This window comes from Sus scrofa, chromosome 18 (genome assembly GCF_000003025.6).
Source record: "Sus scrofa isolate TJ Tabasco breed Duroc chromosome 18, Sscrofa11.1, whole genome shotgun sequence".
In the NCBI taxonomy this organism is placed as follows: Eukaryota; Metazoa; Chordata; class Mammalia; order Artiodactyla; family Suidae; genus Sus; species Sus scrofa.
In genome coordinates, this window is record NC_010460.4 from 13,667,088 (window position 1) to 13,785,133 (window position 118,046).

General features: G+C 39.9%; 1 protein-coding gene across 4 annotated transcripts; it reads right to left on the reverse strand.

The window, feature by feature from the left end:
• NUP205 (nucleoporin 205) lies at positions 7,214-110,686 on the reverse strand. Of its 4 annotated transcripts, none has more exons than XM_021079230.1 (43): positions 110,417-110,686; positions 103,160-103,302; positions 101,325-101,496; positions 99,146-99,290; positions 98,323-98,482; positions 97,672-97,900; positions 94,378-94,542; positions 89,064-89,239; positions 84,019-84,135; positions 83,700-83,837; positions 80,315-80,465; positions 78,803-79,008; positions 74,422-74,604; positions 71,895-71,945; positions 71,213-71,422; positions 68,433-68,532; positions 67,888-68,025; positions 66,560-66,749; positions 65,439-65,559; positions 63,430-63,511; positions 63,008-63,172; positions 62,550-62,674; positions 61,303-61,417; positions 58,222-58,371; positions 57,026-57,097; positions 56,385-56,542; positions 55,783-55,863; positions 54,828-55,019; positions 53,480-53,747; positions 53,285-53,383; positions 38,447-38,595; positions 37,359-37,550; positions 36,349-36,470; positions 34,251-34,389; positions 31,844-31,970; positions 26,146-26,222; positions 22,797-22,925; positions 22,461-22,587; positions 12,651-12,817; positions 9,574-9,697; positions 9,000-9,128; positions 8,097-8,170; positions 7,214-7,560 (listed from the first exon to the last, which is right to left on the reverse strand). In XM_021079230.1, the coding sequence occupies exons 1-43, from the start codon at positions 110,442-110,444 to the stop codon at positions 7,408-7,410; spliced, it is 6,039 nt and encodes a 2,012-aa protein (XP_020934889.1). In that variant the 5' UTR covers positions 110,445-110,686; the 3' UTR covers positions 7,214-7,407. The 4 variants fall into 4 exon arrangements, 3 of the variants coding, with proteins under 3 accessions (XP_020934889.1, XP_020934887.1, XP_020934888.1); XM_021079228.1 differs by lacking the exon at positions 110,417-110,686 and adding an exon at positions 102,773-102,807 and having other exon boundaries at positions 7,226-7,560; positions 103,160-103,297; XR_002340483.1 differs by lacking the exons at positions 7,214-7,560; positions 8,097-8,170; positions 9,000-9,128; positions 22,461-22,587 and having other exon boundaries at positions 110,417-110,654.

A 118,046-nucleotide genomic window follows, 5' to 3' on the forward strand; every position in this document is an offset into this window, starting at 1 on the left:
TCTCTTTGAACTAAAGTGACTGCCAAGGAGGAGATGCCTGTGCCTGGCGGTAACACACTCTGTTTTCCAACATGTCCATGTTAAAACTTGAGTCAGTCAAATCTTCAACAGGGCTTCTCAGACTTAATGTGCATTCAGATTACCTGGGATCTTCTTTAACTGCAGATTCTAATGCAGCATATTAGAGCTGGGTATTTCTACTAAACTCCAAGGGATACTCTACTAGTGGTCTGTAAATCAGGCTTTGAGTTACAGACACCAGACACTAAGCTACATGAGGGTGAGGACTCCACTTATTCGGTTCACAACTCTAGTCTTAGTGCCCAGAAAATGAACACAGTATTTATTGAAATTCCTTGTATAAAATCTTATCTCCTTACAGACAAAGCCTGGCTTTTCTCCTAAGGCCTTTTCAAAGGCTCTCTTTCTCTCTCTCTCCACACCCCCAAATAACCACAAGCATGAAAAAGAAAGGCAGGACTCTCGCTCCTTTCAGAATATTACTTAAATGTTCTCATAGTAAAACACAACAAAACAAAACAACAACCCTCATTTAAAATTCATGTCTTTGCTCTACCCCTTCACAAGGCCTTACCCTATTGACTTCCTAGGCAGCCCCCTCATTCATTAAAGGTTTGGCATCTAACAGCCTTCCTTTCCTCCCCAAGCCATCATATTCATGGGTAACTTCAAAGGCCACGAACACCTGCATTTTCAAAGAATCCTTACCTCCAGTGACTTTAATCCTCACACCACTTCAGCGATCCACCATCCTGTTCATAACTCACACTTTGTCATCTCCTGAACCTGCTCCACCGGGGAAGTATTATTCTCCAAAATCCTACCTTCTATCCTGTCAACTCTTTGACCTCAGCCAGATGTCCTGTCTCTCAGCTGTTCCGATATTTTCACAAGCTATGAGTTTCCTCCTGGTTTCACCCTTTTCTCTGGTCTAAACCTCCAAGAGATCAAAACTTTAATCAAAGACCATTAGACTAGGAATTCCCTTGTGGTTCAGACGGTTAAGGATCCAGCATTGACATTGCAGCAGTTTGGTTGCTGCTATAGCACAGGTTCAATCTCTGGGCCAGGGAACTTCTGGCCACAGGTGCAATAACAACAACAATGAATGAATAGGTATAGGCAAAGTGCAAAAGATTCTAGAGCAGTGAAAATACTCTGTATGATGTCACAATGATGGATACATGTCATTATACATTTGTCCAAATCCATAGAATGTACAACACCAAGAGTGAACCCTAAGATAAAAACCATGGGCGTTCCCGTCCTGGCTCAGTGGAACGAAACTATTATCCATGAGGATGTGCGTTCGATCCCTGGCCTTGCTCAATGTGTTAAGGATCTGGTGTTGCTATGAGCTGTGGTGTAGGTTGTAGACACGGCTCAGATCCCATGTTTCTGTGGCTATGGTGTAGGCCAGAGGCTACAGCTCTGATGTGACCCCTAGCTTGGAACTTCCACGTGTCGCAGGTACAGCCCTAAAAAGGCAAAAAAAAAAAAAAAAAAAAAAAGATAAAAGCCATGGATTTTAGGTGATTATGATGTGTCAGTGTAGGATCATCCCTGGTAAAAATGTAACATTCTGGTGAGTGATGTGGATAACGGTGGAAGCTATGCATGAGTAGGGGTAGGGAGTATATGGGAAATCTCTGTGTCTTAAATTTTGTTGTAAAACAAAAATTTTTCAAAAAAATGATGGTGTAGACAAGCAGGAACTCTCACCCTATGAGTAGGAGAAAACTGGGCAACCGCTAAGAAAAATATTACAATGTCTGGTGAAATTGAAGTTCTTAATCTCCAACTCAGGATTTCCTCTTCTAGTTGCATAATTCAGAGCAGCCTTCTTATTTCCATGATGACCATTACTGCAGCACCGTTTGTTGAAAGAGGTTTTTGTTTGTTTGTTTTTTGGCTCTTTTTGGCTGCACTTGCAGCATGTGGAAGTTTCCAGGCCAGGGACTAAACACAAGCCACAGCAGTGAAAAGGTCAAATCCGTAGCCCCAAGGCCACCAGGGAATTCTGCAGCAATGTTTGTAATAGCAAGATATTGGGAATTTAAATGTCTACCTGTTAGGAAGATGTGGTATATATACACAATGGAATATTACTCAGCCATCAAAAAGAATGACATAATGCCATATGCAGCAACATGGATGGAACTAGAGAATCTCATACGGAGTGAAATGAGCCAGAAAGACAAAGACAAATACCATATGATATCACTTATAACTGGAATCTAATATCCAGCACAAATGAGCATCTCCACAGAAAAGAAAATCACGGACTTGGAAAATAGACTTGTGGCTGCCTGATGGGAGAGGAAGGGAGTGGGAGGGATCAGGAGCTTGGGCTTATCAGACACAACTTAGAATAGATGTACAAGGAGATCTTGCTGAGTAGCATTGAGAACTATGTCTAGATACTCATATTGCAACAGAACAAAGGTTGGGGGAGAAAATGTATACATGTAAGGATAACTTGATCCCCTTGCTGTACAGTGGGAAAATAAAATAAAATAAAAAAATAAGTAAATGTCTACCTGTCCACCAATAGCAGAATGAATAAATAAGGGTATTTGTAAAATGCAATACCAAAATTCAATACATATAATAAATGAGCATGAGGGATTATCAAAAACACATTAAAAAAACAACCTGCAAATTGCTTCAAAATATGATGAAACTCATATAAAAATGAACAACCTGTAAAACAATACTTTGAAATGCCAATGATACACGTATGTCGTGGAAATGGAAACACAAACGGGAAGAACAGCAATGAGTTCCTGATGATGTTTATCTCTGGAAGGGAGGGAGGGGAACTGGGCCAGAGAATTCACAGGGGGTTCAACTATCTCTATGATTTTGTTTATCTGTTTGGGGGGAGGGGGGTTGGCCGTGCTCACGGTGTTTGGTAGTTCCTGGTCCAAGGTTCAAACTAGAACCACAGCAATGACAACACCAGATCCTCAGCCACTAGGGCAGCAGGGAATTCCTACCATTTTTTTTCTTTTTTGGCCGCCCCTTGGTATATGGAGTTCCTGAGCCAGATCTGTCTGAGCTGAGTTGCAGCTGCGGCAATGCCAGGATTTTAACACATTGTGCCAGGCCAGGGATCAAACCTGGGTCTCAGCACTGTAGAGATGCCACCCACCCTATTGCACCACGGCAGGAGCTCCTTTGTCATTTTTTAAAAATTGGCTCAATGTTAATGAGACTAACCAGTGTCCATGAGGGTGCCCATTTGATCCCTGTCCTGACTCAGTGGGTTAAGGATCCAGCGTTACTGTAAGCTGTGGTGTAGGTCACAGACAAGCCTTGGATCCCGCATAGCTGTGGCTGAGGCATAAGCTGGCAGCTGCAGCTCCAGTTTGACCCCTGGCCTGGGAACTTCCATATGCCATGGGTGCAGACCTAAAAAGATGAAAAAAAAATTGATATATAGCAATATTTCCTTAGTTTCAGGTGTACAGCACAGGGATTCTGTATTTTTGTAGATTACATTCCATTATAGGTTATTACAAGATAATGGGTATAATCTGTGCTACACAGTTTATCTTTATTGCTTATCTATTTTATGTACAGTAGTTTGTATCTGTTAATCTCATGCTCCTAATTTGTCCCTCCTTCTCCCTCTCCTTTGGTAACCACAAGTTTTTTTTTTATCCATGAGTCTGTTTTTGGCTTTTTAGGGCCACACCCACAGCCTATGGAAATTCCCAAGCTAGGGGTCGAATTGGAGCTGTAGCCACAGTCTACGCCACAGCAATGCCAGATCCCAGCCACGTCTGCAACCTACACCACAGCTCATGGCAACGCTGGATCCTTAACCCATTGTGTGAGGCCAGGGATCAAACCTGAGTCCTCATGGATGCTAGTCAGATTTGTTTCTGTTGAGCTACGAGAGGAACTCCTGTTTGTTTTGCATATACATTCATTTGTATTATTTTTTATATCCCACAAATAAATGATATCATATAATATTCGTCGTTCACTGCCTGACATTTAACCAAGCATAATATTCTTTAGCTACATCCATGTTGCTGCAAGTGGTAGTATTTTTTTTTTTTTTTTTGTCTTTTTCTCCTTTGTAGGGCTGCACCCACGGCATATGGAGGTTCCCAGACTAGAGGTCTAATCGGAGCTGCTATCCGCCTACGCCACAGCCACACCACCAGATCTGAGCCATATCTGCGACCTACACCACAGCTCATGGCAATGCCAGATCCTTATCCCGCTGAGCAAGGCCAGGGATTGAAGCCACAACCTCATGTTCCTAGTCGGATTCGTTTCTGCTGTGTCACGATGGGAACTCCCAAGTGGCCGTATTTCATCCACTGTATATATGTATATACCATGTCTTCTTAATCCAGTCATCTGTTGATGGGCACTGGGCTTACTTCCATGTCTTGGCTATTGTAAATGGTGCTGCTATGAACCCCTGCGGTACATAAATATTTTTTTGAATTAGTGTTTTCATTTTTTATGGCTGTATTTCAGGAGTGGAACTGCTGGATTATATTGTATTTCTTTATTATTATTATTTTGTCTTTTTAAGGCTGCACCTGTGGCAATGTGTAGGTTCCCAGGTCGAATCAGAGCTGGAGGCCTATGCCAGAGCCACAGCAACGCCAGATCTGAGCCACGTCTGTGACCTACACCACAGCTCACAATGCCGGATCCTTAGAGATAACTAAATAACAAAAGATATAACTAAACATAATGTGTGGTTTTTGATTAAATCTTGGGTTTAAAAAAGTTCTAAAAGTACATTTTGGGAGCAACTGAGAAGATCTGAATATGGACTAAGTAATAGAAACTACAGTCAAATGTCGTAGGATTGTGCTTAAGAAGGAAATATTACTCTTACCTGCTGAAATACCTAGTGATAAAGCATCATGATGTCTACAACCTACTTTTTTTTTTTTTTTTTTGTCTTTTCTAGGACTGCACCCGTGGCATATGGAGGTTCCCAGGGTCTAATTGGAGCTGTAGCCACCGGCCTAGGCCACAGCCACAGCAATGTGGGATCTGAGCCCTGTTTGGAATCTACACCACAGCTCACGGCAACACCAGATCCTTAACCCACTGAGCAAGGCCAGGGACCGAACCCGAAGCCTCATGGTTCCTAGTCAGATTCATTAATCACTGAGCCACGACGGGAACTCATCTACAACCTACTTTCAAATAGTTAAGGAAGCAAACCAGTGTATATACATATAAGAGATAAAGCAAATGTACTAAATGTTAACAACTGGGGAAACTAGGTGGAAGGTGTATGGGCTCACTTGTACTTTCACTCTCATGAAGTTCACAATTTGTCAAAATAAGTTGGGAAACTTACCTTAGACAAAGCATAAAAAAATACTTAGAAAAGACTAGATTGTGTACGAACAGCTTCTTTCCATAAATAGTTCAAATCAAGTTTGGATACATATATTTTATTGTTATTTATTTTTAGGGCCACAGGTGTGGCATATGGAGGTTCCCAGGCAAGGAGTCAAATCAGAGCTACAGCTGCTGGCCTACATCACAGCCACAGCCACGCCAGATCCAAGCCACATCTCTGAGCTACACTGCAATTTGGGGCAACCCTAAATCCTTAACCCACTGAGCAGGGCCAGGGATCGGACACCTACATTTAAACATCACTAATTTATCAACCCTGAAACACTAATAACTAGGAAGAAGGTACTCACCTCTTTTTGATGTTCTAACCCATCAAACTGATTAACTCAGTACGAAACAACACATTAAGATCCTATATTTGTTTAATGTTATTGAGGAATAGGTGAACCTACTCTTTACATGCTAAAACTTATTTCAGCAACACTGCTGAGTCAGGCTGCGTGTCCCCAGCCTCTGGCTTTCATATTTATTACACAAACAGCATTCCTGGTCAGCCTTTGAAGTAGCGTAGGTGCAGCTGCAGCCGCAGTCCTTCCTGCTTCTCCCTCCATACACTTCACCATTGCCCCAACTCCTGAGCCACAGTCTGCTGGAATTTTGGAAGAAATGGTGGGAAAACAAAATAATAAAGCTTGGTGAATCCAAAATCTTAGCTGATTCCAAATTAATATCTCTGTTTTGTGGAAGGCTTCACACTTCAGAAATTTATAAAATGCTTCGATTCTGTGCCCCAGGCTCTTTTTTGATTATTTCCGTGTTCATGCTTGTATTCCAGATGATAAAGTTTACCATCTGCCTGACCAGTGGAGCAACAGTCAATTTTTTTTTTTTTTTTTTTTGCTCTTTAGGGCCAAATCCATGGCATACGGAAATACCCAGTCTAGGGGTCAAATTGGGAGCTGCAGCTGCCGGCCTATACCACAGCTCACAGCAATGCCAGATCGCCAACCCAGTGAGCGAGGCCAGGGATCGAACCCTCATTCTCATGGATACTAGTCAGATTTGTTTCCACTGCGCCACAATGGGAACTACTCGACAGTCAGTATTAATACATCTTGGACCAGTTATTTATTCATTCATGTCCCTGTAAGAATGCTATTTCATTAACAGGATGCTTTCCAGCTAAAGACTGGTATTTATAAATGGTACACAGTAGATTAATTTTAAAATATAACAACAACAAAGCCTTTTTAAATGCATTAAAAAAAAAAAAGGAGGGAGTTCTGTTGTGGCTCAGCAGGTTACAAACCTGACTGGTATCCATGAAGACGCTTGTTTGATCCCCAGCCTCGCTCAGTGGGTTAAAGATCCATCATTGCCGTGAGCTGGGGTGTAGGTTGTAGACTCAGCTTGGACGCTGCATTGCTGTTGGCTATGGCTGGCAGGTGAAGCTCTGATTCAAACCCTAGCCTGGGAGTTCCCGTCGTGGCGCAGTGGTTAACGAATCCGACTAGGAACCATGAGGTTGCGGGTTCGGTCCCTGCCCTTGCTCAGTGGGTTAACGATCCGGCGTTGCCGTGAGCTGTGGTGTAGGTTGCAGATGCGGCTCGGATCCTGCGTTGCTGTTTTGGCATTGGCCGGTGGCTACAGCTCAGATCAGACCCCTAGCCTGGGAACCTCCATATGCCGCGGGAGCGGCCCAAGAAATAGCAACAACAACAACAACAAAAAGACAAAAGACAAAAAAACAAACAAAAAAAAAACAAACCCTAGCCTGGGTACTTCCATATGCCACAGGTGCAGCCCTAAAAAAAAGGAAATTTTATTATAAGAAGACCCCATGTTTGTTTTTTTAAAAAGTATTTATTTTTTTTACTAGTGAGGATGGAACCAGGCAAAGAAATTTACAGAAAAGAAGTCCATATATAAAGAAAGAAATAGCAAAATATCTTTTGGTCATAATTTAGAAAGAAATTATAAAAAGGAGACAGTCTTCCCCAATTCATCTCTTCCTGAGAAGAGTAAAAGCACGGGTGCTCAGTTCCGTGATATCCTCAGTAGGCCTCGGACACGTCTGACAAGAGCTTGTATGAAACTGTAGCGGGATCGAACTTTTGAATACAATCCTTCAATGTCCAGAAGTTTCTTCTGCAGTGATTCTCCAAAAGCATTGATGGTGTCAGCCTGAAGCTAGAGGTAACACAGGTGACATTTCATTAGTCTCAAATATTTTATTTTCTATCTCTCGATTTAAAATACCTTTCAATTTTTGTAATGTTTCTTTCTGATGTGCCAAATTAACTCAACAGTCACATTTTCCACTCTAGAATTTACTGGTATGATACTAATGTTTCTTGTATACATGGGTAAAATTTAAAATTTGCTATAAACAGCAATAACTGTTAATATATAGTTTTCAGATCATAATGGTATCAGTTACCGAACTGTTACTATGTTCCAGGCACTACCCTAGGAGTCTCACACATGAAGCCTCATATAATTCTGACAAAAATGCTTTGAGGTTGAATTCCCATTCCCATTTCTTAGCTGAAGAAATGGAGGCTCATAAGCTAAGTGAGTTGTTCTGAGTCCCAGAGCTATTGAGCATCTGTGCCAGAATTCAAATCAGGTCTTTGCATGCAAGCTTGAAAACTATAATCTTACTAAGATAGCAACCTTTCCCTTTTTACTTAAAAAAAAAAAAAAAAATTTGACTAGAACCTTACCTGGTCTAAATCATGTTGGCTCACTATAGTCAGCCCACTTCTAAAATCCAGATTGCTTTCTGAAGTGAAGGAATCTAGAGATAAAAGACACGGTCAAACCGTCAAACCAGCTTTGCAAGCATGTGTCTACTTCCAAAGAATCTGATGCCAATGAAATGCAGTTCCATGAAAAGTACGGGTCAAAGCTGAGAATTCTATTCCAGGGTTCAGGAAATGGAAGCCTCTAGGAAGCACATCCCGGCTCTAGGCCAGGGTGCTCAAGCTTTCCTTCTGTTACTTGCCGTCTAAGGGATCCAATACATGGTCATCAGTCACAGGACAGTCTAGCCACAAGAATCGTGGCCTAGGCAGACCTATTTCCACTCCTCTAGAAAATTATTTGGGACCAGAGAACTCTGGACCTGGGCCAGCCATTAACTACAAGAAGAAGAGGGGCAGCTCTAAGATGCTCTGAGTTGCATGCAATTTCCCTGGACAGAAGGCAAAATACAAAGCACAGCTGTGCCTGGTAACTAAGCAGCTCTCCATTACCTCACCCACTCTCAGAAACCCAGAAAGTAAAAAGCAGATTAAAATGCAGTCTTTCAAGGTGCTAAAATCAACAGGCATTTATGGTTCACTAACTTTCACAGCAAGTTTTTTTTTTTTTTGTCTTTTTAGGTCCTCACCCGTGGCAAATGGAGATTCCCAGGCTGGGGGTCTAATCGGAGCTGTAGCTGCCAGCCTACACCACAGCCATAGCAACACCAGATTTGAGCCAGGTCTGCGACCTGCACTATAGCTCACGGCTACGCCAGATTCTTAACCCACTGAGTGAGGCCAGGGATCGAACCTGCAACCTCATGGTTCCTAGTCGGATTCGTTTTTGCTGCACCACAATGAGAACTCCAAGAAAAAGCTTACCTTGCAGTCTTCTGCTTTTAAATAAGGTCCTGGAGGCAAACAAGGACTCTTGAGAATCCGTGGGTGTGCAGTGTAACAAGTAGTACTCCAGATGGCGCCAGAGAATGAACAGGCAGGTTTCTATGATAACTACAGGGAGCTCAGATTAAAGGAAAACAATCTCATCACAGGATTTTACAAACCAGTCTCTGAGCAGGAGTTAAAAGAGAGACTCAGGGATGTACCCACAGCCTCAGTCTAACAGGCAGGGCGTTAAGTCTCTCCAGAGAGCAGCAAGAAGTGCTGATGCAGGATGTGGGAACCGTGGGGCATCACGCCGGCATGGCCTTAGGTGTCCTTGTCTCCTGTCCAGACAGAAAGTGTCTTTATGTACTATGAGGATTGCTAGTTACTCTAAAAGGTAGGAGAAAATGTTCAATTTAGAAATATATCGGGCATTTACTACAAAAATAAATTAACAGTAATTATGATTCTTCAGTACTCAAATAATGTGAGAATAAGTAAAGAGTTCCTACATTTGAAGATTCTTTTAAAGGCCACCCTGCAAGCCCCACTATGATTCCACTAAGGATACAGGAACAAAGGGAGAGCAGTTTAGCCCTATTGTTGATCAGCTTCACCAAACGCCTTCTTGCTAAAACATATTTCTGGGCAGTGGAGATTTTATCAACACCAGCAGGCATCACAGACTGGCACAACTAGGAAAAACAAAGAAACACAGTATTAAGACTGAAATATACTGTAGGACTTCCCACTGTGGCATAGTGGGTTAAGGATCCAGTGTTGCCACAGCTGTGGTGTAGGTTGCAGCTGTGACTTGGATTCAGTCCCTGGCCCAGAAACTCACATATGCTGAGGGTGCACCCCCCCCCGCAAAGAATAACATATATAAACTGAAGAAAAACTTAATGAATATCTACTATAAATGGTCACTTATAAGTACTGTGAAAAATATTCAAATAAATTTAAACATCCTTGTAGAAAAAGTTTATTATTGAGTTAGGAAGCTAGTAATTAAAGAAAGAAAAAAAACCAAGAGCCTGTGATACATATAAACAATAGAATATTATGCAGCCATAAAAAAGAACAAAATAATGCCATCTGCACCAACTTGGACAGAACTAGAGATTTTATACTTAGTGAAGCAAGTCAGAAAGGGAATGACAAATACCATATGATATTACCTATTTGTAGAATCTAATATATGGCACAAATGAACCTAGTTACAGAAAAGAAACAAACTCATGGACATGGAAAACGGACTCGTGATTGCCAAGCAGGAAGGGGAGGGAGTGGGACGGACTGGGAGTTTGGTGTTAGTAGATGCAAACTACTGCATTTGGCGTGGATATGCAATGAGGTCCTGCTGTACAGCACAGGGAACTACATCACTTGTGATAGAACAGGATGGAGGATAATGTGAGAAAAAGAATGTATATATATATATATGTATATACGTATGACCAGGTCACTTTGCTGTACATCAGAAATTGACAGAATACTGTAAATCAACTATAATAAAAAAATTTAAAAAAACAAGAGCCAAAGAAGCAGCTGAATTCACAAGTGAATATTCATCTGCTGCTTTTTAAAAAGGCCAATCCCTGAAACAGACATTTTCAATCTGCTGATAGGCCAACCAATTCTGGATTTCCTGTCAAAACAAAAAAGAACAGTGAGATTTTCAAGCAGTAAGTGTCACAATGCCGTGGAGAATTTCCGTAACAGCTGTCAGGTATCTTCTGAAGAAAATGTTAATTAGACTTTTAGAGTCTGATGAACACATGATCATCAACCAGGACCTCCCCTAATCACTTCTCCATCTGGCATACTTGCAAGCATTCCGGGTTTGGCAGAAGGCCTACTGCCACGGGGCTGGTGGAGTACCATGTGCTTTACTGTGATGCTGGTGCCTCTTGCGGGTACTACCATCACCCACGCTGCACGTGAAGAGCAAGGACTGCTGGGTATAAACCACACAATTTCAGGGATTACCTGAACCCAGTCAATAATGCCTACCTCAATTTGCTAGCTGTGTGGCTTTGGATAAATTATGCAATCTTTCAGTGCCTCAGTCTCTTCATCTGAGAAATGGGAGAAACAACAGGAATCTGCCCCATGTATTCGGGTAGGACATGTAGCTTAGAGCTTGGCACATCATAAACTCTTGAACTATGTCTAGATACTCATGTCACAACAGAAGAAAGGGTGGGGGAAAAAACTATAACGGCAATGTATACATCTAAGGATAACCTGACCCCCTTGCTGTACAGTGGGAAAAGAAAAAAAAAAAAAGAAAAAAAAATAAACTCTTAATACATGTTCCTTATAATTATCAGAATTATAATTCAGAATTATAAATCAGAATTATAATTCAGTGGGTTAAGGATCTGGCTTTGTCACTGCTATGGTGAGGGTTTAATCTCTGGCCTAGGAGCTTCTGCATACGGTGGGCATAGCCAAAAAAAAAAAAAAAAAAATTAGAAGAATGGTAAGAAGAAGTAGGCTCTGACTACTCTCTATTTTTTTCTTTCTATTCTGGCCACGCCCATGGCACACGGAAGTTCCTGGGCTAAGGAGTGAATCTGAGCTGCAGCTGCGACCTACGCTACAGGTATGGCAGCCCTAGATCCTTAAATCACTGCACCACAGTGGGAACGCCCTTGTTTTTCTTTTCTTTTTTTCTTTTTTTTTTTGCTCCGACTACTCTTTTTATTTGTCTTTTTTTGTAGGGCCTCAGCCGAGGCATAAGGAAGTGCTCAGGCTAGGAATCAGAGCTGCAGCTGCCAGCCAATATCACAGCCATAGCAATGCAGGATCCGAGCCGCATGTGCGACCTACACCACAGCTCATGGCAATGCCAGGCCCTTAACTCAAAGAGTGGGGCCAGGGATTGAACCCGAATCCTCATGGATACTAGTCAGGTTCATTACTGCTGAGCCACAGTGGGAACTCCTGGCTTTGTCTACTCTTAAGAGTGATATGGTGTTTTTCAGAAAACCTGGTGTGAACTGGGAATGACAAAATGGCTCAACATCGAGGCGGCCACACAGGACGCCACAAAGCGGCAGAACTGGCCAAGGGATGCCTGATAGTTCAGCTGTGCCAAGTGGAAAAGAAGGCAGGCTGCTTAAGGGGCACGCCCAGTAACTCAGCATCTTTAGTTAAAAGTGCCAGGGAATGATGCTGGCTCATTAAGAGAAGGCAGTCACGTCTGATATACATCATCCCAATTGTCTGAAAAATTCACTTAACAGATACTATAGAAGTTGAAGGAACAGAGACATCTCACCTAAGGAATCACTTCTAACTGAAAAAGCATTTGCAACAGAAACCCAAGTGTATCAGCATAGATTCTTAGAGTATAAACTACCCAAGTCTTTATTCAAAGGCCAGCTAACTTTCTACTGAATGGCAGGTGGTTTTCTCCAACAAATGCAACTTCATTGTCACTCAGCCAAGAGTTTCTAAGTGTATGAGGTGTGGTGCTCAGGTCAGGGACTCTTCTTCCAGCTGTGGAGGAGTTGCTATAATTCCTTTTGTCTCACTGCACGCATCATCTTTCCTTACGAGTCTGACATCAGACCCTGGTCCTTATTAGTAAAAGCAATGGCTTCTCAAAGTCGCCACAGCTCATCATAAAATTCCTACCTCTTTTATCTCATCTGGGGGAAGTTGCTCCACATTCTGCAGCTTGTTGACACTCCGTCGATGACTGTCATAGTAGCTGAAGAAATCATTAGCACTCTGTTTCAGCAGGTAGACAATAATGCCCAAACCAGGCAGCCGCCAGTATGGAACCACTGGAGCTTGGGTGTCTAAAAGAGTTGATAAAAAACAATGTTCTACTTACAACCATTTGATATGAATTTCAAATGACTGCTTTTTAAAAAAGGAAAGCTCAGGAATTTAAGGGTATGTTAACAATTATTAAAACCAATCCAAGACTATTTTAAATACCACTGACAGTTCAAAGGAGTGGTTAGGAGCTACTATAAGGAGGTAGGTACATGAGGCTGGAGACTTGAGAGAATAAGCAACTCTGGCTGATGGACGCTGAGAGAGCTTACCCTTTTTCTGGTGAAGAGTTCTTCAAGAACTCTACGGACCTTATAAACCTTTCCACCCATTTCTTCACCACCCTCCACCCTGTGCATACAAATTCAGTTTATAGCTTCCTGACCCCAAGTGAATAACTCCTGCTTCACTCTACGGTTCTAGTTATTTGGATTCATTTCCAGTCTGCATCTTTCTGCATGCAGAGTTCCCAACTCAAAGTTATTCTTCCAAAGACACAGGGAGAACCATAACAAATATTCAAAAAATACAATTAAATTTAAAGTTTAATAAGTCTTTTATCACAATAACTCCATTTGGATAGCAAAACAAAACAACCTGCCTTTTACCTGACGACTCTCTGATGAAGGTGTAAAGGATCAATGTGATGTTGGCAGAGCTGTTTGCAGAGGGAAAAAAGACTACGGAGCAATCAATAACGTTACTATTCTAGACATGGTTTGTGTGGCGCACATACAGCAATTTCCACTTGTGACTGAGGGATTTCTTGAGAAATGCCTTAGTAATTTCAAGTTCTGTTTGGAGATGGCCTTTGTTAAAGGCCCCAACTGCCATGAATTCTGAAGGCAAGATCTGCACTTGCTTCCTCTACCACCATCTCCCTCAATTTTGCTCCAAAGTCACATCAAAAAGAGAGAAGAGTCTCTTGTCAGTGGATTTTGCCACAAAAAAAAAAAAAAAAAAAAAAAATCCTAGAAGTACCAGTTTGCCAGGTTTCCTTTACCAGTCTCTGATGACGATGTGACAGTCTTTATGATACAGGTCATTACAGAGATCCTCCTCCTAGTGAAATTAGGTACCCTGGACCACAGACCTCCACCTGGCAGGAAGCGATCCTCAAACACAATGTTTTACTGCTGAGAATACCCTGAAGCACTTCAGGAGTTGTTACACTAACTTGCTCAAGGCTAGAAAATATTAGAGCTTTCAGAGGCACCAGACTTAGACATCAAATGAGGATGGCTGATGAAATATTTAACTATAGAAAGAGATTCTGCAGAAAAGACCACGAGGCTGAGGAAGGAGAAGAGCTACAGGAAAGGGTCCATTGACCACAAGTATAAGAAATATACAAAAGGTAACAACAACAACAAGAGCAACAATAAAAGTAACAGTAGCTACCACTGATGTAGTGCTAAGTGGCAGGAACTGTTCTAAAGCACCTTAAATATATTAGCATATTTAATCCTTACAATAATTCACAGAGGAGAGCTTGTTATTACTTCTACTTTATAGACAAGGAAATTGAGGCACAAAGAGATAAGTCATTTTTAAGCCACTATAGAAGTGGGACTAAAATTGGGATAGTTCATCATCGGTCTGTATTTTTCACCAGTAGATTAAACTGCCCCTCTCTAACTAAGTACTCTAGAACTTCCAAATACCCACACACTCATATGTCTAGAACTGACAGAGAAGAAATGCTCTTTAAAAAGTCTAAGGAAAAAATTAAGTCCAAACTCATAAAGTTCATCTTTAGGTATTAAAGATCAAAGATCATTGAGTTCCCACTGTGGCACAGGAGGTTAAGAACCCAACTGCAGAAGCATGAGTCACTGCAGAGGTACGGTTTCGATCCCATCCCTGGCCTTGCCCAGTGGGTTAAGGATCCAGTGTTGCCAAGCTGTGGCACAGGTCACATCTGCAGCTCAGATTCAATCCCTGGCCCAGGAACTTCCATATGCCATGGGTGTGGCCATTAAAAAAAAAAAAAATTGATGTAGTATGCAAAAGATTGGCTCAAAATGAGAAGAAACTAATGAAATTTTAATAAGTATTAGTAACATCAGTATATGATTAATATTTTTAAGAATAAGTGGCCAAATTATAATTTTGTTTGAAAATTTTTTTTTTTTTTTAGGAACTCCCTTGAAGTTTTTGCTTTATTTTTTTTATTTTTATTTTTTTGGTCTTTTTGCCATTTCTTGGGCCGCTCCCACGGCATATGGGAGGTTCCCAGGCTAGGGGTCGAATCGGAGCTGTAGCCGCCACCTATGCCAGAGCCACAGCAACGCAGGACCCAAGCCATGTCTGCGACCTACACCACAGCTCACGGCAACGCCGGATCGTTAACCCACTGAGCAAGGGCAGGGATCGAACCCGCAACCTCATGGTTCTAGTCGGATTCATTAACCACTGCGCCACGACGGGAACTCCCCTGTTTGAAAATCTTATGTTCAGGTTAAATTTTTTTTAAAAGTTGATTGAGGAGTTCCCATCATGGCTCAGTAGAAATGAATCTGACTATCCATGAGGATGTATCCGTGAGGATGCAGGTTCAATCCCTGGCCTTGCTCAGTGGGTTAAGGATCCAGCGTCACCGTGAGCTGTGGTGTAGGTCATAGATGCAGCTTGGATCCCATGTTGCTGTGGCTGTGGTGTAGGCCAGCGGCTACAGCTCCGATTCAACCCCTAGCCTGGGAACCTCTATATGCTGCAGGAGCGGCCCTAGAAAAGGCAAAAAGACCAAAAAAAAAAAAAAAAAAAAAAAAGCTAGAGGATTTCCTGTTGTGGCTCAGCAGTTAACAAATCTGACTGGCATCCATGAGGACCTGTGTTGCTGTGGCTGTGGTGTAGGCCAGTGGCTACAACTCCGATTGGACCCCTAGCCTGGGAACCTCCATATGCCATGGGTGCAGCCCTAAAAAGACAAAAAGACAAATAAATAAATAAAAAGCTAGACTTTTGTAGAGCTAATTTGCTTAATAAGTCAAAGAAATTATTTTATATATCCAGTCTGAATGATTTAAGCATTTTACCCCATAAAATGTTGTTATAGATCATTTTACCTACTTCCTCAATTTAAGACATACTCTCAAGACTATTCCAAATGAATCACACTGAATGAAAAGTATTTTTTAAGTAAAGGTATCTCATTAGGCACTGAGGACTTCTGCTTGCAATATGACAAACTAAGACCATATGGATAACAGCCCACTCACTGTTCCTTGCCCACAGCAAAACAACCAGAAAAACCTAGACATTAATACAAAAAACAACCATTTAAAGCCACCAGAGTAAACAGAGGCAGACAAAGCATAGCACGGAATGCAGGCTCACTGAGAGGAAGAGGGCAGTTCAAACTTGTAAAACTCTAAGTTCCCAACTCAAGGCCTTCAGTCTGGGACTAATAAGTACAGTTGACAAGAGCACAAGCACAGAATGCAGAGGCAGGAGTGCTGATGGAAAAAGCATAGACATCTGCACCCAAGTAAGCAAAAAAAGAAGCTGAGAAGCTAGAAAACCATGACCAATGAAGAAAGCTTTAGGGGAATCCCAGAAGAGATAGAGAGGAGATCCCTAGAGCTACCCACATCGCTAACTGACCCCAGAACCACGCACAGAACACATTAAAAACAACTCAGCTACTCCTGCTGTGGCATAGTGGGTTAATGATCTCACTTGGCTCTGTGGCAGCGAAAGTTTCACCCCTGGCCTGGTGCAGTGTGTTAAGGATCTGGCATTGCCACAGCTGCAGCTTGGATCCGATCCCTGGCCCAGGAACACCCCTATGCTGCAAGTGCAGTCAAAGGCAAAAAACAAAAAACAAAAAAGAAAACACAACTTGGTTAAAGGCAAAATACCTAAAGTGATGAAGTGCCTGCCACTCAAGAATCAGTGTTCACAATTCAAATAACCAAGGAAATCACCAGCCAAACAAAGAAAAACACCATATGAGGAAAAAATAATCCAAAACCTTTACAACTCTGTAATGTCCAATATACAATTTAAAATATTCAACACATAAACAACTAAGTGAATGGAACACATTCTCAAGAGGTAAGAAAGCCAATCAAATCTAACCCCAGATAAACCAGATGTTGGTAACTTTAAATGAGTTTTAAAGTACCTATTATAACTACGCTAATTGAGAGAAAACAAAATATGGTCACAAATAATAAATGGAAACATAGAAAATCTCAACAGAGAAAACAGAAATGATATAAAATAACCAGATGAAAATTCTAAAACTGAAAAATACAATTTCTGAAATTAAAAAATTTAGGAGTTCCCTGGTGGCTTAGCAATAAGGACCTGGCATTGTCACTGCTGTAGAGTTCAATCCCTGGCCTGGGAAATTCTGCATGTCCCAAAAGAAAAAAAAAAAAAAAAAAAAAAAAAAAAAAATCCCTGGATATACTTTACCAAATAGAGCTAAATGAGGAAAGAATAAGTAAACCTGAAGACCAAACAAATGAAGGTTGTCAAATGTACAAACTTGCAGTTAGAAGAAGAGTAAGTACTAGGGATATAATGTATAACATGAGAAATATAATTAACACTGTTGTACATTACTTATGAAAGTTATTAGGAGAGTCAGAGTTCCCATCGCGGCTCAGTGGTTAACGAATCTGACTAGCATCCATGAGGATACAGGTACGATCCCTGGCCTTGCTCAGTGGGTTGAGGATAGGGCGTTGCCATGAGCTGTGGTACAGGTTGCAGATGTGGCTCAGGTCCTATGTTGCTGTGGTTGTGAGATAGGCCAGCAGCTACAGCTCTGATTGGACCCCTAGCCTGGGAACCTACATATGCTGCCAGTGCAGCCCTAAAAAGTAAAAAAAAAAAAAAAAAAAGGTTATTTGGAGAATAAATCCTAAGAGTACTCATCACAAAGGAAAACAGATTTTCCTTTTGTTTTGTATCCATATGAGATGATGGATGTTTGCTAAACTTACTGTGGTAGTCCTTTCATAATGTATGTAAGTCAAATCATTATGCTCTACACTTTAAACTTACATAGCACTATATGTTAATTATATCTCAATAGAACTGGTAGGAAAATATCCAGGTTTCAACTGTCTGTAAATATAGTGCTAGCAACATTTATATATTCATATATTACCACGATATAAACAAAAAAATTAGAAGGAGGAATGGTGGGAACAAGATAAACATTCTTATTTTAATTCTTATACATGAAGAGCATTAAAAAAAAAACAGACAAGAGTTTCTGTGTGGGGCACTGTCACTGCAGCGGTTTGAGTTGCTGCTGTGGCATGTGTTCAATCCCTGGCCCAGGAATTTCCACATGCTGTGTGTGTGGCCAAAAAACCAAAAACAAAAACACCCAAACAGATATAGTATAAAATCATCTAATGTAAGTATGGAGAGAATGAGAAAATTTAAATAAAAAATGGTCAAAATCCCTCCCAAACTGGTAAAATACTGAGATGTATAGCTACAAGATGCTAAGCGACACTAAAAAGAATAAAAAGAAGCCCAAACAATGGCACGTAACAGTCAAACTATTGAAAGATGAAGAGCACATCTTAAGAGCAGCAAGAGGAAAACACCACCTAACAGAACAACAACAGTCCCATCAATAACTGACTTGTCATCAGAAATCGCAGAGGACAAAAGAAAGTAAAATCACATCATTAAAGTACAGAAATCACAAAACTACCAACTCAATATTCTATGCTCAGCAAAATTATCCCACAAGAATGAAGGCAAAAAAAGGACATTTTAAAGAAAAAAAAATGCATGAGAATTCATAGCTAGCAGACCTGTACTTAAAAGAAATGTTTTAGCCTGAAGGGGAATGACACCAGATGGAAACACCGATCATCAGGAAAGAATGAAAAGCATCAAATGGGCTTTGGGTAAAAACAAAAGATTACTTTTTTTTCCTTTTTACCCCTTTTTCTTAATTTCTTTATAAAGTATTAAAATGTTTGAAGTAAAAATTACAGGAGTTCCCATTGTGGCTCAGTGGAAATCAATCTGACTGGCATCCATGAGGACGCAGGTTTGATCCCTGGCCTTGCTCGGTGGACTAAGGATCTGGCGTTGCTGTGAGCTGTGGTGTAGGTCGCAGATGTGGCTCGGATCCCCAGTTGCTATGGCTGTGGCATAGGCCGGCAGCTACAGTTCTGATTCGACCCCTAGCCTGGGAACCTCCATGTGCCATGGGTGCAGCCCTAAAAAGACCAAAAAACCCCCCAAAATTATAGTACTGTCTAATGCACAATACTATAACTGCCCACCAGAGGGACAAGATCCAGCTCCACCTCCAAGTGGGCAGGGACTGACCCTTCCTGCTGGCCTCGCCCACAAGGGGAGAGGTCCAAATCAATAAAATTGGAAATGAAAAAGGAGGAGTTGCAGCCAACACCATAGAAATACAAAGGATCTTAAGAGCCTATTACAAGAAATTATATGCCAATAAAATGGACAACCTAGAAAAAAAAGACAGGAAGTTCCCTGGTGGTCTAGTGGTTAGAATTTGGTGTTTTTACCCCTACAGTCTGGGTTCAATCCCTGGTCTAGGAACTGAAACCTCCAGCATTCTCATTTCCACAATGAGATGATGTGGGTTGTAGCCAAAAAAAAAAAAGGAAGAAAGGAAAAATCGACAAATTCTAAGAAAGGTACAATCTCTCAAGATGGGACCAAGAAGAAACAAACCAATGAACCATACTGAAATGAATCAGTAATTTAAAAACACCCGGAGTTCCTGTTGTGGCACATTGGAAACGAATTCGACTAGGAACCATGAAGGTGTGGATTTGATCCCCAGCCTCGCTCAGTGGATTAAGGATCCAGCATTGTCATGAGCTACGGTGTAGGTCACAGACACACCTTGGATCCCGTGTTGCTGTGCCTGTGGCTTAGGCTGGCAGCTGTAGCTCTGATTGAACCCCTAGCCTGGGAACCTCCATGTGCCATAGGTGTGGCCCTACAAAGCAAAAAAAAAAAATTTTTTTTAATTAAAAAAATAAAATAAAAACTCCCCTGGAGTTCCCATTGTGGCTCAGTGGTTAACGAATCCGACTAGGAACCATGAGGTTGCAGGTTCAGTCCCTGGCCTTGCTTAGTGGGTTAAGTAAGGATCCGGCGTTGCTGTGAGCTGTGGTGTAGGTCGCAGATGCGGCTCGGATCCCGCGGTGCTGTAGCCCTGAAGTAGGCCGGTGGCTACAGCTCCGATTCGACCCCTAGCCTGGGAACCTCCATATGCTGCAGGAGCGGCCCTCAAAAGGCAAAAAGACAAAAAACAAACAAACAAACAAACAAAACAAAAAAAACTCCCAACAAAAGTCCAGGACCAGATGGCTTCACAGGCAAATTCTATCAGACATTTAGTGAAGTTAGCACTTATCATTCTGAAGCTGTTCCAAAAAATTGCAAAGGAAGGAATACTTCCAAACTCATTCTATGAGGTCACCATAACCCTGATACCGAAATGAGACAAAGATACCACAAAAAAAGAAAATTACAAGCCAATATCACAGATGAACATAGATGCTAAAATCCTCAACAAAATATTAGCAAACTGACACCAACAACTTATTAAAAGATCACACACCATGATCAAATGGGATTTATCCCAGGGATGCGATGATTTTTTAATATTCTTAAATCGATCCATGTGATACACCACATTAATAAATTAAATTATAAAAACCAAATGACTATCTCAATAAAAGCAGAAAAAGCTTCTGATAAAAGTCAACATTCATTTAAGAGAAAAATTCTTCAGAAAGTGGGCATAGAGAGAACATAACCTCAACATAATAAAGGCTATATATGACAACACCACAGCTAACATCACACTCAATGGTGAAAGCTGAAAGCATTTCCTCTAAGATCAGGAACATGACAAAGATGTCCTCTCTTACCACTTTTATTCAACAGGTTTGGAAGTCCTAGCCATAGCAATCAGAGAAAAAAAGAACAGAAATCTAAATTGGAAAAGAAGTAAAACTGTTGTTTGCAGATGACATGATAACACATACAGAAAATCTTAGAGTTCCCATTGTAGCTCAGTGGGTTAAGAACCTGACACAGTGTCTGCCAGGATGTGGGTTCGATCCCTGGCCTTGCTTAGTGGGTTAAGGATCCAGCGTTGCCACAAGCTGTGGCGTAGGTCACAGACACAGCTCGAATCTGGCATTGCTGTGGCTGTGGTGCAGGTGGGTAGCTGCAACTCCAATTCAATCCCTAGCTACAGGTGCAGCCATAAAAGAGAAAAAAAAAGGAAAGAAAAGAAAATCTTAAAGACGCTACCAGAAAACAAATAGAGCTCATCAATGAATTCATTAAAGTTGCTGGATACAAAATCAATATACAGAAATCTGTTGAATTTCTATACACTAACAATGAAATACCAGAAAGAGAAACTGTGTTATATTTTTAATATGGAATACCAGCCAGAAATAAAAATGGACAAAATAGTAATACACACATGGATACATTTCAAAATCACTAAGCTAAATGAAAGAAGTCAAAATACAAAAAAGATTATATATTTTATGATTCTATTTATATGAAATTCTGGAAAAGGCAGAACTACTGAAACAAAGCAGAACAATAGATGGCCTCTGACAATGGATCAAAGGAAACGATCAAATGCAAAGGAGCAAGAAGAAACTTTTAGGGAGAAGGGAATTATTCTACATTTTTGTTGTGGATATGGTTGTACACTGCATGTAATTACCAAAATTACTCAAACAGTATATCTAAGATGAGTCAATTTCGTTGTATGTAAATAAAATCTCAATAAAAAAAAATTTCTGGAGGTCTCTTGTGGCTCAGCAGGTTAAGGATCCAGTTCCGTCACCACAGTGGCTTGGGTCTAATACAGTTAGACAAACAAGTGTTTTTAGCATAACTTATATAAGTTAGAGATTATATGTAATAAAACTAATAGAATTTTCATATTATTTGGCTAAATACATATTTTATGTGATTAAGTAACTTTCAGAGAAAGTAAGTTCTTGAAGAGGATGAAAATGTTACAAAATGATTCTCAGAAATTGCAAACTAAAGTTTCTTGAAATCACCACCAGTCCACCACAATATAACCACCAAAATCCAAATGGGATTTGGCTTTTAAGCGTCCCATGAGCAAACAGTTTTAACCAACCCATCGTCCTATGTCATATTCCAAATCTTCTCTGCTGGGGCATTAGGAAACAATAGGCTACATCAGCTTACTAAGTATCTATATTTTACTTTGCTATGATACAGAAATTCGGAGCTGTAATACGAAACACAACTGAGACACTAAACGCAGCTTAACATGACTTAACATACAAACCTTAGGATATTTTCATACTTTTCAGTCTGCTAGATTACTTTCCAATCCTAGATCCTTTCTTTGGGGTCTCAGGTACTATATAAAATTATCTCCCCACATGGCTCTTCCAGATTCATCCTCAGAAAATCATGGACTTCTCTCTATTCCCATAAGCTCACCAGCTATACACACAGGTCTGACAATAGTATACAGACCTCATCACTCCTTATTAAAGAAGTCATTTTAAAATCTTCCCATTAATTATTGGTAAAGAAAAAATTGCATCTTGCTGGAGCCAACTAGAGCTTGTCATAATCCCAGCATCTTAGTTCTTCAAATACAGAAAGAAAGAACTAGCTCACCTTGCCGAGGCCCATCTCTATTACTGGTTTCGGACAGGCTAGGGGTAAAGAGACACACACCATGCTGAAAGGTAGGGGAACTCTGTAACATGAGTGACTGGCAATATTCCATGACATTGGCACAAATCTACAAAAGAACAGCAGTAACAAAAATATTAGCTCCCCAAGAGCCCTACTATCATGGAAATCCAGGTTTGCAGGAGAACAAAGTTACAGATGAATTTCTAAAATTACAACAAACTTATAAATCAGTTAAAATTACATCATTACTGTCCTCAAATGTTTACAAAAACATGAAAATGTTAAAACATATTATACAACTCCCACTCTTCTTACCTGTTGCATAGCCAGTTCGACCTCATCTTTCTTGCTCACTCTATCTCCCTCCACATTATCATCTTGAAATTTAAACTGACGCAGTCTGTCTGAACCTCCAAAGCGACTCAGCAGTCCTAAGCACTGGCGCTAAAGAGGAAAAAGATACTTCGTTCATTTCTTTTTTTGACGGAGCCTGCAGCACATGGAAGTTCCTGGGTGAGGGATCAAACTTGCACCATGGCAGTGACCTAAGCCACAGCAGTGACCCGAGCCAAAGAAGCAACAGTGCCAAATCCTTAACCCACCAGGCCACCAGGCAACTCCTGAGATCACTCTTTAATGCATCTGGTTTCTTACTTCCCACTGAATCAACCACTATTAAAATTCATCTTTTTGCAAATGTATTTGCTTGTCAGTTAACTCATTAAAAGAATATCATTTTTTTAAACAGTTAATCCCCCCTATAATCTAAGTGCTTGCCAAAGATCCTCCATATCACATCAAAATATTCCTTGGTAGGTAACCATTAAATAAATACAAATTGATAAATAATGAGAAGCAAAATGATGGCAAATAGAAGACAGGTTTTAACAAGCACATCCATGATAATTTTGCCTACTAAGGCTCAAATTTAAAGGCTATTACTCCTGGAAGTCCCAAAATGGCTCAGTGGCAATGAACCCAACTAGTATCCATGAGGACGTGGGATGGATCCCTCGCCTTGCTCAGTGGCTTACGGATCCAGTGTTGCTGGGAGGAGCGGTGTAGTTTGCAGATGTGGCTCACATGCTGTGTTGCTGTGGCTATGGTGCAGGTTGGCAGCTGCAGCTCTGATTCGACCTGGAGCCTGGGAACCTCCGTATGCCATGGGTGCAGCCCTAGGAAGACAAATCAATAAATAAAGGCTGTTACTCATGTGGCTGCTTTTGGCAACTTCATAAAGGAGCTGGAAACACAAAGGTAACCTTGGTATATAAAATGCAAAGGTTATTTGTTTGAAATGTTGGTAGTTTTTACCTGAGAACATAACTGTTCCTAAGGTTCTCAAAGGAAAAGGACAAGCTTCACAAAACTAGCATTATATCCAGTGGACAGCACGTGGATTGGGAATCAGATATGGATTCCAATTATAGATACATGTTTTTTTTTTTTTGTTATGTGTTCTGGTATGAGTTACTTCACCTCCTCTAGCCTCTATATTCGTATTTGTAACAGTATCAATTCCTTCCTCATAAGATTATTGTTAGGAGTACGTGAGACACTGAATTGTAGCTGAAGTGCACAGTATAGTGTTTTGCACATAATAAGAGCATAACAAAAACACATACTTTAAAAACTGGTATTACATGAGTTCCCACAGGGATTAACAAATCCGACTAGGAACCATGAGGTTATGGGTTCGATCCCTGGCCTTGCTCAGTGGGTTAAGGATCTGGTGTTGCCGTGAGCTGTGGTGTAGGTCGAAGACGAGGCTCAGACCCAGCATTGCTGTGGCTGTGGCATAGGCTGGTGACTTACAGCTCCAATTAGACCCTTAGCCTGGGAACCTCCATAGGCCTCGGGTGCGGCCCTAGAAAAGATGAAAAAAAAAAAAGTAAATAAATAAAAATAAAAAAAATTGGTACTACACACACCTACATATACATATATCTACATACAGCTACATGTACATATACATCTTATGTAATATCTAATTTAAGTTAGTTTAAATAAGTTCGGATAACATAAAATATATTAAGGAGACTATAATATAAATTCATTTAGCCAAAATAGCTGTATGTGTCTTTTTTTTTTTTTTTTTTTTTGCTTTTTGCCTTTTCTAGGGCCGCTCCTGCGGCATATGGAGGCTCCCAGGCTAGGAGTCGAATCAGAGCTGTAGCCGCTGGCCTACACCAGAGCCACAGCAACTTGGGATCAGAATCGCGTCTGCAACCTACACCACAGGCCACGGCAATGCCAGATCCTTAACCCATGGAGCAAGGCCAGGGATCGAACCCACAACCTCATGGTTTCTAGTCGAATTCGTTAACCACTGAGCCACGACAGGAACTCCTAGCTGTATGTATTTTTAAAACTTATAACTGGCTGTTTGCTACTCTTACAGATACAACAGAGGTACTAACACATTTTGAGAGGCCACCTTAATAAAGACCCACCAGAACTATTTTTTTCTCTCCAATTAATGAAAAAAGTTAGAATACTGAAAAACAACAACAACAAACACAACAACAAACCCAGTATTGTGGCTTGGCTGGAGAGAGTGTAAGTCTTTCTGGAGTGTTATTTGACAATAATTCACAATGTAACACTTATATACCCTTGCTTCCAATGATAACAGTTATGTAATGTATGCTTAAAAATTTGTACACAAAAATGCTGATGGCAGCATTTTTCTTTTGGAAACCTGAAAAATGGCTCATGAAAAGAAGACTGGCTAAGAAAGTCACTATATCAAAAACAATGGAGTTCCCATTGTGGCTCAGCAGATTAAGAATCCGACTAGTATCCATGAGGACTTGGGTTTGATCCCTGGTCTCGTTCAGTGGGTTAAAGATCCAGCACTGTGGTGAGCTGTGGTATAGGTGGCAGATGTGGCTCAGATCCCATGTTGCCGTGGCTGTGGCTGTGGTGTAGGCCGGCAGCTACAGCTCCAATTGGACCCCTAGTCTGGGAATTTCCACATGTTGCAGGTGCAACTATAAAAAGAAAAAAAAATGGAATATAAATTTTACTATATAAATATAATTCCTCTGCAGCCAAAAAACGTGAAGATATTCAGATCAAAGCAGGCCAGGAGGCTACCAGAAAGATAGTGATGAAAGATATAATTGATAAGCTATCTAATGTATTTGAATATATGGAAAGGAGATTACACAACTGGAGGAAAGTCTGAGAATTAGAAATAGGTAGATAGAATCAAGCAAATAAAAAAAGAAACAATTACTGACTAGGGAAAACATAATGCTGCATAGAAAAGAAAACGGTCCATAGCTTATTCACAAATGACATTTACATAGTAATGATAATGTAACACTAACTATTAATCCAATCAAAATTATGATATGATTATGTTGAGTTGGGAGGGACATGTTATGAGAGATGTAGTATTATATGGTGGAAGAACAAGAGCAAAGGGATCTAAATTTTCATCCTCCTTGATGGAAGATGGATGGAAGGTCCATAGATTCCTAAAATTAGAAAATCAAGTTAGTAGCAATATCAGCATATTGGTTAGAGATAGGAAGGAATCAGCTGAAACAGCTGAAAGAGTTTATCCAGGGAGCAGAATGGGCAGCATGGGTGAGAGGACTATTGCATTTTGTTACACGTCTTATAGCTGCTCTTTAAAGAGGTAAGAATCAGTTACCTGGAATCTGCCGATATGTCCCTGTAGCTCCATTAGAGATCCTTCATTTACATCAACATCGAGTTCACTTAATATACCTATAAAATGTGGAATGCTTTTAAACGTAGTTTTAAAATTGACAAAATAAAAACATTAAAAAAACTAGGAAGAGTAGTTTTAATATTTTATATTCCTTAATGCATGAACAGACAGAGACTCTGCAATGAAGGAGTTTTGAGAAATATGACTTTACAAAGATTTTAAGTGTACCTACCACCACAGGTTCATTCATGTGCAGATTGAATTAGTGATTTTAAAAGGCACTTTTTGGAGTTCCTGTCGTGGCTCAGGGGGAAGGAACCTGACTAGTACCCATGAGGATGCCGACGTGGCTCTGGCTTGGATCCCACGTTGCTGTGGCTGTGGTGTAGGCCACCAGCTATCGCTCGGATTCAACCCCGAGCCTGGGAACTTCCATATGCAGCAGATGAGGCCCTAAAAAGACAAAAAATGAAAATAAAAATAAAATAAAAGACACTTTTTAAAGTTTTTGAAAAAAATCTTTTTATTTATAACCATAAAGTTAAAATTTTCTAAACTCAGCAATGAATTACTTTCTCAAGAAACAGTTCAGAATATAAAACACTAAGAAAAGCATTTTTTCTTTTAACTCTTCTAGGTACTGTATCATTTGATTTTTTTCCTTTTCCCTCAGGCAATGTATAGTATGCACATACACAAAAAAGTTTCCATTCAACTTCTCAGTTTGGACCGATTATAAAATTCATAAATCAAGCTGATCAACATTTTATAGTGCCATTAACTCCATTTATTCCTACTGAGCCCTCTAAGCAAACCCACAGGTCATTCTTCTCACTGGTTTATTTCTTTGTCCCGTGACTCTGGCCATCATGAAGAGACTCCACCTGATCCTGTCCTAATCACCCTAAAATTCCAAGAGATTTCACAATCCCTTTAAGCTATTTCACTTCCAAGTATTAACTCCATAGCACATAACCCAGAACTTAACCCTTTGCTCTTTATAATGACAAGCCCTCCTCTTTCTAAATTTCTCAGCCCATCACCTCAACACAAACCTAGAAAAATACTCGCATTATCTGGCACTTGCTGGCTTGTTAGACCTCACTGCACCACTAGCTCGTGCCCCTTCCACCTCCACCTCCTCTGGGAGTCTGCACCCAGAATCACTTTAATTACTTCCTGAAATTTGCCCTGCCACAGAGGATTTTTCCTATCTGACAATGTGCTCAGGTCTCCTTAAAACAAAACAAAAACAAGCAAAAATGTGGTTAATATCAAATTCTTGAAATATTTTTCTACATCTGCTGTTTGTAATTCTTATGCCTTCCTTTTCCATCTTAACCCCTTGAAAGCTGGAGTCTGCAGTTAACACCTTCCTTGAATTTTGGCCTTTTCCTGTTTATCCTTAAACTTTCTGATTTCTGCAACCTGTGTTGCTATTCCCCAGTTTTTCCGCTCCTCCTGACAATCAACTGCTGCCTCTATTTAAAAAGACTACTAGCAGTTCTCCTGTGGACCAGGGTCCTAAGGATCCAGCATTGTCACTGCAGTGGCTCAGGTCACTGCTGCAGTGTGGGTTCAACCCCTGGCCTGGGAACTTCCACACGATGTGGTTGTGGCAAAAAAAAGACAAGACAAGACTATTAATTCTCAGATTCTTTAAGACCTTTCTTCGAAATGCCACCTGAGTGCTGTGTACCATATATACCACCCTCAATTCCAAAATACTTTACAGAATATCTGTGGGTCATAGACAAAAAATTAACCTGCTGTTAAGTATCTGTGAAGGTACAATATATCCTGTCCTGGGCTACCATTTAAGACAAAGATATATAGTGAAATTATAGGATAATACAAAATCATATGTAATCAAGGGCTAAACTGAGCAGAATACGACTGATAACTGTATATTTTTTTAAAAAACTGCTTTTAGGAGTTTTTATCATGGCTCAGCGGTAACGAGCCCAACTAGTATCCGTGAAGATACAGGTATGATCCCTGGCCTCATTCAGTGGGTTAAGGATCTGGTATTGCCATGAGCTGTGGTGTAGGTAGGCAGCTACAGCTCCAATTCGACCCTTAGCCTGGGAACTTCTATATGCCACAGGTGTGACCTTAAAACAAACAAACAACAAACAAAAACCCCTGCTTTTAAAAAAATTAGGAGGTTAGTTGGCATTATCTTTCATAAATATTTCTAAGTATATATGCCTCTGACAAAGCACTGACGAGAATTCACCAAACCCACCAGCTCAAATATACAAAAAAGTGCATGTGCATGAGCACGCACGCGTGCATACACAGTTATTATATGTCACACAATTTGAAATTTTTAAAACGATTGTGAATAGTCAATATGTCATAGGTTCTGGGTCCAACTGGAAACTATTCAACAAATTAGATAGTTTTTAACTGGAAAACTATTCAACCAATTAAAAAGAGTGAGGTAGGAGCTATAAATGCTGATGAGAAAAGAACTCTGATATAATACAATGAGGGAAAAATTACAGAGCTGTATTATGATTTCATTTACATAGGGAGGAAAAAATTTTACATACACATGCAGAGATATTGTTATAAAAACAAAGCATAAATTAGTAACTTAAAGGGAGCAGGAATTGCTGTCAGGATGCTTTTACTATATTGTTTATTTTGTTTAAATGTATCACGTATCATTTTGTTTATTATGTTAAAATAAACTGTCCTTTTCTGAATATAACTTTAATACAGTGACAAGGTCACATGCTTCTATTAGAAAAGTGGTTGAATGGAGGAGTTCCCATTGTGGCTCAATGGTTAATGAACCTGACCAGTAACCATGGAGTTGAGAGTTCGATCTCTGGCCTTGCTCAGTGGGTTAAGGATCTGGCATTGCCTTGAGCTGTGGTGTAGGTCAAAGACATGGCATGTATCTGGGGTTGCTGTGGCTGTGGTGTAGGCCCGCGGCTACAGTTCCATTTAGATCCCTAGCTTGGGAACCTTCCATATGCCTTGGGTGTGGCCCTAAAAAAAGACAATAACAAAAAGAAATTAATGAATGGAGAATTCATCAATAAAAAATCACTTTGCCAGAGGATTTGAGAAAAGGTAAATTCTCGTGACACCTAACTCAGGGCTTTGGGTTGAGATGGCAGAGTGAAGCAGAATTATAGTATGTCCCTCCAGTCATCAACCTACAAATAAATAAAACTCACCAAAAAAGTAAAAGGACCGGAGTTCCCGTCGTGGTGCAGTGGTTAACGAATCCGACTAGGAACCATGAGGTTGCGGGTTCGGTCCCTGCCCTTGCTCAGTGGGTTAACGATCCGGCGTTGCCGTGAGCTGTGGTGTAGGTCGCAGACGCGGCTCGGATCATGCGTTGTTGTGCCTCTGGCGTAGGCCGGTGGCTACAGCTCCGATTCAACCCCTAGCCTGGGAACCTCCATATGCCGCGGGAGCGGCCCAAGAAATAGCAACAACAACAACAACAACAACAACAAAAAGACAAAAGACAAAAAAAAAAAAAAAAAAAAAAAGTAAAAGGACCAATTTATGCCATAAATACTGAAGAATGGTGGTGTTTAAGGGGAAAAAAAAGAGAGAGAAAATTGTAGAGGAGTAAGCAGCATGATTCAACTCAACTCATGACCCTTGTTCTACCCCTAAGAGGCAGTATGGAGGAAAGAAGATACGTCAACAAACGCGTCCTAATTCTCATGGAGACCTTGCAGTTTGCGAAGAAGCATCTTAGGGTGATTAAGCAAAGACCACATCATTCCCATTTTTATGTCAATAGAAGAAACCAAGGTAAAAACCACCAGGAGGAGAACCACTACACAGCACCGTGGGACCTCAGCAGAGGCAAGAAGGGTGGCCTGCCTTGGGATCATCTACGATCACTGGAATGCTGGACAGTGATGTGGCAAGCACCAGGACTAAGACACTCCAAGGCTGAGTGGCGGTGACCCTGGGAGGTCCTCGGAATGAGCACAGGCCAAGTGCCTTAATATACACCGCACTCTGTCGTGCCAGACTCTCTTCTCCTAACACAAAGGGCTCAGGCACAGAGGCTGCCCAGAGAGGAAGTACTGAAGATGCTGGGGCAGAATCACGGATTGGCCTCAGGCTTCCTCGCAACAACATAAAAATGGAAATGATGTGGTCTAACAGTTAAATGCACAGGCTCGGAAGCCACACTGCCTGGGAAACTCTGCAGTATTATCTGTGTGACTTTGAGCATCATCTGTGAAATGTGGGTAATAATTGTTCTGCCTCTTATAAGACTGTTGTGAGGATTAAATCAGTTAACATGAAAAGTGTTTAAGACAATACCTGGCACACAAGAGCTTCATAAACTCTATGAGCTGTTATCTTTAACGTTACCAGTTCTGAGGGAAAGAAAATCAGAGCTGGTCATGCTGCTATCAAGGAAGAAAGGCAACCTTAAGATGTTTGTAAACACGAGAGAATTCAGGGAGTATTATATACCTTTTCTTGGGAGAGGGGACCTGAATACGAATTAAAAATACCAAGAAATAAATCAAAAGAAAGAACTTAGGAGTGGAGAAGCTATTGGAGGAAAAAAGAGAAAGGGTGCTGTTCTGGAATCTAAGCAAATATACAAGTAAAAATTGGTGCTGTTCTGGAATCTAAGCAAATATACAAGTAAAAATTTTTTTTTTTTTTTTTTTTTGGTGTCAGGGTCACACCCACTGCATATGGAAGTTCTCAGTCTAGGGGTCGAATGCCTACACCACAGCCACAGACAATGCAGGATCTGGGCTGAGTCGTGACCACACCACAGCTCACGGCAATGCCAGATCCTTAACCCACTGAGCAAGGCCAGGGATCAAACCTTCATTCTCATGGATACTAGTCAGATTTGTTTCCACTGAGCCACAAAGGGAACCCCAAATAAATTTTTTAAATAACCAACATATCTTAATTTTTTATAATATTTTTTTCTTCTAAATCATAGTGATCTTTTAAGAACCAGTATTTCTTATACTCCTGTATAAAGAAATGTCTGTCTGGAATTCATTGATGTCTTCAGTTTCACTTCAATTAGTTTTTTATCTATTAAGTTCATGTAAAATTAAATAGTTGTTTTCTAAAACTTTATGTAAAAGATATTCCATTCTCGTAAATTACCTTTGTATGTCTGTTTCTCTCTACCACACGCCCCTCTCCAAAATGTACATATACACAGAACAATGTTTAAAAGCTATTTACCAAATGTTAACATTTGGTAATTTCTAGATAGTGGGATTCTAAGTGTTAATTTTTTTTTTTTTTTTTTTTTTTTTTTTGCTGCCCTGCAGCCTATGGAGTTCTTAGACCAGGGATCAGATCCAAGCCACAACTGCAACCTATACAGCAGCTGTGGCAACACTGGATCCTGAACCCACTGTCCCAGGCCCAGGATTGAACCTGTGTCCCAGCACTCCTGAGATGCCCCAAATCCCTTTGTGCCACAGCAGGAATGCCAAGCATTAATCTGTTTTCTGAACTTTTTGAATTTTTTTACACCGACCACATATCATTTTTATAAACGCATTACTCCAAAAAAGGGAATTAACTGTTAGATCCAATTTCAAATAAGTCATAAGTAGCTGCAAAGTAATAATAACCTCATTCTATTAAGTGTATGTCAGTCTGTAAAGCATTGTTAAAAATCCATCCAACGTAACCAACTCACCAGGAAGTGCTGCTTTACTTATAATTCCTGTCAGCAGAGCCAATTCCTGCAAAGACCCAGCACTAACATCCTGACAGCGCAGGATTGCCTGTATGGTATCAGAATGCGAAATGAGAAACTGCAACACCTAAGCCAAGAAAAGGAGGAGAAATGGAAAAAACAGAGGTGGAAGAGTAAACAATTACATTATAAATTTATATCCATCTATTTATTTATTTACTTATTTATTTATCTATTTATCTTTTTGTTTTTTTCCAGGGCCGCTCCCATGGCATGTGGAGGTTCCCAGGCTAGGGGTCTAATCGGAGCTGTAGCCGCCAGCCTACACCACAGCCACAGCAACGTGGGATCCAAGCCGCGTCTGCAACCTACTATCCATCTATTTAATACACTGAAGCAAGTAATTTAATGTAATGAATATTAGATAAGCTGTTACCTTTTGCATTTACATAGTTCATTTCTTCAAGAAGCAAACATTTATTTAAGAAAGCTAAAAATATGGATTATTTCAAAGTTTAGAAATTAATATACTTGGAAGTTACTGTAGAAGAATATAAAGTTTAGAAATTAATATACTTGGAAGTTACTGTAGAAGAATATAACTTGTAAATACTGTATGAAAACTATTATTTGACCCCCATTTTATTTATTTTTATCCAAATGGAACTAGAACATGAATTCAAAATGTGTATAAAAATGACTTAACTGGGAACTCCCGAAGTGGCTCAGTAGAAAAGAAACTGACTAGTATCCATAAGGACACAGGTTTGAACCCTGGCCTTGTACAGTGGGTTAAGGATGTGATGTTGTAGTGAGCTGTGGTGTAGATCGAAGACGCAGCTCAGATCTGGTGTTGCTGTGGCCCATAGCTTGAGAACCTCCATATGCCACAGGTATGGCCCTAAAAAGGATTAAAAAAATATATAAAACTTAACTGAACTCAGGTTGGCTCTCTGGAAGTATAACTAGTGTGAAAATGGGGATAATCACAAAAGGCTTTTGTCTAATTCTCCTTTTGATATTATGAAAATAAAGGAGATATACATCTTGATCTCCAGAGTTCCCACTATGGCTCAGCGGGTTAAGAACATGACTAGTATCCATGAGGATGTGGATTCAATCCCTGGCCTTGCTCAGTAGGTTAAAGGATCTGGCATTGCTTGAGATGCAGATGTGGCTTGGAACTGGCGTTGCTGTGGCTGTGGTGTAGGCTGGCAGCTATAGCTCCGATTCAACCCCTACCCTGGGAACTTCCATATGCCACAGGTGTAGCCATAAAACATTAAAAAAAAAAACAACAACAAAAAAACAACTCGACCTCCAAACTCTGCCCTTCCAGCTTACCTTTTTTATAATGTACCATCATAGAGGACTCACTCATTTTCATATCCAAACATCTTCTCAACTACATTATAAATATCTTTGAAGGCAGGGAATATGCCACAACAGGCTAAACATTTGAATCACTCAGGAACTGTGCCCCTTTTTATTTGTGAATATAGACTCCTAGCCTCAGCCCATCATTGCTGGACTCAGTAATTTATATTTTTTAGAAGCTACCCAGGTGATTCCACTATGCTCCATACAAGACTGGTCCTATATCACAATGTCCCATTTCTACTAAAAAATCTTAATCTCAACGAAGTAGAAAAAAAGCCTTTGAGTGTTAAAGAACTGACTCAGAGGACTAGATTAATGCAGTGTAACGTCTGGTGCCACACCAGAAACAGCAGCATTCTATCCTGGTGAGGTAGCCTGAAGACTGATGGCAGGGAAAGCAGATAAAATTACCATAAATTATTAGGACACAGTTCCTGAGGGTATCACAATAACAGAGCAATACAATAAAAAAATGCAGATTCATAATGATAAGCCTAATTATTCAGTGAAAGGTTAAATTCTACATTGTATTATTAGTTTAAAGAAACATATTTGAAGATTTCACTGAAAAGCAATGAAAACAGAATTTCTAGTATCTGTAGGAAAATATTAGTTAGAAAATCACTTATTTAAATTATTCATTCGTTAATTACTGCAACTAAATGTGGCATTGTCATCTATCTTTTGCATTTTTTTCAAGATCTAATAAAGTGTACAGCCTTCTCTAATAAATACTCAGTTAAATTACATCTTAGAGGCCAGCTTATTTCTATCACAATAGCTGCTTCCTTTTATAGAACAACACATTTAGATCTCTTTTCCCCTCTCACTAGTCTATCAATTGGCTGTGGTGTTTCTTTCAAACAAGAGCAGGAAACAAAGGCCAATGAATTTCAGAGCGCAGTACAAGGGGCCTGTTTCCAACACCCAGCTCTGCCACAGAGTGATTAAGGCAAATTCATCTACGGCTTCGGCACCTGTAAAAGATTTTGCCTGTGATGATTTCTACACCACGGCTTCCTCTTACCTGCCCTGCTGCCTGCAAGTGCTGGGCCATACTAGACGTGAGGATGACCTGGCACAAACGGAGAGCAGGAAGGAGAATCTGGCGGTACCGGTCCACCGGAGTAGGGATGAACACTGGTGGGTCTCTCATGCCAAACATGCTTGATTCATTTCCAATGAACAAGGAGAGAGCAACGGTTCAAGAGTTAGGGTACATTCCAAGTCCCCGACCACCTCCACGCAAACAATCACAAGTGGCTGATTAAGACGTGAAGCTACTAATGAGCACTCCGCATCCCGTATGCACACTTAATGAAAACCGTTATTTGAATTTTGAAAAATATTAGTAGATATTTGCATAATTTGAAAAGACAATGCTTAAAGTTCCCCAGACATACTTATTCTACTCTAAACGTTCCCTTGGGCCATAGAGACCATGAGTAAGAAACAGACAGAAACAAAAGTTACTTACCCCAAATTTCCCTCTTCTATACCCAAAGCCAAAAATGAATCTACATTGTCCATTACATAAAATAAAACAAGATTCTAACGAGTTAATATGAAGTTGTAAAATAATTTAACCTTTAAGATTAGGTTTCAAACACTGTATTAATAAATTATTATTTACTATAAATGTTTATAGTTAAATTTTTGGGCCAAAAAAATATGGTTGCCTATTGAAGAGAAGTGAATGAAAGCAAAATGTGTAAATAAAAAGAATAAGAAGAAAAATAAAGGCTTTCCAAAGATAATACTGTATCATGAATTGAGGTTATAATTAACTCAATCCTCTTCATCTAAGGTGAAAATAACTCTCATGTCTAAAACTTTACAAAGTGATATTTTAACTATACAGCAGAAATTGACAGAACAATGTAAATCAACTATAATAAAAAATTAAAAATAAATAAAAATATATGATATTTTAAAAACATTTTTGGGGGGAGTTCCCTTGGTGGATCAGTGGACCCAACTAGGATCCATAAGGATGCAGGTTCAATCCCTGGCATTAAAGATCCAGTGTTGCTATGAGCTGTGGGGTGGGAAACAGAAGCGGCTTGGATTCCAAGTTGCTGTCACTGTGATGTAGGCCAGCAGATGTAGTGCCAATTCAACCCCTAGCCTGGGAATTTCCATATGCTGCAGGTGTGCCTCCCCCCGCCAAAAAAAAAGCAAAAAATAAAAAACACTTTTTTGAAGTAAAATAGTTCTACAGTTAAGTCTGAAAAACTCAAACATTCTATTTGATAATGGTCTTTTGAAGAAAATTACTAAAACTGACCTAAATGTTATTTAATATTAGGAGGGTATGCTATAGGCCTAACAATTAACAATGCTGGAGCCATTAGGAAAATACAGGAAAAAAAAAAAACTATATTGAAACTCAACTGAGAAATCTATTAGAAAGTTTGAAACTTAAAATAATTTCACATGACACTTTCAAATTAGCAAGCAGTTGGTAAAATGTTAAAATGACAAAAATATAAAATGCTATTCAAGGAGTTCCTATTGTGGCTCAACTAGTGTGAACCCAACTAGTATCCATGAGGATGCAGGTTCGATCTCTGGCCTTGCTCAATGGGTTAAGGATCCAGTGTTGCCATGAGCTGTGGTGTAGGTCGCAGACACAGCCTGGATCTGGCATTTCTGTATCTGTGGTGTAGGCTGGCAGCTCTGATTTGACCCCTAGCCTGGGAACTTCAATATGCTGCAGGTATGGCCCTAAAAAAAGCAAAAAACAAACAAAAAATGCTATTCAAATCATCAGAGAGACAATCCATAACAAATTATAATTTCACTACAATACTTTAAAAAGACCACTATAACTGAAAACATGTACTTCTACCGAACATAACAAAGTTGGGGAAAAAACATCTCCTAACAAAAGGCTCTCCCATTTCCCTTTGGCTCCAAAAGGTCCCTACCTACTCTTACCCTCACTAGTAACTTCCATTTATAAATAAATGGCAGGGATGTATGACCAAAGAAAATTATTAGGATGAAAGAGTACTGCTCAAATAGAATTATAAATGGTAAAATTAGGTTTGAAATTTTTTCCCCTTAATGATCCTTTACTGGAAACTTAACAAAAGCTAAAGCCACGTGATATGTACACTTACCCCTGTGGGTCCATTTCTGGGCGCATGTCATAGACTTGGCACTGTGCCAGTCTCACAATAACCCCAGACCTCAGTAGCTCTAAAGCACCCTGCTGTATCTTGGCCACTCTTGTGAGAAATGCCTAAGAAGTTATAAAATGGAAATCATCAGTACAGAGATCACACCCAAGGGTCTCATGTAAAAAATGAAACTTTCTCATAGCACATTTCTGATCTGCAATCATTGATTAAGAAAAATTCTGAGCTAGCTACAAAGGGGCACATGATACCACGTGTACCACAGGATTTTTAGGATTTGTAAATGGCAGAGTGCATCTGAAGTGCCGCATACTCCTTGCATGCATTAAGTATTCAACTAAAACATCACGGGGGCTTATGGAGGGCAGGGAAGGTTGTACGTTTTGCTCACAGCTGTATCTACTATCTAGTGCCATGCCTGGCCTTTAATAGGTATTTAATCAATAACTGTTGAATAAACGCTGAAAGGAGGGAAAAAAAGAGTTAATGAAGAATCCTTGACTTTAGAGCTTCTCTTATTGGGTCATTTGTGGCATATTTAACCAGAAGGGAACAGAGGATAAAACAGATTTGGAGGACATGAAATGATGAATTATATATACTAGATTGAAAAGAAAATCCTGTGTTTAATGTAGAACTAGTACATCTACATTTGGATTTCAATAGGCAACTAGTATAATCTGATTTTTGTTGTGAGCAGGACATGTTGGCTGACTCTTCTCAGAGAGTGCTGGGCACTGGCAATCAATCTGAGTGAGTGAGCAGCCGTCTCAGCACCCAACTAGTCCTCTCAGGATCACGTCAACCCACCTCTGGCATGCTCAGAAGATACACTTTTAGCACATTCTCAAACTGAAAACTCCTCAGAAATGACTATAGCTTGTATGACAGAAATACTCAAAATGTGGGCCATGTTAATTTCCTTTACCAGCTCTTTAGCCCCAAGAGGAAATGGCCTATTGCTGTGATGTCAAGTGAATATAAAGCCTTACCATTTTGGATTCATAAGTGTAAAGAGCTTTTAAAAGGGGAGGCTGTGGAGTGAGTAAGCTCTGCAAAGTGCGGTCATCTTCTACCAAGCTGTCCACAAGCACCTTCAAATAGCCACTGTTCGAAAGATACAAAAGCCACTGCTGCTGCTTATCTACAGAAACAATCCGATCAAGCAGAGCCAGTGCCAGCATCTGGAGGAGGAATAAACCACAGTCCAAAACGTGGAGATGGCTACTAAAATCAACAATAACGTGGAAATGTTTAAAACTTTTCTTACAAGAAGAAGGGTTACTTGCAATACGACTTTCTTATTTTGTTTTTATAGAAGTTGAAAGCTATGTACCCAGAATCTTGATTTATTAATAAAAGGGAAAAGTTATATTTCTGAAACAAAACCTACTATATTCAAATAATTGCATTAAGTGTATTTTATCAGAATCTAAACATTACTTGTTGGAGGAAAGGGATTTTTAAAAATAGCTTCCTTCCCATCCCCAAGTTGTAAAGTTTTACATGCTCATTGTAGAAAACAGAAAAGTATATAGAAAATACATTATCTGATAAACAGAGACCATTCTGATCTACCTCTTCCCAAATATTTTTTAACATAATTGAGAGCATGCTACATTATTCAAATACTACATAATTTTCCACCAGCAGGAAACTATCTTCTGGCTGTATTGTCTATCACCAGTATGACACAATATTTTAAAGTTATATAAATGCAGATACTCCTCAAAAAAGCAGAGAAAGGCATATTCAGTATAAAACTTATTTATCCAACATCCTAATATTCAAAGATCTTTATTAAGCAGCATCTTTGTTGTTTCTACCAGAATAAGGCCAACCTCGAAATTAACAAAAAGACTATTCTAAGGGTACATTATAAACTAATTAAGATTCTGAACATAATTTTAAAAACACATGAATAAACAAAATGGAAATTATAGCAAATAAGCAAATTCACTAAAATATATTACAGAAAATATTCTCAATATGTAACATATATTTGAAAAGTTGATTCAATTTATACTTTAATAAGTCAAAATATTTATCCAGTTATAATACTAAGGAGGAGTTACTGTACCCTTCCAATCTCATGACCATCACAAGCATCTCGACAGACCACTTCCATGAGGGCGGCACCATAGCTCTCAATGATGGCTATGTTTTCTCGTTGTAATTTACTAAATACATCTTCAGGGGCTGTCAGCCTTTCCCACATGGTTTTCTTGGCTAAAGGGTTACAACAGAAGACACATAAAACACCCCAGCAAAAAGCAGTTGGGTAACTGAGTAATTACACCTCATACACGACAACAAATCCTTCCGTTACATTACAGACTTACACAAACGCCCATCAACCAACCAGTCTGGGCAGGTTAACCTGAAGAACACAATGCACTGTTCTATGCAGGCACACTAACTGTTACAGTTACCACAATGGCATCAGGAAAAGGATAAACTATTCATAAAGAATCAAATGAATTATTACACAAATTCCAAGAGAACCAATTCCTGCATTTATCCTGCCAACCAACCTTGTTTTATCTTTTACTGAGATCTGTGAGAATTTGGCTACAAAGGATAGGGAACAAAGCAGACAAAGATCTGCCTCCAAAACCAGATATTTTTAATCTTTTATATTTTTAATTGAAATACTTATTAAAAGGGGTTTATCCATTATGAAGATAAATTTAATTTAATTCAAGGTACAAGGATAAAGACAGGCTCATAACATTACATAGCTTCCTGTAAACCTTTTAGAAAAGTTCCATAATTACACTACATAAAGCAGTAATCTGTACTTGAAACTAATCTTATGACTTTTTCCCAAACAGTACATGGCAAAGTTTTTAAACTGAGAAAGGATTCTCAAGACAGGATGATCAGGTCATTGCCTGGTGGCCTAGCAGTTAAGGATCTGGCTTTACACTTCTGTGGCTCATGTCACTGCTATGGTGTGGTGATCCCTAGCCTGGGAACTTCCGTGTGCCAGCCAAAAAGGAAAAGACGATCAGAATAGACAGTAAAACAAAGCAGGTTTAATCATGAAAAATAAAAGTAACCCATGCTGTGGTCTATATTCCACTATAAAGTTTGCAGCAGGCAAAACGTCAGAGTTTTAACATTATAGTTTAATATTTATATTTTTTCCTAAAATATCTTTATCCCTAGTTTGATTTTATTTTAGTCATACTTATACTTAATTTCAAAGAGTGTCAGAGGAGGGTATGCGATTATTTTCTCCATCGTGTCACATCCTCAAGTCTTCTAGTCCCATCTACCTCTCTAACCGCCTCTCCCTCCGCACTCCTCCCCCATCCCTCCCATGTCACCGTCACGCTAGCCTTCCTGTCCCTCAAATTCAGCATTTACTTCAGTCTCAGAGTCTTTATAGTAACTGTTCATGTTCCTTCCCAGATCTGAGCATGGGTGCGTCCTCTTCATCATTCGAGACTCCATCAAGTATCACTTTCTCAACTACCTCCAACATTCCCTCCTCCTCCCACAATATGTCACACTACTATTTATTTTCTCCATAGTACTTATTTATCAGATGTATTCAGATTATGGTATTTTTTGGTTTCCATGCTTGTTCTCTGTCTCCCTACATCAGATGTAAACTTAGTGAACAACGGCATTATGTCCATCTACCACTATTTCTCCAGAATTTACCACAGGGTCTAGTGCACAATAGAAGTTCAAATATTAATTATTGATTGACTGATTGGCAGCTTAAAGGGAAGTTCAGAAACTCTGCTCCAGGGATGCCACTGGATGCCTTCCGGGTGGGGTGCCATGGGGGTGGGCTTTCGGGAATCTAGCCCAGTGAGCTACGCCATCTCCTTTTGTTTGGCACGTAGGACTGCCACAAAACTGTTTGAATAAAGGCTTTGGGCAAAAGCCTAAAAGCCGTTACTTTATAGGTTTAACATTTTTTAAGCCATGGATTCCTTAGTTCAAACACTGTGGTTAAAATGACAGTAGAGAGATGCTGGAACATCACTATAGAGACTCTTCCAAAAAAGTGTGACCCGTAGGTACCCCTGCAAGAACACCTACGGTTCACAGTGAAATCTGAAAAACAATGGTTTACAGAAGACCAGTTAAGTATCAAAGAAATACTTTCCAGGAGTTCCCGTCGTGGCGCAGTGGTTAACGAATCCGACTAGGAACCATGAGGTTGCGGGTTCGGTCCCTGCCCTTGCTCGGTGGGTTAACGATCCGGCGTTGCCGTGAGCTGTGGTGTAGGTTGCAGACGCGGCTCGGATCCCGCGTTGCTGTGGCTCTGGCGTAGGCCGGTGGCTACAGCTCCGATTCAACCCCTAGCCTGGGAACCTCCATATGCCGCGGGAGCGGCCCAAGAAATAGCAACAACAACAACAAAAAAGACAAAAGACAAAAAAAAAAAAAAAAAAAAGAAAAGAAATACTTTCCAGTTTTCAGACTGTGAACAGAGGAGTTCCCATTGTGGCGCAATGGAAATGAATCCGAGTGGGAACCAGGAGGTTCGGGGTTCGATCCCTGGCCTTAATCAGTAGGTTAAGGAATAGTGTTGCTGTGAGCTGTGGTGTAGGTTGCAGATGCGGCTTGGATCCTGCATTGCTGTTGCTGTGCTCAGCAGCTGCAGCTCGGATTTGACCCCTAGCCTGGGAACCTCCATATGCCACAAGTGGGGTCCTAAAAAGTTAAAAAAAAAAAACCCAAAAAACTGTGAATAGATCTCAAAGTTCCAATATTATTTATTGATACCACTACCTAGAAATAAGAAAAATCTGTGATTTGGAATTTAATTAGATCTTTACTTAAAATCTTTTTTTTTTTTTTTTGCTTTTTTTTTTAGGGCCACACCCACAGCATATGGAAGTTCCCAGACTAGGGGTCAAACCAGAGCCGTAGCTGCTAGCCTACACCACAGCAGCAGCAACAAGGGAACTGAGCCACATCTGTGACCTACACCACAGCTCACAGCAATGCCAGATCACTGACCCACTGAGCAAGGCCAGGGATTGAACCCACATCTTCATGGATACTAGTTGGATTCATTTTGGCGGCACCACAACGGGAACTCCTAAAATCCTCATTTTTTGGTGGATAAAATAATTCATTAGAAACGACCAAATGGTTTCTTCTATTCCAATCTGTCCCTTCTTCCAACATACCATATGAATCACCGTCTCACAAACATTCCTAAACACCAACTTCTTCATATCTAAATACTTTAAATGGTTATTGCTTAATTCAACTAGCTTTAACACTGCAGTTTCATTTTCAAGGTCATTAATAATAGGGTCCTACCCTTTCAACTTGGGCTTTATTTTCCATCAACCGTCTCTCTTGCTTATGGCCAAGATATCTTCCTGATTCTTTACTCCTTCCTAGTTTGGGCCTTGCCTGAAAAGCTCTCCATTTATTCTTATCCAAATGCAACCCAATCAGAAAAGTTAAGCCAAAATCTCGATTTCCTTTCTCCTCCTAATTCTTATAAAACTTGTAATTTTACTTCAGGGTTGGCAAACTGAGGCCAGTAGGCAAAATATGATCTCCCACCTATTTTGCTTCTGTTTTTGTTTTTGTTTTTTTTTTTTCCTTTTTTAGCCGCAGCAATGCCAGATCCTTAACCCATTGTGCTGGGCTGGGGATTGAAACCTGTGTCCCAGGGATCCTGTTGTGCCACAGTGGCAAGTTCCCCACCCGTTTTTGTAAATAAAATTTTAATGCAACACAGCTTATGTCTCTGGCTGCTTTTGCATTAAAATGGCAGAGTTGAGTAGCTGCAACAGAATGCATATGGCTCATAAAGTTTACAACATTATCTGGCCCTTTATGTAAAAAGTTTGCTGGCAGAGTTCCCACCGTGGTACAGTGAAAACGAATCTGACTAGGAACCATGAGGTTGTGGGAAAGGATCTGGCATTGCCGTGAGCTGTGGTGTAGGTCGCAGATGCGGCTTGGACTTGGCATTGCTGTGGCTGTGGTGTAGGCCAGCAGCTACAGCTCTGATTGGACTCCTAGCATGGGAACCTCCACGTGCTGCGGGTGTGGCCCTAAAAAGACAAAAGACAGAAAAAAAAAAAAGTTTGCTGGCATCTGGTCTATATCACCCAATTTAAAGCTTAGTGTTTTATAAATACATATATTGCCATTTCTACTAGGATATAAGCCGTATGAAAACAAGAACACAATTAATGTAGCCTGCTTCCTGGAACAAATGAAAATGATCAATCACCAAATGATTACTGATTTTCATTGGTATTATGAAAGCTAGAAATAATCTAAATGTCCAAAAATGGGTAGGCTAAATAGATAATGGTATGTCCGTAAGTGGTAAAATCTAGGGATATTAAAAATGGTATTAGAGGCGGAGCAAGATGGTAGAGGAGTAAAAGGCTGCACTCACCTTCTCCCACAAAAACATCAAAAAAACAAATCTACATGTAAAATGACTCACACAGAACATCAACTGAATGCTGGCAGAAGAACTTAAATCTCCAAAAAGGGCAAGAAACTCTTGACATAACTGGCTAAAACAAAAGAGAAAGAGAGAGAGAAAAGGAATCAGGAGGGGACTAGCAATCCTGAGAGGGAGGCGTGAAGGAGAAAAGGCACCCACATCCTGGGAAACCACCTAACTGACCGAAAGATCAGCTGAGTCGGAGGGACCTGAAAGTCGCCGAGAAAAGCGCAGCAGCTGGACTGAGACCAGCAAAGCAGAGTGAGAGCTGCACAGATCGTCTGCACCACCGGCCCGGACACCACAGCCTGAGATGCTCCGGCGGGGGCTGGGCACGGAGACTCAGGCTCCGGAGGTCAGTCTTGGGGAGAGGCCTGGGGCTGGCTGTGTGCGGACAACCCAAGGGGCTAAGGAGCAGTGCACCACAGCAGGGGGAACCCGGGAGAAGGTCCGGACCTGCAGGAGAGGCAAGGCGCCAGTATTGGCGAGGGCGAGGAGGAGCGGCGGACGCCATAGAAAACTCCCTGCACCTGAGTGTGCGCGTGGGCACCCGCCGGCTCTGAGTGGGCAGGGCGGCTCTGGCACAGGCTGCAGGGAGCAAGAAGCCTCTCACTCCTTTAGGAGAGACTGGGCGCTTCTTGTGCAGGCTGCCGGTGGCCAGGCACCTCCTGTGGCGTCAGGGGGCTAACTGCGACGAGGTGCCTCCTGCACAATCTACAGGGGGCAGGGACAGACTGGGGCGGTTGTCTTGGAGGCCTGAAGGAAGCGTGGCTTGCCACCACTGGGGGCCTGTGAGTGGGCTCCACCTGCAACCCCAGTCACCTCAGGGGTTGGCAAAAAAGAAAAAAAGAGGGCACTGCAACCAGGTGCCATAGGCTGTTGCTCTCACTCCCCTGGGAACAAAACCGCCCTACAGCTGCCACTGCCAAATATTCGGGGTGGTGCCCAGACACTTGGTCACTGTCCCTTCCCAAGACCCTACAACTAGGAGCAACTGGTGTAGCACCTCCTGCGTGGGCTAAGTGGGACAGGGTGCTCCTAGCATGGTCTGCAGGTGGCAGGGGCACATCACTGCAGTTATCTCAGACTCCAGAGGTGGGCATGGCCCACTGCCACTGGGGATACCTGAACAAAAATCACTTGCAGCCCCACCTCAGCGGGCACCACAGAGAAGGACACTGTGACGAAACACCACCTGCTGCTCTCGCTCCCCTGGATGAACAGGGCTGCAAGTGGTGTCTGTTCACGGACCCCTGAACCTGCAACTAGAAGCAGCTTGTGCAGCACGTCCTGTGGGGGCTAAGCAGGATGAGGTGTCTACAGGTGGCAGGGGCAAACCACCACAGTTATCTCTGGCTCCAGAGGTGGGAGTGGCCCACCACCACTAGGGATCCATGAACAGACACCACTTGCAGCCCCATTCACCTCAAGGGCACCACAGAGGAGGGTGCTGTGACCAAACACCACCTATTGGTGCTCTTGCACCCTGGGAACATACCTGCCCTGCTGCTGCCACTGCCAAATGCTCCCGGCAATACCCACACACTTGACCTCTGTCACTTCCCAGGATCCTACAACTAGGAGCAGCCTGTACAGCACCTCCTATGTGGGCTAAGTGAGAAGGGTTGTTTCATGCAAGGTCTACAGGTGGCGGGGTCAAACCACCACAGTTATCACTGACTCCAGAGGCAGTCCTGGCCCACTACCACTAGGGGTCCCTGAACAGGCACCACCTGTGGTTCCCATCACCTCAGAGGAGGGCATTGCAATCAAACACTAGCTGTTGTTGCTCTCACTCCCCTGGGAACTCACGCACCCTGCTGCTGCTCCTACCAAATGTTCTGGTCACCTTATAGATCTGCCTAGAGCTCATTTACCACTTCCCAGGGCCCTGCAACTAGGAGCACACTGTGCCACCTTCCTGCAGGTCCTTGCTGCTGCTGAGAGCCCAGCATCCAGGCACTGATTGCTGGCCCTACCCATTGCCTCCTTCTCCCTGAAAACACACTGAGCATCCTGGGGATAAGAGCCTGCTCACACCAAAGAAAGAGACAGCAAATATTCAAACTCCCACACCAAAAATAAATAGTAACCCCCCCAAAAAAATACAAACGGATGCTCTTGCATAGAAGTAGCCTTACAAGACTACAGTTTGGCTTCCCCAAACTCACAGAAAAACACAATCAAGATGAAGAAGCTCCCAGAAAACATTCCCAGTTAAAGCAACTGGAGAATTCACCTAAAGGAGTCAACAATGAAACAGACCTCTGCAGTCTGACAGACACTGAGTTCAAAAGGGAGACAGTAAAAATACTGAAGGAATTAAGGCCGAATATCAAGGAATTAAGAGCAGATATGAACAGTAACGCAGACTCCTTTAGAAAGGAACGACAAAATATAAGGAGGAGCCAAGAAAAACTAGAAAATTCATCTGCAGAGATGCAAACTGAGCTAAAGGCAATAAAGAGCAGATTGAATAATGCAGAGGAACGAATTAGTGACATGAAAGATAGAATAATGGAAATCACCCAATCAGGACAGCAGACAGAAAACCAAATGAAAAAACGTGAAAGCAATATGAGACCTATAGGATAATATAAAGTGGGCCAATCTATGCATGATGAGAATTCCAGAAGGAAAATAAAAAGAAAAGGGGATTGAAAATATATTTGAAGAAATTATGTCTGAAAACTTTCCAAATCTAAATATCAAGATGCAGGAAGCACAGGGGGCCACAAAGTTAACCCAAACAGGCCCACACCAAGACATATTATAGTAAAAATGGCAAAAAGTTAAAGAGAGGATTCTAAAAGCAGCAAGAGAAAAGCAAAGTGTTAATTATAAGGGAACCTCCATATGGCTATCAGCTGATTTCTCTACAGAAACTCTACGGGCCAGAAGGGAGTGGCAAGATATGTTTAAAGTGATGAAGGGAAAAAAATCTGCAACCTAGAATACTGTATCCAGAAAGAATACCATTTAAAATAGAAGGGGAAATAAAGAATTTCTCCAACAAACAAAAGCTAAAGGAGTACAGCAATACTAAACCCATTCTAAAAGAAATACTGAAAGGGCTTCCCTAAATAAAAAAAAATAAAAATAAAAAAAAATAAGAAGAATTAAGAATTAGGATGGAGGAAACCACAATTGGAAAGCAATCACTTAAATAAGCCAGCATACAGATATAAACATAAAGATGTTAAAAAAAAAAAAAAAGACATCAAAATCATACAATGTGGGGAAGGAAAGTAAGAAAATATAGATTCTTTTTTTTATTTTAATGATGTGTTTGAGCCTATATAACTATCAGGCTAAAGCAAGCAGATATAGGAAGGGCTTAACATGATTAAAAAACAGGGCAACCACAAATCAAAACTGAACATTACATTCACAAAAACTGAAGACACAACCACTCAAAATCTATGGGATGCTGCAAAAGCAGTGCTCAGAGGGAAATTCACAGTGATCCAGGCCTTCCTCAAAAAAGAAGAAAAATTTCAAATTGACAACTTAATCCACCACCTAAATGAATTAGAAAAAGAACAACAAACAAAACCTAAAGTCAACAGAAGGAATGAAATCATAGAGATCAGAGTGAAAATCAGTAAAATAGAGATTAAAAAAACAATAGAAAAAAACAGTAAAATGAAGAGCTAGTTCTTTGAAAAGGTAAACAATATTGACAAACCTCTGCTTAGACTCACCAAGAAGAGGAGAGAAAAAACCCAAATAAACAAAATAAGAAATGAAAAAGGAGAAGTCACGACAGATACTACAGAAATACAAAAAACCATGAAAGAATACTATGAACAATTGTTTGCTAACAAATTTGACAACCTAGAAATGGACAACTTTCTAGAGATTTACAGCCTGCCAAAAGTGAATCAAGAAGAAACAGATCAACTGAATAGACCGATCGCTAGAAATGAAATTGAATATGTCATAAAAACACTCAATACAAATAAAAGTCCAGAACAGGTGAATTCTACCAAACATACAAAGAGGAACTTATACCCATCCTTCTTAAACTTTTCCAAAAGGTTGAAGAAGAAGGAAAACTCCCAAAGACATTCTATGACAGGACCATCACCCTAATTCCAAAACCAGACAAAGATACCACCAAAAAAGAAAACTATGGGCCAATATCTTTGATGAATACAGACGCAAAAATTCTCAACAAAATTTTAGCTAACTGAATCCAACAGCATATAAAAAAGATCATACACCACAACCAGGTGGGATTCAACCCAGGTTTACAAGCATGGTTCAAGATACACAAATCAATCAGCATCATACACTACATTAACAAAAGAAAAGTCAAAAACCACATGATCATCTCAATAGATGTGGAGAAACATTTGACAAAATACAACATCCATTCATGGTCAAAATTCTTACCAAAGTGGGTATAGAGGGAACATACCTTAACATAATAAAAGCCATTTATGACAAACCCATAGCAAATATAATACTCAATGCAGAAAAGCTGAAAGCCTTCCTGCTAAAATCTGAAACAAGATAAGGATGCCCACTCTTGCCACTGTTATTCAACATAGTATTGGAAGTCCTAGCCACAGCAATCAGACAAACAAAAGAAATAAAAGGAATCTAAATAGGAAGAGAAGAGGTAAAATTGTCACTGTATGCAGATGACATAATACTATATATAGAAAACCCTAAGGACTCAACCCCAAAACTACATCAACTTATCAACGAATTCAGCAAAGTAGATTAACATTCAGAAATCAGTTGTATTTCTGTATACTAACAATGAAATATTAGAAAAGGAATACAAAAATACAATACCTTTTTAAATTGCACCCCGAAAAATCAAATACCTGAGAATAAACCTGACCAAGGAGGTGAAACACTTACATGCTAAGAACTATAAAACATTAATCAAGGAAGTTAAAGAAGATGTAAAGAAATGGAAAATATTCCATGCTCCTGGGTTGGAAAAATTAATATTGTAAAAATGGCCATACTACCCAAAGCAATCTACAGAGTCAGTGCAATTCTTATCAAATTACCCATGACATTTTGCACAGAACTAAAGCAAACAATCCAAAAATTTATATGGAGCCACAAAAGAACCAGAATTGCCAAAGCAATCCTGAGGAACAAAAACCAAACAGGAGGCATAACTCTCCCAGACTTCAGGTAATATTACAGAGCCACAGTCATCAAGACAGTGTGGTACTGGTACCAAAACAGACATACAGACCAATGGGACAGAATAGAGAACCCAGAAATAAGCCCAGACACCTACGGTCAATTAATCTTTGACAAAGGAGGCAAGAACATAAAACGGGAAAAAGACAGTCTATTCAGCAAGAATTGCTGGGAAACCTGGACCGCAACATGCAAACCAATGAAACTAGAACAAACCCTCATACCATGCACAAAAATAAACTCAAAATGGCTTAAAGACTTAAATATAAGACAAGACACCATCAAATTCCTGGAAGAGAATATAGGCAAAACATTCTCTGACATCAACCTTACAAACGTTTTCTCAGGTCAGTCTCCCAAAGCAGCAGAAATAAAAGCAAAAATAAACCAATGGGACCTCATCAAACTGACAAGCTTTTGAACAGCAAAGGAAACCAAAAAGAAAACAAAAAGACAGCTTACAGAATGGGAGAAAATAGTTTCAAATGATGCAATTGACAAGGGCTTAATCTCTAAAATATACAAACAACGTCTACAACGCAACAGCAAAAAGCCAGCAACCCAATGGAAAAATGGGCAAAAGACCTGACTAGACCGTTCTTCAATGAAGATGTACAGATGGCCAACAAGCACATGAAAAAATGCTCAACATCACTGATTGTTAGAGAAATGCAAATCAAAACTATGAGATACCACCTCACACAAGTCAGAATGACAATCACTAATAAGTCCACAAATAGCAAATGCTGGAGGGGGTGTGGAAAAAAGGGAACCCTCCTGCACTGTTGATGGGAATGTAAGCTGGTACAACCACTATGGAGAACAGTATGGAGGTACCTCAGAAAACTATGCATAGAACTACCATATGCCCCAGTAATCCCACTCTTGGGCATATATCCAGACAAAACTTTCCTTGAAAAAGACGTGCACCCGTGCATTCTTTGCAGCACTATTCACAATAACCAAGACAAGGTAACAACCCAAATGTCCACTGACAGATGACTGGATTAGGAAGACGTGGTATATATACATGATGGAATACTATTCAGCCATAAAAAAGAACAAAATAATGCCATTTGCAGCAACATGAATGAAACTAGAGACTCTTACAACTGAATGAATGAAGTCAGAAAGAAAAAGAAAAATACCATATGCAATCACTTAGATCTGGAATCTAGTATACAGCACAAATGAACCTTTCCACAGAAAAGAAAATCATGGACTTGGAGAACAGACTTGTGGTTGCCAAGGGGGAGGGGGAAGAGAGTGGGAAGGATTGGGAACTTGGTGTTAAGAGATGCAGACTATTGCCTTTGGAATGGATTAGCAATGAGATTCTGCTGTGTAGCATTTGGGAACTATGTCTAGTCACTTATGATGGAACATGATAATGTGAGAAAAAAGAATGTATACATATATGTGTAACTGGGTCACCATGCTGTACAGTACAAAATTGACAGAACAGTGTAAACCAGCTATAGTGAAAAAAATTAAAAATCATTATATTAAAAAAAATAAAAATAAAAAACAGGAAAAAAATGTTATTTATGGAGTTTCCGTTGTGGCTCAGCAGTAATGAACCCAACTAGTATCCCTGAGGACCCAGGTTAGATCCCTGGCCTCACTCAGTGGGTTAAGGATCCAGTGTTGCTGTGAGCTGTGGTGCAGGCCAGCACAGCTCAGATTTCACCCCTAGCCTGGGAACTTCCATATGCCTCAGATAAGGCCCTAAAAAGACAAAAAAATTAAAATTTTATTTAATGAGGTGGAAAAAGCTAATAAAATAGAAAGTAGAAAGAAAAGGGAAGATAAAAATCAATACAAAAAGATGGTTGGCTATAACCAAAATGTCCTCATAGTTATTTTAGAAGGGTAGAATGTGTGACTTCTCTCTTCCTTTTGTTTATTAGTACGTTCTAAATTTCCTACAATCAATATTTATTTTGAAATAAAAAATAAAAGCTAAAAGATTTTTTAAATACTTGATTATTAATTTTTAGTCAGGTTCACAGGTTCTAGGACATGACTCAGGTTGTAAAAATAAATAAATAAAAGCAATAGTGAGAAATGCATATCTAAATTCACATTAAGCAAAAAGCCTGCACATACTACAGACACATATACCTGTATCTAGTGTTTTAAAATCACTTACTGGAGCTTAATTCAAAAGAACAGAGTCAATAGCATGTAAGATGCTCTATGAAATCCTTTCAGTCCCAACACTTTATAACTAAACCATAGGTGTACTTGTATTATAATTCTAGATCACACTAACGACTAGACCATAAAAATTGAAGACCTCATGACAGGATTTTCAAAAATTTAATAATGACAAGAGGTTATCTTTTCTAATCTTATTTCCTTTCAAAAAAGTGAATGGATACTATGGTTTCATAAACAAAGAACAAGAATATTCTCCATCAAGAGTTATAACAGCCCAAAAGAATCATGGGCAGAGCAAAAAAATTCCTCATTTGTACTCTAATTCTTAATTCTTACTTAGAAAAAAGAAAAACCAGTTTAAATGAAAATAGGATATATGATAAAATTGATAAGTGCTTAAAACTGCAACAATTTAAACAATTTCAAAATTAAGAATTTAAACTGGTATCTTCCATAGTGCTATATCAATCAATTATAAAGTTGAACATCCTAGAAAATGGAAAGTTAAAATGAATGTTTTAAAAACAATATAATCCATTTTACTGAAATTACAACAAAAAATTTCCAAAGGGCTAACTTCATGGAAATCTGACGAAGAAGGATGCACTGTATCCTCTACACTAAGGTGTTCACTTAACTTCATGGGTTGGCTTTATACACTTTTACTGAGATTAAAAATAAGCTGGAAAATGTGTATCTTTGTCATTACCAATCTGTTTTTAAGTATGAAATATTTTATAATTCTAGAGTTTAAAAAACAGATCAAAAAGAAATTAAGACTACGCCAGGTCCTTAACCCACTGAGCAAGGCAGGCATAAAACCTGCATCCTTACAGAGACAGTGCTGGGTCCTTAACCCGCTTAGCCACAACAGGAACTTGTAGATTTAATATTTATTTATTTATTTATTTGTCTTTTTAGGGCCACACCTGTGGCATATGGAAGTTCCCAGACTAGGGGTCGAATAGAAGCTTCAGTTGCAGGCCTAGGCCACAGCCACAGCAGCACCAGATCCAAGCGGTGTCTGCCACCTGCACCAGAGCTCATGGCAATGCTGGATCCCTGACCCACTGAGCGAGACCAGGAATCGAACCCACATCCTCATGGATACTAGTCCGGTTCGTTACAACTGAGCCACAACAGGAACTCCAAGTTTTAATATTTCTAATTTAAAACTTAAAGAAACTATTATCTAGGGAATAAAGTACTTTGTTATTTAAAACAAGTCAAAAAAAGCAGTAATTAAGAAATACTAATTAAGGGATAAAACTGCTCTAAAATATAGATCATTTGAAAATCAAAAACAAAGGAGAATTTTCTTTTATGATCACATTGCTTTTACCACATCTTGATAATGAGTTCTACACACCATGCAGAGCTCCACCTAGTGGTTAAGTGGTGTTTTTTTTTCAATTCAACTAAATACAATATTAAATTGTTTTCGTCAAGAGGAAAATAGGGGAGGTGTGTCGGCAGAAGAGAGTAGGGAGTGAAATCCCCAATACTCTCTTAAAAAAAAAAATAACAACCTCCTATTTGTTTAAAAAGTTCCTCTGAATTACTCTTTCTTTTGTGGGGGGGGGGGCCACACCCACAGCATGTGGAAGTTCCAGGGCCAGGGATTAAACCCGTGCCACAGCAGCATAGCAGCATCCTGAGCCACTGCAGTGACAATGTCAAATCCTTAACTCACTGCGCCACAAGGGAACTCTTGAAATACTTTTTTATTTTTAAGGCCCCTAAAAACATTTTTGTGCATTATTTAAGCTGGTAGGACATTTCTATAAATATATCCTTCTAAGGATTATAGTATGCAAAAATATATAGCCAGTTAAAAATAGTATGAGATAATGTGAGTCTTACACACAAAGTGGTTTTTAAGAATTTGTGTACAAAATAACAAATGCTCATAAAAGTTCTCAGAAAGAGACAAGGAGATGGTGCTTACAAGTTCTTAAATAGAAGAGTAACTCTGGCAGAGAATACTATAACTGGTCTCTTGAATAGTTAAAAACATTTTCAATATGTGGAGACAGGAGAATCCATATTATTATTCTTTTTTTTTTTTTTTTTTTTTTTGCTTTTTAAGGCTGCACCTGTGGCATATGAAGGTTCCCAGGCCAGGGGTCAAATCGGAGCCATAGCTGCTGGCCTATACCACAGCCAGCAACGCAGGATCCAAGCCACATCTGCAACCTACACCACAGCTCACGACAACACTGGATCCTTAACCCACTGAGTGTGGCCAAGGATCGAACCTGCAACCTCATGGTTCTTAGTCAGATTCTTTTCTGCTGCTCCACGATGGGAACTCTCACATTATCATTCTTAATTAAAAATGCTAACTACAGTTTAGATAGCAGATTTACAACTATTTTAAACACACAGATCTTTCAAACAAGAAATTCTATTTCTTGTAATCTATCCAAGAAAAACCTCCCATTAGTACAAAAATACATATGTACACTATTGATGAGAGTTTAAACTGGTAGAGGTCCATTTGGTAGAATCTATTAAAGCAAAAATATGCACACTCTTTCATATGGAAATGAGGTATCTTCTTTGAGAAATATACGGGCTTATAAAATACTTGATTCAGAATTTTTGTGACAGTAAAAAATTCGAAACAAATTAAGTGCTTCTGAATAAGGCAAATGATTAAATGTTACTTCCATACTATGGAATAATGAGCAATTTTAAAAGTTACAACTAGGTATGTATTATATATATTGTTCAATGGGACCACAGGTGAGAGTATTACAAAAAAATATAACCAAAAATAATATTTGAGGGTGCTTTGTTTTCACATTAGTCTTGTACGATTGTCACAATTTTAGAACTAAGAACACTTGACTTTAGAGTAAGCACCTTTTTTGGGGGGGGCGGGGGGCTGTGCCCGTAGTATGTGGAAGTTCTCAGGCCAGGGACTGAACCTGTGCTACAGCAGCAACCTGAGCCACTACAGTGACAATGCCAGATCCTTAATCTACTGTGCCAAAAGGGAACTCCTAGAGTAAGCACTTCAATGATTCCATAAACACTCATTTATTATAGCTGATGAAAAAGTGATTTTTTTAAGAAATTAAAGTAACCAATCCCTAAAACCAGAAAAGATTAGAAATCTAATTCTACCTGCTTCTAAGGTGTCTGGTTCATCTGGTCTCTGGGCAATCTGTAAGTAATACAGCAGAGAGCCATACAGGTGTGTCCTCACTCGCTGGAACCCACCACCTAAGAAAAAAGAGTAGGAGAGTAAAAACCTTTTTTCAAATTAAAGTTATAGCGAATACAGAAGTTGCAATTTATAGAAAATTTAGATGAAAAAACCTGTCTTCAAAATGAAGTCTAAGAGTTTCTTCAATATGATGTGAAGTGAAGAATCTCCAATAGAAGCAAACCCCACCACAGGGTTCTCCGCTGGCGGAGGTGAGGTGAAAGAGCTATCAAGCATAAAAGCATAATGGGCCTCTCCAGGTCCCAAGACTAACGGTTGCTTCTGTTCTGTGCGAACGGCTTGGCTTAGGTGAGCGGTCAGGGTGAACACGGCACCTGCTACCACTGGCATTAACTCCTGTGCGGCTTCATCATCGAGGATCTAAAAGCAGAAAGAGGATCTGCTTTCAGCTACAGTCATGAACATGTCTTATACATTTAGCTTTTCAACTACCATAAGAACTTAAGAATAGAATTGCATTGTTCAAAGAAAATAAAGGCTAATGCACAGGAGGAAATTTATTTTTTTTTGTCTTTTTTTTTTTTTTTTGCTATTTCTTGGGCTGCTCCCGCGGCACATGGAGGTTCCCAGGCTAGGGGTCTAATCAGAGCTGTGGCTGCTGGTCTACACCGCAGCCACAGCAATGTGGGATCCGAGCCGTGTCTGCGACCTACACCACAGCTCACAGCAACGCCGGATCCTTAACCCACTGAGCAAGGGCAGGGGTTGAACCCGCAACGTCCTGGTTCCTAGTCGGATTCGTTAACCACTGCGCCACGACAGGAACTCCCACAGAAGGAAATTTAAATTGCTGGGTAACATGTTCTTAACTAGAAGAGATTCCTATCAGAATTCCCTAGAGATTTTTAAGGAAATTAAAATAATGTCTCACCACGTCTAGGGTAGAATCTGTCATGTGTATATATATATATATATATATATATATATATATATATTTTTTTTTTTTTTTTTTTTTTTTTTTTGTCTTTTTGTCTTTTTCTAGGGCTGCTCCTGCGGCATATGGAGGTTCCCAGGCTAGGGGTCCAATCGGAGCTGTAGCCACTGGCCTACACCAGAGCCACAGCAACGAGGGATCCAAGCCGCGTCTGCAACCTACACCACAGCTCACGGCAACACCGGATCCTTAACCCACTGAGCAAGGCCAGGGATCGAACCCGCGACCTCATGGTTCCTAGTCAGATTCGTTAACCACTGAGCCACGACGGGAACTCCTGTCATGTATATTTTTAAAAAGCTCCCTAGAAAATTCTGATACACACTCTGGTTGAGAGCGATTAGTGTACAAAGTTAGGACCTTTCTCAAGGAAAGTCTTAACAGTGGTGTTGCACAACTCTATTTACTCCCAATCTAAAATGGAAAAAAAGGAGTGGCAAACTATGTTTCAATGGTATAAATATGTATTCGGCTGTATAAAACAATTTAGGAGGCATGGTTACCACCTTATCATGCACATCTTGTAAAATATCACGAATAATCAGTTGTCGATCTTCTGCCTGAATTAGGTCCTGGGGACAAGCTGTCAGTATGATCTCTACCAGCTGCCTCCATGACTCCAGCGCATGCCGTTTTGCATGAAGACACTGCAGCAATTTGTTTCTTCCTACCACGTACTGAAGAATAGTGCTGATCTCCTAAAGCCGCAGAAATTGAATTGCAAGGTTAACACAGAGGCAAATAATGTCTTTTCCTAACAGGTTCCGAATTTTAATTCTGTCAGCTAAACTGAAAATATATATAGTATACTTAGGAAACACATGCATGGCAGTCAACAAATGATTTTTCATGTTATACTGGTGGCCGGAGCATGAAAAATAATACATAAGGCTGTGTAGTGTGTGTGTGTGTGTGTGTGTGTGTGTGTGTAAGGCAGGAGACAGAAGTGATGTGGGTGGAAATGAGTTTCTTATTCTGTCTTCTTTTAACTGTTTACTTATCTTACTCTGGAGCACTAGAGTTAGTTGCCTAAAACCCAGTTTCAACGGCATGTTGATGGCTCTGCCTCTTGCTTTGGCCTAGCCAGCTGAGCTCCCATGTATGTGCTTCTTCCCACCTGACCTCTTACCCTACCTCCCCATTTGTGATGACAAATGAATCTCTCTTCCCTGACGGACAGGGAGCAAGTGAAATCCATCATACAGTATGGACAGGTTATAAATCCTCAACTAACTTAGCAGAAAAGATGCTATTTTTTCTGGTACCCAGGCATTAACTTTTAATGTCTAATTCAACTTTTAACAGTTAAAAAGTCAAAAGCGAAAGATTCTATTCAAGTTTAATTTTTTAAGTAGTTTTCTAATAATGAACTAGAAATCAATGAAATGGTTTGCCTTCTAACTGGCAATTTAGTTTAAGTAGTTAAAAAGTTAAAACTAATACATACTCAACAGGGCTTACCTCCATTAGAAGAGGTCTCTGTCCTATGGCTGCCATACCCTGAAGGGCATTTACTTCAGCAACAAGAACTCTATGAAGAAGCTATATAATTGAGAAAAGAGAGAAAAATAAGACCAGTTCTACTGGTAGAACAGTAACCTAGCAATTACTATAAACTGCCCTACGGTGAAAAGTTGCAACTATCTTTACTTACAATCTAACAATGGCACTGTCTAGTTTCTAGTCAAGAACAGTGGGCATCCCTCACCTTCCAGAGAGTGGTCCCAAAGAGCCTCTGCAGCAGGTAAATTAGGGCAAATGCACAGGATATCCTCTTCCTACTAGGGAGTTCACTGCCATTTAGGTGGTAGGGAGTTAAAGAGTTAAAACCACTCCACACTTAGAGCTGGGTGGCATGATTACTAAGAGGAAGGTGACAGGGAATCTTTTAAAGAGGTAAAGTTAGTGTGGCCTATTCGGTTTGCTTTCCTGGCTGTTTGACAAGTAAATGCCACAGTCCAATAAATCACTATCTCTATTAGGAAAAAAAAAATTATATTTTTTTCCTAAAAACTCAAAGTCTGAACCACTTGATACTGTACACGCTCTAAAGCAATGCTCACCTTGACATTGCAGACTGTCTGTCCCCGTAAATTCTTGTGTTCACAGTTAGCGATTACTTGTTCAATCTGGGCTCGATCAAAGAAATCCAACTGTAAAGGCTCAGGGATCTCCTGACTGAAGTCAATGGAGTCAAGAATACTGAGAATTTTTCGACGTACTAGAAATAATAAAAAGTAGTTCAATTCTACTTGGGACACCGAGGAGAAAAGCTAACCACTATATTCAGCTCAATCTCAAAGACAGAACCATGTTCAGAAAGGGAATCAGTGTGGAAACTGAAAACTGTTGAAATCTAAATTGGATTTTATTTTTTTATTTCACCTTTGGCTTTACTCATGGCATGCGGAATTTCCCAGGCCAGGGATCGAACCCATGCCAGAGAGTGACAATGCCAGATCCTTAACTGCTGGGCCCCCTGGGAACTCCGGATTTTATTTCTAATACATTCATTCGCAAAAATACTTTTCCCCATCCTATCTTCCTAGTTATTTTAAAAAATTCTTTTTCAATGACAATTCTTTATATAACTTTTCTACATCAATTCAGAATTTGCAGATACAGAAATGAATTACCTCTTGAAATTTTCAGCCATTTAATACATACACATGTACAAGCTTATTACAAATTCAGAAGACTTTACCTTTGGTAGCAGTGTCAAAGTGCAGGAACCCAGAGACAGACCTATTTTCATCTTCTAATCCTCCTTCCCCATCTGCTGGAGCATCAGTAAAACAGATCAGAAAAAGAACAACACACTCTGGTCCCAACAAGGAAAGTGCTCACTCTCTAAAATGGCTAGATTTAAAAATTCTAACTTCAGACTCAGCCATAAAAAAAAGAATGAAATAATGCCATTCGTAGCAACATGGATGCAACTAGAAATTACCATACTAAGTGAAGTAAATCAGAAAGAGAAAGACAAATGAATACCACGTGATATCACTTACACGTGGCATCTAAAACATGGCACAAATGAACCTATCCGCTAAACAGAAGCAGATTTACAGACATAGAGAACAGACCTGTGGTTGCCAAGCAGGAGGAGGGAGAGTGGGATGGACTGGGAGTTCAGGGTTGGTAGATGCAAACTATTACTCAGAATGGATAAACAACAAGGTCCTACTGTATAGCACAGGGAACGATATCCAATCTCCTGGGATAGATCATGGTGGAAAGTAATATTAAAAAAAAAACAATGTATATATGTATGACTAAGTCACTTTGCTGAATGGCAGAAATTGGCACAACATGGTAAACCAACTATACTTTTACTTTTAAAAAAATAAAAAAAAAACACTCTCATAAAATTTATATGGAAATAACAAACATAAAGTATTTTATTTCCATGTCTTTGTTTCTAGGTCAAAGAGCCCCTTGCAAGTGAATAGTAACTGCAAAGATGATGAGGACTTCTCAACAACATTCATCTAATTCTTCCCATCTCTATGAGATCCACTTCACAACTGTGAAGAGGATAATCAGAACTCCAAAAGAAGCAGGACCCAATCCTGCCAGTGAGATGAATAGAAAAGCTTCTGCTTAATTTGCATCTAAAGTACATAGTAGACTATCTTGGGTCATGTTGGCTCCATGTGGCCAACTCCACTGCATATCGGTATATATGAATACAGAAAAATGTGAATGCTTTAAACAATAATAAAATGGCAATTATGGGTGATTTTTAAATTTTGTGTTTTAAGGAAAAAAATCTAAAAGCAAAAAAGAACTTGTTGGTCCTACAATCACTTAACTAGGCACAAGATTCAGATTTGTGCTTGCATTCGCACACACCAGTCAGCAGCACAACAAAACAAATGCCAACGTTCACATGTTCACCTGAGTATGGTTTCACTGGCATGTCATCCAGTAAGAGGTGCAGGAGCCTCTGGGTGTGTGACCTTTGGCGATTCAGAGAAGTTACCCTTAGTTCTATTGAGGCCGTCTTCATCAGCCATGACATCTGGTTCAGCATAGAGATTTCATATTCTGGAATTTAAACATATATGTTTAGTTTCCTAGTGTAACATAAAAACAGCTATTCTCCCATGTAACACAGTCAATAACTTATGGAACTGGCACCATAATAATTTATCACTCTGGAAAATTAAAAAAGAAAGAAATAGGTGCCAAGGGAGAAAAAAATCAGCTAGAATATGTCTATGAAAGCTGAGCAAAATTAACTGAAAAACAAAAAAGAATCAAGTTTCTGTTGCCAGAATAATCTCACATAGATCTAGCAATGTCTGAGTCTGTCATATTTTGATATTAACAATTTAATACTTAAAAAGAAAACCCAAGTAATTCTCAAATACTTAACTTGTTTAAAAAACAAACTATCATAAAATCTGATTTTTATTTCAGAAAACAAATAGATTTTCAGAAACTAAAATAAATTATGATGTCTTAAGATTATCAAGGACATTTGGTCTAATATACAATTAGGGTTGGGAATCACTTATACAGTAGAAGTTTTTGAATGCAATATTATTTTAATATGCCTGGCTTTGAAGTCCTAAACTATAACAGTTTTATAAACATAAAATTCACCAAACACTGCTTTGAAGAATTTCTTTTTTCTTTTTGGCCACACCTGCAGCATAGAGAAATTCCCAGGCCAGGGACTGAGCCAGCGCCATAGCAGTGATAACGCTGTATCCTTAACCCTCTGAGCCACTGGGGAACTCCCAAACACTACTACTGCTGCTGCTGCTGCTACTATTACTACTGCTACTACTAATTACAAGCAAACTAGTACATTAGTACTACTACTAATAATAATAATTACAAGCAAACTACTATATTAGTACTAGTACTAGTACTACTACTACTACCAAGCAAACTACTACATTAGTACTACTACTACTAATTACAAGCCAACTATTACATTTAGAATGGATAAGCAATGAGGTCTTACTGTACAGCACAGGGAACTATATCCAATCTCTTGGGATAGAACATGATTGGAAATAGTATGAAAGAAGAAAAAAGAATGTGTGTGTGTATATATATATATATACACATATGTACATGTATGTATGTATGACTGGGTCACTATGCTGTACAGCAGAGAATGGAGTAACACTGTAAATCAACTACAATTTTAAAAAAGACGGAAACAAATAATTACAAGCAAAACTAGATAGATTAATTTTTAAAAAGTAGGTACCATAATAGGCAAAGTATTAACAAATTAGGTGGAAAAAAGCATTTCTCAAAAACCTTATAAACAAAATCTTAAGGCTAAAAATAAAGTACACTTATTACAAAAATGAAGGGAACACTTTTGCCAATAGATAATTCCCAACAGTCTCTTATACCATACTCTGAAAAGAAGCTGATAGTTACTACTAATGGAAATCTATTATGAAATCTGAGTCAAGAATTCCTAAAACATAAAATGATGCAAAATAAACTTTAAAAAAGTCAATAAATCAACTATAATTCATAAAATGTACAACAATTTTTTAATTAAAAGAAGTAAATAAGGGGAGTTCCCATTGTGGCTCAGTCAGCAGTAACAAACCTGACTAGCATCCATGAGAATGCGGGATTGATCCCTGGCCTTGCTCAGTGGGTTAAGGAACTGGTGTTGCTGTGGATTGTGGTGTAGGTCGAAGATGCAGCTCGGATACTGCATTGCTAGGTTTGTGGTGTAGGCCGGCCGCTGCAACTCTGATTTGACCCTGAGCCTGGGAACTTCCATATGCCGCAGGTGCAGCCCTAAAAAGCAAAATAAATAAATAAATAAGGGAGTTCCCATCGTAGCTCAGGGGAAATGAATCTGACTAGCACCCATGAGGATACAGGTTTGATCCCTGACCTCACTCAGTGGGTTAAGGATCTGGTGTTGCCATGAGCTGTGGCGTAGATTGCAGACACGGCTTGGATCTGGCATTGCTGCGGCTGTGGCGTAGGCTGGCAGCAACAGCTCTGATTCGACCCCTAGCCTGGGAACCTCTGTATGCCGCAGGTAAAGCCCTAAAATGACAAAAAATAAAATAAAGTAAGTAAAAAGCAAAAAAAAAAAACCCTAAAAACTCAATAAAACCACTATTGTCTGGATATAACATGAACTCTGAAAACTGTTAAAAATTCGTCAAAAAGAAAATTCTGTAAAATAGGATCCTATAAAATATACATTGCCTGAAATAATTCTGTTGATCATGTCAATAAACTAAAGTTATACATAGCTTCCACCATAATTAGTTGCCTATTTTTCATTTCAAGGCCTGAATTAGTTTCAATATATACAAAAGAAACAAAAGTAAAGATGCTTACTGAAACAATTTTCACTCAAAAAAATCTAAACTTTCGGAGTTCCCGTCGTGGCGCAGTGGTTAACGAATCCGACTAGGAACCATGAGGTTGCGGGTTCGATCCCTGCCCTTGCTCAGTGGGTTAATGATCCGGCGTTGCCGTGAGCTGTGGTGTAGGTTGCAGACGCGGCTCGGATCCCGCGTTGCTGTGGCTCTGGCGTAGGCCGGTGGCTACAGCTCCGATTCAACCCCTAGCCTGGGAACCTCCATATGCCGTGGGAGCGGCCCAAGAAATAGCAACAACAACAACAACAAAAGACAAAAAGACAAAAGACAAAAAAAAAAAAAAAAAAATCTAAACTTTCAAAACTTCTTATATAAATATTTGCTTATTCCTTTAACACAATTTAAACATTTTATTTGTTAGTAAAAGGATCAAATTCCATCCTTAAACAGGCCATTTAAAAATATTGCTGGCAATTAAAACATTTTCTCAAGCAAACTGTAAAAGCAACCCAAAGTAACACACAAGCAAAGTAAAAAAAATGAGAACAGAATTCCACAAATTCTAAAACTGCTACCCCTAAGTGTTAAAAAATTAAAATCAGTCAACAAAGATTTCACAAATTTGTTTCAATAATAAGAGAAAATAACATCCTACCTTTGTTAGAAAATGGTAAATGTTGCAACTGAGAAAATAAGAAATCCTGGCTGGTTCTCAAGTATCTCATAGTAGGACCAGATGTATCAGAGCATGCACATAACTGATATATCACCTAAAGAATTATAATAAAATAAGAATCTTTCGAAATCATCTTTTCGTATTACACAGTTTAAGACAAAAGGTGAACTGAAATCTACTAAATGCAAACTGAGACCCTTCAGCAACTCAAGCAAAAGAGAAAAACATACGCACATATAAAAGAGAAGTTAGAGTTACAAGCAGTTCTTGGCGCACTAACTCAAACTATATTGGAATACCCTGGAGAATGCTGATAATGACTAATCTTAAAATAACCCTAAATATATTAATATATATACATGTACTTAATTAACGAATTTTAGTATTTTAACTATTACTGGTAGCAAATTACTCTGAAGTAACTTCAAAAAACCAAGTTATATATTTATCAATTGATGAAAATGTTGGGATTAGAAGATCTCTTGCAGGAATCTAACCCTATGTATTCGCAAAGAGCAATGGTTCACCTATCTAGTATTCACTGTGACTTTTTTCTTGGCCACGCTCACAGCATGTGGATATTCCCTGGCCAGGGACTGAACCGTACCACAGTAGCAACCCAAGCCACAACACTGACTACACCAGATCCCCAGCCTACTGAGTCATCAAGGAATTCTCTGCTGTGGCTTTATAAAACTAGTAACAATGACTGGTTCTAAATTAAATCTGTGTCTAGAAACATAATCTTAGGAAAAAACACAAAACGGAGTTCCAGTTGTGGCTCAGTGGTAACAAACCTGACGAGTACCCATGAGGTTGCAGGTTGGATCCCTGGCCCTTTCATGGCATGCCCAAGGTAATTTAGCTAGTTAAGGGGCAGACATAGGAAGCAGAGGTCTTCTGACCCAAATCTACAATTCTCTGCACCAAAAAGAAATAACTTGAAACACAGCATCCTTGGAAAGTTTCTACATTACGTCGTTGAAATGCATCCAATTTCTCTTATTTTTAAGTGATCAACATAGATCCAACATACAAGATCTTGGGATTGTCCTTTCTGGATTTTATCCAAGAATGAAGATTGGTCAAACTACAAAATGAACTCATTTCAACTCGGTCCTGAGTGTGAAAGTATTTCAACTGTTATACTTCCATATTTGTGATGGATTCAAGCACTGACTTAAGCTGCTTCTCTTAAGGGCTACCAAGAGCAGCCTTCCATCTACCTGGTAACAGAGCTCGGCGAGTTGAGGCGATTCTCTCACCGCCACCGGGCCTGTCCTCCCTTCGGTTCCTTTCTCCAAGATGTTCAGGATGGCATGAAGGCATGTCCGAGGGCAACCTAACACTCCTGCATGAAACCAAAAGGAAACACAGCTTCTCTTTTAAAATTTCGGCATTAAAAGCCTTAAAGTACCTTTATAAAAGTTAAGTTCTGTCCAAATATACTCTACTGTAAACATCCTTTCAAACATTGAAAAAAAAAAAAATTGATACAGAAAACTTGTTGCATACTAATTTTCTAAGGCTTAGTTTGCCCAGACCTGATCTAAGTCCTTGAGATTGACCCATCACACTACCTTTCCCGTAATATTTCTTTCTTTCACCGAACAAGTCCATGAGCCCAGAATTCAGTTACATAAATATGAAAGGAAACAAATGCCTACGTGTCTTATGCCTGTACCTGGGTCTTGCAGGTTTGTGGTACTGACAGGTTTCTTTAATTCAAAGCCCAATAGGTAGAGAGCAAGATTGGGTGGATTGCGTTCCAAAGAGGTGATGAGAAGATTCAAGATGTGGATTCTTGTTTCGTGACGGATTCCAGCTAATTTCTTTTCCAGTTCTGATCCTTAATGTGGAAATCAAAAAACAATATTACAAAACAAACCAAAAAAAAGTTAACATAAGTTAGAAACTAAAGAACATGCTTTCTTTAGTTTCAGTTTACTTGCTTAGTACATTATATTAAGTTCAGATTTAAAAGGTTTCCCAAAAGCCTTATATACATTTATGCTAGCAAATTCTCTAATTTCTCTTACATGGCCACTAGACATGCAACAGTTTTCACAAAGTAAAAATATAGGTCAAGGTCAACCTAAGACATACCTTCTTCTAGACGTACAAATTCTTCCATATCTTCACTATCCAAACACTCTACAAATCCAGCCATCAGCCTCTGACTTATACTCTGAAGTTCAAATAAAGATTTTAAAATGACAAATTATAAAAAGGTTCTAAATATTAGAGAAACTAGGATAATATGATATATATTTATAAACATTTGATTATAAAGAAAAAAAGCAAATGTGTTCCATGGAAAATATTTAAGTTTTAGTTACATTTTTAGTTAATAAACAACTCAGTTTCTTAAACTGCCATTTAGCTCGCTATAGTAATAAACAAAAACTTTTAAAGTTTATTGGTTTCAAACTTACTTCACTAGTTTTCTTTCCAAATAAACTAGTTTTTTGTTTGTTTTTTTGTTCTTAAATAACATTAAGGAGTTCCCATCATGGCTCAGAGGAAACCAATCTGACTAGCATCCACGAGGACCCAGGTTCAATCCCTGGCCTCACTCAGTGGGTTACCATGAGCTGTGGTGTAGGTCGCAGACTTAGCTCAGATCTGTTGTTGCTGTGGCTGTGGTGTAGACCAGTGGCTACAGCTCCAATTTGACCCCTAGCCTGGGAACCTCCATTTGCTGTGATTGGGACCCTAAAAAGACCAAACAAGAAAAAAGAAAAGAAAATAACATTAAATTGCTATTTCATAACCTCTTTATTACATATTCAGTGCTTTCTGATCTTAACTAAAATATAAATTAATATTCTCATCTTCTCTCTTTAGAAACATACTTCTTAACACCAGATTTATATTTATGGGCTGAAAGATTAGCTACTACTCAATTGCCTTTTAGAAATCTAGTAGGATGCTAAAATTAGTAAGACTACTTCATACTCAAATGAATACCAGTGAACTGAACTTTTCATTCAATGTCCTCTAATTAATTATGTGGCTTCATGAACCTCATCCAAAGATCAGATTAGACATCTATATTTTACTATAAATAATGGTTCTCAACCTGGGTAGTACTTAGAAATATTTCTAAGGGTACCAGAAAGGCCCTTCAAAATACACAGGGGCATTTTGAGTTGCTACAACTATAGATCACTGGAGTTCCCACTGTGGTGCAAAGGGATTGGCATGGTCTTGGGAGAGCTGAGACACGGGTTCGATCCCTGGCCCAGCACAGTGGTCATGAAAAAGCAAAGAAGCCACAGCTTTGGTCATGACAGAGGCTCAGGTCTGATTCCTGGCCTGGGAACTCCATATACCTCAGGATGGCCCCCCCAAAAAAAGAAAGAAAAAAAGATTCCTACTGACAGATAGTGGCAGGAGACCAGGGATGGTAAGAGTCTTGAAATATGAGGAACAGTTAACACAAAACGAAGATCTGTCCCACCCAAAATGCCAGAAGAGCCCCTGTTTCAAAACATTGTGAAGGAATACAAAACAAAAGTCTTCAACTAGCTAGAGCAGTGATTTCCAACATAAAATACAAGGGGCCAAATGTCTACAAAGAGAAAGAAAAATAGCAGATTCCCCAGTTATAGCTATATTCAGTGAGTAGAAAGAGAACTATTACAACTTGGATCAAAAGAAGAAACATCGAAAAGCTCTCTAGGTGTATAAAATGAAGTGGCACAAATGCGGCTCACCAAAAAGCCATAGAAACAGACAATTCATAACAAGGAAATCAGAACTGCAGAGGCTCATTGAGCACAGAGGCAACTGAGGAAGAGTGAAATGAAGGATGAGGAAACCAAACAGAAGTTGCACTTACAAACCTAATAATCACTTTAATTGCTTGGAGTAGCAATAGTCTCATTAGGCCACAGAGCCACACACTATAATATACAGTGTAATCACAATGCTGCAGGATGTGTAATACTACTGAGAATGGTATTACCATCAAACATGAATCACAGCCCAGGACATGTGTAGGCTTTCATTCATCACATATAAATATACTTACTCAGAGACTCTTTCCACAAACAAGAATAAGATGTACTCAGGATGCACCAAAAAATAACTATAACAATAAAATCTGTTACCTGGTCATGTGTGAAATCTCCAACCAATTTTATCTGAATATTGGAATTGCAAGAGATACAGCAGAGGATCTTGGCACTCTCAAAAGCCAATTCTGGATTAGTATTGCCATGATATAGGTATCTTTAAAAAAAGGAAACATTAGACATGATGAGATGCGATAAAATTTTTGCTTCTTGCTATTTTTAATAAAGAATATTTAGAACCACGGCTTCTCCTACCCATATAGCACTTTCAGGTAAATTAGACAAAGGTCTCCCCTTCTAACTAGATGTAATCTGTTATAGGTTGAATCCCGTTTGCCCAAAATTCATATGTTAACAGATAAACCCAGAATGACCTTATTTGGAACAGGGTCTTTACAGATACAGTGAACCAAGTTAAGACGAGGTTGTCAGGGAGAGCCTTAATCCAATGATGGGTGTCCCCCTAAAAAGGAGAAATCTGGACTCTCCATGTAAAGCTGAAGGCAGAGGCTGGGGTGATGCTTCTATAGGTCATGAAACACCAAGCATTGCCAGCAAACCACCAGAAGCTTGGATATAAACAATGAAAAGTCTGTTCCCCAGCCCTATCCTCCAAACATCCAAATTCCTTAGAGGAGACAAATAAGATTATGCCACTTTATACTTAGAAATTTTTAGGTCATAGAATAAATGAGAAAGAATAAAAAGAAATTATAAGGTTCAGAGCAATTAAAGTTGGAGAAGCTAAAGAAGACCATAACAGGGAGTTCCCATCGTGGCTCAGTGGTTAATGAATCCGACTAGGAAACATGAGGTTGTGGGTTCGATCCCTGGCCTTGCTCCGTGGGTTAAGGATCCAGCATTGCTGTGAGCTGTGGTGTAGGTCGTAGACACGCCTCGGATCCCACGTTGCTGTGGCTCTGGTGTAGGCCAGCGGCTACAGCTCTGATTGGACCCCTAGCCTGGGAACCTCCATATGCTGCAGAAGCGGCCCTAGAATTGGCAAAAAGACAAGAAAAAAAAAAAAAAAAAAAGACCATAACAAAATGAGACAAAAAAAAAAAAATTTTTTAAGTGGTGCATTAGGGGTCTGACCAGATAGAATGTCATCTGATTCATTTCATCATTTCTCTATCTACAAATAGAATAGAACTGACCTGGCAATGTTCACCACGTTATCAGCCTTCTTAGTTCTAGGATTGATTCCCTGCAAGAGCTGCTCTAAAGGAGAGACTATTAGAGCCAGCTGACTTTCTCTCAGAAGATCCATGAAGAGGTTTTCCTTTTGCAGGGTTAGATTAAGAAGTGCAAGGCAATGCTGCACTGCTTTCTCAAGATGTTTCTTCCCTGTAGACCAAAATCGAAGTTAGAAAGTTCTCCATGAATCTTAGAAACTCACAGTCAGTTCTAAGGAAAACAAGATAAAGGACAAGTTCCAGATTCAAAAAGCCCTCAAATTTTCAAACCTTTAGCAGTAACCTCATGAAACTGCTCACCCAGGCAAGTCATAGTAATTTTTGTGACACAGATTACTCTAATGCAATGGCTCCTTGGTAATCTATCCTATATCTTTTCCCTGATTAATTAGAGCAACGACCCTGAGAGGGGAAAGATTTTGGCTCCCGAGGACATCTGGCAATGTCTGGAAAGAGCCTTTGGTTGTCACCATGAGGGATGTACTACCGGGATGTACCTGGTGGGAAGAGGCCTACAATTCACAGGACAGCCTCCACATCAAGGAATCTTTCTGCCAAAAATAATCTTCAGTGGTGCTGAGGCTAAGAAACTGATTTAGAATGATACAGACTCATTGTGGAAAATTCAGAAAGTAAAGCAGCAGAAAATATAAACAAGGGTCACCTATAATCTCCCCATTCAAATTTAAAATACATGGGCTCTACAGCCAAATTGCCTAAGTTCAATTCACAGCCCTAACCCTGGAAAGAGATGTGAAACCTCTATATGTATCAATTTCCTCATTCATTAAATGGAAATAATTTCTATCACATAGGGGCTCTGTACAGATTAAATGTTAACATATACGATATGCTTTTAAAAGTGACACGTGCACAGTACGTACTCCATAAATGAAAATAATTAGTAGCAACAGTAAATGAAATTTATTGAACACCATGGACCACACACTTCAGTAAGTGCTTTTATAAATACTATGGAGAAAACAGGAAAAAAAAAAAAAGTACTTTAGATTTAAAGCTAGGCATGTTGAAGATGTTAAAGTGATAAGAGATAATTCTAATTACCTACCAAAGACCCTGCACTAAGAGTTATAATGAGAGTCTCTGTACTTTAGTCTGCTTTTACTTTCAATGTACTTTCATCGAATGACTCACTGAAACAACAACGCCAATACAGGGAGAGAATGGCACAGGGAGGAACTTCAGAGGTCATCTACCTCAAGCCTCCCGTATGCAAAAGACAAAAATATCAAAAGCGTTTTCAGGATACGAAGACATCCAGCACATACCAGGGAAAGGAGCATAGGTGTCAAGCTGCTTTACGCCTTCCTCCAATAAACTAAGAGCAAGCTCCAACATTGGGGACTCGTTCAGAAGATGATACATCAGACTAAATCCTGGTGGCTTATAGGCTATGATTTCTTCTCCTAAATAGAATTAAACATAATCCAAGAGATGGTGTATTAGTATTTTTGTCGCAATCTTGATTTCTATGAAATGATGAGAATTATAAGGCAAGTTTCAATTTAGAGACAGCAACACAAACTATATGCAGTGGTAATTCCCTAAAGGGCTGGCACTCAGCAATTAGTTCCCATCATATGTGTTAACTCATTAAAGAATCTGTAAGGTAATATTCTTACTCTTCCATTCAGTGAAATTTTACTTTATCTTCTCTTGCTCAGAACAATCAAAATGACTAAATGTAACAAAAAATATAAAATTACCATTTCATTTATAACCAGAAGTAATTTATATCATACACAATAATTTATAAATTATAGATTTATAAATAGCTGACATTGCGTTTAAGAGTGAAAGAATTATCAATTACCTTGTAGTTCCACAAACTGATCTACAAAATCTTCAAGTTGAGGTTCATAATCTCTGAGCAATTTATAGAACACCTCCAAAACAACCTCAGCAACTTCCCACTAAAGAAAGACACAAATATTTCAGTAACAGTAATAATCCAAGGTGATAATCTTGCTAGGTTTTTTATTCCTCCCACTTTTCTCCAGAAAAATGAGTGAAATCCCTTTTCTACTTTACACTAAACAATAAAGAAATCTCAACTAATTCCTCTTTGTTTTGCTAAAGGACAATGGATTGGCTAATTTTTCAAGGGTAGACATTTGTAAAAGCATTAGTCTAAAGGAAACATTTCTATAGCAGGTATCTGGGCTTTGTTAGCAAACCTAACCCACTCAGTATCTAGCCATAGTCAATTTATAATGAAACAACATCAGATTTGAACACTTCTCCAGAGTGTCAAATAATTCACAGTTGCTCTAAGAATCTCATCTAATCAATCCTTGTTCTTCAAGGGAAGCAGGTGCATCATTCAGTCCGAGCAGTGAGTGATTTCCCTGAGACCAACAAAGCTTGGCAGCAGAGGTGCTGGAGGTTCAGCCCTGCACTGCTAATTCCCAGGCCAGTGTTCTATCTCATGGTCTTGGCTGAAGTTAGGAATCACTAATAGGTTTCCCCCAAATGACTTCACTCCCACATCTTTGCTTAAAATGTTTTTAAAAGCTATGTAACAACAAGGAAAAATATGCCAAAGGAAAAATATATACAACTGTAGATACAGTAAAATTAAATTCTGTTTAAAAGATTCATCACACAGAATTTTATTAAGGCTAAGTTTTGTAACTGTAGATGGTGGTTTTTTAAATTATTAGTTTAATCATATTTCTACTGCACATAATTTTATCAAGGCTAATTTTGAGAATTGGGACTATAACAGTCATTTTAAATTGTTTTTGAAAAATTATCTACTTTTATTTTCTAAGTTTTTCGAGATCATTTAAATAAAAAATGCTTAGCACACACACACCTAATAATGGATTTTAGGGCTAATAAATATACACACTCCTTTTAACACTCTCTGTTTATAGATACTTATCCCAATCCAAAGCACTGTTTTTGTGAGAAATTAGTGTTCTAAGATATAATGATATAAGTTAAATTCAAAGAAGACATTCAAGTGAAATAAGTTTACAAAATTGAGGGAAAATTTCTTAGGGTAACATGCTGAGAAATCAGTGATTGTTAAGAAGAGCAGCAGTGCTAGAAATATAGAAATGCATGGGTGAAAAATACTGAAAACACCTGGAAAGTGGCTGACTAAAGCTCTAAACCCTTAGGTCATAACGACATTTTAAAGAAAAGGCCAATAATGTATTTAAAAGAAATGCCCCAAGTCTCAAATATTAGGATGAAGAGAATGCAATTATCAGCATCCACGATCGATGTGAAATGACTTATTAATGAGGCATGGCTGCTATTGGTGTTCTCATTCAATAAGGAAATATATGTTAATAATTCTAAGCTTCAATAAAATATGTACCTCTCTCAGTGTTTTTTTTTATCACAGAAGAAGCAAAAGTTATAAAGCAACTCACAAGAGTTAAACCTCAGTTATTTGGGACTGAGAAGCAAACTATGTCCAACGACATGGCAATGAAAACTAAACTATGCCAGATATAAGTAATGATTATGCAGTCATTAAAAAAAATTGTTTTCAAAGAATCTTTAATAGCATGAAAAAATTCTCATATATTATGTTTAGTGGCCAAAAGGGATACAGCTAATGCAGCCAATTATCTCAATTTAAGTAGATATGTATAGGAAAAAGAAGAGAAGGAGTTATCCCTCCTTTGGCAACAGGATTATGAGTGATATAATTCCTTCATATATTTTTCTATATTTTCCAAATTTCCCAAATTAGCATGAACTACATTATTTCACAATCATTAATACAATAACAAATAAACCCAACAGGTTCAAAAACAGCAAACTATCAAAATAAAGCAGAATTGTCCCTACAAGGTACATCTAAGGATATTCTGTGAACCAAGAAACAGTATTATGGACTGAAGTGAATTATGTCAGAAACTGGAAGGGTCTCTTACATAGCTTAGTGGTTATGAGCCTAGATCTGGAATCAGAGTCCTAGGTTCAAATCCTGGTCCTGGACCATAGGCAAGTTCCTTAACTTTGCTAAGCCTCCATCTGTAAAATGGGAATGTTAATAGTACCTGCTTCACAGTAATGGTAGAATTACATTAGATGACATACACGATAAGCTCAGTTGTGAGTGTACTGCAACCAGAGCAAATCTGCGCATAAAAGCCAGCGCTCCCTCAGCCTCCACCCATGGCAAACATACCTAAAGAATCACAATAAGCCTTCCCACTAAGCCAAGACTCTACAACCCAGAAGTGCTACTTATCAACAGACACTGGTATGTAAATTTAAATTTATTTCAATCTCTAACCTAAATGATCCCAATAAAAGAATACTGTGTTTCCAACTGCCAAATGTGGAACATTTTTGGTTCAATTTTAGTCAAAATGTGTTCAATCTAAATGACTATGAATTCACATCAATTCAATTACTGAACGCTAAAAAGTCAGCACTTGGGTTTTAATGCCTGAGTTTATTTTCTGATACACATAAACCAATCAGACCATGGATATGTCAATATAGGACTATAAATTTTACTAACTTGCAAAAGCTGAAAATGAATTTATAGCATTGTGTATCTCTAATAAAAGAAAAAGCAGAAATAAATGAGTAAGGAAACAAAAGCTGTTCTCTGAACCTAACCTTTTCAGCGGCTCTCCGGTAAGCTCTTGTGCGGAATCGGAGAAACACGGAATCTCTAAGAAACTGCAAATAAGGGTCAAAGCCGGGGGGCCGCAGTCCAGCACCCAAATTAGAAGGAAAGGAGCTCTCTACCAGGGTGCTAATTAGATGGCAAAAAGCACGAGTCAATGGGTATTCTTCACACCGGGATTCTATTTCATTTAGTTCCACCTTCCAAGGAAAAAAAAAGGAAATTCAGTAACATAACACTCAGCTACAAAAGTGCAAAGCATTTTTCAAACACTGACTCGTTAATACTAGTATAACATCATATCCAAAGACCCCCACTGATACTACCATTTTTCACACAAAAGTTAGAAACAGAACTCTTAAATTTTTCTTCAAAAAAGAGGGAAGAAAAGAAACTTAAACAAGTAAATTCCCACTTCAGGGTTGATCCAAATACCCTAATTAAACTGAGTTCAAACCAAACTTTCAGTTTGGATGACTGCCATCTTACCTACTTTTCCAACTATGAAAACTAAAGTATTTTGATTCCTTTCATTTCAAAACAGAAAACCCTCAAATGAAAATACATTAAATTCGAAAGTTACAGAGACTTAGTAAGGTAAGAATATTTTGTCTTAATCTTTAATCATGTGACTGTATGAATATAACACAGAAACTAAAAGGAAAACTTTACCTCAATACCAATAGCTTGCCTCTGGCTTGGCACCCTTACGGTCTGCAGTATCTTAAAATAATAAGAATTAGATGTTAAAACCACGACTCATTCATCAATGAAATGCAGCAGCTTTGCAATAATGTAACAGTCATAGACATCGCCCACCACATCCATATATCTTACAGTGACAATCAGAAATGACAACTGAGGGAGTTCCCCTTGTGGTTCAGCGGAAATGAATCCGACTGGTATTCATGAGGATGCAGGTTCGATCCCTGGCCTCGCTCAGTGGGTTAAGGATCTGGCATTTCCAAGAGCTGTGGTGTAGGTTGCAACAGATGTGGCTCGGATCTGGCGCTGCTGTGGCTGTGGTGTAGGCCAGTGCCTACAACTCTGATTTGACCCCTGGCCTGGGAACCTCCATATGCTGCAGGTGCAGCCCTAAAAAGAAAGACACACACACACACACACACATACACACACAAGAAATGACTACCGAAAAATTTCTGATGAACTTTCATTAGCAATTGTGTCCAGGTTCAGTGAGAACTTCCAATTATCTGTGCTTTAGAAAACCGGTAATTATTAGGTGCACACAAGATGTGTTTTCATCATATCTCTTTTTTTTTCTAAATTAAAGTATAGCTGATTTATAATGATGTGCCACCATCTGCTGTGTTTTCAGCATATCTCCTCTCAGATATTCTAGGAATGAACTCTAAAAGGATTTACGGAGCAAAATCTCACCAGTGTTCATGATACTGGTCTTTTTACAACCAGCCTGACTGCTGGCATCAGAAAGCCAAGAAATAAACTTGTTAAGCATAAGTGTCTTAAGTGGGCAGAAGTCTTGGGTCAAGAAGTTCTCTCCTGGAGTTCCCATTGTGGCTCAGCGGTTAACAAATCCAACTAGGAACCATGGGGTTGCAGGTTCGATCCTTGGCCTCGCTCAGTGGGTTAAGGATCTGATATTGCCTTGAGCTGTGGTGTAGGTTGCAGACACGGCTTGGATCCTGAGTGGCTGTGGCTGTGGTTTAGGCCGGCCTTGCAGCTCCAAATGGACCCTTAGCCTGGGAACCTCCATGTGCCACAGGTGCAGCCCTAAGAAAAGACAAAAAGACAAAAAGACAAAAAAGACAAAAAAAAAAAAAAAAAAAAAAAAAAGGAGTTCTGTCCTGACCTTGCCAGAGGTGTGTAGCCTGTGGTATAATTAATGATACTTAATGTCATGGTATTTGATCTCTTGCAAGTTGAGAATACATTATTAGGTGCAATTTTTTAAAAATGTCTTACTATAGGATAGAAATGTCTAAACCCAATCATACTTTATCTTAGCTCTAAAAAAAAAAAAAAGTACTAGTAAAGTACCAATAAACTAAACTAAAAGTGACCCAGCCTCCCAGCACACGCCAACTTTATAAGGCATCATTAACATCTTCAGGACACATATGTTAGAAAATAACTAGAATACTGCCTCAAAACAGTAGCTTCTATTAATGTGTTAGAATCACATTTATATTATTATTCTGAGCCAAAATATATATTCCACCTAACCTTTTCCCAGAAGTATCTAGGAAATATTATTATTTCTAAGCCAAAATACATATTCCACCTAACCTTTTTCTAGAAGTATCTCTATGGAACACATTCTTATTGCCCTTTTTTATTTCACCACATAGAGAAACTTCCAGCAGTGGGTACATGCAAAGAAAGAAGAGTTGATAGAGACACTTCTTCACTCATCTGCTATGAGACAGGAAGGGCATAAAAGGAGGCAGCAAAAAAGAAAAATAGGCATTTCCCACATTCAATGAGTACAGATGACATTTTTTTTTTTTTTACTAGGGCTGCACCTGTGGCATAGGGAAGTTCCTGGGCTAGGGGCTGAATCAAAGCTGCAGCTGCCGGCCTACACCACAGCCACAGCAATGCCAGATCTGAGCTGCATCTGCTGTGCTGCAGCTTGCAGCAACACTGCATCCTTAACCCACTGAATGAGGCCAGGGATCAAATCCACATCCTCATGGATACCAGCTGGATTCTTAACCCACTGAACAACAACAAGAACTGAGTACAGACAGCTTCTGAAAGCTTTGAATCAGCCTGGTCTCAGAGTTCCCTCATGGTTTAGCAGACTAAGGACCAGGCATTATCATTGCTGTGGATCTGGTTATAATTACGGCACAAATTAGATCCATGGCCCAGGAACTTCCACATGCCCGTGGGCATGGACAAAAAAGTAGTAATCAGCCTAGTCTCAAAGACAGAGTTGAGGAATTCTGTCCATTTATTAATCTTTGAGACCCTGAAAAACTAAGTCTTAAGAGAACCAATCTCCAGTAATCCAGTGAAGCTGTCAACTGATCCAAGAGAAAAACACAAGCTCCTTAGTTTCTGATGTTATACCTAGTACCAAAATCTTAACTTGCTATTTGGGAAGTTCATGGTATACTCTGCGTTTCAAATTGGATACACCTGCTTGTGCAGTACTATAAAGTCTCAGTTCCCAAACTGTAAGGATGTAAATAAGAGCTCATGACACTACCTGAGTGTATTCCAACGACTGCCAGAGGGAAGCGGCAATTTCAGGAGATTTTCCAAATGCTGCAAGTGTCTTCAGTAGTTCGGCCTTTAGAACAGGAGGAATACTGCACTGCAGGAGTCCCAGAATCACCACGACAGGGGTCCACTGAGGATGTTCACAGAGTGCCAAGCGAGCATTTTCACTCTGGGAATTGATACCAGAAGAACAAGAGAGATCTTCCATTTTTAAAAGCTAAGAAAATGACCAGTAATCATCTAAATTGCTAACACTTATACTGAGTATTCACAGGCTTAATTCCTACTAACACAAAGATAAGCCTATGCCAAATGCTGCAACTCTACCAGTAGATCAAATCAGATCACTAGCTCAGTCAATGTAAAAAATGTAGGAGTTCTCATTGTGGTGCAGTGGCAACGAACCTGACTAGTATCCAAAAGGATGAGAGTTTGATCCCTGGCCTTGCTCAGTGGGTTGGGGATCCAGCGTTGCCATGAGCTGTGGTGTAAGTCGCAGACTTGGCTGGGATCCCATATTACTGTGGCTGTGGTATAGGCTGGCAGCTGCAGCTTCTATTCCACCCCTAGCCTGGGAAGTTCCACATGCCATTAGTGAGGCCTTAAAAAAAATTTTTTTTGATTTAAAAAAATGCAGAAGAAACAGTCTTTGTAGAATTACTTTTTAAAGCTTTAAGAACAGAAAATAACACAGACAAATAGGAGTTCCCATCATGGCACAGTGGTTAACGAATCCAACTAGGAACCATGAGGTTGTGGGTTCAATCCCTGGCCTTGCTCAGTGGGTTAAGGATTCAGGGTTGCCATGAGCTATGGTGTAGGTGGCAGATGCGGCTCAGATTCCACATTGCTGTGGCTGTGGTGTAGGCCAGCAGCCACAGCTCTGATTAGACCCCTAGCCTGGGAACCTCCATATGCCGAGGGAGCGGCCCTAGAAAAGGCAAAAAGACAAAATAATAATAATAATGCATACATACACACATACAAATAGAGACAGTCTTCCAGGGTCACATAAATTTTACTTAGGCATTTAAAATCCTTTCTGGGGGAAGTTCCCATCATGGCTCAGTGGTTAATTAATCCAACTAGGAACCATGAGGTTGTGGGTTTGATCCCTGGCCTCGCTCAGTGGGTTAAGAATCCGGCATTGCCATGAGCTGTGGTGTAGGTTGCAGATGCAGCTTGGATCTGGAGTTGCTGTGGCTCTGGAGTAGGCCGGCGGCTACAGCTCCAATTAGACTCTAGCCTGGGAACCTCCATATGCCTCGGGTGTGGCCCTAAAAAAGACAAAAAAAAATTTTTTTAATTAAAAAAAATAAAATCCTTTCTGGAGCAATGTTAATATACTTTACGTAATATATGAGTGAATAAAACACCCTGTCCTTTTCTGAGGAAAAAAGAGAAATGCACACACACACATGCACACTATCAAGAATCACCCCATTTTAATTCAACGAAAAATAATTACAAACTTTATGTTTTGACATTTAATAATGTTAAGCATTACTGGAAAAACCAAAAAGTTAGAAGACACTATTCCTATCCTTCAGAGAGCATATCTGACTAAAGAACTTAAATTTTGCTCTAGTGAATAATAGAAACAACTAGAAAAACAAGTGGTATCTAATTAAATTTAAAAGCTTTTGTACAGTAAAGGAAACGACTGACAAAATAATCTTTGACAAAATAATTATCGACAACCTACTGAATGGGAGAAAATATGATATGGGAGAAAAGATATGAGCAACAAGGGGTTAATATCCAAAATATATAAACAACTTACACAATTCAATATCAAAAAAACAAACAGGGAGTTCCCGTCGTGGCGCAGTGGTTAACGAATCCGACTAGGAACCATGAGGTTGCGGGTTCGATCCCTGGCCTTGCTCAGTGGGTTAAGGATCTGGCGTTGCCGTGAGCTGTGGTGTAGGTCGCAGGTGTATCTCAGATCCCGTGTTGCTGTGGCTCTGGCGTATGCCGGTGGCTACAGCTCCGATTCGACCCCTAGCCTGGGAACCTCCATATGCCGTGGGAGTGGCTCCAGAAAAAGACAAAAAAAAACCAACCCGTTTAAAAATAAGACCCAAACAAGACATTTCTCCAGAGAGGACATGCGGGTGGTCAACGGGTACCTGAAAAGATGCTCAACACCACTAATTACCAGGGAAATGCAAGTCAAAACCACAATGAGGAATTCCTTGCTGGACTACTGGTTAAGGACCTGGCATTGCCACTGCTGTGGTGTGAATACCGTCCTTGGCCGTGGGAACTTCTGTATGTCGTGGGAGTGGTCAAAAAAAAATCACAATGAGGTATCACCTTACACCTGTCAAAATGGCTATTGTCAAAAAGAACACAAAGGGAGTTCCCGTTGTGGCTCAGCAGGTTAAGAACACAACTAGTACCCACGAGGATGTGGGTTAAGGATCCATGAGCTGCAACATAGGTAAAAGATGCTGCTGGGATCCCGCACTGCTGTGGCTTGGTATAGGATCCAACTGCAGCTCTGATTCAACCCCTATAGTGTTGGTAGAATGTAAATTGTGCAGCTACTGTGAAAAGTCGTATGCAGTTTTCTCAAAAAACTAAAACCAGACAAACCATGTGACTTAACAATTCCACTCCTGGGTATATACCCAAATAAAAACAAAAGCGCTAATTAGAAAAGATATATGCAGAATTCCTCCTGTTGCACAGGGCCATAAAGCTGGTTTGATCCCTAGCCCAGCACCATGGGTTAAAAGGATCCAGCACTGCCACAGCTGCAGCACAGGCCACAACTGCAGCTCAGACCTAATCCCTGGCCTGGAAACTCCATATGCTCTGCTGCAAGGTAGCCAAAAAAAAAAAAAAGGAAAAAGATACATGCACCTCAATGTTCACAGCAGCATTACTTAAAACTGTCAAGATATGGAAACAAAGTAAATGTTCAAAAACAGATGAAGGGATAAAGATATGGTACACACACACACACACACACACACACACACACACACACACACACTGGAATACTACTCAGCCTTAAAAAATGAAATTTTGCCATTTGCAATAACATAGGTGGACTTGGAAGGTATTATGCTAGGTGAAATAACTCAAAAATACTGTATGGTATCACTTAAACGTGGAATCTAAAAAATACAACAAACCAGTGAATGTAACTGAAAAGAAACACAGATATGGAGAACAAAGTAGTGGTTACCAGTGAGGACAACAAAGCGGGGACGGGGACGGGTAATACAAAATATATATTGGGGATAGATGACTAAGAAATACAAACTATCATGTATAAAATATGCTATAAGGATATATTGTGACAACACAAGGAATGTGGCCAATATTTTATAATAACTATAAATGGAATATAACCTTTAAAAGTTGTGAGTACTGTATGCCTGTAACCTAAAGAATACTGTATATCAACTATACTTCAATTTAAAAAAGTAAACTAGGCGTTCCCATTGTAGCTCAGTGGTTAACGAATCCGACTAGAGACCATGAGGTTACAGGTTTGATCCCTGGCCTTGCTCAGTGGGTTAAAGATCTGGCGTTGCCGTGAGCTATGTTGCAGGTGGCAGACACGGTTCGGATCCCATGTTGCTGTGGCTGTGGTGTAGGCTGGTGGCTACAGCTCCAATTGGACCCCTAGCGTGAGAACCTCCATATGTCTCGGGTGTGGCCCTAGAAAAGGCAAAAAATAAATAAATAAATAAATAATAATAAAATAGTAAACTAGAAGAGATTTCTAAGCAAGGAAATTATGTAATGAAAATAATGGTTTTTTTTTTACAAAGACTAATCCCTGGCAGGTAAGATAATTTAGTGAGAGAAAAAAGTATTCAGTAAATAAATTTTCTTTTTAGTTAAACGTATTTTTTGGAGCTTAAATGCAGTGAGTCAAGGATCTGTTTGGCATTGTCACTACATCGCTGCTATGGCTCTGGTTACAGCTATGGCTCAGGTTTGACTCCTGGCCTGTAAACTTCTGCATGCCTAGGGTGGGGCCAAAAAGAAACAAACAAAACAAAATATTCTTTCTGTACACACACACACACAAGAGCATATATGTATGCTAGGAAACCTGGAAGGATGCACAGTATTCTACAACTCATTCTTATTCGCCCTTCTGACTATTTTCTTCCAGGCTTAGGCTATTATTTTCATACAAGCTTAAGGCAATAAGCAGGAGCTACTAGAATTACACCCCCTAAAGGTGAAGAAACAAAAAAACTTAAAAGAGAATGCCAAATGTATATGTTAAATTTACCACTCATAAACTTTAAGCATCATAAAAAAACCTGGGTACACCTTAAAATGCCACTGTGTTAGAACACAAATAAAATTACCTTCTTACATGCTTGTGGACCTACCCAAGTAATGATGGTAGATGTGAGCTGTAAAAAGGCAATCAATCCATCTTGCTCCTTCTGGGTGATGCCACGTGAAGGAAGGTGACGGTACTGGACACTATCCGCACTCGGAAGATCCTTCCGGAGGTGTTCGTGGTAAAGCATCAAGGAGTGAAAGAAATGTTCCCAGGAAACAGGACTGCCGCCTGCTCCTTGAATGTTTTCAACTATACAGAAACACAACAAAGAATTTCCTTTGTAAAATGTCTAAGCATTTGTTTGGAAATGGAGGGAAAAAATAAATTTAAAACAATAAGCTTTGTTTGCCTTTGTCCTAGGTAATTTATGTGCTGAAAACTGGTTAGAAATCCTCTGTAAACTAAAACTCGGGATTAATTTTTTCCTGGGACTAAGATTGGATGATGTCCAGGTAAACACAAAGGTAAGTTATTTGGATGTCAGTTACCTGCTTCTTATCCAGGACAGCTCTCTATGTTGTCATGTGACTATACAGGGCAGATTTTCCCATGAGTAGTTCCCAAATGCTGCGCTTAAATGAAATTCCCAAAGAGAAAGATAACTACAATCTAGATTTGCAAATTACACTACTCCATTATACACCACGTACTGAGAGCAAAAGCCTAGCAGACAAGATAAGCGAGCCCTAACAGAGTAGTCAAAACACTGGTCTTAGAGCCAGACAGATCCCAGTTTCCATCACGGCTCCCCAATCACTTGGGACCTTCAGTAAATTACTTAACTTCTCGAAATGTCAGTTTCTTCACATGTAAAAATGAAAGTAATAACATCTACCTAACAGAAAGGTTTAATACATATTTCTTTCTCTTCCCATTTGCAATATTTTTGTTCCAACCAGATTCGAGTCTGAAAATTAAATGAGGAAATTAGGAGAAAGTTGAGAGAAAAACTGAAATTTAGAAAACAAGGACTTACGAAGATAAAGAAATGAAACTTATGTGGAAAGTGTATATATTTTGCTTCAAGCACCAGATATGTTCTTGAATATTTATATTAATTCTGATTAATTAAACTGAACTGTATTTTATAAAACAAATGATAAAAATTCTCCAGTTTCTGGAGCCATAATCAAAGTATCGCCATACAAAAAGCCAGCAATGTGCCTCTCTCTGTAATAAAAATAATATATATGCCCAGTAGAACCTAGCACAAATAACTCATATACTTTAACAAACAGAAGGATACTCAACTAAGAATGTCACAACAGGAGTTCCTGTTGGGCTCAGTGGTTAAGGAACCTGACTAGCACCCATGAGGACACAGGTTCAATCCCTGGCCTTGCTCAGTGGGTTAAGGATCCGGCATTGATGTGAGCTGTGGTGTAGGTCGTAGATGGGCTCAGATTTGGCATTGCTGTGGCTGTGGTGTAGGCCACTGGCTACAGCTCCAATTCGACCCCTAGCCTGGGAACCTCTATATGCCGTGGGTACGGACCTCAAAAAACAAACAAAAATTAATGTCACGACAAACTTAGACAACACAGATTTTTCTTACCATGACTGCTACCATTGACTTTGAGCAGGCTAAAACAGTAGTGGGCGCACTGGGGCCCATTGGCCAATCCCTGGAGCATTTTCAAGTAAGGAATGTAAATAGTTGGAGGCAACAGGTCACCCATTTGCCTGACAAACTTTGACAAGACAACCTGAAACAGGGAAAACCAATAGTTTATATGAAGCCTATCTTAACTTAAAGCCAACATGGACTAGCTAATGAAGACTACATATGAACTGAAGTTTCCTGGTGGCTGACACTAGTTTCTGGCGTTGTCCCTACTGTGGCTCAGGTCACTGCTGTGGCATGGGTTCAATCCCTGGCACAGGAACTTCCACAATACATGGGCACGGCGAGGAAAAAAGAAAAAAAGACTACATATGCACGAAAACAAATAAAATATTCTCATTTTAAGTCCCCCCAAGACAAAATAATCTAGTATTCTATTTATGAAAAATTGCATCGTCAAGCTTGTTATTAGCAATTTAATACAATTATAGAATATCTTTGTGACCATAAAATACATTCTTAAAAAAAAAATCTCAATGTCACAAAAGACCACTCACATTCTCAATATGTAAAACAAACGAAGAAATTTACTCATCTAAAATTAACAACAGGAGTTCCCACTGTAGATCAGCAGGGTACGAATCCAACTAGCATCCATGGTTTGATACCTAACCTTGCCAGTGGGTTAAGGATCTGGCCTTGATATCCGACCTTGCTCAGTGGGTTAATGATCTGGCCTTGCTGTAAGCTGTGGTGTAAGCCACTGACACAGCTTGGATCCTGCACTGCTGTGGTTGTGGAGTAAGCCCGCAAGTGTAGCTCTGATTCGACTGTTAACCTGGGAACTTCCACATGCCACAGGTGAGGCCCTAAAAAGCAAATAAATAAATAAACAAATAAAATTCAATTCAATTCAATTCAATTAACAACAAAGATATACTCAGAACCCAGAATTCCTAAATCCATGTCAAATTTAGTATGATGCTCTAGGAACCTAAAAAAAATTTTTTTTTTAATTTTTATGGCTGTACCCACAGCATACGGAAGTTCCCAAGCCAGGGAATTAATCTGAGCTGCTGCTGCAATCTACACCACAGGTGAGGCAGTGCTGGATCCTTTAACCCACTGTGCCAGCTGGGGATCAAACCCGCACCTTCAGTGACCCAAGCCACTGGAGTCCAATCCTTACCCCACTGTGCCACAGTGGGAACTCTCCTCTAAGAATTTTGATGGTAACCTATAACTTATTCCGTTTTGTGTTCTTGCCAATACCATGCTCCTACACTCCTGTTCTCTAAGTCCACGGCTTCCTTTTCCCTTTTCTCTTGCTCAAGCCTTAAATCTACTATCAATAAGTAAACGTATTATTCAGACTAAATAGCTGGAACTCAGAACTGAAAATGTTACAGATCTCTGGAAATTACTATTTTTTTTTTTTTTTTTGTCTTTTGTTGTTGTTGTTGTTGCTATTTCTTGGGCCGCTCCCATGGCATATGGAGGTTCCCAGGCTAGGGGTCGAATCGGAGCTGTAGCCACCAACCTACGCCAGAGCCACAGCAACTCGGGATCCGAGCCGCATCTGCAACCTACACCACAGCTCACGGCAATGCCAGATCGTTAACCCACTGAGCAAGGGCAGGGACCAAACCCGCAACCTCATGGTTCCTGGTCGGATTCGTTAACCACTGCGCCACGAGAGGAACTCCTGGAAATTACTATTAAATCTATTAGGTATAACAATAATTTTATGATTATATAGAAAAATATCCTTATTTTTAAGAGATATTAATTTAACCAATGAGAGGTGAAGGATCACGCTGCCTATAACTTATTTTAAAATATCCCATAAAATGGGAGTTCCTGTCATGGCGCAGTGGAAACGAATCCGACTAGGAATCATGAGGTTGTGGGTTCGATCCCTGGCCTTGCTCAGTGGGTTAAGGATCCGGCATCGCTGTGAGCTGTGGTGTAGGTCGCAGATGCAGCTCGGATCTGGCATTGCCGTGGCTGTGGTGTAGGCCGGCAGCTACAGCTCTCATTGGACACCCAGCCTGGGAACCTCCATATGCTGCAGGTGTGGTCCTAGAAAGACAAAAAAAGACAAAAAAAAAAAAGAAAATCCCATAAAATGAAAGCAGTAGAAATAACAAGAGTAGAAGTAAACATGGCAAGATGTTACCAGCTATTAAATTAAGATGTTGTATGTTCATTGTATTTATTCTCTCTTCCATATGTTTGAAAATCTTCATAACGGAAAAATTTTTTTTAAGTTTTTTAATAAATCCTTCTCCCAAAACATTTTTAAATGGAAAAAATGTAGAACAACAAGTATTAGAAATACAGTTTTAAAAAAAAGGGAGAAAGAGGAGGGGTCCTGATCTTACACCTTGTTATATGGCATGAAAATATCTACAATAGGAAATTCTGAAAAGACAAAGACAGATGTGGCCATCCATCTAAATGTGCTGCTGCATACTGCACTTTAGTTAACACAGGATACAAAACAGACTTTTTCCTACTGACTCATAGGCAACTTCGTAGCCTTTTCCTTCAGTATTTGTACCTCTCCTATCTTCCCCAACTGGCTAAGGATGACATATATTTGTTATTGTCACACATATAGAGGACAGACTAAAGCTAACAAATACCAATAAAATCCTTGGAGTTTCCGTCATGGTTCAGTAGAAACGAATGTGACTAGCATCCATGAGGACACAGGTTCAATCCCTAAACTCACTCAGTGGGTTAAGGATCTGGCGTTGCTGTGGGCTGTGGTGTAGGTCACAGACGCGGCTTGGATCTGGTGTGGCTGTGGCTATGACTGTGGCTGTAGGCTGGCAGCTGTGGCTTTGATTCAACCCCTGGCCTGGGAATTTCCAAATGCCGCTGGTATGGCCATAAAAAGCAAAAAAAAAAAAAAAACTAATAAAATCCAAATAAGTGACTCATAAGGAAATTACACACCTTTCTGTGTCTAATGATTCACTGCATTGCTAATATCCAATAATAGGCTGACTATATAAACTCCAAAATGATCAGATTGGGGAGTTCCCTGCTGGCTCAGTAGGTTAAGGACCTGGCATTGTCATTGCTATGGCTTAGGTCACTGCTATGGCACAGGTTCGATCCCTGGCAGGAGACCTTCCTCATGTCACAGGCATAGCCAAAAAAGAAAAAAAAAAAAAAGAAAGAAAATCACATCAATTTAAGAGTTTCAATTTCCTTAAATAAAAGAAAAAAATTGTAAATATTTGAAGGCTACACTAGTATTTTTTTGTGCTAACAGCAGTAACATCAGGAAATAACACTTTTCATGTTTTTAAGATTTCCGATTACTATCCCAGAGCATAAAAGTAGAAAAAAACTAGGAACTCACCTGGCGTTGAGGGGGTCGCTGATGAGCCACCCCAAGGTAAGAACCCAGGATAGTGGAAGTCTGAAGAGGCTCTGAGGGACACCAATATTCTAGCGCAAGCTCCAAATTAAAAGGGTTCTTTTTATAAAGCTCACCAATCTGCAAAGAGTAAACAAAGACTGTGGGAAAATGTCTATAACTCAAAAGTTATTTTTAAATAAAAATTTACATTTTTATTGAATTCACTTCTATACTTAAGATACTAGACCTGAAATTTTCCACAGTTAGGGAAAAAATAATGGAGGAAGGGAGATGACAACCCATCCAACATAAAACTTACCAGGAGCATTAAGTGTTCCAGATCTCGTCTAAGTGAAATGGGGGGTTCATTGCCCATCTGCATGCTCATGTGAATCATTCGAGCATCTTCATCTGCTCGATTCCTCAGCTGCTTCACCTATTAAATTTATTACATATGGTTTATATGTAAATTATGCAGGTTAATAATAATGACATCAGGAAATCAGGCAACTGTCTAAATGTGATTACATAAAAGAAGAACACTTTTAACTATCCAATTTTAATGATGTGAAGGAAAAAAATGCTAGGAATTTTACTACAACATTATTGACAATAATTTACACTATCTTAAAATCTGAGTGCATTTTTTTTTTTTGGTCTTTTTGTCTTTTTTTGGCGGGGAGGGGGGGGCGCAGCCACAGCACATGCAGATTCCCAGACTAGGGGTCCAATCGGAACTGTAGCCACCAGTCTATGCCAGAGCCACAGCAACACTGGATCTGAGCCATGTCTGTGACCTACACCACAGCTCACGGCAACACCGGATCCTTAAGCACTGAGCGAGGCCAGAGATCAAACCCAAGTCCTCATGAATGCTAGCTGCTAGTGGGTTCGCTCACTGCTGAGCCACAACAGGAACTCCCTCAGTGCATTTTTCACTATAGATAAGTTAATTTAATTTTATTTATCTATTTCTTTAAGGCCACACCCTCAACATATGGAAGCTCCCTGGCCAGGGATTGAATCTAAGCCACAGCTGTGCCCTATGTCATAGCTGCGGCAAAACCAGATCCTTTAACCCACTATGCTGGGCTGGAGATCAGACCAGCACCTCCACAATGACCCAAGCAACTACAAGCAGTTCTTAACCTACTGAGCCACAGTGGGACCTCTTAAGAAGTTGACTTAACTACACGTTTCTCAATTACTGACATTTTGGGCTAGATATCTCTTTAAGTAGGTTGGATGATTCTAAACATTTCATAATGTTTAGCATCCCTAGAACTTCCTACTAACTACCAATACCACCACTACAGTCAACGTAAGGAGCAAAACTAGCCTCACTCATTTCCCAAACAGGCTTTGAAGGACAGCCTGGTTAAGAGCCATTGCCTTACAATATCTGTGTCAACTAAATGTCAACTGACATAAGAAACCATCGCTAGACAAATTCAGTTACAGTTGTTGATTTCAACACATGCATCCCAATAAACAATAGAACAGTATACAGAAAATCAGTAAGAATATGATAGACTTGAACAACCTTTATCAACCAACTTTACCTAGTTGACAATTATAGAACTTTTCACAGAACAGCAGCAAAATATACATTCCCTTCATGTGCACATTTACCAAAATAGGCCATATTCTTAAGTCATGAAACAAACCTTTACAAACTTAACATAAGTGAAGTTCTATAAAATATATTCTCCGACCACAACAGAAATAAATCAGAAACCAGTTATAAACAGCTATCTGGAAGTCTCCCATATATCTGCAAAATAACAATGTACTTATAAACAACCCATCAATCAAAGAAGACTCAAAGAAAATCAGAAAACACATTAAACTGAATAAACACAGCATCTTGAAATTTGTGATCAACTAAAGCACTAATTATAGATAAATTTACAACATGAAATGCCCATGTTAGGGAAGAAGAAAGGTTTCAAATCAATAATCGAAGCTTCTGCCTTAAAAAACTGCAATGACAAGGGCAGATTAAAACCTAATCAGAGGAGGGAGTTCCTGTTCTTGCTCAGCAGTAATAAACCTGACTAGTATCCATGAGGAAGCAGGTTTGATCCCTGGCCTTGCCTAGTGGGTTAAAGCTTCTTCGTTGCCATGGGCTGCTGTGTAGGTCACAGATGCAGCTCAAATCCTACATTGCTGTGGCTGCAGTGTAGGCTGGCAGCTACAGCTCTGATTCAACCCCTAGCCTGGGGGTGGTATGGGCCTAAAAAGACAAAAACAAACAAACAAACAAAGCAAACAAACAAAAAAACAAGCAGAGGAGTTCTCTTGTGGTGCAGTGGGTTTCAAATCTGGCATTATCACTGCAGCAACTTGGGTCACTGATGTGGTACAGGTTTGATCCCTACCCTAAGAACTTGTCGCATTCCATGGGCAAGCCCAAAAAACAAACAAACAAAAACCTAAGTAGAGAAGAAGAAAGCAATAAAACCAGAAATCAATAACAGTGAAAGTAAATATAGGAAAATCAACAAAGCCTAAAGCTAGCACACTGGAGAGATAAGATTGATAAACCTCTAGATGGGTTAATTAAGAAAAAAAGAAGAGAAAAATTACCAGTATTAGGGATGAAAGAAACATTACTATGGATCATACAGACATAAACAGTATAATATTAGGAATAACTTTATGCTAATCAATTTGATAATTGGAATAAAATAGACAAACTCACCGAGAGACACAAACCATCAAAGCTCATTCAAGAAGAAACAGATGGAGCTCCCGTAGTGGCTCAGTGGTTAACGAATCCGACTAGGAACTATGAGGTTGTGGGTTCGATCCCTGGCCTTGCTCAGTGGGTTAAGGATCCGGCTTTACTCCGATTGAACCCCTAGCCTGGGAACTGCCATATGCCGCAGGAAGCGGCCCTAGAAAAGGCAAAAAGACAATAAAAAAAGAAGAAATAGATACTAAATAGTACTATATCCATTAATAAAATTCCAGTGTCCCCAAATTGTGTGAATTAATTCACTGTTTACCCTATCCAAGCCACATATGATTTTGTCTATTCAAATGCCTCTTAGCTGTCATCTTTTCAGACAACCATTATCTTTCTAGTCCCTTCTGGACTGAAAATTTGTGGCTTCATTTCCACAAATGCAAAAATGAAAGGATTTCCTCCTATTTCAAAATTCTATGACGTTAATCCTTCAAGGCTGATGAGGGCTCAAGTTATCCGTTAAACACTCCTTGAATATTATAGTCCTGGGTAAGCTAAGGCTCAGCCAAGGAAATCCATTGTTAATTTACTGCCTATATCTGCCACTTACTTACTGTTACTACCTATATTTTTCTGTGTATATCGTATCTTCCAACTAGACTATACATTCTTTGCTGGCAGGGAATGAGTCTCCTACTTTTTATCTTCTTCGCAACTCCTAGCTTAGTTACCTGAAACACAGCAGAATCTCAAGGAACTTAACTCATTCATCATACCATGAGTAAGCACTTAACTCCGTGTTTGTTACCAATTCTGGGTACTTGGTCTACTTGCCTTATGTTGTTCAGCAGGTATTGTATCACAACTGCACACAGGTATTACAAGTGTAGACCTTTCGGGTGCTTGTTTTATGCACATACACATGCACACGGAGAACGTGGTTTTACAGACCTTTACTCCCTCCTTAACTTTCTACTCCCACTTTGATGGCTTTCTTGCCACAAAATGACACACACATGCTATGAAGAAACTGTCTAAAATGGCTCTAAGAATACCCCATTTTTGCTGCTGTATAGCACAGGGAACTATATCCAATCACCTGTGACAGAACATGATGGAAGATAATATGAGAAAAAGAATATATACATATATATGTATGCGTATGACTGAGTCACTTTGCTATACAGAAGAAATTGAAAGAATGATGTAAATCAACTATAATAAAAACATTTTTTAAAGAAAGAACTCCTTTTTGGATCAAAGTTACAGCTCAAGCACTTTATTCAAAAAATAAACTCACTAGGAGCTACCGTTGTGGCTCAGTGGTTAATGAACCTGATTAGCATCCATGAGGACCGCAGGTGCTATTCCTGGCCTTTCTCAGTGGGTCAGCGATCCGGTGTTGTCATGAAGTGTGGTGTAGGTCGCAGATGCGGCTTGGGTCCTGCGTTGCTGTGGCTGTGGTGTAGGCCCGCAGCTATAGCTCAGATTTGACCCCTAGCCTGGGAACCTCTATATGCCTCAGGTACGGCCCTAAAAAGCAAAAAAAAAAAAACCCATAAAACAAAAAAAACTAACTAGAGGGAGCAGGACCCTAGGGCCCTATTACAAAAGAAAAGAGAGAGGAAGAGAGGGATGGGGGAGGAAGGAACATTTGTATTAGTTTCTTTCTTTCTTTCTTTTTTTTTTTTGATTATTTTTAGGGCGACACACAAGGCATATGGAAGTTCCCAGGCTAGGGGTTGAGTCAGAGCTGCAGCCACCAACCTAGTTACAGCCACAGCAAAGCAGGATCTACATCCTACACGACAGCTCACAGCAACGCCATCCTTAACCCACTGAGCAAGGCCAGGGATCAAACCTGTGTCCTCATGGATACTAGTCAGCTTTGTCACCACTGAGCCACAACGGGAACTACTTGTATTAGTTTCTTAGAGCCATTACTTTACCTGTATTCATGTAGAAGTCCACTTATACACTAATAATTAAGAGTTTAAACAATTATCTAGATTTTCCACTATGCCTCTTCCAAGTGATGCATAAAAAGCATCAAATAGGGCAATCTTAGCACTGATTCCCCGGGTATCATAGAATTAATACTTTTCTACCTATAGAAGCATTTTCATTTGCCTATTACTTTGTCATTATAAACCATTCTCAACATCAAATATATCTTCTTTTTAGCTTGTTCTCAGTTAATGGGTCTTATGTTATTTCATCTTCATGAATCACAAACTAATTCACAAGCTACAACATAACAATTACTGCCAAATATTAGTCTATGGTAAAAGATTTTGTTTCCAAAACATAAAGTTGATTAATTAATTTTTAATTATTTTATAAAATCTTCTACCACTTTTTACTCATCCTAGTTTTTTGTTTTGGGGTTTGTAACATTTTTTTTGTCTTTTTTAGGGCTGCACTCGTGGCACATGGAGGTTCCCAGGTTAGGGGGTGCCATTAGAGCTGCAGCTGCTGGCCTATACCACAGCCACAGCAACACCAGATCTGAGCCACGTCTCTGACGTACACCACAGCTCATGGCAACAGTGAATCCTTAACCCACTGAGTGAGGCCAGGGATCAAACCTGAGTCCTCACGGATACTAATCGAGTTTGTTACCACTGAGCCACAACGGAAACTTCATACTCATCCTACATTATTACACTTACCTTCATTGGCATAAGTGCCAAGAAATCTGTGATGAGATTATGGATTCTACGAATATAAAACTCCTCCTGATAGAAGTTTTCTGACACCACCACGGCTTCAGTGAGGAACAAGAAAACGTTGTCAGCAACTGCAAGCTCTGCCATGGCTTCATCTGCTTCTGTGAATTCAGCCAGAGCTAGAAACATATTTAAAAAATAGCACACAGAAGAAAAGTTATTAAACTAGGTATTATTCTGCTGATGGTTCAAATTTCAGGCCTCTTCTCAACCCTCTAGCACGTGCTACATACAAAATAAGACAGTGTGTCACTGTAGGTGACTCACAAACCTCAAAGAACTAGAGAAAAAGTACATTAGAAAACCATTTGGGAGTTCCAGCTGTGGCAGGGTGGGAAAGAATCTGACTAGTATCCATAAGGACGTGGGTTCAATCCCTGGCCTCGATCAGCAGGTTACGGATCTGGTATTGCCATGAGCTGTGGTGTAGGTGACAGGCACAGCTCGGATCTGGCGTTGCTGTGGCTGTGGCATAGGCCAGCAGCTGTAGCTCTGATTCAACCTCTAGCCTGGGAATCTCCATATGCTGCAGGTGCAGCCCTCAAAAAAGACAAAAAAAAAAAAAAAAAACAAAAAAAAGAAAACCATCTGCTCTTCACAGTAACATTAACATTGATAAATAAATTACTTAAGAAATGTATATGTAACACAAATATAGTCAGGGAGTTATTATCAAAATTATAACATATTAAAATGATGCTAAGGCTTTAACCTCAATGAAATGAACTGGATCATTCACAAAGTCTTCACAGCCAACAAGTGAAGACCAAAAATACGGGAGTTCCCATCATGGCTCAGCGGTTAACTAACCCAACCAGCAGCCATGAAGACTCGGTTTGATTCGTGGCCTCACTCAGTGGGTTAAAGATACGGCGTTGCCGTGAGGTGTGGTGACAGTCACAGACATGGCTCGGATCCTGAGTTGCTGTGATCTGGAGTAGGCTGGCAGCTACAGCTCCAACTGGACGCCTAGCCTGGGAACCTCCATATGCCACAGTTGTGGCCCTAAAAACACAAAAAAAAACCCAAAAATACGGACACTTAAGTAAATCTAATATTTGGTAACCAAGTAGCAAAAATTGAACATCTAAATCTTAACCTAAAAACAAAATGGTCTACCTATAATATTTTTAGTTATCTATTTGGAAAAGTTCAAACAGATATCTAAAGATAGATAAAACTAGTATAATGAACCTTGACATTCCCATCACCTAGTTTCAATATTATCCATTTTTTTTGTTATTCGTATTTCATCTAGATTTCCATGACTAAATTAGACTGAAGTAAATTCCAGACAATTTAGCATTACACTCCTAAATATTTTGGTATACAACTCAGTAAGGTATTTAAAAAACAAAGAAAAAAAAATAAACCACATATACACAATGTCATTATATCTTAAAAAATTATTCAATATCAAATATAGACAGTGGACAAATTTATAGCTATCCTATAAATGTTATAAAAAACTTTGGTTTTGTCTTTTTGCTTTTTACCTTTTGTGTAATTTGTTTGCTGGAATCAGCATTCCAATAAGGCCTACACATTGCAATTAACTGATACATCTACAGGCTCCTATAATGACATCTTCATTTTTCCCTTGCCCTTTATTTGCTGAAGAAGCTGGGTCTTTTATCCTGCAGAGTTTACTGCGTGATTTGGCACTGCGTCCCAGTGATGTAGTTCGCACATTCCTTTATCCTCTTGGATACACTAAAAATTAATAGTTTGGTCTTGAGGTTTGATCAATTACACTCCATTTTTTTCAGCAAAAGTATGTCATAGGTAATGCTCTTTTCTTCCATCAAAAACTATATTGCTGAGAGTTCCTATCGTGACTCAGTGGTAATGAACCCAACTAGGATCCATGAGGATGTGTGTTCGATCCCTGACCTCACTCAGTGGGTTATGGATCCCGTGCTGCCATGAGCTATGGTGTAGGTCACAGAGGCAGCTCGGATCCCATGCTATTGTGGTTGTGACACAGGCTGCCAGCTGTAGCTCTGATTCAACCCCTAGCCTGGGGACTTCCGTATGTCACAGGTGCAGCCCTAAAAAGCAAAAGCAAAAACAAAAACAAAAAAAACCCAAAAATCCACAAAACTATGTTTTTATTTATTTCTTTTAAATTTTACATATAAAATTCCTAGGTAATTTTGTGGTAATCTGGCTTTGGAAAAGAACTATTAAATAGCTTATTCTGCTTGACTGTCACAGTCCAAATACAACCTGTGCTACTTAAAGTACATTTTTACTGCCTTGAAAAGGGTCAGGAATAGATATAAAACCAAGATAGTCTTGACCAGAAAAAAAGAGACTATTTGTTTTTTTCTTTTATCATTTATGTGTTGTTTTGCACTTTGAAATAAAGCCTTTATATCTACCCATACCATACAAGTTCCCTAAGAACAAAATAATTCTTTCATTCTTTATCATGATTAATAATAATGGCTACTAAATTATTAATGAATTAATATTAAATATTACTAACAATTAGTTCCAAGCCTTCACTTGAATTCAGAAATACTGGAATTAAAATTTCAAGAGGATCAACTTAAGAACTATTGCAGCAATGCTTGATCCTATCTACTGAGTGAGGTGAGAGATCGAACCCGAATTCTCACACACACTATGTCGGGCTCTTAACCCACTGAGCCACAATGGGAACTCCAAGAACTATTTCTTAAAGACTACTTATTTAGGTAACAAAGTACACTTATATCTTAATGTAAATTGAGTTTTAATGTCTCAAAATAGTATATAAAAATTTTATATCAACAAGGACCTACTCTATCGTACAGGAAATTCCACTCAATATTCGGTAATAACCTAAATGGAAAAAGAATCTGAAAAAGAGTGAATATGTGTGTATGTATACCTGAATCACTTTGCTTTCACTTGAAACTAACACAACATTGTAAGTCAACTATACTCCAATATAAAATAAAAATTAAACTTAAAAAATTATAAAGTTTGGTAAAATCCAAAACACATTTTTTTAAAAAATGCAATAAAAACATTCAATAAATTTTCCAGAAGTCTATAAAGAAAGTAGGAACTAATTTTTCAAAATTCAGATTTTTGTTAAAACTTGTCTGGATTACTTCAAGAAATGATGAATTCTGGGGTTCTCTTACGGTGCAGTGGGTTAAGGATCTGGCACTGTCACTGCAGTGGCTAAGGTGGCTGTTAGTGTGACATGGTTCAGTCCCTGACCGAGGAACTTTCACATGCCACAGGTGCAGCCAAAAAAAAATAAAAGAAAGAAATGAATATTTCTGCAATATAAGTTATTCATCTTTTTGAGTAATTTTTAAAATGTAAATTAACAGAAAAAAATTTTACAATTTAAAATGTTCATTATAATAGCCTTAATTTCAAAGTTTTTTGAGTATGAGCCTATAAAACTAAAGAGATTAAGCAACTGAAGATCTAGGACTTGAAACCAGATCTAGATTCCCAGACTACTCTTATCTACTATTTGGTAGTAAAGTAGAGCATATTCTATTGTGTCTCTCAAGATTCGGGCAGGGGTACAGTAATTAACAGCATATGAATTTGATTAACTATTACACAGCTACTTAAAAACATGTAATTTTATGCCAGAAAAGTACTGAAATAAGACTCATAAATTAATAACAGGTATAAATGAGAAACAGAATTTCTACATGAATATAAATGACTAATTTGCTATCTATCAGCTTTAATACAAAAAACCTTCAGCCAAAGAAAATCCTTTAACACAAAAAAAGCTATCCACAGCCACTTGGGATGAGCATGAGACCAGTGAACAAAATGATCTGCAGTCACACAGGTGATAAGATACTGGAATCTGCCGACACTCTTAAACTAGAAAACACTGACACGGACGGTAAATTTTAATAATAAAACCTTTTCATATTTACCGTAAAAAGCTACAGAAGCGACAGTTTGGGGGGGCTTCTAATTACTAGAAAAGCATAGCTCTCATCCTTTTAGAGTAAACCACTATTAGTATGATATGGATATGAATGTAAATAGCAGAAGAGGATATGCTATAGTGGCTAACAGAATGGTAGAAGTCAAAATTCAACATCCATTATTGTTGAACCAAATATCTCCTTTGTAATATACTATATTTAAAAATAATACTGGAGTTCCCATTGTGGCACAGTGCTAAACAAATCAGACTAGGAACCATGAGGTGGCGGGTTCGATCTCTGGCCTTGCTCAGTGGGTTAAGGATCCAGCATTGCCGTGAGCTGTGGTATAGGTCACAGACACAGCTTGGATCCCACATTGCTGTGGCCCCAGTGTAGGCCGACGGCTACAGCTCTGATTAGACGCCTAGCCTAGGAACCTCCATATGCTGGTATGGTCATTGCTATGGCTCAGGTTGCTGCTGTGGTGCAGGTTCGGTCCCTAGTCCAGGAACTTTCACACGCCATGGGCATAGCCCAAAAACAAATAATTAATTAATAATAGTTTTAGGAGTTCCCACTGCGGCACAATTGTATCGGCGTCATCTCTGGAGCATGGGATGCAGGTTCAATCCCTGGCCCGGCACAGTGGGCTGAGGATTTGGTGTTGCCATGGTTGTGGCATAGGTTACAGCTGCCGCTTGGATCTGATCTCTGGCCTGGGAGCTCTGTATGCCACGGGGTGATCAAAAAAATAATAAAAATAGTAATTTTAAATTTAATACAATGTGAAAAAAATTTGAGAACAAAATCAAAAAGAAAAACATCAAAAAAAAAGTTACACTGTCATTTCAAATTTAAAACTCTTAAAGGAGAAAAAGAAGCTAAAAAGAGAATTGTCACTGGCTTCAAGAAAGGGAAAAAGGGAGTTCCCTTTGTGGCTCGGCGGGTTAAGAATCCAACTAGTATCCTTGAGGATGTGGATTTGATCCCTGGCCTTGCACATAAGGATCCAGTGTTGCTGCAAGGTGCGGCACAGGTCACAGATGCAGCTCAGATCTAGCACAGGCCAGCAACTGCAGCTCCAATTCACCCCCTAGCCTGGGAACTTCCATATACCTCAGGCATGGTTATAAAAAGACAAAAGAAAAGAAAGGGAAAAGCATATTTAAAATAATTTATTTGGGGAGACAAGAAAAAAAGGAAAAGATGTATTTCACAATACAAAATTTCATTTACCACACTCTAGGTTTCTTCCTAGGCTCATGCTTATACATGTCAATGATAATACCTTTTCCAAATGTTATTAAATGCTGATATGTCATTTCTCCTAACAAAATGACCTACAATCAGTTTACCTGTCACATCAGGTAGCTGAGATATCCCCCTCAACGCCAGTGCCCAGGCAAGTCTCACGGTGGCTTGCAGCCCCGGCAGTTTCCAGGGCTGTGAGTCTTGAAGGCGAGAGTGAACTGTTGCAATGTACTGCCTCTCTGTCAACAGTGGAAGCTGATGAATCATATCTGAAAATAAAAATAAACCATTATATGAAAAAAAGTAGAAACATTCTCCCTTTGAAATACAGAATGTCTAAGAATCTGAAAATCAGAATATTTCAATCAAAACTTTATGACTAACATTAATGTTGGAAACAAGAAGTACACTACTGGGAGTTCCCATCGTGGCTCAGTGGTTAACGAATCTGACTAGGAACCATGAGGTTGCGGGTTCCATCCCTGGCCTTGCTCATTGGTTTAAGGATCCGGCGTTACCGTGAGCTGTGATGTAGGTCGCAGACGCAGCTCGGATCCCACGGTACTGTGGCTCTGGCGTAGGCCAGCAGCTACAGCTCCGATTCGACCCCTAGCCTGGGAACTTCCATATGCCGCGGGAACGGCCCAAGAAATGGCAAAAAAAAGACAAAAAAAAAAGTACACTACTGCTAAAACTGTACCAACCTAAAAATGAAATGACAATCTTAAATTTTAATTTCATTATTTTCAGTGATTTTTTATAAGTGTACCATACATTTGAAAAAAGTTAAAGAGCCACTCAATTTTTTCTGTACATAAATTCTAAAATACAAATTGGCAGAAGTTTCCTGGCCTGCCCGCTTGCATCTCTCACAAGAGTCCTATCCAATAAATCGGTTTCTTTACTAAAAATAAATAAATAAATAAACATAAATCAACAAAGATAATTTGGGAGCTTCTGTTGTGGCTCAGAGGAAACAAACCTGACTAGTATCCATGAGGACAAAGTTTGATCCCTGGCCTTGCTCAGTGGGTTAAGGATCCGGCATTGCCATAAGCTGTGGTATAGATTGCAGACGCAGCTCTGATCTGGTATTGCTGTGGCTGTGGTGTAGGTTGGCAGCTACAATTCCAATTCGGTCCTTATCCTGGGAACATCCATATGCCACGGGTGAGGCCCTAAAATAACAAAAAAAAATATTCTTACCAGATAAATAGCCTGAATTTAAAACAAAATTAAAAAAAAACCTAGCCAAAACAAAGGATGCAAACTGCAAACCTTTATCTACTCTGATTATAACATAAATATAACAGCCAAATAATAATTAAGGAATTTTCAATTTATAGTTCAGTTATGCTATGGTACTTCAAATAAAGCATAAGATTCCCAACAAACGCTAAAAATAATGGGAAATATCACTGAGCACCTACTAATTTATTTATTTACATCATTACTTTCTTACACTTCCTTTTGATGTCATCTTGTGATAACTATTTCAATCATTCCCAACCTTTAACCAGGAAGAACAGTCTTCATCTAATTTCCTCTATTTTTAAAGTTTCTGTCTACTATTATATATGAATTAATAGTTCATTTTTCACATTTATCAACAACGATATACAGAATAATCAACAAATAATTAAGATGAGTTAATTAAGGAGTTCCCTTTGTGGCTTAGTGGGTTAAGAACCCAACATAGTGCCCATGAGGATGCAGGTTCGATCTCTGACCTCAGTGGGTTAAGGATCTGCGGCCATGGCTGTGGCATAGGCCTGTAGCTGCAGCTGTGACTCAACCCCTATCGCATGAACTTTCATATGCTGCCAATGTGGCCGTAAAAATTTAATAAATAAATAAATAAATATACACCACTATAATAAACAACTAATGAAAAACAAAACTTGTACAATTAGAAATATAATAAAATTCATTGAAAAAAATTAAAAAGATGAGTTAATCAATATAAGTGCCCTATTGAAACCATTACAACCTAATGCCAAAAATGTTACATCTTAGCCTCTGAAGCTTTCCAGGCATTCATTCCATTTAGTTTTTCAAAGTTCCAGTTTTAAACTTCTTTTAAACTTCTTTTAACACAGCCTATATCTACTAATTCTGTGCTTAATTTCATTCAATACGGGAAATCTGACCAATGCATTAACTGGCAGTATTCCTAGATGAATGAGCAGCACAGGTGCTGCTTACTATGTACCACACAGTGACTGTGTGACAATGTGCTTGGAGATAAGTAGTGTTTTAAATAAGCCTTTCCTAATGGCTAAGGATGATAACCAGAGAAAAGCAGAAAATGTCTGCTCTCTTCGCAGATCTTACTGGGGTGATAAAATCAAAAGTGGACAGGGGATTACTGTTGGAATGATTACAAATATTTATGACATTAAATGGCAATAATCTTCCTTTGTGGGAATCAGTTTTGAGGTCCTCTGTTCTAAGCAATAACTGTTTATGAGGTTACTAAGAGAAATTTGACCTACTTCACAGAAAAAAGTCAAAGATGATATATTACTAAAAATTAAACATAAAAATTATAGTTATCTGCCCTTGAATGAAAGGTTTTAAATGTGAATAGTAAAGAAACAAGCATGTAAATTAGGGATGCATAACTCATGGATATATACTGCACATCCTTTAGACTTTCCCATTCCAAAACCCCAAAAGGCGACAGAAATATCTAATAGGGTTGTAATTACTTTTAAAATGTGGTATTAGGAGTTAACAAACCCAACGAGGATCCATGAGGATGTGGGTTCGATCCCTTGCCTTGCTCAGTGGGTTAAGGATCTGGCATTGCTTTGAGCTGTGGTGTAGGTCGAAGACTCGACTTGGACCCCAAGCTGCTGGAGCTGTGGTGTAGGCCAGTAGCTGTAGCTCTGATTCAACCCCTAGCCTGGGAACTTCCATATGCCACGGGTGCGGCCCTAAAAAGAAAAAAAAAAATTTGATATTATATCTAAATATTCAAATATGGATGAATTACACACAAAGGAATAAAATACACGACTTTTTATTTTAATTGTTAAAATACCACCCCTTGGAGTTCTGTCATCACTCAGTGGAAAGGAATCTGACTAGCATCCGTGAGGATGCAGGTTTGATCCCTGGCCTCGCTCAGCGGGTTAAGGATCCGGCATTGCCGTGAGCTGTGGTGTAGGTCAAAGATGCAGCTTGGATCTGGCGCTGCTATAGCTGTGGCGTAGGTCAGTGCCTACAACTCAGATTCAACCCCTAGCCTGGGAATCTCCATATACTGCAGCCCTAAAAAGACAAAATATAAAATGAAATTAAATGAAATGAAAATACCACCCCTCTTAAATGCTACCTCCATAATTAAATCTGACTTTTTGAGATAAATGTATTAATAGTTACGAAATCAATACCATCACGTTCCTCTGTGCTTTGTTCTATAAAGCTGATGTCGAAGCAGTACAGAAGCGCCATAAGAAGAGCCAGATTCACTGCATCCAACGAGCCATTAGCCTCAACTGAAACTCTTTCCAAATGTCCAATAAGGAGTAGGGTGTCATCTTTGCCTAAAGGTGACTGGCAAGCCCAGGCAAAAAGGCTTTCTGCCAGAGACTGCCTGCACTCCTTGATGAGATCGGAAACCTACAAATAAAGATGAGTGATTATCAGTATATAATTAACTAAATTACAATGAAGCCTATTCTTACTCCAAAATGTAAACTATCTATTACAAAAGCCAACTAAATAAATGTATCTGAATCCACAAATGATCCTTAAAAATCAACTCTGCAATTCTGAACAAACCCCACTGTTAATTCCTCATTCTTAAGTTCCAACCTCCTCTATAGGATAACAAATTTCTTAAAGGGGTCATTCTCCAAAAACTGCTGGCATGGAACATAGTGACTAGACAGAGGCTGGAACAGTACAAGTCAATTTCATGGACACATATGTGTTACTAATTTTCCTATGCCTGTGTTAGAAGAACATTCTAACTGACATGAACTTTTGGCCTCCAAGATCTGACACCGACAATGCATGAACTGATGCCGTCGAGCCCTTGCCTCTTTTCGATGTTTTTCACTGCCCAAACCTCTCTCGCGCTGCAGTTTTTCAAACTCATTGTTAACATCAATCTGTGACACCAGAGTAAGGACTTTGTAAGTCAATCCTTGCTCCATCAGCTCATCGGTAAACCGTGTTGTCATGGAAACCAGCTCTGGACTGTAATGAAAAAAATCAAAGTTAAAAGGAACAGTAATGTTTATACTTCCTTGTCATATAGATATGGCAAACACTTTTTTGAAGATAATGTTGGGTTACTGGAAACAACCAGGATGGGTTATGATCCAGCTCTTTTCATTCCTTTTAGATCGTTAGGTTTCAATAAACTTTTAACCTAAATAACTGAATTGCACCTTATTTGTAAACAAATCAAGCAGGTTTAAACTGTTGTGCCATTCTTTTCTTTTTTGTCTTTCTGCCATTTCTTGGGCCGCTCTTGCGGCCTACGGAGGTTCCCAGGCTAGGGGTCGAATCGGAGCTGTAGCTGCCGGCCTACACCACAGCCACAGCACCTCAGGATCTGAGACACATCTGCAACCTACACCACAGCTTACGGCAACGCCAGATCCTTAACCCACTGAGCAAGGCCAGGGATAGAACCTCATGGTTCCTAGTTGGATTCGTTAACCACTGAGCCATGAGGGGAACTCTCTGTTGTGCCATTCTTGGGAGTTCTTGGGAGAATAAGGGAGTATTTATTACTCAACTTATGTTACATACTTTACTTAAACTATACATTCTAAGGAGAAATTTTGGTTCTAAAATTATAATTCTTCAAGCAATTTCTAATTAACCCCTTGAAATCCAAACATGCAAATAGACCTGAGTTCAAGAGTCCATGTCTTTCCTCGTCGAGACTGTATCAAGGCTTTCAGGGAATTTGCAATGCATCGCTTCCCATCCCAGTATAAAAGAACAGCTACTAATCCTCTGGTGAGGCCAGGAAAATGTGGCTGTTGGTGCTCTCCTAGAAAAGGCATTGGAGAAATAATTTAGTAAACAAACACACATGTATTTAGGCTGAGACAAAAATCACTATACCAATACTCAGTTCAAAAGATCACAGAATCTCAGGGTTTAAGGGGCCCTCAGGGTCCTCTACTTCAAACAGCCACAAATTGGTTTATTTTCTTTCATATAAAATCTTTCGAATATTTGAAAGTTTCTTCCCCTGGAAAACTAAAAAACCTTTTCTTATGTTTCAGCTTTTACTTGCCCTTTTAACTGCTCTCCTTTGAATAAGTTTGATTCTGTCTTCACTGAAGTACCTTGCCCTATAGTTTCAGTCTCATTTCCTATGGCTTTTTTCTTCCCTTGGCCCAATCACTCCTCCCCTCTGTTCCCAAACTCGTCTCACTGCCTTACACCTTTGTACAGGCGATTGCTTCTGCCTCGATGCCCTTGTCCTCCTGAGTGCTCACCCACTCCGCCTGATATATGCCTACTCATTTTTTTTTCTTTTTAGGGCCATACTCTCGGCACATGGAAATTCCCAGGCTAGAGGGATGACTCAGAGCTACAGCTGTCGGCCTACACCACAGCTTGCAGCAACACCGGATCCTTAACCCACTGAGAGAGGCCAGGGATTGAACTAGCATTCTCATGGATAACTACTTGTTTTCTTAACCCATTGAGCCACAAAGGGAACTCCTCATTTTTTTTTTAATGCAGCCTTAGATCAAAAAGAATTTTGGCAGCCACACGATATCTTTAGACATATTAGACTTTCTTCCAATTAAAATGACCACCTGGTAGTTCCCATTGTGACGCAGTAGAAACAAATGTAACTCATATCCATGAGGATGCAAGTTCAATCCCTGGCCTCACTAAGTGGGTTGGGGATCCAGCATTGCCATGAGCTGTAGTATACGTCACAGATTGGGCTCGGATCCCACGTTGCTGTGGCTGTGGTATAGGCCTGCAGTTATAGCTCTGATTCGACCCCTAGCCTGGGAACTTCCATATGCCACAGATGTGGCCCTAAAATGTAAAAAAATAAAATAACCACCTGTCTTCTACACGTCTCCTCCTTTATAATTAAAATCAACTACTTATTTTATGGAAATTTCAATCTTTTCTCTTTTTTTTTTCTTTCTTTCTTTTTTGGCTATGCCCACAGCATGTGGAAGTTCCTGGACAAAGGACTGAATCTAAGCCATGGCAGTAACTCAAACCTCAGGAATGACTCGAACCATAGCAGTGACAATGAATCCTTAACCACTAGGCCACCAGGGAACTCCCAATTCTTTCGCTCTTTCTGCAACTCTCCAGCTTACAGCCCCTGCTAACAACTTCCCACTGCAGTCAGAACAGCTCACCATTGCAATTTTCATGGCCTGCAAGCCTATGATCTGACTCTGGCTCTGTCCTTGTCTTCCTTTACTCTCCCCCTCATTCTCGATGGTCTCTTATCCTTCAGCATGTCTTTCTTCTTACCTCAAGCTGTCTGCTCTCCCTGGAACATCCCACCCCAACAATTCTGGTATCTTGTCATCACGCAGGTGTCAAGACAAAAGTCCTAGTCTCAGATAGGCTGTCCCGAAGTACCCCACGTACAGCTGCCCCCTACTAGCCCACATCTCTCTACATCCCCCTGCCTTGTTTTATTTTCTTCCTAGAACTCAGTATTATTGAAATAATCTTATTCTTTATTTGAATCAACCCCTCAAAAAAAATTCCAAAAAAGAAGTAATACTACCTTCTTACTCATTATATGACAATAAATACTTTCTACTATAAAACTTCAGAGATGCAGCCAGTTATTTTTTCCTAAGCAACAACCACGGAGAAGCCTATCTTGAAACAGTTAAAGTTCCTTTAACAACTCTGCTAACTAAAACCTTCCGATTGGTCGAAGATAAACAAAAGGAAATATTTTGAATAAGCTACATCCTTAGAAACCATTTTAGAATCTAAATGATATAATACTTCAAATTACAAGTGAATAAACATTTTATATTTATGTATTACCTTAACATAGGTTCATTAAGTGTCAACCTACCAGCAAGAAGAAGTTCAACAGCTGCCAATTCTCCAATATCAAAAAGGTCACTGAGGATAAAGGCCTCTTTAATGAGCTGTTCAGGAAGAAGTCGGGTTCCCTGTTGACCCTGGATGGCAACTCCCTCTGTACTGGCTTTCTGAACCTTCTCATGTTGTTGAACATTTTTTGGCTACAACAATGAAAATAAATAGAATGAATAAATAGAATCATGCAATGAAAAGTGCATATTAGAGACAAGGTACTAAATTGTTACTGGAGGAGTTTCCCGTGTAGCTCAGTAGAAACGAACCCGACTAGTATCCATGAGGATATGGGTTCGATCCCGGGCTCCACTTAGTGGGCTAAGGATCTGGCATTGCTGTGAGCTGTGGTGTAACTTGCAGATATGGCTGGGATCTGGTGTTGTGGTGGCTGTGACATAGGCTGGCAGCTGCAACTCCTAGCCTGGAAGCTTCCATATGCCACACCTGTGACCTTAAAAAAAAAAAAAGGTTACTGGAGAAGTTTATTCATAAAGCAGCCTGATATCATGACAAACAGGAATATTTCTTGTGCAATAATATTGTAGAAAACCTACAAGTACATTGTGGTAACATTCTACCTTCAGTTTCTTTTTTTTTTTTTTTTGGTTGCATCCACAGCATATGCAAGTGCTCTGGCCAGGAACTGAACCTGTGCCACAGTTGCAACCTGCATCACAGCTGTGGCGACATCAGATCCTTAACCTGTGCACCACAAGGGAACTTCCTAACTTTTTATATTACTATGACTTTCTCAGTAACCGCTTCTCCTAAACTCTGAACTACAAAATGTTGAGAAATCACACAAACTAGCCTACTGTTTTTCAAGTATCTAAGGAATTTTCCAATTATATCTTTAATAAATATAAAAACAACAAAGTCTTCAAGTGGGAAACAACAAATGGAAATGAAATGTTGAATTAATTAGTAGGGCTGATAATAGCTTATTAGTACGTTATTTAAAAATGTAGTCTTATTTGCAAAAAGGCTTACTTTGTGCAAATATTTAATAAATAACATATAAAATAGAATACCAGATGGATCATAAAAGCTTTAGGTATTTATACCTTGAAAAAGGGCATTCAGTTATTTAATCCAACTCCTCTATTAACAGAAGGGAAAAACTGATGCTCAGATAAGTCAGGTGACTTGCCTGTGGTTATACAACTCTTTAGTGGTAGAGTCGAGACAAGAACTCAGCTCAACTGTCTCTCAAGCTAAGGTTCTTTCTGGTAAGACAAATTCATAAATAGTTCTTAGAGAGTCTTGTTAGTGTATAAAAAACAAAGCTGCCAAACAGCGGGGAAAGGAGTTTCCAAATACAAATCCCAGCCAGTGAAGTACTCAACTCCTGGCTGAAATGTATGTCAAAATGCAGTGATTAATGGTATGTAAGAATTAATTAGTTCAGCTAACACAACTTACATAACATTATGAAGAGTTAAAATGTTGAAGTATACCTGGAAATAAATAAAATAATCAATCTTACTAAGCTTAGTTGGATTAACTGTAAGTCAGAAATTCCAATGAGGCTCTTATTTCTGGAATATACTGAACTTTCTAAATCATATTCAGACATTATTAAGATATCTCCTCGCTAGAGATAAATACAATTTTAATTTATATGGAGAACCAAAAAAAGATAATAATTGCTAAGAAAAATTCCATTTTTAGAAAAAATTTGAATCAACACACTAGAACAAGTAAGATATGTCATTTACATGCATTAAGAATTCCCTTGCTCCATTAGTCTTAAAAAGAAAAAAGAAAAGAAAAAGCAAATCCAAGAAGCATAAAAAGAAATTTTCCTACTGGATTTCTGAACAATGAGATGAAGTCAGGTTTGTGCTTCTTCAGAATCATGTCAAGAAGGTGGACGGCTTCAGGTTGTCTTCTCCAAAGAGCATTTCCCACGGTTTGCCAAATGTCTTTGTAAGGACCCCACAGACTAGCAGCTTAAAGAAAAAAATAAACCAGCATCAAATAAAACATGTATTTGGAAAATATGATAAGGTTATCGTCTGCACATTTTAGTCATGCTCACAGCGACTTTAAAACATAAAGAGTTCTATAGACAAATCAAACATTAATTTAAAAGAATATCAGGGCATTCCCGTTGTGGCTCAGCAGTAATGAACCCAGCTGGTATCAGTGAGGACGAAGGTTGGTTCCCTGGCCCCACTCAATGGATTAAGGAACAGGCTTTGCCTTGAGCTGTGGTGTGGGTCACAGACAGGGCTCAGATCCCCTGTTGCTATGGCTGTGGCCTAGGCTGGCAGCTGCAGCCCCGATTCGACCCCTAGCCTGGGAACTTCCATGTTGGAGGCACAGCCCTAAAAAGCAAAAAAGCAAAAAAGAATATCAGAATCCACAAGCAACAATATCAAGTCACCTAACTTAAAGTAAATCCTGACTTTAAACTAGAACATCAGGGGTTCCCGTCGTGGCGCAGTGGTTAACGAATCTGACTAGGAACCACGAGGTTGTGGGTTCTATCCCTGGCTTGCTCAGTGGGTTAAAGATCTGGCGTTGCCGTAAGCTGTGGTGTGGGCCGAAGACGCGGCTCGGATCCCGCATTGCTGTGGCTGTGGTGTAGGCTGGTGGCTACAGCTCCAATTAGACCCCTAGCCTGGGAACCTCCATATGCCGCAGGAGGGGCTCAACAAAATGCAAAAAGACAAATAAAATAAAATAAACTAGAATGTCAGCTAAACCTGGTTTTGCCACTTTATTAGTTACTTGATATGGAGTGAGAAGATAACCTTTTTACATTTCAGTTTCCTTATACGTATAAAATAGGAACATCATTTGCTTCATAGGGTTGACTGGATTAAATGAGGTAAAAATACAATATAATGTCTGGCATATCCTAGGCACTCAATAAATGTAACTGCCTTTCCTTTCCTCCTTATCCTCCAAATGAAAAGCAGGAATGGGGGGTGATCAGAATCTGTAAAACTGAAAAGCTGAAAAAATAAGTAATTTATTCTGGCTGGGACAATAACTATTTAAAAACAGCATAGAGGAGTTCCCGCCGTGGCGCAGTGGTTAGCGAATCCGACTAGGAACCATGAGGTTGAGGGTTCGATCCCTGCCCTTGCTCAGTGGGTTAATGATCCGGCGTTGCCATGAGCTGTGGTGTGGGTCGCAGATGCGGCTCGGATCCCTCGTTGCTGTGGCTCTGGCATAGGCTGGCGGCTACAGCTCCGATTAGACCCCTAGCCTGGGAACCTCCATATGCCGCGGGAGCAGCCCGAGAAATGACAAAAAGACAAAAAAAAAAACAAAAACAAACAAACAAAAAAAACAGCATAGAGGAGTTCCTGCTGGGCACAGTGGGTTGGGAGTCCAACTGCTGCGGCTGAGGTCACTGTAGAGGTGCAGGTTTGGCGTAAAAGTGTAGGACCTGTGCTCCTCAATACACAGATTGAAGATTGAGGGGCCTGAAAATAGTTCTGGAGGGAGTTCCCATTGTGGCTCAGCAGGTTTAGAATCCAACTAGTATCCATGAGGATGCTGTTTGATCCCTGGCCTCGCTCGGTGGGTTAAGGATCTGGTGTTGCTGTAAGCCATGGCACAGGAAGCAGAGATAATTTGGATCCATCATTATTGTGGCTGTGGCGGAGGCCTCAGCGGTAGCTCCGATTGAACCCCTAGCCCAGGAACTTCCATATGCTGCAGGTGCGACCCTAAAAAGAAAAAATATTAAACACCCAAACCTCAGTACACAAAATCAGTTTTTTATAAACAGGGCAACTTACCCTCAAAAGGAACCACCTTTATGGAAATGAATTTTTCTTGATAAGGTTCCTAACACGTGTGACTATAATTATAATTCCCCTTACTCTGCCTTCACTTGTTTGGGTGGCCAGAATCGTCATCATATCATGTAAAGTCTATGCCATTGCTTAATAAAGAAGCTGTCATCCAAAAACAAACAAACGAAAAAAAGGTGCAGGTTTGGTCCCTGGCCCAGCACAGTGGGTTAGGGGATCTGATGTGGTCGAAGCTGTAACTAAGAGTCAATCCTGGCCTGGGATTTCCAAATGTTGAGGGTGAGGCCATTTAAAAAAAAAAAAAAAGGAGTCCTGTTGTGGTTCAGAAAGTTAGGACCCAATACTATTTCTGTGAGGAGGCAGGTTTGATCCCCGGCCTCACTCAGTGGGTTAAGAATCTGGCATTGCCACAAGCTGCAGCGTAGGCTGCAGATGTGGCTTGGATCCGATGTTGCTGTGATGACAGTGGCAGCTCCAAGGAGACCCCTAGCCTGGGAATTTCCACATGCCTTGGTTGCCGTTGGACGGAAAAAAAGGCATAGAGAACAAAAAAGCCAAAAAACAACACAGAAAGAAATAAGGGAATTCTTCTTTTATAAACTCATACAGAAAGGATCGCATTTTGCTTTGTAAAGGTGGTAACAACAGTAAGTAATACTTACAGAGCTTTTGCTCTGTGTTACTGAGCATGGTTTGAAAAACACAACCTTGGACCTTGAAGCCCAGGGTTTCCCTTTGCAAACAATCAGATTTGGTACCTCTGTATGTTTATAAAGACTTTGAAAGAACAACGAGTCAAAACCAATCACTTGCTCATCCAATGAAATTTGAACCAACTATAGTTTCAACTGCAAAGGGTGGGTCTGCAAACATTTAACTGCTTTCTGAGAAAACACAAATCCCACTAAAGTCACCAGGACAATCAGAATGACATGGAAGATAGTTGTAACCTAATTAAACACATTACAATCTGATGAACAATGCTGCAGAAGAAGGTAATGTACTGGGCAAAAATTATTTTAAGGAGGGATGTGCAGGAAGAGGACAGACCAAACTAGTCTAGCTGGATCATTCATTCACTTGGCAAATATTTACCAGAGGCCTTCCATGTGCCAGGGATTGCAGAGCAAGCAAGAGACAAGATCCCAGGGCCCAAGGAATGGACAGATTGACAAGACAGATATTAAACACAGAATTCAAAACACAACTACCAGTATAGAAAAAAGGCATGATGAAGAAGTACAGAGTGCTATGAGAACACCTAAAACAGGAGTTCCTTCATGGCTCAGCGGTTAAAGAATCTGACCAGCATCCATGAGGACACAGGTTTGATCCCTGGCCTCGCTCAGTGGGTTAAAGGATCTGTCATTTGCCGCGAGCTGTGGTGTAGGTGGCAGACTCGGCTCGGATCCTGTGTTGCTGTGGCTGTGGCTGTGGTATAGGCTGGCAGCTACAGTTCGGATTCGACCCCTAGCCCGGGAACCTCCATATGCCACAGATGTGGCCCTACAATAAAAGACAAAAAAAAAGTACTACAAAAATCACTTACTGCCACTATTTTGATTGCTGAGCAGTTTGAGCCTTGGATTTCTGGCCAAGATGGAATTTTTTCTATTAGTAAATGGGAAAGCTTCAAGCAGTAGATGACAAAATGAAACTGGATGATGGTGTGACTGATGGACTAAACAGAATATGAAGTGCCAGGACCCAAAACTGATAGGTAGGTAAGCTACTCATAAAGTGATGGAACCTTAACCAGGATGAGGACAGGAAAATAGAAAGGCAAGACCTGTTGGTAGAGTCCAAACTGTTAAGTGGTACAGGGTATGAAGGAAAGTTATCAAAAATGACTCTTGCAACTGTGAAACTTGCTTTACCACGGGTATTTTTTAAATCTGACAAAAGGCTGACAAAAGTAAACTGTAAAAGTAATACTTTATAGAACCTTTGAAGAATAACTTTTTTTTTTCTTGGCTACACTCACAGCATGTGGAAGTTCCTGGGCCAGGGACTGAATCCATGTTACAGATGCAACCTGTGCTGCAGCTGCAGCAAAGCTGGATCCTCAGCCCACTGTGCTACAAGGGAACTTCCAAGAATAGCTTTCTTTGGAGTTTACATACTTAGCTTGACAAAGCTTAGTGATTTCTAGAGACAATTCCACTTCTTCCCATTTATGAAGAGGCATCCAATAACACATCAAAACTATGCACAAAGGCGCTCCCACTGTGGCTCAGTTGGTTAAAAATCTGACTAGTATCCATGAGGATGCAGGTTTGATCCCTGGCCTCGTTCAGTGGGTTAAAGATCCGGCTTTCGCATAGGTCACAGATGTGGTTCAGATCTGGCACTGCTGTGGCTGTGGCATAAGCCAGCAGCTGCAGCTTCAATCTGACCCCTAGCCTGGGTGCAGCCCTAAAAAACAAGCAAACAAAAATATATATATACACATACAAAGAGCTCCCTAGTGGGGCAGTAGGTTGAGGACCTAGCATCATCATTTCGCTGGCTCAGGTCACAGCTATGGTATAGGTTCAAAAAATATTTACATATATACATTTATATACATATATTTTTTTATAATATAGGAAACTGGCCTAGCCAGGGAGGTCAGGGAAGGGAAGGAGTCACTGAGCAAGTGATGATTAGGGTGAAATGTGAAGGGAGGTGGTAGACAAACCTCTTTTCCAGTATTCTTTGTTTCTATAAAATGTGGCTACTTTCAATATGTTTCAATATCCCATCTAAGTAGAATCATCCAGTATTTGTCTTTTTGCTACTGGTTTATTTCACTTAGCAGAATGTCTTCAAGATTCATTCATGCTGCAGCATAGGACAGGGTTTCCTTTTTAAGGCTGAATAACACTCCATTGTATCTACAGACCACATTGTCTATCCATTCATTTGTCAACCGGCATTTGGGTTCCTTGCCTGGACATTTAATTTTTTAAAAATATCGTCCTGGGAGTTCCCGTCGTGGCTCAGTGGTTAACAAATCCAACTAGGAACCATGAGGTTGCGGGTTCAATCCCTGGCCTTGCTCAGTGGGTTAACGATCCAGCATTGCCGTGAGCCGTGGTGTAAGTCGCAGACGAGGCTCTGATCTGGCATTGTTGTGGCTGTGGTGTAGGCCAGCAGCTGCAGCTCCGATTAGACCCCTAGCCTGGGAACAGACAGACCAGCTTGTATCCCACATTGCTGTGGCTGTGGTGTAGAGTGGCAGCTGTAGCTCTGATTCAACCCCTAGCCTGGGAACCTCCATATGGTGCAGATGCTGCCCTAAAAAAAAAAAAAAAAAAAACTCCTGCCTGGGCTTTTAAAAATGCTTCCTGGGAGCTCCTTTGTGGCTCAGGAGGTTAAGGATCCAGTGCTGTCACCTCAGCAGCTCAGCTGGCTACTGTGGCCAGAGTTCAATCCCTCAAAAAGTTTCCTTTCTATGTGACCAATTAAATACCACTGCCAGGAGGCCTCACTATACAATGTATATATGCTTTGAAATTGCTGGCAACTCCTTTTCCTTCAATGATTTATGTTTAATGATACTAATTTAGGATGAGCATGTACTAAAGAAAAGTATATAACCACACGTATAACATGAAAACTTTGTTTTAAGTTTACATCTGGGTTAGGAGGGCAAGACAGCAAGATTAAGGAAGTAACTTCATTACTAAATTCAGGTATATGGAAATTTTATGTAATGAAATGAATTAGCTTGTGCTTCAGTAGGAACACGTTTAAGTATCATCAAAGACTGACTTTGAATCATTAACTGTATAACCCTGAAGAAGTTACTTAACCACTCTATTTCCAAATCTGTAAAATGGAGTATTTAATAGTAGCTACTCCATAGGTGGATAAAGGGGATTAAATGAGATAAAAGATAGCTCCTAGCATGGTGCCTGGGGAAAAGGAGGTGCTCAATAAACATAATCCTTCATTATTACAAAATAATTTATCATAGTGTTTCTGAAATGGTTTGATTTGCAAAAGTCAGATTTAGACACGTTTTCAAGAGTATCAGTCGTGTGAAAACAAACCAGCACACACACACACACAAAACAACAGCATAGGGAGTTCCCATCCCGGCTCAGCTGGTAACCAATCCGACTAGCATTCATGAGGACGTGGGTTCCATCCCTGGCCTGTCAGTGAGTTAAAGGATCCAGTGTTCCTTGAACTGCGGTGTAGGTCTCAGACAAAGCTCCAATCACGCAGGGTCGCTGTGGCTGCGGCACTGGCCGGCAGCCTTAGACCCTATTCGACCCATAGCCTAGAAACGTCCCTAAGCCACAGGTGCGGCCCTAAAAAGACAAAAACAAAAACAAAAAACAACAACAAAAAAAAACCAAAAAACAAAAAAACCAACTGCGTAGAGACAGAAAGAAAAGGCGCCCTAAGAAAGAGCTCTCTTTGAGTGAGATTCTTTACAAGGATTTACCTCACCGATGTGCTCTTAACTGCCCATAAAGCTTAGCATGGCTCAAACAAGACAGTGACATTCAGAGCAGGAAATTGATTTTCAGGAACGCTCCCGCCGCTGCAGCATGTCTGGCAACCTAGACCCGCCCACTAGGCGCCAGCAGAGCACCCCAGGAACCGGGACAATCAAAATGCACCCACTCTTTTAAATGCCCCCCCGCAGGGAGGGGGAGTTCCGCCCCAGATTGAGAACTGCCCAATCCAAATCTTCCAGAGTTTCTTTACAACCTTCTAGATTCTGCCCTGTCCCGAGGATCTACTGTTCCAAAGGTACAGAAGCATCCAGGGACAGGCCACAACTGCAGAGCTGGGAGTCATGGTAGTCCTCGGCCACCTTCAAAATTTCAGGCTTCATAACCAAGGAACCTCGCTTCCTGCATAACCCCCCAACCTCCATGAGCGATCCAGGTGCCTAATACAAAGTACGAGTTTCGGCATGGGCTGAAAAAAATATCTCAGGTCCCCTGACCTCATTGCTGGAAAACTACATATGAAACCTGGATCACGGACACATAATGGGGTGAGTAATGGAAGAGAACAGGCTTGGCCTTGAACTGCGAGAATTCCACGCCGGGTTCCGGTGGACCGAGCTTCCTCGCCTCGACCCTCAAAGCCCAATTCTTAACACCCGCAGAGCCGACGCGCGCCATTCAAACTGGGGAGGAGCGGGAATCTAGGCTCCCGGCTGGAGAGAAGCGGGCACTGTGCACAAATGGGGGACTGGACTCCGAGGAACCCCACAGCCCGGGTCTCTCCCTTAAGAACCGATCAGCACCTTGCCCCACAATTTGCCTTCTGCCCCGGCCGCACCTACCTGAATTTACCGCCAACAGCGTCGCCATGTTGGAAGCGCACTAACGGAGCCCTCCTGCCGCACGGAAGCCCCAGAAAAGGGCGAGGCTGCCTGGGGCGATGCCTGAACATAAAGGTACCACGCTGTCTCCTTCCTACCGCACGCTCTACCGAGCTTGTCTTACAAATACTCGAAAATCTACTCTGAGCCACAGACGTCAATTTTCGCCAGGATTATTCCCATTCAAATAAGGCGAGGGCAACCAGTTCGGCGACGCGAGGTCCTCGTGTTGACGATGTCGTGCAATGCATGCTGGGGAGTGTAGTTTTTTTTTTCTTATAAGGACTAAAGTTGGTTAGGTGGTACAGAAAAAGATTAGTTTCTGAAATGATGCCCACTTATGATATTATGAAAGCCATAAATTCCAATCATTGTCTATATGTCAAATTAAATCGTTGCATTACTCCTTTACTTTGGAGAGTGGAGTGGGGTGAAAGATAGATAAACTTCAAAAAGCCATTTAATTTGTTACAAACTAGATTTTCATTGCATTTCGTGTATATGTATATACCAAGTGATTTGCATCAACATAGTTACATACAGTGAAACAATCATAACCTTTTATTATTAAAATTTCAAGTGTAGGGAGTTCCGGTCATGGCTCAGCGGTTAATGAATCTGACTAGGAACCATGAGGTTGCAGGTTCAATCCCTGGCCTCGTTCAGCAGGTTAAGGATCCGCTGTTGCCCGTGAGCTGTGGTAGGTCGCAGATGAGGCTTGGATCCCACACTGCTGTGGTGTGGCTGTGGCAGGCAGCTGTAGCTCCTATTTGACCTCTAGACTGGGAAGCTCTATATGCCACACCTGTGGCCCTAGAAAAGACAAAAAAAGAAAAAAGAAAAAAATTTTCAAATGTATGCAAAGTTAGAATAATGAATGTCCAGGGAAAAAAAAAAAGGATAATGAATGTCCAGCTTCACTAGCTGGTCAATTCCTCTATCCCACCTCCAACATGAGAAATTACTTGGAAGCAATTTCCAGACAAATCATTTCATAAACACCAAATATTTGTTCACCTGAGCACCCCTAAATAATTGGCCCTCTTTTTTTTACTTGCTAAATTTTAGTTTGCTAATTTCTTTTCTTTTCTTTTCTTTTTAGGGCCACACCAATGGCATATGGAAGTTCCCAGGCTAGGGGTCAAATTTGGGCTACCACTGCCGGCCTACACCACAGCCACAGCAACGCAGTCGTGTCTGCAACCTATACCACAGCTCACCACAACACTGGATCCCCCACCCACTTATCAAGGCCAGGGCTAGAACCCACATCTTCATGGATACTAGTCGGATTCATTTCCACTGTAGAGCAATGGGATCTCCTCGTTCGCTATTTTTAAACTAAAATATAGTCATTACTATGTGCTACCATATGCCAGATATTTATTAAGAATTTTACATTATCTTATAATGTTGATGTTGTTATTATATTATCTCATTCAATCCCTGAAACAATCCTACAATCCTATCAGAGATGTTCCATGTACCTTACAACCTCATTTTATCAACTCTTCCGATATTCCACTGAGATTGGGAGAAAATAGTTTATGTTCCCATTTCACTGTTAGAAATTGGAGTTAAATAATTTAGACAGAATCACAAAGTATGTTGTTAAGAGCAGGAGTTCCCATCGTGGCGCAGCAGCAACGAATCCGACTAGGAACCATGAGGTTGTGGGTTCAATCCCTGGCCTCGCTCAGTGGGTTAAGAATCCAGTGTTGCCGTTAGCTGTGATGTAGGTTGCAGAGGCGGCTTGGATCTTGGTGTTGCTATGGCTGTGGTGTAGGCCGGCAGCAACAGCTCCGATTAGACCCCAGCCTGGGAACCGCCATATGCCGCCAGTGCGGCCCTCAAAAGACAAAAAAAAAAAAAAAAAAAAGGAAGCATACATATAGTCATTCTTTTGAACAAATAATATTAAGTGACACAATGTACCTTAGGTAAAACACAAAAGTCACTGGTGATTTTTTGAAAGTGGTTGTTATATAGAGACAAATGCCAGATTACAATGAAAGCGGTTTTAAAGAGTGAAGAGGGAAGTTCCCATTGTGGCTCAGCAGTCTAAGAATCTGACTAGTATCCATGAGGATTTGGGTTTGATCCCTGGTCTCCCTCACTGGGTTAAGGATTTGGTGTTGCTGTGAGTTGTGGTGTAGGTCACAGATGTGGCTCAGATCTGGCATTGCTGTGGCTGTGGTGTAGGACAGCAGCTGCAGTTCGGATTCAACCCCTAGCCTGGGAACCTCCATATGCCAAAGGTGCAGCCCTAAACAAACAAACAAAAAAGAGCAAAGAGGAAGAAAGAATGAAAAGGCAGAGGGATTTTCCCCAAAGACTGGCATGAGAGTGAGAAGAATATTGAGCAGAAACTGGCAGGAAATAGCATTCAAACGTTTTCTTTCTCAGAGCAACCATTATGAGCCTTCACCACATATACTCTTAAACCTACACACTTCCCTCTCGGAAGATCCCAGGTTAGGGGTTGAATCAGAGCTGCAGCGGCCAGCCTGCGCCACAGCCATAGCAGTGCCAGATCCAAGCCACATCTGTGACCTAGAGCACAGCTCACGGCAAGGCAGGATTTTTAACCACAAAATGAGGCCAGGGATCGAACCAGTGTCCTCATGGATATAAGCTGGATTTGTTTCCACTGAGCCATGAAGGGAACTCCCTGAAGGAACGCTAACTTCCTGCAGCTCCCACTCCCCCATCAACTCACACTTCTTCTCTTACAAGTTTCCTCAATCCATAGCAGTTGAGATATTGGCATCATAACTCCTCTAAAACTGGTCTCAGTATGGTCACCAGCGATCACTTGTCAAATCCCACTGGCAATTTTCCAAGTACCTTAGCAATTCTTTTCTCCCTCAACCTGTGGGGCAACACCCCGACCCCACCCCACCCTCAGGTATCTTCCTATCTTTATGGTTCTTATTTTTGTTTCCTATATGGACTTCTCTTTCTCTTCTCATCTTTATTTTTTATTTATTTATTTATTTTGTCTTTTTGCCATTTCTTTGGGCCGCTCCCGCGGCATATGGAGGTTCCCAGGCTAGGGGTCAAATCAGAGCCATAGCCACCGGCCTACGCCAGAGCCACAGCCACGAGGGATCTGAGCCACGTCTGCAACCTACACCACAGCTCATGGCAACGCCGGGTCGTTAACCCACTGAGCAAGGGCAGGGACCGAACCCGCAACCTCATGGTTCCTAGTCGGATTCGTTAACCACTGCACCATGACGGGAACTCCTCTCTTCTCATCTTTAAATGTAGTTCTCTTTTAGTCATTCCTGGCCTCTATTCTCTTCATTCCCCACACTTCTGGGAAATTGATGGCTTCTTAAAACCACCTGTTTGCTAATAAGGTCTGTATTTGTATCTCTCTTCTAGGATTCAGATTTGTATATCCAACATGTCTTCCCCATACTTCTACTGATTGTTACACAGACATTTCAAAATCAATTAATCCAGGGAGTTCCCTGGTGGTCTAGGGGTTAGAACGTGGCACTTTAACTGCTGTGGCTCTGGTTCAATTCCTAGTCTGGGAAATGAGATACCACATCAATCTCATGGATGCCGTCATCAGAAAGAAAAAAAAAATCAATCAATCCAAAGCTTAAATGAGAACAGCTCAATCACCTGTATCTATTCAGTAGCTGAAGTCAGAAACCCGGGCGTCATTTCATGTTTTTCCTTCCACAGCCTTATCCTATTCCTCCTGCTGCTTAGAATTTCTGGAGCTCTTTTTCTCTTCTCTGATCCCTATGCCATTTTTCACTTCAGGTCCCATCTTCTTATACTTGTTATCTTACAATTGCTTTCTCACTGATTTTCCTGATTCCCATCTCCTCCCTGCTCACAAACTCCCAAAGTGATTTTGAAATACACATATCATACCGTGTGCTTGCCCAATGAAAATTTCTCTGTGACCTTCAGGGTCATATTTGAAACCTCTTAGCAAGGCACCCATGCCACTTCCTGATCTGATTCCACCTCCTTCTTCAACCTCCTCAGCCTTGTTCTTTCTCAGAGTGCCCTTTTCTTCAATCGCTTTGAACGATTTGTTATTCCCCAGGTACAACATGCTTTCTTGCACCATGTGCCTGTGCCTCTGCTGTTTTCTCTGCCTAGAATGCTGTCTTTCCTTCTGTGTCCCTCTGTCGACCACCCACCAAGGTACCACAGCCCACGTCCCTGAATCCAAGCCATTATATAATCATCTGCCGTAGTAAAGCCGGGTGGGCCTTATGACTTGCTCGGACCAAAAAAGTACAGAGGAAATGATGTTGGGTTAGTTCCAAGCCCAGCATTTGAAAGACCTTGCTGCTTCCACTTTTGCTTTTTCACTGCCCCGAGGCATCATGTAAAGAAGCATCAGAGAGCCTCCTTGAGGATGTACAACCAGGAGAGAAGCCTAGCCAGCCTCCAGCTGTTCCAGCTATCTTAGCTGAGATGCTAAACATGAGTAAGGCCATCTTGGATCCTCTAGTCCTACTTGAGCCATCAGTTAACTGCAAATGGGTGAGTGAGCCCAGCCCAGATTGCAGAATTGTGAGCAATTAAAAGGCTCCTATTTTAAAGCCAAAGTTTTGTGGTTTGCTATGTTGAATAACAATTGATTTACTTCCAGAGAGCAAGACTATGTCTTTTTATATTTGTATTCCTTGCTCCTGCCACATCTCTGGCTTAGAGTCACAATTCAGGAAAAAACAATGTGCAGAATTTAGTGCCTCCAACATCTACTGGCAGAGAGAAGCCACATATATGCAGTTATGGCTAAGAACACAGACTCTCAAGCAGGCTTCCTGGGTTCAAATTCTGTGTCCCTTACTTTTTAGCTGTGACACCCTCCTTAGTATCTCAGTTTTCTCATCTCTAAATGGGGGTAATAATATTAGTATCCACATTATATAGAGTTGTTAAGAGACTTACTTGTAAAGTGCTTAGACTGTGCCTAACACTTTATGACTGTTTCCTAAGTAAAAAACATTTTCTAAAGTGAAGTAAGTACTAAGTATAGGTAGAGTCAGTTATTAAGGATGAGTTTACCAAGCTGTTTGAGTGCATGGTAAACCACACTCGGCAATTCGACAATTTGTGATTTCTCTGGGGTAAGGGGTAGTACTGCGTTCTAGTCCAATTGATCCATTATTTGTAACTTCCCTCATTGCCCTTATTAACTGAGTTTTAACTAGATACCCAAAGTTCTTTGAGATATTAAAATAAGAAAGGTTAATTAGTTTTCCTTTTTTTTAAAATGAGGTGTAGTTACATACGACATTATAATAGCTTCAGGTGTACAAAATGATTCCATGTTTGTCTGTATTACAAAATGGTCACCATAATGAATCTAGTTAACACTGTCACCATACATAGTTACAGAATTTTTTTCCTTATGATGAGAGCATTTAAGATTTACTTGCTTAACAATTTTCTTTTTTTCTTTTTCTTTTTTTTTTTTTTTGTCTTTGTCTTTTAGGGCTGCACCTGAAGCATATGGAGGTTCCCAGGCTAGGGGTCTAATTGGAGCTGTTGTTGATGGCCTACACCAGAGCCACAGCAATGCCAGATCCGAGCCACATCTGCAACCTACACCACAGTTCATGGCAACGCTGGATCCTTAACCCACGGAGCAAGGCCAGGGACCGAACCCGCAACCACATGATTCCTAGTCGGATTTGTTTCCACTGCACCACGACGGGAACTCAATGCAGTGTTCTTAACTGTAGTCACCACACTGTGATTCAGTCCCCATGGCTTATTCGTTTTATAACTGGGAAGTTTGTGTCTTTTGACTCCTTTCACCCATTTCACTCATTCCCCAACTTCTGCCACTGGCAACCCACCAGTATCTTTGTATCTATGAACTTGGTCATATGGTTTGTTTGTTGTTTTCCTTAATTTTTTTTTAGATGTTTGTTTAAGACTCTACATATAAGAGAGATCATACAATATTTACTTTCTCTGACTTACTTCAGCTAGCAGGATGCCCTTACGGTCCATCTGTGTTGTCACAAATAACACAACTTCATTTAGTAGCTGAATAATATATCCATATAAACATATATACATAAACATTTTATTTTTGCATTAATCCATTCATGTACATTCTTTCTAGGAGTTCCCTGGTTGGCTCAGCATTTGAGGATCCGGTGTTCCACGGCTTTGGCTCTGGTTACTGCTGTGGCACTGGTTCAGTCCCTGGCCCAGGAATTGAAGCTCCTTGAAAATGGCTTCATAAACCACTATCTCTCTCGCAAGTGCTCGAAAATTCTAGGATAAGAAGACTGGTCCCTGTTTTCCTGATGGTTGGACGCCAATACAGACCTGAAGGGGTCAGGGTACTTCGTACTTTCTTTTATGAAAAACATCAGCTCTTCAGCTAAGGAATTAGCTAATTGAATCCCCTTGAGAGGTTTTACTATAAATACGTGTGGGAACTTTGGTCCTGACAGAAGGCATGGGCCAAAGCGGCGCATGACCTAAAACAGGAAAACGAGCAGGAGTAGAGGCGTGTAGAAGGACTGGTGGCAAAGTCAAGTTATCTGAGAGTCTGGCTTGTACTCTGGGAATTAGTGTGAATCCTGGGCCTCGGTCTCGGGCAGCAGTGCGTGGAGAGTGAGGAAAGCGGAGTTCTGTCTGAGTGTGATGAAAGCCCAGAGCAGTCGTCCCATCAGAACACTATTCAAAGTGCAACGATGTACAAGGAACAAGAAAGCATGAATTGAAATAAACTACTCTACTGTTCAGGACATGATGTAAACTCAGAAACAAAGGACAATAGGAAATATTCTCAAGCGCAAACAAATGCAAAAATAATTAAATTAGAGAAGGAAGATTAAAAAAAAATACCAGCTTAGCAATTTTCTTTTTTTTTTTTTTCTTTTCTTTTTTTGTCTTTTTAGGGCTGCACCTGCAGCATATGGAGGTTCCTAGGCTAGGGGTCTAATCGGAGCTGTTGTTGCTGGCCTACGCCAGGGGAGAAGTGGGACGGACTGGGAGTTTGGGGTTAGTAGATGCAAACTATTTAGAATGGATAAGCAATGAGATCCTACTGTACAGCACAGGGAACTGTATCCAATCTCTTGGGATTGCCCATGATGGAAGATAACATTAAAAAGGGAATGCAGGAGTTTCCATCGTGGTGCAGTGGTTAACGAATCCGACTAGGAACCAAAAGGTTGAGGGTTCGCTCCCTGCCCTTGCTCAGGGGGTTAAGGATCCGGCGTTGCCGTGAGCTGTGGTGTAGGTTGCCGACTCGGTTCAGATCCTGCATTGCTGTGGCTCTGGGATAGGCTGGGGGCTACAGCTCCAATTCGACCCCTAGCCTGGGAACCTCCATATGCTGCAGGAGCGGCCCAAAGAAATAGCAAAAAGACAAAAAAAGAAAAAAAAGGGGGAATGCAGGAGTTCCCGTCTTGGCTCAGTGAAAATGAATCTGATTAGGAACCATGAGGTTTCAGGTTTGATCCCTGGCCTCACTCAGTGGGTTAAGGATCCAGTGTTGCCGTGAGCTGTGATATAGGTCGCAGATGCTGCTTGTATCTGGCGTTTCTGTGGCTGTGATGTAGGCCAGCAGCTACAGCTCTGA

Bases quoted from the DNA above. Each gene is read 5' to 3' on its own strand.
- NUP205 (XM_021079230.1), bottom strand. From the start codon at position 110,444: ATGGCGACGCTGTTGGCGGTAAATTCAG. The intron at 103,303-110,416 runs GTAGGTGCGGCC...TTTTTCTTTAAG, and splicing joins GCTGTTGGCGGTAAATTCAG to CTGCTAGTCTGTGGGGTCCT. The intron at 99,291-101,324 runs GTAGGTTGACAC...TGCCTTTTCTAG, and splicing joins TGTTGAACTTCTTCTTGCTG to GAGAGCACCAACAGCCACAT.